The sequence below is a fragment of the Dama dama genome, chromosome 27, assembly GCF_033118175.1.
Source record: "Dama dama isolate Ldn47 chromosome 27, ASM3311817v1, whole genome shotgun sequence".
Classification (NCBI taxonomy): domain Eukaryota; kingdom Metazoa; phylum Chordata; class Mammalia; order Artiodactyla; family Cervidae; genus Dama; species Dama dama.
This window is the reverse complement of record NC_083707.1, coordinates 12105437-12249615: the sequence shown is the minus strand read 5'-3', so window position 1 is coordinate 12249615 and position 144179 is coordinate 12105437. Positions and strand designations below refer to the sequence as shown.

General features: G+C 35.9%; 1 protein-coding gene across 6 annotated transcripts; it reads right to left on the bottom strand.

The window, feature by feature from the left end:
- Window positions 1–45355: 45355 nt before the first annotated feature.
- CDH19 (cadherin 19) lies at window positions 45356–116684 on the bottom strand. Of its 6 annotated transcripts, XM_061130809.1 has the most exons (14): window positions 116477–116684; window positions 110489–110540; window positions 104948–105035; window positions 93114–93413; window positions 89538–89832; window positions 83318–83437; window positions 80376–80540; window positions 77871–78052; window positions 76854–77107; window positions 71436–71557; window positions 57924–58045; window positions 52529–52643; window positions 50081–50332; window positions 45356–46974 (listed from the first exon to the last, which is right to left on the bottom strand). In XM_061130809.1, exons 4-14 carry the CDS (start codon window positions 93306–93308, stop codon window positions 46484–46486), a joined length of 2313 nt encoding a protein of 770 aa, XP_060986792.1. In that variant the 5' UTR covers window positions 93309–93413; window positions 104948–105035; window positions 110489–110540; window positions 116477–116684; the 3' UTR covers window positions 45356–46483. The 6 variants fall into 6 exon arrangements, with proteins under 6 accessions (XP_060986792.1, XP_060986790.1, XP_060986793.1 ...); XM_061130807.1 differs by lacking the exon at window positions 110489–110540; XM_061130810.1 differs by lacking the exon at window positions 110489–110540 and having other exon boundaries at window positions 93114–93351.
- Window positions 116685–144179: the final 27495 nt, after the last annotated feature.

Here is a 144179-nt window from a genome sequence, read left to right as displayed (position 1 = left end):
TACTGCAAATTTTCTGTTAAAAGAAAGAGAAGTGTATCAAAAAGCCAGGTTATAATAGAATCATGTGTAGGTAGGTGTTGAGGCCCATTCAAGGGAGTTATCGTCCACTCATGTCCAGGAAGATGGCAGTTTAGGCATTGAATCTCATGTCTCCTGTGCTTCAGGGAAGAGTAAAGACATCAAAGAGAGAAAAGTTATACAGGCACCAAATAACTTCATAAAAATTTTCACTCTAATGTGTTTGTTTTTGCTTGCTTCTATTCAAATCTAGAGTTGGTCATTTCTAACTAGACTTTCAGTAACAGACAAGAATGTGACAATATAGACATGGTGTATGTTATGATGTTGAAACAATATCAATGATTTCTTCCCTGTGTTCTCACTGTGTAAATGGAAATTCCTAGATTTTAGTTTTAAACACTTTAAACATTATTACACACCTCACTGCATATTTTATGGCAAACTATAGGTGCCTAAGTGCAGACACTAGTATTGGACATATTTATATTTCAACCTCAATTCCAACACTGCATTTCACTAAACAGATGTTAATAATTTATTAAAATTATTATTGTTATTTTGTTAAATAAAGGGATACTTTTTAAATTTATATTATGGGACACTGATACCTACTGAAATGTTCTAGAAGGAAAGAAACTATTATTGCATTGTTGTTCATTCTTAGATAAGTCATATTTCTTATTTAGCCTTAATTTCCTTTTGCATAAAATGATAGTCCTGTATTAAATCAGTATGATTTGTGGAGAATTACATGGAGTAGTGTTTAAATCATGGGCTCAGCAGGCAAATGGCTTGGTTTTGAATTGTGACTCTGTCTTTGACTATCTGTGAATTTGATAAGTTATCTAAACTGTTATATTTATGACAGGAATACTTGAGTATTAACTGCATACAACTGTACCTGGAATAAAAGTATATCCATATTTTATTATTTGACATCAAGAATTATTGTCTTAATAATTAGTCCTAACATTTTAGAGGAAATTACCTGATAGATCACTTACCAGTTAAAATACTTACAAAATAGTTTATTTCAGAATAAACATAGGAAACAACGGAACCTAGAATATAAAATTAATGTATTCAACTATCTGACTGTTTGAAGTATTTTTAATGATATAAAGTCACTGCAGATACAAAAATCGTTACTAAAGTCTTTAGCTTTTCAAATTCTTTCAGTAATAGATGGATTATATCCTGCAAAACTATCCATTTGGTGAAGTCGATTTCCATGCATTTTTTAGAAGATCAGAACATATTTTTCTATTTAACAACAGGAAATTGGGGAAGCAGATGAAACATGAAATTGAATCTCATGAGAGATAAAGGCAACAATTATAGTAAAATCACTTTATAGAGATTTTAGAGCCAGTCCCTCAAACTGCATTTACAGAAATATTCTTGGGAGAACTATGAAAAGATATATTGACAAGTAATGGATGAAATCATGTTATAATCAAAAACTTCTTAAGAGGGTATTTTGTATTTGTATTTCCTAATATGAATTTAAATGGTATCCATGTGCTGTATTTCTCTTTCACTGAGGACTGTCAGGGCTGTTCATTTTAGTTTAAGTACAATACCATATATTTGCATTTCAGTTTCCATATAAAATTCTGGTTTTCATTGTTTACTCAAGGATAAATGGGACTCTCCCATGGCTTAGTTAGTGTACATGGTATTCCTATAGAACATATTTAGACCATTTATAAAATTAAAATCTCAGTATATATAATCAACTTTGCATGAAGGACCATGGTCCTATGCTGGAGAAACTCTGCCTGATGCATGTTTGTGATTAATTAGTCCTCTCATCTGACACTAACTTCATCCCTAGCTCTCAGGATCCAGATTATGAAACTACTGTTTGGCTTATAATTATGTCATGCAATCTACAGTTTGTTTATCATATATTTGCTGGTTTTCTGTTAGTTACTATTAATTCTGTTAATTACTAACCAACTATGACATGAGATACTCAAGACAGCTTAGTGGTTTAAGAGTGTATTTCTCTCTACATGATGGTTAAGGGGAGATGTTCCAGGCCTGAGTGTAATTCTCATTCATTTGCTGGTTCACACTCAGAACCCTTCCATCTGTTAGGGCTTACTCACCACCTGCCCGATTGACCCCTGGTTACCATGTATAAGATGCAGGTGATGAAACAAAAGGGATGTGTGAAGCTGATATGCTGCTGACTTAGAAGCCTTTGCTCAGAAACAGAACACTTCTGCCTACATCCTATTCCCTTACCAAAAGATCAGACCTAAGTGAAAGAGTGGTGGAGAAATGATGTGCACCCTGACGAAGGGGTGGCTGAGGAAGTTTTGACAGTTAGCTAATAGTCTCCGCCACCCCATTATTTCCTTAGCTTTCACTATGACAAATTTCTTATTTGGTATTCCAGGTATCATTAGGAGTTCTTTGGATGGGAAATAGAACACTCAACAATATTTCATTCCATTATTTCTTGATAACACATCAGAATCAAGTGATGCAGGTATTACTCCCTCAGGTATTCAATCTGTCCTCCGAACAGTGGCTCCCAGGGGGTAGGTGTGCCTTGTAAACTCAGGATGCAACTGGGGTCTTGGAGTAGATGATGAGTGTGTTCAACACCTTGGTTATGGTGTGAAGAATGGTGGCCAGGCAAAATTAAGATGGCTTTGCTATTTATAAAGATGGAAATGTTACTAACAACTAATTGCATTTGATTGTGACCCTGGGGATTTGTCACATATTTTGACACTAAATTTAAATAAAAATATGTGTACATGAGAGGGTCTGCCCACTTAAAGCAACTTGATAAAGACTGACTCAGATGAAGTGCTAGTTAGTTCACTGCCATGCCATATGAAGAATGATAGCTGAATTATGACTAATTAGCTTATAGGGGGGAAAAAACACATGAGAATATGACAGCTGTTTCAAAGAAACACATATTACTGTTTCTGGAACTCCAAAGAAAATCTATATTTTTGGCTAGAAGTTCGTAAAGTGAAAGTGTTAGTTGCTCAGTTGTGTCCAATTTTTTTTGTGACCTCTTGGACTGCAGCCTACCAGTCTCCTCTGTCCATGGGATTCTCCAGGCAAGAATTACCAGAGAGGGAAGCCATTTCCTTCTCCAGGGGATCTTCCCGACCCAAGGATTGAACCCCAGTCTCCTGCATTGGCAGGTGGCTTCTTTATCATCTGATCCACCAGGGGAGCCCAGAAGTTCTTAACATGAATTTAAATAAGTAACTTTAATATATATCAAGAGGAGCCCACCAAGATGGTCACAGAAGGTTCCTAAGCTTCCTTCTTCCCACAAAAACACTGAATGTATAGCTGCAGAAGGGACAATTCCCTCTGAAAGAATACGTGTAAATCTATGGCTGATTCATATCAATGTATGACCAAAAAAAAATAATAATAATAAAAAAAAAATAATTAAAAAAAAAAAAAAAAGAAACCCAGAAGCTAGCTAAGGCACTCTTACACAGTATGCAGGTGAGAAACGTTGAAACGTTTAGGAAAGGCAGAGACACAAACCCCAGTCCTAACATAGCGCCATACATCTGGGCAAGCATGCATGCTAAGTCACTTCAGTCATGTCCAGCTCCGTGGCCCCATGCACTGTGGTCCAACAGTCTCCTATGTTCATGGGATTCTCCAGGCAAGAATACTGGAGTGGGTTGCCATTCCCTTCTCCAGGGGATCTTCCCGAGCCAGGTGTCAAACCTGTGTGTCCTCCATTGCAGGCAGATTCTTTACCATCTGAACCACCAGGGAAACCCTCATATGACTAGGAGGGACCCTCAACTCCCAGCTTCTCCTTGAGGGGAAAAGGTTTGGACTCCACATCTAGACCTCAACTTTTAAGACTCCCACTGCAGGGTCTGGCTTCCAAAACACCTAGTTCAATCTATTTCTGCTTTATTGACTATGCCAAAGCCTTCGACTGTGTCGATCACAATAAACTGTGGAAAATTCTGAAAGAGATGGGAATACCAGACCACCTGACCTGCCTCTTGAGAAACCTGTATGCAGGTCAGGAAGCAACAGTTAGAACTGGGCATGGACAAACAGACTGGTTCCAAATAGGAAAAGGAGTACGTCAAGGCTGTATATTGTCACCCTGCTTATTTAACTTATATGCAGCATACATCATGAGAAATGCTGGGCTGGAGGAAGCACAAGCTGGAATCAAGATTGCTGGGAGAAATATTAATAACCTCAGATATGCAGATGATACCTCCCTTATGGCAGAAAGTGAAGAGGAACTAACAAGCCTCTTGATGAAAGTGAAAGAGGAGAGTGAAAAAGTTGGCTTAAAGCTTAACATTCAGAAAACTAAGATCATGGCATCTGATCCCATCACCTCATGGGAGATAGATGGGGAGACAGTGGAAACAGTGTCAGACTTAATTTTGGGGGGCTCCAAAATCACTGAAGATGGTGACTACAGCCATGAAATAAAAAGACGCTTACTCCTTGGAAGGAAAGCTATGACCAACCTAAATAGCATATTAAAAAGCAGAGACATTACTTTGCCAACAAAGGTCCGTCTGGTCAAAGCTATGGCTTTTCCAGTTGTCATGTATGGATGTGACAGTTGGACTGTGAGGAAAGCTGAATACTGAAAAATTGATGCTTTTGAACTGTGGTGTTGGAAAAGACTCTTGAGAGTCCCTTGGACTGCAAGGAGATCCAACCAGTCCATCCTGAAGGAGATCAGTCCTGGGTGTTCATTGGGAGGACTGATGCTGAAACTGAAACTCCAGTACTTTGGCCACCTCATGCAGAGAGCTGACTCATTGGAAAAGACCCTGATGCTGGGAGGGATTGGAGGCAGGAGGAGAAGGGGGCGACAGAGGATGAGATGGCTGGATGGCATCACCGACTCAATGGGCATGAGTTTGAGTAAACTCCCGGAGCTGGTGATGGACAGGGAGGCCTGGCGTGCTGCGATTCACGGGGTCGCAAAGAGTCAGACACGACTGAGTGACTCAACTGAACTGAACTGAATCAGGGAACTGCAAATGGAAACCACAATGAGATATCACCTCACACTACTTAGAATAGCTATTATCAGAAAGTCAAGAGATAACAAATGCTGATTAGGACCTGCAGAAAAAGGGGACTCTTTTGCCTTATTTGTAGGAATGTAAATTGAAACAACCACTATGGAAAACAGTACAGAATTTCCTCAAGAAATTAAAAATATAAATAACGTATGGTCTATCAATTCCTCTTCTGGGTATGTATCCAAAGAAAATGAAATCATTAAGACATATTGGCATTCTCATATTTATTGCAGCATTATTCACAGTAGCCAAGATATGCAAACTACTTAAGTGTCCACTGATGGATAAATGCATAAAGACAGTGTGGTATGCACATACTATGGAATATTATTCAAACAAAATTATATTATAGTATATTTCAATAAACCTGTGAATTCAAGGTTTTCTCTCTGATGAACAACTTTTGGTTTACTGAATGAGAAAGTAAAGTCATTCAAATAAATAAGCAAAATCATATTGCCAAATATTAAATTTATATTAAATTGCCATCATTAATTTTAATATCATAAAATTGACAAACTATTTTTCTTTTATTTACCCTTGTCTTGAGTTTTAACTGAGTTATAACTAGAGACAGTATTAATAAAGCCAAATGAGTAAAGCTGCATCACATTCATCATTGCAAGGGCTTCTATTCTCCAAATCATTGGGGGAATAATGCCCTTTTCAAGTGTATCAAACAATCTTTACACTTGAAGACAAGCATCTGTTAACAAAAATAAATAAATAAATAAAATGCAAACAAAAGCATAAAGTATGTAAGCATATGGGAGCAACTATAAAAGGCATTTCTCTTTGATTTTCAATAAATAGTCCTTGGCTCAGCTACAGAGAGTATCTATTCTCTTCGTGGAAATAAATGCAGTTCACTTGATATCTGCAAAATGTTGGAAACACAACAAACATAAACATACTTAAAATATTTTCATAATCATTTACCTGATGCAAAATACTTAATTTTAGTTTGCATTTTGTGTTGATTAATAGAATAGAAGTCTATGAGCCTGTATCCATCATGTATCATCAATATCTGTCTTGAATGGACTTCATAACCCATAATGCAATGCATCACCACGCTTCCCTTGCTACTACTTCTCTGGATTTATGCAGCAATGATCGGCACCTTTGATTTTCAAATAAGTGGAAAATTTAAAAATTATAGCAAAATAATACAGCATAAAAATTACTAGTAAGCTTTTCCTTTTTTTGTCTCTGCCACGCACCATCTTAGTTCCCCAACCAGGGATCAGACTCACATCCCCTGCAGTGTAGAGTCTTAACCACTAGCCCACCAGCAAAATCCCTACCGTTAACCATTTTTAAGTACAATTCAATGGCATTAAGTACATCCACGTTGCTGTGCTCCTATCACCATCATCCATCCACAGAAGCCTTGTTATCTTGCAAAACTGAAATTCTATACCTAAAGTAAAGTACTCCCACCTACTCCCAGTTCCTACCAACCATTATTCTATTTTCCATCTCTATAAATTTGATTACTGTAGGTACCTTGTGTAAATGGAATCCTACAGTACTTGTTCTTCTGTGATTGGCATACTTCACTTAGCATAATGTCCTTAGGGTTAATCATGCTGTAACACATGTCAGAATTTACTCTCTTTTTAAGGTTGAATAGTATTCAGTTGTATGCATATTGCACATTTTGTTATTTCATTCACCCATCAATAGATGCTTGAGTTACTTCCACCTTTTGGCTAATGCAAATAATGCTGCAATAACATGGGAGTACCAAATACCTCTTTAAGATGTTTCAGGTTCTTTTGGATACATACCCAGAGGTGAAATTGCTGTATCGTATGGTTATACTATACTTAATTTTTTGAGGAACTGCCATACTGTTTTCCACAGCAGCCATACCATTTACATTCTCATCAACAGAGTATAAAATTTCCCATTTCTCCACATCCTTGTCAACACTTCTCATTTCCTATATTTTGAGGGTAGCCATACTTATGAGTGTGAAGTGGTATCTCGTTGTCATTTTTATTTCCATTTCCCTAATTATTAGTGACATTGGGCATCTTTTCATGTGTTTATTAGCCATATATATTTTTTCTTTGGGGAAATGTCCATTCAAGTCCTTTCTCTCTTTTTTTTAAATTGATTTTGTTCTTGTATGTGTATTATCAAGAAGTCTTTATGTGTTTATGTGTTTCTGATATTAATTCTCTTGCAGATATTTTCTCCCATTTTATGGATTGCCCTTTCATTCTGGTGAGTGTTATGTTGATGCAGTTCTTCATCTGTAGGTTTTATTTTCTTCATCTGCCTGATACATATTTTCTCAGCAGTTATGCCTACATATTCCATGCATTCATCACTAAATTCCTTCAGTCAATTTTTCACAAACTTTACAATAATATTCACATCTTATCTCTGCAAGTAGTGATCTACACTGTTTTAATAATACTGAGAAATTCCATTGGATATGTTTATTTTCTCTATCAGATTTGCTCTTCGGTCTTCATTGTAGATTTAATTTTAATATTGGCCTGGCAGTAACTCTGTTATACTGCAGTAGGCAATCAAAACAGATATAAGGCTTTCAAGCAAGAAAATACTTATGTTGTGGTTCTCACACAAAAAAAAAACTCTTTAATTCCTTAAACCATTTTCATCCATTTTACCCCTTAGAATACCAAATTTATTAACTTCTGCTTACTATTCTATGTTTACAGTAATTAAATCCACCTTGCCTCTAAAGTTTAAGCAATACAATTTGACATCTTCTATTTCGCACACAGCTTTCTTTTTAGGGTAGAAGTGATATGGCCAGTGAGGAAAATCTGGATAGGAATCAATACTGTAATGTCTAGTCACTCAGTCATCTCCAACTCTTTGCAACCCTGTGGACTGTAGCCCACCAGGTTCCTCTGTCAGTGGGATTCTCCTGCATTTTAGCAGGGGCATTCTTTACCACTGAGCCACCTGAGAAGCCCAGGGAGGAAAAAATGGATAGATACTGTGATATGTCAACCCACAATTCTCCCTGAGTCCCCCAGTTCTACCTCTGAGCAGGCATGTGAATTTTGACCATGATAGGGACCTCTCCAGGTCTGGTTCTTAAATCAAAATATGCATGTAATACACATATATACATGCAAAATATAAAATATATATAATATATGAAAGAGATAAGCATTAACTCATTGCTGGAATTCTCAGATGCAATCTGAGTGTTAGACTTGAAATAAGTGACAATCTAACATAGAATGAGCCCCAAAGAGGATGAACAGGGTTTTGAGGAAAAGAAAAGTTTATGTATGTGAAATGAAATATGCCCATGGAAGGAAAAAATTGGGGGAGGGGACATGAATATTTTCTTTAAATTATTAAAAGGACACCCTCATAAGAGGAATTAGATGTATAGAATAAAATCCCAGATGAGAGAAGTATAATAAAAGTAATGGATAGAAACTATGGTGAGGAAGATTCTGTATCAAGCTGACAATATTCTTTAAACAACTACAGAAAAAAAATGGACTAAAATTTCTCTAGAATGGGCTTATTCTTACCTCTGGGGATATTTTAAGCAGAGTGGGATGTGCATTTGCCCAGTATGTTGAATGAATTTATGCACCTCAGGACAATATTCTAAGCAATTAATTTTGATTATGAGATCCTAGCCCCACGATAAGTTATAATTAATTCATGACTGTATTTAATGAAATATCCAGTAGCAGAATTAATATACATAATATGAGTATTAATAGACATTAATATGCATAATAAGTATTTGTTTATTATAAAACTTTGTACCATAAAACATATAACACTTTCATTGGGAAAAAAATAAATGATTACTGACAAATTCAAAACAGCCTAGAGGTAAGGATTCATTTATAAAATTATGTATGAAATGTTACAGTGTTTTCTCACATAGTACTACTGAAAGTCATGGTTATGATATTTCATTTTACCTTTTATTTATTACAAGCTTACTTTTCTACTGTTATTAGTCAATGTTAATACAACTTAAACTAAACCAGCATTATTCATTTTGTTTTGTTTTTGTGAAACTTGGCTTTGCCGGGTATAATAGTGACTAAAGTTTTATAGGCAGCTCAATTTCCCCTCAATAATCAGGTTCAGTTTCCCACCCAGTAAATTAATTCCCTTCTTTGCTTAAATCAGAGACATGAGGAGGTAAAAATGGACAGAGGCAGTAGTAACCTCTCACTAGTGGAGACATTTTGTCTCTTTGAAGGAAGCACTCATTCCTTTGCCAGAATGCAGGCTCAGTCATGTCCAACTCTTTGCGACCTCATGGACTGTAGCCTGCCTGGCTCCTCCGTCCATGGAATTTTCCAAGCAAGAATACTGGGATGGGTTGCCATTTCCTACTCCCAACCCAGGATCAAACCCATGTCTCTTACATCTCCTGCTTTGGAAGACAGATTCTTTCACCACTATACCCCTGGCAAGCCCCATTCCTTCCTTTGGAAGTCTCTAAATTAGCAGAGTACATCATGAGAAATGCCGGGCTGGAGGAAGCACAAGCTGGAATCAAGGTTGCCGGGAGAAATATCAATAACCTCACATATGCAGATAACACCACCCTTATGGCAGAAAGTGAAGAGGAATTGAGGAGTCTCTTGGTGAAAGTGAAAGAGGAGAGTGAAAAAGGCAGCCTAAAACTCAACTTTCAAAAAAGAAAGATCATAGCATCTGGTCCCATCACTTCATGGCAAATAGATGGGGAAACAATGGAAACAGTGATAGATTTTATTTTTTTGGTGGGGGGAGGTGCTCCAAATCACTACAGATGGTGACTGCAGCCATGAAATTAAGACTCTTGCTCCTTGGAAGAAAAGCTATCACCAACCTAGACAGCATATTAAAAAGCAGAGACATTACTTTGCTGACAAAATCTGTCTAGTCAAAGCTATGGTTTTTTCCAGTGGGCATGTGTGGATGTAAGAGTTGAACCATAACGAAAGCTGAGCACTGAAGAATTGATGCTTTTGAAATCTGGTGCTGGAGAAGACTCTTGAGAATCCCTTGGACTGCAAGGATGTCCAACCAGTCATTCCTAAAGGAAATCAGTCCTGAATAGTCATTGGAAGGACTGATGTTGAAGCTGAAGCTCCAATACTTTGGCCACCTGATGCAAAGAATTGACTCACTGGAAAAGACCCTGATGCAGGGAAAGATTGAAAGCAGGAGGAGAAGGAAACTATAGAGGATAAGATGCTTGGATAGCATCACCAATTCAATGGGCATGAGTCTGAGCAAGTTCTGAGAGATGGTGAAGGACAGAGAAACTTGGAGTGCTGCAGTCCGTGGGGTCACAAATAGTCAGACTCAGAGACTGAACTGAACTGAACTGAAGCTAGGAGAGCCTAAGTTCACAGGTATAGGAAGCAAATGATTCGCTTGTAGGTCTGTAGGCATCAGTATGAGTCAGCTACTCCCATTTCCACTCTTGATTCCTGAATGTATAATCCTGGATATGGGAAAAGCAGCAACATTTTTGAACACTGATTAAAGGTATATACAGAATTTTGAACATGTCCCTGGTCCCACTTGTATTATTACTTAGCTGACACTGAGAGTCTTCAGAAGGCCTCCCTGTCCCTCTATCAAGTCAGGTGGACCAGTGAATTGCATTTGCATGGTTGCACTTTATTTACTGTATAATGAGTTCCACGATATGAACAGATTAAGTCTGTCATTTTTTTATTTGTTTCTAACTCATTGATGTAAATAAAAAAAGGAAAAAAAGAAATGTTCATTCTCAAGAAAATAATTAGCAACTGTGGAGACACATTGAGTTTGTTTCAAAGAAATACTTTATAAAAAGTCAAACAACATTCCTATGATAATGCAATACTTCTTTTTTTGATTTTTTAATACAAGGATAAGAGAGTGAATATTTTTTCAAAGCAATCTGAAGTCCAGGTCTCAGAATTTTTTGTGCTTAGGAAAATTTGCTTCAAAAGGACACATTCCAGATAATGGAAAATCTAACCATAAATCAATTTTTGTATAAAAAAGCAAATTGCATGTTGGAGAAGATGAGTTGGCTGCATACTGAGTGACGGCTCAGGGGGTACTGTAAAACTGACTTTTTAATGAATATTGTTATTTTGCCAGGCTTTTAAAAACCATATAACAACATAAGGTAATGAATAAGTCCTCAGTAAAGATTTTTGAATGGCTGAAGATATGAACAAATGAGAGATCACAAATTTCATAATAAACATGTTCTTTGACTTATGCATATTAACAAAATTACATATTTTATTACTGTCTTCATAGAATTAATAATTGCTTAGAAATATATTAAATTATCCATAATTTATCTAGGACAGTCAATTTTTATAATATCTGAATTTTTTGAATTGGAAAAGTTGAGAAATCTTAAGGATTAGTATCTAGAAATTTTAAAGTATAAAATATTTACATATGCCATTTATTCACAAAACCATAAATTACCATAAAAGGTGAATGAAATAATTTGGAAAAATGAAGCAAGAATTACAATATGGAATATTTACACTTACGTTGAAAATAATTATTTTTAAAATTAAAATAAAGACAGACAAACTAGACACACTCTAGCTAATTGAATACTCAACAAGGGTTTAAAAGCATACAGATATAAAACTAAGAAAAGGCAAGTGAAACTCACAGAACAAAGATATTTTTAAAAAGAGGAACAACTTAAAATATATCTCCCCTAAAATTTGGATATTCAGATGAAATGTATTCTTTGGAGAAAATATAGCACACAAAAACTGCAGCCAGAAGATGCAGAGAGTATAAATAATTTAAAAGAATTTCCCAGTAAAATACCCTAGACTTGTAATTTTTTTCTGAGGGCAATTTTACCCAATTTTTAAAGATCAGATAGAGCAAATTCACATGTAAACTGTTTCAGAGAAAATAAAAGATATTTTTTCAATTTGTATGGAATTATACTGAAGTGTAATTAGTGTAAATGATAAAGCAATACATTAGGCCAATATCCCTTAAGAATATCAATGAAAATTATTATCAAGCAATCCCACAGAAAACTAAAGATAACCCCTTAAGACTAACTACATTTTTAAAATTCAATGACTGTATAGATCAAGAAAATATTTAATATAATACATCTATTTCTAATACTTGGAAGTAATATATTCTTTGCTGTGTAAACTATATTTTTAAAAGTTGAACTTCTTCAACAAGTACCTGTGATGTCAGTTTTACACATGAAAAAATTGAGGTTAAGATGGTTTAAAGGATTTTTTCAGAGGTCACACAGCTAGCAAGTGGGGGATGTGGGATTCCAGTCCTCACCTTCCTGATTCTGTGTGTTTAGGTAGTGTTCAGTCGTGTCAGACTCTGCAATGCCATGAACCCATCAGGTTCCTCTGCACCTGGACTTTCCCAGGCAAGACTATTGGAATGGGTTGCCATTTCCTACTCCAGGGGATCTTCCCAACCCAGGGATAGAACTCACATCTACTGAGTCTCCTACATCGGCAGGCAGATTCTTTGCCACAGCTTCCTGATTTTCTGAACTGTTTCAATTTTGGTTTATCTGTTGCTGAAGCAAGCACTTACCTTCCTGATTCTAAATGTCACTGTAACCCAGTTCTCATTAATGGGCAAGGCTTTCATTTATATGCTGGAGAGTTGCTCTGTGCCTGGTACTGTTCTACATGTCTTATTTCCGTCATCCTGCTTAGTCTTCACCACAGTCTCATAAGACAGGTAATATAATTCTTCCTGTTTAGTGAAAATGGAAACAAGCCCAGAAGTGTTTAAAAAAATTAAAATTCTATTAATTATAAAAAGCAATAGAATAATGTGACATATGGTCATGGCCTCTTTATATTATAAACTCACAAGTCAGAATCTTATTGGTCACTGGGTACCAACTTTCAACTATAAGATGATAAAGTTCTGAGGATTGGATTCACAGCATTGTGGATACAGTTGACCGTACAGTTGTATATTCTCAAAGGTTCTCACCACAGAAAATAAATGGCATTATGTGACATGATGGTGATGTTAAGTAATCACACTGCACTATATTAAGTGTATCAAATCAACCCATTGTACTCATTAAGCTTACACATGTCATATGTCAATTACAGTTCAATAAACCTGGAAAATTGTATATAAATAGAAATAAAATTACTAAAAAGAGAGAGACAGTGATTCCACCTAGCTTTGGAGCCCCTTCTAACATGTGAGGACACAATGAGAAGCTTGCCACCTGGGAGTGGACCGTCACCCAATCATGCTAGCATCCTGATCTGGGACTTTCAGCCTCCAGAATAGTAAGAAATAACTTTCTGTTTCTCACAAGCTACTTGGCCTGTGGCATTTTGCTACAGCAGCTCAAATGAGCAAAGGCAGCTATATAATAAAAATTATTAATACGACACCTTTGATTTCCATCCGACTTTTTTGTTGCTACTCTCCAGGATACCACGTACAAATAACTGCTGTGAGAGCAGGAAAATTCTACAAAATCCAAAGGATGAAACTGGAGCCATTAATAAACTAAAGGCTGTGTACCTTCATTAATTTGGGTCCATGTATAGTTCAAGCATGAACTGTTTTAATGCTGCAAGATTGTGTTTAAACAATTGTTGATTACTGATGTCTTATTTTTACTGAGATGATAAGTGTGTATGTTTTCAAGGAAACAATGTTTTTTGTTTGGTTGTTCTTTTAAAAAAATTTTGAATAAAAAAGTGTGCCTTGAGAAAATCCTTTCACTCTTCTTCCTGGATTTACAAAGTTAAGTCTGTGCATTTGTTTTGGAGGGAATGTGGGGAATGAGAATATAAGATGTAGATGTTTAGTGTATACTTTTCAGTAATATAACAACCTTATACTGAATATTATATGAATTAGACATAGGACACCATGTCTGTGCAGACATAGATCTTTGGGTGAAGGAATAGGGTATGGCATCTTAGTCTGCTTGAGTTGCTATAAAAACTATCACAAGCAAGGTGGCTTATACACAATGTTTGTTTCTTATAGTTCTAGAGATAGGGAAGTCCAAGATCATAATGCCAGCAGATTCAATGTGGTTTCTGGTGAGGACTTCTTCTTGGTTCATAGACTGTGCCATATGCTGGAATGGCCAACAAGCTCTTTGGTGTTTTTAACAAAGGACACTAATTCCATCCATGAGGACACCACCCCCAAGACCTAATCATCTCCCCTAAACCCCATCTTCAAATACTGTCACCTCAGGCTTAAGATTTCAACACAAGACTTTTGGGAGGACACAAACATTCAGTCCATAGCAAATTCCATGATTTTAGCCATCCTTTTTCTCTTCTGCAGGGTATACAGACCGCACACAGGTAGCTCTGTCCTGACAGAAACCCACTCACTGCCTTCCATGCAGTGTGATAACACTGCCCTCATTCAGTCCTGGCAGGCTCCAATCCAAAGACACCTTTACTTTCTACAAAAAAAGAACCCTGATAGTCTTCGGACATGACTGAGCGACTTCACTTTCACTTTTCACTTTCTTGCATTGGAGAGGGAAATGGCAACCCACTCCAGTGTTCTTGCTTGGAGAATCCCAGGGATGGGGTCACACAGAGTCGGACACGACTGAAGTGACTTAGCAGCAGCAGCAGCAGTCTTCAGGAACCTTGTTAGGCTTCCCAGGTGAACCAGTGGTAAAGAATCCACCTGCCAATGCAGGAGATGTGGGTTCGATCCCGGGTTGGGACGATCCCCTGGAGAAAGAAATGGCAACCCACTCCAGTATTCTTGCCCAGAGAATCCCATGGACAGAGGAGCCCGGTGGCCTCCAGCCAAGGGGGTCACAAAGAGTCTGACAGGTCTTAGCAACTGAACAACAATAAGACTTCAGACAGTGTCCAGAGAAATGACTTCATGGTACAGAATATCTTGGAGATATTCATCTTATCCCTGAGTTATGCCTCATTTTAGGGAAATCTGAAGCCTACTAATTCCTAAGCATTTTGCAAGTTTTCTCAGGAAAATCAGGGAACATCTTGACTTTCTCTGCTACCAGTTTACGATTCTTCCTTCTTGTGGCTGCTAAGTCACTTATCACCTTCGCAGGTCCACTAACTTTGGTATTTTGCTGTTGTTTTCTTCATTCACATTCTCTCTTTTTTTTTTTTTTTTTTTTTTGGAATCATCTCTTAAGAATCCTAGTATTGTCATTTTAGGGGGATTTTTATGGCAAGGGAGGTAATTCATATAGTCATTTCAATGATTCTACAAGAATTGATTGTAGGGTTTTGAAAAGAACATGTTTATAGTATTATCTATTTTTTGCCCATATCCTTGAGGTGTTGAGCACTAAAAGAGAAAAACTTAACAGGGAAATCATGAATGTGGATAGAAGGGCAGAATACTGCTCGAATGGATGGGATGATATTTCATCTGCAATCTGCATGACATTACCTGCCTGAAGAATGGTTTCTTTCAAAAACAGTTTGTTTCTCCAGTTGTATTCTATTAATCACATATACAAATATGATAATGTTAAATTCAATCCAAACACATGATAAAAGCAAAAAAATAGCAGAATAAAAAAAAAAAGCCCAAAATATTTATGCCACATTAATCACCTGCTACTCCCAATACTGTCAATTATCTCTTCACCATATGTGGACTGTTCAAAGAAACATTGGTACAGGTGGTCTGGACATACACTAACTAAATATACTTAATTTAATTCCTGGAAGGTATAAAGTACATTGAAAATGACTTGCATTGTCTTAAGACAACATTTTTTTTTTTCCCATTTGCTTTATGGGAAGAGGTGCAAAAGCTAAATCTTCAACAAGCGAGATACACTGTTGCTACAATTAATATTATAATTTGAGGGAATGTAAAGATGTGTGGGTCAATGTAAATTTTATCATTTGCAGTATTTATCCTGATGAATAATGTTAAACTTTTGCTTCTAAATAATAAACTCTGTGATTAAAAATTATATGATGTTTTACTAATGTATAAACATTTCTTCAACTTTCCGTTAGTTTACTGTGTGGGATGCAATCAAGTAGGTGTATTGAGGAACTAGTTAGTAATTGCCTGGTAATTTTCTCTCAGCCAAAGACTTTTTTTTGTTGTTAATTTGGAGGAAGGAAGATAATATGAGAAAAAACAGGGACATATAAATATTGAACTAATAATCAGGGAAGTTGGTATTAGAATTTTTGGTGAAAGAAATCAACCAAGTGTACACAAAGCACTGCTCTTTCACCGTTTTACACCATGAGCTGAAATATTTAAATGTCTGTTTCATGACCTGAAGCAACTGGGAAGCCATTTTGTCACTACCAAAGACAGACATAGATTTTGTTTATGCTGTTGGAATGTAATCATGCTGCTTGAGAAGAAAAGTAAAACTTCATGAATGCTTCTGCTTATATAGATTACAGATTATCTCTCTCTCTCTCTCTCACACACACACACACACAGAGAATGAGTTTAATTCTGAAAAAGATAAAAAGCTTAAATAACAGGTCAGTAATATAAAGAATGAAGAAATATAAAACAGAGAGAGAAAAGGAAAATTCTCAAACTTCCTCAGTGTACACTGCATATTAGTGGAACTAAAGGTAAATCAAAATGTGGAGAAAAATGTAGTCCTTATGCAGATGTCAAAAATTGGAAATACACTTACTGGGGCAAGCCCAGATTAAGTGTGATTCACATGAATGCAGTTTCATTTATTCTATTTTACCAAGTTAGATGGTGTTAAGGAACCCAAGGAAGGAACAGACTTATTGAACCAACATCCAAGTTATCAATTTATTTCAAAGAAGATTAATTTAGGATGAGAGATTTTTCTGGTTTAAATTCATGGTACTATCTCCTGGAAGCAAATCCAATATGGTGATGAAAGTATAGACAAGAATTATGCTTCAGGAGAGAAAACTTACAACAAAAAATGAGAGCACAGAAGAATACTTTCATGTAACAGCTGATAATGGCTCCTGATATCTGAAGGGCCTAAACATGGAAAAATTGTACCCCCATCTCATCTACTTGGCTTTGTGTGCCTTTCAGCAAATCATGGGGGAATGGGCTTTATTAATTCACTTGCCTTCAGAGTTTGAATATGATGGTATTTGGCCCCTTACTAACCCACTACTGAAAAATCCTAAATTCATGCTTCACACACTGGTCCTGGTGACAATGTTTTGGCTCTACTTTTCACTATTAGAAGAAAAAGGATCATTAATATTGTTATTTCTCTAATTTATTTTTGGCGAGTTAAAACTTTTCAGCTTCTTGGTAAATAAATTTGAGATAAAGAAAAATTATTGCAAGTTGGCAGTGTTTGTACCATGAATTATTTACCAGTTTTTATTAGAAATGCTTGAATAACACTACTAAAATTTATCACATTCAGAGGAATGGGATTTGTGCTTATCTAGACATTATTTTCACAGCAGAACACAATTAAATTTTTATATAAAATAGTAAATACACTTTTTTAAAGTTATTCTTTGTTCTCTTTATTTGATGATTTTTCTACAAACCCAAGTTCTTAAAGTTTTACATTAAATATTCTATATAACTGAAAGAAATAGCTTTATTTTCACCAGAAAGGTGACGTGTTAGTTTTAAGGGAGGTTTACATTTTTCTCTCTTTAAGTATTACAGATGATTAAAACTCAGTTATCTTTCAATGAAATATTGCCATTTGTAGCAATGTGGATGGACCGAGGCAATGCTGTGCTTAGTCAAATAACTCAAACAGAGGAAAAGAAACAAAACAAAACACTGTATGACATCACTAATACATGGAATCCAAAAAATAAGCAAATGTATATGGCAAAATGGAAACACACTCACAGCAAGATAAAATAAACTAATGGTTATCGGGGGGGAGAGGGAAGCAGGAAGGGGCAAGTTAGGGGTATGAGGATAAGAGATACACACTACTATGCATGAAATAGGAAAGCAACAAGGATATGTCATATACCACGGACAATTACAGGTACTGTCTTGTAATATGGAGAAGGAAATGGCAGCCCACTCCAGTGTTCTTGCCTGGAGAATCCCAGGGATGGGGGAGCCTGGTGGGCTAAAGTCCACGGGGTCGCAAAGAGTCAGACACGACTGAATGACTAACACACACACATCTTGTAATAACTGAATGGAATATAATTATAAAAATACTGAATCACTATGCTGCACAACTGAAACTAATCTACACCATACACCAAAATAAACTCAAAATGGATTAAAGATCTAAATGTAAGACCAGAAACTATAAAACTCCTAGAGGAGAACATAGGCAAAACACTCTCCGACATAAATCAAAGCAAGATCCTCTATGACCCACCTCCCAGAATATTGGAAATAAAAGCAAAACTAAACAAATGGGACCTAATGAAACTTAAAAGCTTTTGCACTACGAAGGAAACTATAAGTAAGGTGAAAAGACAGCCCTCAGATTGGGAGAAAATAATAGCAAATGAAGAAACAGACAAAGGATTAATCTCAAAAATATACAAGCAACTCCTGAAGCTCAATTCCAGAAAAATAAATGACCCATTCAAAAAATGGGCCAAAGAACTAAACAGACATTTCTCCAAAGAAGACATACAGATGGCTAACAAACACATGAAAAGATGCTCAACATCACTCATTATTAGAGAAATGCAAATCAAAACCACAATGAGGTACCATTACACACCAGTCAGGATGGCTGCTATCCAAAAGTCTACAAGCAATAAATGCTGGAGAGGGTGTGGAGAAAAGGGAACCCTCTTACACTGTTGGTGGGAATGCAAACTAGTACAGCCGCTATGGAAAACAGTGTGGAGATTTCTTAAAAAACTGGAAATAGAACTGCCATATGACCCAGCAATCCCACTTCTGGGCATACACACTGAGGAAACCAGATCTGAAAGAGACACGTGCACCCCAATGTTCATCGCAGCACTGTTTATAATAGCCAGGACATGGAAGCAACCTAGATGCCCATCAGCAGATGAATGGATAAGGAAGCTGTGGTACATATACACCATGGAATATTACTCAGCCATTAAAAAGAATTCATTTGAACCAGTCCTAATGAGATGGATGAAGCTGGAGCCCATTATACAGAGTGAAGTAAGCCAGAAAGATAAAGAACATTACAGCATACTGACACATGTATATGGAATTTAGAAAGGTGATAACGATAACCCTATATGCAGAACAGAAAAAGAGACACAGAAATACAGAACAGACTTTTGAACTTTGTGGGAGAAGGTGAGGGTGGGATATTTCAAAAGAACAGCATGTATGCTATCTATGGTGAAACAGATCACCAGCCCAGGTGGGATGCACGAGACAAGTGCTCCGGCCTGGTGCACTGGGAAGACCCAGAGGAATCGGGTGGAGAGGGAGGTGGGAGGGGGGATCGGGATTGGGAATACATGTAAATCCATGGCTGATTCATATCAATGTATGACAAAACCCACTGGAAAAAAAAAAAAAAAAAGTAAATCAAATATACTTCAAACAGCAAATTTTTAAAATAAAAGAAAGCTGAGTGCAGAAGAATTGATGCTTTTGAACTGTGGTATTGGAGAAGACTCTTGAGAGTCTCTTGGACTGCAAGGAGAGCAAATCAGTCCATCCTAAAGGAAATCAGTCCTGAATATTCATTGGAAGGACTGATGTTGAAGCTAAAACTCCAATATTTTGGCCACCTGATGCGAAGGGCTGACTCATTTGAAAAGACCCTGATGTTGGGAAAGACTGAAGGCAGGAGGAGAAGGGGACAACGGAGGATGAGATGGTTGGATGGCATCACTGACTCAATGGACATGAGTTTGGGTAACCTCTGGGAGTTGGTGATGGACAGGGAGGGCTGGTGTGCTGTGGTTCATGGGGTCGCAAAGAGTTGGACACGACTGAGCGACTGAACTGAACTGAAAATAAAAAAGGGGGAAAATTGACTGCTCTTTCAAGTTCTTACTCTTCATTTATATTTAGACTGAATGAGTCTGATTATGTTTATGAAATAAACACCATGATTGACTAAATTTGGGATGAATAGTCCCTTACACACAACAATCAAATAACATATATAGATAAAATAATAATTTAGGTGAATTTAAGCATGATTCATTTTCAAGACTCCATCAAACAACTAATGCTCATAAAAATATTTTTCTCAGGAACCATTTGAATTGCTTAATGTACTTTAAGTCACTAAATGGTTGTAGCTTTATTATTAGTTATATCCTACCTATGAGAAAACAAGGCATAGAGAAACTTGTTCAAGCTGGATATACTTGGCTGGTTTCATACTCAGTCTATGAGGTGATAGTTTTCCCTGGAAAGTAATTTCAATTCCCATCATGTTATAATGCTTCTTATTAAAGTTAAAAATGTGTTTGTTCACTTTGTATTTTATGGAATTCATTTATGTAATTAAAATTGAAATTCTCATCATAAAGGATTTGAATGTGAGAATTTTTTTTACTTTTTTTTTTTTTGTATTTGCCTTTTTTTTTCCCAGTTTTATTTATTTATTGATTTTACTTTACAGCCTTGTATTGGTTTTGCCACACATTGACTTGAATCTGCCATGGGTGTACATGTGTCCCCATCCTGAACCCCCCTCCCACCTCCCTGCCCATCCCATCCCTCTGGGTCATCCCAGTCCACCAGCCCGGAACACCCTGTCTCATGCATTGAACCTGGACTAGCGATTCATTTCACGTATGATAATTTACATGTTTCAATGCCATTCTCCCATATCATCCCACCCTCGCCCTCTCCCACAGAGTCCAAAGACTGTTCAATACATCCGTGTCTCTTTTGCTGTCTCACATACAGGGTTATCGTTACCATCTTTCTAAATTCCATATATATGCATTAGTATACTGCATTGGTGTTTTTCTTTCTGGCTTACTTCACTCTGTATAATAGGCTCAAGTTTCATCCACCTCATTAGAACTGATTCAAATGTATTCTTTTTAATGGCCGAGTAATATTCCATTGTGTATATGTACCACAGCTTTCTTATCCATTTGTCTGCTGGAGAATTTTATATAAAGATCAACTCCATGTTTTAGCTGAGGCATTTTTTCTATTTCACTGCAAACATGAACAGCTATTCACTACTGTAAATTGCATAAGTATCCATACTATATCAAGGTATGAGGAATCCCTTAACTCTGATAAATAATTCAAGAAATTATCATTAATCTTCCCTTCATATTTGTGATTAAATTCAAACTTCAAATTGAAATCCTAATTTAAATATGAATAGCCAATATTGTTACTATACAGACTGGGTACCACTTTTAGTGCTGGGAAAGATTGAAGGCCAGAGGAGAAGGGGATGACAGAGGGTGAGATGGTTGGATGGCATCACTGACTCAATGGACATGAGTTTGAGCAAGCTCCTGGAGTTGGTGATGGACAGGGAGGCCTGGTGTGCTGCAGTCCATGGGGTGGCAAAGAGTCAGACATTGCTGAATGGCTGAACTGAACCACTTTTAGAGGGTTTCCAAAGTCAGATTGCCTTCAAGTGCTTTCAATTATGTGTACAATAATAATTTTTAAAGCCATTTAGTAAAATTTTTCAAGTATCAGTGAGGTCACTATATGCAATGTTAGATCAAAAGGAATAAACCTAAATTATTAGATTAAAGGAGATAAACTTGTGGCGGTAAGTTCATTGATTTATTCATTTGCCCAACATTTATTTGGCATCTATATGGGAGTATCAGGTTCAATCCCTGAGTCAGGAAGATCCCCTGGAGAAGGAAATGGCAACCCACTCCAGTATTCTTGACTGGAGAATCCCATGGATGGAGGAGCAGCCTGGCAGGCCACAGTCCATGGAGTCACAAAGAGTTGGACATGACTGAGTGACTAACACTTTTAATTCTGAAACTCATACTCCTGTTATCAATAATGATGACCCAAGATTGGGAATATTTAAATCATCAATAGAGTTCACAGTCTCCTTTTAATCTTTGTTTCATAAAAAAAGCAACTAAATTATCAAGCTGTTCAAAAATGCTTCCCACTGCCTGCCTTGTCCCTGAGGTATGTGTCTTCTATAACATACACTGCTTATTCCCTGTAACACTGCTTGATACCAGAAACTCTCACCCTTCCTATCACCGTTGTCTACCATCTCTCTGGTCATATCCCCACATTTATCATCACATCTTTCTCTCTATCCAAATCTTACCTTCAGTATAAATATCTACAAGCTTGATATGGATGATTCATCCTCTCTTCTTTACCCACCCACTCTCAGGATCATACCTTGAATCCTGTCAATGTAAATAATTGTTTCCGAAATAAAAAGGAAATTTAGACATCCTATTTTTCTGAAACCACTGTATAACTTTCCTGTGATAAACACCATCAACTCTTTTCTAAGAGATTCACCTTCCAGATATCTACCTTTAAAAATGCAGCACATTTTGTAGAGTACAGTTGAAATAATAGTTCTAAAAGCTAAATACACTTATCAAAATTATCTCATTGTAACTTAGAGCAGCTCTAGAGAAACTCCTCAAAAGTTTTCAATGTAACATTTATCCTTCATGAACTAGCTCTGCTTTTATTCTTGAATTTTTCATCATGCCCCAACTAAGAAGTACATTTGAAATCTTAAAAAGCATTGTACTAGTTAAGTACTCCAGAGAAATGGAATCAATATGAGATAATAGGTAGATAGACAAATAGATTTGTTTTAAGGAACTTGGGCTTTGACAAGTTCAAAATCTGTAGGACAGCTCTGGTAGGCTAGCATTCGGGTCACAGTTGATGTCTCAATCTTGAGTCCAAATCCTTTCTTTGGGTAACTTCAGTCTTTGTCCTTAAGACCTGCAACAGACTGGATTAAATTGGATTAGTGGTAAAGAAACCACCTACCAATGCAGGAGACATAAGAGACTGGGTCGGGAAGATCCTATGGAGTAGGAAAAGGTAACCCACTCCAGTATTCTCGCCTGGGGAAATCCCATGGACAGAGGAGTCACATGGGCTATAGTCCATGGGGTTGCAGAGTCAGACACAACTGAAGTGACTTAACAATCTGCTTTATGCAGAGTCTACTGATGTAAATGTTAATCACATCTGAAAAATGTCTTCCTGGCAACAACTTACTCTCAGCTCTGATACAACAATTGAATAACATAGTCTCCTCAAGGTGATACACAAAATTAATCATCAGAGACAGAAAGGAAAAAGCAAAGAAATAAGATGTGTAGTTGAATAATAAATTACACTTACATAATGTGTGAGTATTATACTGAATATGAGTAGTGGAAAGAATACTGACAAGTTACCCAGAGGTATGGTGTCATACCATATAGATAGAATTGATAATATAGCAATGCATAAAATCTGTAAATAAATATGAGCATATACTTTTTATACACATTCATATCATTTCATACAGTACATTTACATCTTTCACATAAAGTCCTGGAAATGTGTTTCTAGTGCCAATGAGTAAATACACTTTTGTTTTAAAACTTTATTTAAAAAGCTATTTAAAAATTACCAAGATAAAGAAAGGTAGGAATTTAAAAGTTTAATTTAAAAGCCATCACTTCATGGCAAATAAATGGGGAAACAATGAAAACAGTGAGAAACTTTATATTCTTGGGCTCCAAAGTCACTTCTGATGATGATTGCCACCATGAAATTAAAAGCCGCTTGCCACTTGGAAGAAAAGCTATGACAAAACTAGACAGAGTATTAAAAACCAGAGACACTACTTTTCCAACAAAGGTCCATCTAGTCAAAGTGTTGGTTTTTCCAGTAGTCATGTACAGATGTGAGAGATGGACTATAAAGAAAGCTGAGCACCAAAGAATTGATGCTTTTGAGCTGTGGTGCTGGAGAAGACCCTTGAGAGTCCCTTGGACTGCAAAGAAATCAAACCAGGCAATCCTAATGGAAATGAGTCCTGAATATTCATTAGAAGGACTGATGCTGAAGCTGGAACTCCAATACTTTGGCCACCTGATGCAAAGGGCAGACCCATTAGAAAAGACCCTGATGCTGGGAAAGATTGAAGGCAGGAGGAGAAGCAGATGACAGAGGTGGCATCACAGACTCAATGGGCATGAGTTTCAGCAAGCTTCAGAGATGTTGGAGAACAGGGAAACCTGGCATTCTGCAGTCCATGGAGTCACAGAGTCGGACACAACTGAATGACTGAACAACAACAAATAATAATTAAAATATATGCTGAGTGAAGGAATGACTACAAGAATATTTTGAGTTACATACTTTTATGTTGAAATAAATATTGTCTAAATATGGTAAATCAGTCATGTTATTCTTTGGTTATCCATTTGAACTTGTGTGTATCAATTCCTTATTGATATGGAATAAATGTCATAGTGATACACCTTGACATCACATTATTTCTGACAATGAGATATCACTTGACTGGTAATAAATAGTTAACCTTTGCTGTGAAAAGATATGAACAACATTCTCCAGAAGAATTAAAAGAAAAGGTAGTTTTTGAGTCTGTACACAGAATCTTCAGAGTCACAGATTAGATGAGGTTGTGGACCAATAATGCTGAAGAAGCTGAAGTTGAACAGTTCTATGAAGACCTACAAAAATTTCTAGAACTAACACCCCCAAATAGATGTCCTCTTCATTATAGGGAACTGGAATGCAAAAGTAGGAAGTCAAGATCAACCTGGAGTAACAGCCAAATTTGGCCTTGGAGTACAGAATGAAGCAGGGCAAAGACTAAAAGAGTTTTGCTAAGAGAATGCACTGGTCATAGCAAACATCCACTTCCAGCAACACAAGTGAGGACTCTAAACATGGACATCACTAGATGGTCAATACTAAAATCAGATTTATTATATTCTTTGCAGTCAAAGATGCACAAGCTCTATACAGTCAGCAAAAATAAGACTGGGAGCTGACTGTGGCTCAGATCATGAACTCCTTATTGCCAAATTCAGACTTAAATTGAAGAAAGTAGGGAAAACCACTAGACCATTCAGGTATGAACTAAATCAAAGCCCTTATGATTATACAGTGGAAGTGACTAATAGATTCAAGGGATTCGATCTGACAGAGTGTCTGAAGAACTATGGATGGAGGCTCCTGACTTTGCACAGGAGGCAGTGATCAAGACCATCCCCAAGAAAATGAAATACAAAAAAGCAAAATGTTTGTCTTATGAGGCCTTACAAAGATCTGAGAAAAGAAGAGAAGCTAAAGGCAAAGGAGAAAAGGAAAGATATACCCATTTGAATGCAGAGTTACAAAGAATAGCAAGGAGAGATAAGAAAGCTTTCCTCAGCGATCAATGCAAAGAAATAGAGGAAAACAACAGAATGGAAAAGACTAGAGATCTCTTCAAGAAAATTAGAGATACAAAAGGAATATTTCATGCAAAGATGGGCTCAATAAAGGACAGAAATGGTATGGACCCAACAGAAGCAGAAGATATTAAGAAGAGTTATCAAGAATACACAGAAGAACTATACAAAAAAGATCTTCATGACCCAGATAACCACGATGGTGTGATCACTCACCTAGAGCCAGACATCTTGGAATGCCAAGTCAAGTGGGCCTTAGGAAGCATCACTAGGAACAAAGCTAGTGGAGGTGATGGAACTCCAATTGAGCTATTTCAAATCCTAAAAGATGATGCTGTGAAAGTGGTGCACTCAATATTCCAGCAAGCCAATATTTGCTGGATCATCAAAAAAGCAAGAATTCCAGAAAAAAACAAGTACTTCTGCTTTATTGACTACACCAAAGCTTTTGACTGTGTGGATCCACAACAAACTGTGGAAAATTCTTAAAGAGATGGGAATAGCAGACTCCCTTGACCTTCCTCCTGAGAAATCTGTATGCAGGTCAAAAAGTAACAGTTAGAACTGGACATGGAACAAACAGACTGCTTGCAGATCAGGAAAGGAGTACGTCATCTGTATATTGTCATCTGCTTATTTAACTTATATGCAGAGTACATCATGCGAAATGCCAGGCTGGATGAAACACAACCTGGAAACAAGATTGCTGGGAGAAATATCAATAACCTCAGATATGCAGTTGACACCACCCTTTTGGCAGAAAGCGAAGAAGAACTAAAGAGCCTCTTGATGAATGTGAAAGAAGAGAATGAAAAGTTGGCTTAAAACTCAACATTCAGAAAACAAAGTTCATGGCATTCAGCCCCATCACTTCATGGCAAATAGATGGGGAAACAATGGAAACAGTGACAGACTTTATTATTATTTTCTTTTTGGAGGGGGCTCCAAAATCACTGCAGATGGTGACCGCAGCCATGAAATTAAAAGACACTTGCTCCTTGGAAGAAAAGCGATGACCAACCTAGACAGCATATTAAAAAGCAGAAGCATTACTTTACCAACAAATTTCCGTCTAGTCAAAGCTATGGTTTTTCCAATAGTCGTGTATGGATGTGAGACTTGGATTATAAAGAAAACTGAGCGCTGAAGAATTGATGCTTCAACTGTGGTATTGGAGAAGACTCTTGGGAGTCCCTTAGAAAGCAAGGAGATCCAACCAGTCCATCCTAAAGGAAATCAGTCCTGAATATTCATTGGAAGGACTGATGCTGAAGCTGAAACGCCAATACTTTGGCCACACGATGCGAAGAACTGACTAACCGGAAAAGACCCTGATGCTGGTAAAGTCTGAAGGCAGGATAAGAAGGGGATGACAGAGGATGAAATGGTTGGATGGCATCCCCGACTCAATGGAGATGGGTTTGAGTAAACTCCAGGAGTTGGTGATGGACAGGGATGCCTGGCGGGCTGCATTCCCTGGGGTCACAAAGAGTCAGACACCACTTAGCAGCTTAACTGAAGAGACCAGTTAATTATCATTGTGATAGTCCAGGTGAGAAAGAATGATGGCATGTAACAGGAAGATAGGGACTTCCGAGGTGGCTCAGTAGTAAAAAAAAACATCTGCCTGCTATTGTAGGAAACACAAGAGACATGCATTCTGTTCCTAGGTTAGGAAGCTCCACTGGAGGAGGAATTGGCAACCCAGTCCAGGATTCTTCTCTAGGAAATCTGATGGACAGAGATGCTGGCATCCTACACAGTCCATAGGGTCATAAAGTGTCAGACGCAAGTGAGTGAGCACACACACTCACACACACACACACACGCACACAACAGGAGGATAAGGACAAAGGTGGAGATAAGTAAATACATTTGAGATCTGTATAACAAGCAGAATCCACAGAACTTGATGAGAGTTTGGATGTGAGTGAGTAAGAACTGGGGAAAACTATCTATTTCAACTATCAATCATCACCACCATCTTCCGACCCTTGCTGAATTATGGACAGGAAACACTGAGAGCAAATTTCTGGTTGAGGGTTCATCAAGGGGAAACTTTGAAAAGGAGAAAAGCAAAGCCAGTTTGGAAGGCAGAACAGAAGCAGAAACCATTTGTGTCTCCTGCAGAGTTTTCAGGTGTAGGCTTGGGCTTTGGAAGACCTGAAGCGATGTAGCTCTCCTAGTGTTTCCCTGATAATTTCCCTGTCTGCTGTTACAGGCAGTTCCTTTTATTGTCTGAAGTTTCCTTGTATTTCTGCAAATCTGACTTTCTAAAATCTAAGAATGAAATTGAGAGTTAGTAATAATTTTTCAGGCCTTGACTCCTCCAGCACGCTAACAGAGTTTTAAGGTTATCATTTCTTGTATGAAACACCTACCTGTAGAAAAGGCAGGTTTCTATTTTTCTGTCTGATTCTGGCCAAACTGTGTCTGATGTGAGAAATGTGCTGAACCTCCCCCGAGTCTGCATTATTTCAGGTTTAAATCTACTGATAAGAAGTATTTGTGTGAGACCTGGAAAACGAAAGAGAAAAATAAAGGCAATTATTCCATCCAGGGTGGGCAGGACCCACAGGTTTCTGAGGAAGTAATATACTGTCAACACTTCAGGCTTTAATAATTTTTTCCTGCAAATTTCCTGTCCTCTGCTATAGGCATCTATGATCATGGGCATTTTCCTGCTAGTTTGATGACTCTCTTCATTTCCTGAAACCTCTCCTAGAAAATGTTCTACTAGACTATTGTAAATCAAATCTTCCAATAATTCTTATATACTTAATTCCTTCAATTACTTTAAACATTTTGACTTACGTAGAGTGATAAAAATCAAACTTCAGTAGGCACATACTCAGACCTATAAATGATACTTTGCAAGTGCAAGGTTAGGACATAAATTCAAGGAAAAAAATGCATCTGGATCTTAACAACAAACTTGAAATTCTGTCTTATGGTATTTTACTGATACTTCTGAATGAAGCAGATTTTGTGATAGTTCTTTTCAGAAGATATATATATATGTTAGTGAGGGTGTCTCACCAGAATTGATACCTTAAGGTACAATACTAATAATCTTTTGTAGGTTAACAGTGAAATTTAAGCTCTCCAAACATTGGTTCGAGCCTTCAATTAAAAAACAGAAGACATTGTATTATTTTATCAGCTTCAAGAAAGCCGAGAGATTCAAAGAATAAATTGTATACTGTTGAAAATTCTCTTTGGCTTGTGATTTTAGTCAGTTTGCTGCTTAAGTTTATTTTGACATTTGTCAAATCCAAATCTTTAACTTAGAAGAAGTCACAGGAGCTCTTTCACCTGCTTGGCATTTGTTCCCATGTTTGACGTGAGACCATATAAAAATAACATTTATGCAAAGTCATGCAATATAAATGCACAGTAGCATGCAGGCTGCAGCAGTTCATTTAATTCTTATTAACTTGAAATAGGAAGCTGTTATGACCCCAAAAGAGCAATCATTTCTCTCAGCCCAACTCTAACTATTTCTCTTTTTGGATAAGTAAATTTTGTAAAGATAATTTATACCTATCTTAAGAGTCTAATTTATGATTTCATTGATGACCTATTAAGCAGGCAACTCTGTACTATGCTTTGTGATTATTAAAGAGATAACTTTCTGGTATGATAAATTAGGATCAATTCAGAGAGGAGTAACAGATAAGAATTTTAAAATCTAAGCTAACTAGAGATAAAAAGATAAGTGACCACTCCATCTTTCTATGTTCTGTAAAGTGTCACTATGGGACTTTACAAATGAAGTGACTTGCATTTAGTTCGTTTTCTAAACGTGCTTCTCTCTGCACTTACAAGTTTCTCAAAAAGTGACTGTGGGTGGAGAGGCTAGTGCTTTAAAACTATTTCAGAATATACTCTGCTGGTATTAATTTTGAAATCAAGAAGGCTGATCCACACTGGACTATGTTTCAAAATAATATTGCCCATAAAGATATTATAGTTCCACCCTGACAAATTCGTGTTTTAAAGAATTTTCCATAATTCTTAAGCAAAGCATTAAACCCACTTCACTGTTAAATTATATAAGAAGAAATGATCTACAGGCTTCTGTTTTAAAGAAATGACAGGGATGGCCACTACTTAAACAAGATCTGTATCTTATGAGAAGTACTGTATATGATAATCACTTTAGGAAAAGTGTCCATTCAAAGGAATGGCTGCATTGGGAGAAATTATGGATGAATTGTAGAGTTAAATGCTGAAAATCTAGGTTATTTCAAAGTCATACAATCTTCTCTGAAGCATGCAGGTTAAAACAGAGCTGAATAACAAAAAGTATGCTATAAGCATCTCCTTTAACCTAAGCTAAAGCACCTCCTTTAACAGCAGAGGACAAGGGATAAAAAAGTAATCACTGATCAATGGCTTAATTGATCAGATAGTGTTCAATCCACAGGAATATGTCCAATTAGAAACTTAGATAATATTTTGTTCAATTACTAGTTCATGTCTGACTCTTTGCGACTCTGTGCTCTGTAGCCCTTCAGGGTCCTCTGTGCATGGGCTTCTCCAGGCAAGGATGCTAGAGCAGGTTGCCATTTCCTTCTCCAGGGAATCTCCCCAAACCAGGGTTGGAACCCGCTTGTCTTGCATTGGGAGGAGGATTCTTTACCAATGAGCCACCAGGGAAGCCCTAGAAAATATTTACCTGGCTATAAAGAAGAAAATATGTTTACTATTTGTGTTTATAACAACCCTTAAACATCAAGTATCACATCATGTACTATATATTTTCAGATACATTTTCTAATTTGATCTTCAAAACTTGACCAAGTGTATAAAGCAGGCATATTTAATGAACTCCTACAAAGTACTAAAATAGGCATAGGGAAGGTATGACAATTTCATTTGTTTTCCTCAACTCTGTCTTCCTTTTTCATAGACATATTGCTATATTTGATTTTTTTCACGTGAATAAACTGAAGTAGGAAACTATAATTACTTGCCAATATATGGTAGAATCTATATAAAAGCTGTTCTTCATGCATAATCCAGGCAAATTCCACACCAGATTGCTTAATTCATAGAACACTGGGAAAAAAAAATCATTACTCAAAACACTAAAGTACTAACATAGAGCTGTAATTGGATTGGATCTGCAAAGAATATCTTAAAACAAGGGTTAGAAAACTAGGGCCTGTGGGCTTGCTGCCTGATTTTACAAATAATATTTTTATGGGAACATAGTCGTGCCACTAATTTATGTATCATCTGTGACTGTTTTACTCTATAAAAGCAAACGTTGAGAAGTTACAATAAACACTATATGCAGAGCAAGGCTAAAATATTTACCCTCTGAGCCTTTAAGAAAGATTTGCTGCCCACTTTCTGGAATTCAGAAGGGCCACAAACAATTTCGAATTACAACACAACTGTAAGGAGAAGGCAACCCACAGTCAGGAGGAAACTCCAAACTGCAGCTTCTCCCAGAGAAGTGAATGGCTCTAACCCCCCAAAGGAGCACCCAACTTCCTGAGTGGGTTGGGCACCCATTGTGACACGCGAGACATGAGCCCCCCAAAACACCCAACTTGAAGAACCAGCACAGCTGGGGACTCGCGATGGCCATACCCAAGAGCGAATTGAGAAACTGCTCTTAAAAGGCTTGCCCTTGGACCTGCCTGGTGATCCAGTGGTAAAGAATCCACTTGCCAATGCAGGGGACAGGGGTTTGGTCCCTGGTCTGGGTGGATCCCACATGCCATGCAGCAATTGAGCTGGTATGTCACAGCTCCTGAAGCCGGTGTACCCCGGAGCCTGTGTTCCAGGACAAGGGAAGCTATGAGAAGCCGGGTACTGCAACTGAACAGTCGCCCCCACTCTCAGCAATGAGAGAAAGTCAATGCAGCAACAAAGAGCCAGCACAGAAAAAACCTCACCCTGGGGCCCAGCACAGAAGTAGCTCTGTGAAAAGCACCCACACTTGATATGAAGGAAGTCATGTTGTTAAGCTTAAGGCACTGCTCTGGAGGTCAGAGGTCACTGGGATAAACCCCATGGAGAGACACTGACTGGTGTCTTTTATTTTTCTTCTTGTCTCCGGACAGTGCCACCTTTGTACTCCTTTCTGCCTTGTCCAGCTCGTGGGCTTGTCTTCATGCTTTCCCTCTGCCTTGCAAATCTGGGGGAGTGCAACAGTGGGTAAGGAGCTTAGAAGATGTCACCCCCAGTTTGTGCTGTGAAATTCAAACTGAAACTGACTTCTTAAACCTTTCAGAGAATCGATAGTGTAGTTCACTATTGCAGGGCAAAATGCCCACACTCAACTTTGGAAAGACAGGTGAATCCAGTCGGTCTCAGCTCCTGGAGTCGTTAATTGGTCATTTGAACCAGTTGCTGGAGACGGAGTGTGGACTGGCACGAGAGCAAGAAACTCCTAAAAGCTTCAGTGTTTGGTGGACCCCCCCTCTCTGGAATTCCAGCAGCTTTTAAGAAAAAGAGCCTCTGCCTCCCCCCACAAAAGGAAAGAAAATAGAGAAGAGAGAAAGGAGGGAAGATGATAAAGAAGGAAGGAAAGAGAAGGTCATAGAGAAGGTTCCTTGTATTTATAGCAGTAGGAAAAGAAAAATAACCATTGTGAAAATACGTCCAGGATATTCTTGGCGGGCCTATGGAATGATATCGCTGTGGCCTACCCTCCAAGGAAAAAGACCTCAGCAGAGACACAGCTACCTAGAGACAAGGGCATTTATCTGAGTCTAGCTCCCACTCCTCCCTGCCTCACTTTAGGGCTGGGGGAGCTAAGAAATACTTGTGAAGGGCAAAGCACAGGGACAGAGAGGCAGTAAACGAAATTAACCATAAACTGAGATATAACCATGATGTTATAGAATGCTTTCCCTCCCCCCACAGTATTGCCATATCATCAGAGCTCCAGTAAATGAGTGGGTTATAAATGAAATTGGAGAAGAAAATGGCAACTCAGTCCAGTATTCTTGCCTTGGAAATCCCATGAACAGAGGAGCCTGGCAGGCTACAGCCTATGGGGTCGCAAAGAGTCAAATACAGTTTAGTGAACGAGCACTTAAGCATTAATGAAATAATCACAAGGCAGGGACCTCATGTAAGGAGACAAAGAGAAGGACACTAGGGGGATTTGAAGCTATATATATATTTATATATAAAGTAAGAAAGTATTAATACTAGATGGGTTAAGTTGTGTCTGAACCTTTGCAACCCCATGAACTGTAGCCCTCCAGGCTCCTCTGTCCCTGGAATTCTCCAGGCAAGAAGACTAGAATGAGTTGCCATTCCCTGCTCCAGGGCATCTTCCCCACACAGGGATCGAACTCAGATCTCCTGCATTGTACGTAGATTCTTTACCAACTGAGACACCAGGGCTCAGAATCCCATGTATATATAATATCACTTTAAATATGAATGGTATAATCATTAAAAAAAAAAGATTGTAAGACTGGATATAAAAATAACTCACTATGTGTTGGATATATGGAATCCACTTTTAATGTAAAGATTCAAATAAGTTAAAAGTAAAAGGATGGGGAAAATGTACTATGTTAATATTAAAAAAAAACGAGTAAGTATATAAATTTCATAAAGAGTGGTCTTTAGGGAGGAGAAAATTATCATTTATAATGAAGAATATCATGTAGATTATAGACAGACATAGATAGCAATGTTTTGGTGGTGGTTTAGTTGCTAAGTCGTGTCTGACTCTTTGCGACATCATGAACAGTAGCCCGCCAGGCTCCTCTGTCCATGGAATTCTCCAGGCAAGAATACTGGAGTGGGTTGCCATTTCTGTCTCCAGAGTATCTTCCCAACCCAGGAATGGAACCCGGGTCTCCTGCATTGCAGGTAAATTATCAGCTGAGCTACCAGAGAAGCCCCAGTAGATCACAGTGGAGAGAGTCAATTTAACAGTCCTCATTGTGTATATCTCACAAAAGAGCAACAACACATGAGGCAAAAACTTAAAGAACTTAAAGGATAAACAAATCCATCCTTTAGTTTGAGACTTCAACACCCTCTCTCAGTAACTGACAGTTCAAGCAGGCAGAAGATTTGTAATGATATAAGTACCTGACCATCAATGTCATGCAATCAAATTGGCATTCACAGAATACTCTGTTTAACCACAGCAGAACACATGCATACAAAGTTTCATCCCACAGGGGTACTTGTTAACAATTCTGCTACTGCTGTAGATCTTTGTTAGAACTGAATAATTAAGTAAATGAATGGCAGTTACTAGAAACCAGGTTTCTCACTGTCGGAGCACAGTTTAGATATAAGCAAGTATAGAAGGCTACAATGACCCACTAGCTAATGGATTAATATTGGAAACAAAGACATGAGCTCACATTTTGATTAATATATGAGTTTGAGCATGCTCCAGGAGGTGACGGCGGACAGGGAAGCCTGACGTGCTGCAATCCATGAGGTTGCAAAGAGTAAGACACAACTGAGTGACTGAACAACTTTGCTTAATACAGATGGTTGCATATGGAAATTGTTATGGTATGAGTAAGATACATGAATCCACACATGGCCATAAACACGTGTATATTTCCCTGCTCTTACAGATAAGAGCCTAAAAGGAAAAAAACAAAAAAGAAAAGAAAAACCATTATCTCAGTAACAATAAACACTCTTATTGTCCAAATCTTGGTTTCTAGTATCATTCACCAGAAGACTTTGGAGAAATGATTGCTTCTGAGAGTAAAGCAGGAAACGTATAAGGTAAACCTAGAGCACCTTATCGTGCCAGAAAGTGAGAGACGTACTACAAACAGACACATACTCAGAGCAGGGGGCAGGAGCGTCATAAGGACACCAAAGCTAAATGCCAGAACTCCAAATGGCCAACGCTGGAACAGTGTGAGTGACAAATAAAGTAATATTAGATTATAACCCAAAATATAAAGTAAATGCTCATGAGTATATATTGATATAAATAACTGAGTAGATACATAAATGTCAGGAGAACACACCTATCTCTCCTGCAAAACAATCCCTAGAAATATGCACTTCTTCTGCCCTCAATGTCAGAAAGCATAATTCCCCATGTCCTAAGTGTGGGCTACACATAGGAACTTCCTTCCTAAAAGTGAAGGAAGTTGAAAAGGGAGAAAAAGTATGAAAAGGGAGAAAAAAATAGTGACTTAACAGTGGAGAAAGCTGACAGACACTACGTTAACCAATCAAAGCAATCAAGGTCAACATCAGTAGCACAAAAAAATGTTGACAGTATGTACCCTTGATTTGATACCATGAAAATAGCGCCTCTGTGATCTCCCCCCAAAATCCACCACCCCAGTCTAATGCAGGAAAACATTAGTCAAATTAGAGTGATGTTCTGCAAGGTACTTGACCAAAGATACTCAGAACAGTCTAGATCATCAAAAGCAATGAGAGCCTAGGAGACAATCACAGCCAAGAGGAGTCTCAGGAGCGGTGAAAACAAAGTGTGTTGTATCCGGTGTAGGACCCTGGAACAAAGGAGACATTAGGTAATATTTAAGGAAATTTGACTCATTTGTTGACTTTAATAATCATATGTCAATTTTTTGTTGATTAACTGTAATAAGTGTGCTGAACTAATGTAAAATGTTAATACTGGGGAGAAGTGGGTGTGGTACATAGGAAGCCTGTACTATCAACACAAATGTAAATCTAACATGTAGCATGTGTGGCCGATTCACTTTGCTGTATGGTAGAAACTAACACAGCCTTGTAAAGCAACTATATTCCAATAAAAGTTTTAAAAAGCTAAACTCACACAATGTTTATTATAGTTTACTACTTACAAAGAAATAATTTGTGTTAAACACATAGGTAAAGGGAAAGGGAAAGTGAAGTTGCTCAGTCGTGTCCGACTCTTTGCGACCCCATGGACTATAGCCAACCAGGCTCCTCCGTCCATGGATTCTCCAGGCAAGAGTACTGGAGTGGGTTACCATTTCCTTCTCCAGAGGATCTTCCCAACCCAGGGATCAAACCCAGGTCTCCCTCATTGTAGGCATATACTTTACCATCTGAGCCACCAGGAAAGTCCTAAAACATAGGTAATTAATACTCAAAAAATAAAATGTAAATCTAAAAGTAATATAACAAACATAAATCTAAAATTGTTTAAAAAATAGAGTATATTCACAGCGTTCTTGGGAGAGAGACATTTGTGGCCAGAGTTGCCACATGAGTCAAGTTCTATTGCAACATTGATGGCAAATAAATAGCACCTGCAGAGCTATGCAACCGTGTTCCCTCTCTGCTGCATAGTTAGACTCTCTACCTAGTATTTGCATTTGCACTACACATTCACTACTGATGTACTAGCTTTGAGGCAGTGCTTAGGTACCTGCAAGCTAGAGGCTATCACCAGAAGTTTCTAACATCTGAAGAAACCCCACTGTGTTGTAGGGACATGTGTTCACATGATCCACAAAAATCATATAAACAACCACCTCCTTACCAATCTTTTTCAAACCCAGTTCAAATGTCACCTGCTTAGAGAAAGTTGCCTTGCCACATCCCCCTGCCCTAGCCCCTCCTGGGCACTGCTTTGAGATTATGAGAACTGGAGCTGCATGGCCCTCTCTTGTGTAGAGTGTATTTGGGTTCTTAAGAGACCTTGTGCCATTCTCTCTGACTTTAAAGCACTTTGGCATGTAATCAGTGCTCAATAAATACTTGCTGATTGGGATGTAAAAGGAAAAATTGAATAAATATGCTGTCTATATGTCATTAGAAAGAACCAAGGATGAGAACAGCAGAATGGATTCTCACTGTCTTATGGTGTGGCTTCTGCCCCTCACAATGTATGTTACTATGAGTTGCTATAGTATGTATATGTGTATATATGTCTGTATATGATGGTATTTTTCATTGCTGGGCTTCCCTGGTGGCTCAGTGGTAGGGAATTCACCTGTCAATGTAGGAGATGCAGGATTGATCCCTAGGTTGGGAAGATCCGCTAGAGAAGGAAACGGCAACCTACCCCAGTATTCTTGCCTTGGAAATCCCACGGATAGAGGAGCGTGGTGGGCTACAGAAGGGTCGCAGAAGAGTTGGACATGAGTTAGCGACTAAACAACAACAATTATTTTTCACTGCATGACCCCAAGTAAACTAGAACCAAATCATCCTAAAAAAAGTAACAATATAGGGATCATGTAGCTATCGCATTTTAATAGTATTATTCAAATGGAGCTTTTGAAGAAAATAATTACTAAGTAGCAAAATCTTTTAAAATATGCATTTCCACATTTTCCTCCTACTTGTAGTAGTGAATGACACTTTGGGGACTTAAGTGTCATTGTGTCTTACAAGTAGTTTAATAGTGGTTTAACTGTATGGGATTTAACTTTTGAAAAGATTAACAATGTTAACTACATAGCCCCTTTCCCCAAAGAATACCTACTAAATACTTGCGTATTCCAAACCAGTATTGCTTGACTCTTTTATCACTAATGCAAAGCAGTACAGGTATGTTATTTTAAAATTCACTGTTATTCTGATCCTCTCTCACTTGTTCTGATCCTCTTTCACCTGGGGCAATGTCTTAAGTCAAAAGTTAATTGTAAAAGCCACATCTCAGATCATTTCTGCTTGAATAAAGGGACTGTCTAGAAGAAGAGATGTTCCTTGGGTTGCTTTATAAAGGTTTGATGTTGCTGAGATTCCCAGTGTCTCAGTGGGATTGATGCCATGTTTAACATATTTGATACATTTAAGTATCCTACCTTTCAGAAAAGCAATTAGAGGTCATGATGGAATACTCTGATTAATTTAATGTTACAAACAGTATGAAAGTCAATGGAAGTGATTAAGGAAGGGAAACTATGAGCTGCAACCTGCCTCAGGGATTAGCATACCTGCCACAAAAAGTAACATTTGGCTATTAGAAGTGTAAGGCATGTGGCAAAAGAAGACTCAGCATGGAAATGAATTGCTCTGCCCCTGCAAGAATTTTTGAGTTCAAATCCCAAGGTTCCACAAGCTTTGTGCAATCAATTTAATTAGGAAAAAGAATACATTATAAGGCAGCAAATGATTTACAAGGGCGGAAACCCTTCTGCCACCCGAATGTTAAATACACTAAGTTGGCTCACTCATAGAAGCCTAAGAAATGACTTCTAGTTCTAGTTGTCTCTGCATTTTAATAGCTCTGGTAGTTTTTATTAATGTTGCAAACCAAACATTTTAAAAAGCTGAAAATCACACGAAAAATTTAGGATTTTAACGTAATATAAAATTCTGTGTGGGTTGGTGCCACTTCCTCATACATATTCAATTATATTCTCTTTCTCTGAGCCAATAATGATCATCTTTGCTTTGGCACAAAAATACAGAAGGGCCCATAGTCAGTCTTCTATTTAATTCTACCCATCCAACCCCAAAAGTGGGTAGAATGCACCCCCTCCCGGGACAGATTCTATGGATGTCATATCTACTTTGCCTTTACCAGATCAGTCAATCTTTATTTCATCAATAGAAACAGGCATTTTAACTCCTTGGCAATGATTCAGTAATGATTCAATGTTAATAACTGCCCACCATGCTTTAATATTTACTCGAAAAACATTAAGAAGAAGGATTTTAGGTTACTTTCTTTCCATAAGGAGAGTAGAAAGAGAACATGGAGAATAGTCACTGTAGATAAAATGGAAACTTCTATTTTGTTTTCATCCTGAGTGAAGTGGGTATGTGCTAGAGAAATCAGTAGATGACTTGGTGCTCAGTAGTGATGGTGGCTATTATCTCGGCATTTCAGGTCATCCCTTGGTCAGTTGCTGTCTCCTTTAATCAAGGAGAACTACATTCTTGGTTATAATACAGACCATGAACTCTGATATCAGAAGAGGAGAATTAAAAGAACATGTCAGGCTTATTATCTTTCTTTTGTTCCTAGGGCAGAGATCATTTTGCTGAAAAATGCATCAGGGGACCATGTGTGTTTATTTATGAAAGCTTTCTTTGTGCTACCCAAACACATCAGGATAATTCAACAATCCTGTGAGGCTTGGGTTCAGTTCTCTGTCTCTGTGAACCTCAAAAGTCATTGCTTAAAAATAGCAAATCCCTTCTCTCTGGTTGAGGATTAAATTATGAAAAAAATCAAACACATTCTATTATAAGTTTTAAAAGATACAGAAAATGCTCACATAGAAAAAAGAAAAAAAAACAGCAAAGAAAGGAGCAGGGGGATGTGACAAGAAGCAATGCAAATGAAGAGTAGTTTCTCTGAATTTGCCAATATGAATTGAGTGCTTTTTCATATTCTTGCCTAATTTTCTTTCTTTCTTTTGCTCATTACATACCTGCTACTCATGACAACATATACACAATTATGTATTTGTATGCCCTTTGTGGATGATCATTAATATGCAGTGGGAAAAATACATCATATTAAGTAAATTAACATTACTGCATTTTTATGCTAGTCTAATATGACAATAATTTAAGAATGCATATCCTTAAACAATCAAGGTTCTTTCTGTTCCCACATATATTTTGAATGTGCCATTTCTATGGTTGATTAGTAGCAATAAGGAATGATATACAATAATAATAGGAAAAGAAGAGTGTTTGCCATTTAATTTTGATAGAAACTCAGCTTCAGTAATAATAACATAAAAGTGGCTAAGGATGTTTTGAAAAAAAGAATACTAATCATCTCTTTATTCTATCCATGTGTACTTATAAATATTACCATATCATTTAAAGTAACAAATCATCGGTAACTAAATGAAAAAGCCCCAGGTAAATAACCTAAGGAGGTGATGCAGATATAGGAGCTAATACGGTATGATGGATTAAACCTTGGAATCCAGAACTAACTTGATCTTGTGTATGACTTTAGGCAAATCAGTTTTTCTTTGTCCCAGTTTCCTTCTTAGTATGCTAGGAATAATATCAGTACCTTCCTTTGCTGATAGAGATTTAAATGAGATAACATTTAGAGCAACACTTAGAACAACACCTGGAAATGCAACTGCAATTAAACAAACAAAAAAAGAGGGAGTGAGGTTTAAGGAACAGCTTTGTTTGCATATCCAGAAACATTTGAAATACAAATCTCATCATGAATACTTTCTTGGTTTTGGCCAGGAGCACAACTGAAGACCAGTGAGAGGCAGTGGCTCCTTTTCGCAGCACAGAGGGAAGTGAACTCAGCACCTTGTCTCACCTGCGGGCTGGCCAGACAGGTCAGTCTGTTACTCAGCCTCCATGTGTTGCTCAGCATTCTTTTTCAGGCGAGGATACACATATAGCATTTGTTAGGATGCCAATCAGGCTTCATTGCACAGCACTCAACATGGAGTTGTTAAGTAGATGATACTAGTGGATAAAATCTTTGATGTTTGCTATTTATTTACAGAGGATGAGTGAACACAAGTGTGAGAAAGACATAAGATTTGCACAGTTAACATGTTTTCCCAGCATGTTCTTCAGGACAAATTTCAAGTATTTACTTAAAAAGATAAAGTAGCATGACTGTAGAATACTTGACAAAGTGGGAGAAATGTTTGTTCTTAAACACTGTGCTATTTGGACAAATCATTTTAACAATATATGGTGATGGGTGAGTATGAATAAATATATTATAAGATTTATGAACTTCTAATTTTATTTATATAGTCAATGAAACTTGATATTTTTGAGTGATCAGATGAAATTCTATGTAAATTGAATTTGTCAAAGTGCAGGTATGTGTTAAGTTTTAAAGAGAGTTAAACTTAGATAATTAGCTCTGCAAAGGAAGCTTCCAGAATAATGCAGAGATCTTCTGGGATGAGAAAGAAGTTTCTGAAAACTGAGGTGTCAGTATGAGCTGGATAATTGCCTAGAACTTGCCTGAGCCCTAAGAGTAGATAGAAGAGAAAAAGATGATAAAAATGTTCTCATCAGAGAACATATGGCAACATGTCATTATTTTATTTTATTATTTTTTTTAAATGAGAAAGGACAGGGGAATATAGAGAGAAGTCAAGCTGCAGCTTTTCATTTTGTATCTTCAGAGGTGATGAGAACAGTCTGCTTTGTACTTTAAATTCTTAGTATAAAATTAGAACTCTGGGTATCAGAACTTAGATGCTACAAAAGGTATAAAAGCTTTCTCTTGGAGCCCTTAGCCCGTTCACTTTGTTTTCCATGTAGTTCCAATATTAACATAACATAGAAATAATTTCACTTCTCCATCTGTTACAAAAGTGAGCAAAATCAACCCTTTCTTTTTTCACAGTTTTTTTTCCCCCTAAAACATATAAACCTAGAAAAAGTCACCACCAAGTGCGGTTACTACTTAATTTAGCAGATCTTTTTCCAAGTAAATGTCACAGAGGAGGGATGTTCAATCAGAACATCTCATACAGAATGTATAACTTGAGCAATTAATTTTTCCTTTGGTAGTAACAGCACATTACCATGGAAGGGTCAAAGTGGGCAGCGGCAGGAAGTAACAGCAAGCTAATTATTGTCCTAAATTAATTCATATTCTTCTCACCTTTTTTTTGTATTATTAACTATAGTCAACATACTGTGCATTACATTCTCATGGCTTATTTTATAAACAGAAGTTTGTAGCTTGCAGCCATCTTCACCCATTTCCACTTCATCTTCTTTTGCCCATAATATTTCTAGAGTAGGATGAATCTATGAGCATTCCTAAAGATTAACTTCATATAATTATAATAATTATTATTTTAAAAAATCACACAAGTTAAAATGTCATGTTTCCTATACATTAAGCTCAGTTAATTCTTTATATGTATTATTTCGGTTACTTCCTCCAATAGTGTGATAAAGTATATATCCTTAATGTTACCATTGTACAGATGGAGCTACCAAAAGACAATGTTTTAAGTAACTTGCCAAAGTTTACATAAGGAAGAAATATTTAGCAACTGGAAAACAATGTGAAATGTACTTCATACACCATTCACTCTCTTTAGCATGTAAATGAAGCAATATTACAGAAACATGAGATTTCCATATATCATCTCTACTCCCTTTTTTAGGGCAAAACATTCTAAAGATTTGTACCTCTGTGAATGTATATGTGTACATCGTGAATGTATATGGTCATTTCCATGTCCAGTCTTATGTCTGGCTGAGATAAACCACTTAGCACTGCAAAACCCAAAGAACAGATCACAATTTAAATATTAAAATGAATAAGCACAAAGAAATAGCATAAAATAAAGTTGTGCAAACTATCTTAATATGCTTTCAAGTGGCCTAAGAAAACTATAAATCATATTTACTTTTTTGTATTCTGCTAATGCTTTACACTAGCAAGGTGAATTTCAAATTATTCAAACTACATGAAATGCCAAATGGATTTGATACTTTAATGTATCTACTTTATCGATTAGTTTGCAACGTGAAAGAAACATCATGAAAAAGCTTTATTTTATTCAGTTTTTAAGGGACATTTCCACTGATCTTTGTTATGCCCACCTTGGCCAGGGTGCCTCTGTCTCCCTCCCTCTTCCACTTACTCTCTGCGTCAGGACCTCTGGTTTCTGGGTGGGGATGGAAAGGTGAGAGATAAGGGACTGGAACTATCGTAACGTCACAGCCGGAGTCCTGAGTGATGACAGGCGTCTGACATCTGTCCCTTCGTTCTGGATTTCATGCGGGGGGATTCGGAGATGTCTTAAGGACCAGAGGTCCCTGCTTTTCCTTAGCCTGTGTCACACAGTCTTTGAATGACTGATTTCAGCTCCCGAAGCGTCTCCCTTCTGTGCAAAATATCTACAGCTGCAGTGACTTAACCTCTGGGAAATCAGGCAGTGTTGCCTTGTCAAAGGGTAGGAACTGCATTTTGCCCAGTTCGCGCCCTCTCTCTGGCCCTGCCCTTTCTCTCCAGGCAGCTTCCCATCCTCAGAGCTCTCCAGGAAGAGAAGACAAACAGGTACCAACATGTCCCAAGGATCTAACCTGTGATTGGGGCGCTGATCTCCAGTGTAATTGTGAAATTACAATTTCCTGGAGGAGGAGATAGACAATAGTCAGGAGATAGACGATAGATAGATATGTGGATGGAAGGATGGTTGGATGGGTACACAGATAAAGAAGATAGACATAATTAGACATGTAAAAAGCCACATATGGGACTGGCCTGGCGGTCCAGTGGTTAGGACTCTGGGCGTCCACTGCAAGGGGCATGGGTTCAATGCTGGTCAGGTTGCTAAGAGCCCACCTGCTGCTCAACGTGACCAAAAAAAAAGGAAAAAAAGCAGCATAATCCTTTCCTACATTTCTCTCACTAGCGTGCCTCCCACCTTTTAATGTCTTTGCTATCTAATGCTTATTTATATCATAAAAAAGAACAAGAAGCTACCTTGAAGGTTTTGTGTAGCCCTGCGAACTTAACAATGCATTTGTTCCCAGATTGTTTTCTAACATGTGAAGCAGAATTCCCATGCATCACAAATGTTTTCCTGCACATCACATTTCATGGGAACTTATTCATATGAGAATTTCTACTGCAATCATCAAAGGATGTGTTTCGACCAAGCAGGGTAACACCATTACCCCTCCCCACAGCAGGAAGTGATATAATTAAGTACAAACAAGGTAAAATATCAAGCTCTTATAATTTACAGAAAGATTTTGAAAAATATTATTGTATCCCAGAACTACCCAGTGCCAACCTCATTTGACAAATACCTTAATTCCTTATTAATATTCAACAAAGTTAAGGTTGCTTCTATATTACTTGACCAAGAAAAGTAGATTGGAATTCATTACTGCATTCATTCAAGAAATATTTATTGGTCACGTACTGTGTGCCAGAAGCTATTTCAGACAAGAACAAGTGAAAAAGTCAGACAATTCCTTGCCCAGTTAGGGTTTACATTGTAACAAAAGGATAAAGACAATAGCAAGTACCATATATACAAAGAAATACAGGTAACTGACAGATCTGATGCAAAGAAAGCAAAGCACGGGGACCCACATTTGGGGGAGAGTGGCCCAGTAGGTCTTTCTGAAGAAGTCAGAATTGATCATGGACTTGAATGAAGTGAGGGAATGAAAAATAGAAACGTTTGGAGAAAGGTTGTTTCAGGCCTTGAGCATGACATCGGAAGAGTGGCGCGCACTCAGAAATAAGGAGGGCACAGGATGATACAGGACCTCGTGTGTCAGGTCAGAAAGTCGACTTACATTTCAAATGTGCTGTGAAGCCCTTGGGATTGCTCAGAGTTTGAAAAGAAAGGGATCTGTGCGTTCCAGCAGAGCCGTGGGGGCTTTTGTGATGATGGGCTGTCGTTCATTGAGCTCTTGCATTTTGTCTGCTACTGCAAACTCTCTGTTTTACTTATTCTTCACAACAATCGTGTGAAAAAGGTAGATTGGACCTCATTTTAGCGATCACAACCTCAGACGTGGAAAGATTATTCAGTTCAACAACAGTCACACAGTTACCTAAATAAAAGTGAAATAACGCAAACTCAGATCTGACAGTCTCAAGCCATGGCCTTAGTGAACAAAAATGGCTAATATTTTCTGATCCCTATAAAGGCTTTTAACATCTTCCTGTATCAACTACTAGAAATTTAAGACTTAGGCATCAACCTGTAAGTTAATGAAGAGTGACATTTAAATGAGTGTGTCTTAGTTGCTTAGTCATGTCTGACTCTTTGCAACCCCATAGACTGTAGCCCACAAGGCCCCTCCATCCATTGGATTCTCCAGGCAAGAACACTGTAGTGCAGGTAATAATGTGAAGCTGTGCTATTTCATCAAGTATCCGCACTGATTTACCTTTATTCATATTTACAAAAATGAGATCTTAAAGCCATATCTTTTGCTTAGGATACAGCTATATTCTTGCAACACCTGTGTGACTAGAAAAAACTTAAAATAGTTATTGAAATATTACCGAGTATAATATCTAGAAAATTGCAATTTCTCTACTAGAATCTGATAGTATTATTTATATATAATTTTGAAAGAATACTTTTTAGACTAACACATAGGTATCCATCCCTGAATCTCTTTTCCTATGTATGCTATGATTGACAATCCTATCATTAATTAAACCAGAATTTATGTTAACACATCTGCTTAATGCCACTGGACTCAAACATTAAACCTTATTGATGCAGATATTGCATCAATGTGCATTTTTATAAGGTGTTCATCCAAGTTGATAAGCTGTTTATAAAGCTTCCATCCATGACAGAACTGACTGTGAGCCCCGAAGTCTCTTTCTTTTTTTTTTTTTTCTAATCTATTTTCCATGGATTGCTTCACCTGCTATTTATCATACTTTCAATTTCTTTAACCAAGATTATATACACTATTTTCTAAATACAGGGAGCAGCCATTCATGGAATGATTCATGAAAATTTCCCTAACTATACTTTTTCAATTTTTATGTCAATATGATAGGAATATAAATGTTCTCTCAACCCATACATTTATTTTTTACTTGCAAGTTTTTGCTCTTTTAGAAGCTTCTTTTGTTTACTGTTCTTACTTTTCCCTAAGTAAATAATGATATGCATGTACAAGGATTTACTACAGTCTATGTCCTTTCCAACGACTTTTAATAGCTTCCAAAATTGTGGTATTTCAAGTCTGTTTTTCTTAGGCTTTTGTAAAATTATTTCTGTGTTGCTGACACAAAATGATATCAATGATACCTGATTGATATTGATGAAAAAATTATCTTCTATTACATGGTATGGATGCTTATGTCTCAAAATACAGAGCGAGAGATTGTAGGTATTCAACTGTTCCAACTTAAGCTCAAAATTATTTGAAATATTTGATTTGAACATTTATGATCAACTTGGTTCAGTTCAGTTTCACACCCTATTAATAAAAAATGAACGCATAAAGCAATTTTGAGGACACAGTATTCACTACTTTCTGTTCAACCTACGAATTTCGAATTTCACTTTGATTTGGATGGAATAATAAGAATCATTCTTACAAGGCTGATTAAAATCAAAGTGTTTTATTATCTGACTATCTAATGTTACCTTCAAGCTTTATGTCCAGCAGCTTAGCGTATTTCCTTCATAACATTACAATAAAAGTAACTATTGCACCTAATTTTATACTGCATAATAAAAAAATGACATGGAAGAATCAGTTACAGTCTAAGCATCAATAAAAAAGGAAATGCTGAGAATTGTATCATGTTTTATTTTATGCACAGTAAGAGCAATGCAGTTGATCATAATATTTAGGGTGAACACTAATTCCAGTTTGAACCCAGTACTCCTTTCACTTACTTCTATCATTTTGGTAAATAGCAATAAAATTAAAAAATTTCACACTTTCAATTATCTTTAAAAAGTTTCAATTTAATCTTGAGGAAATATTGATATGTACTTTGTGATTGCATTGTGATATGATAAAGAAGTACTTTGAAAACATAAGAAAATAACTTATGAAAATCTCCAAAACATAGTCTATGCCCTTTTTTCTATAAAGCTGTAATATCAAAGAGAATATAAATTTACACTATATCTTTGACTCATAAACAAATACCAAGCATCTGTCTAAATTTGAAATCAGTTTTAAAATGTGTTGAAGACAATTTTAAAATATCAAACTGAAATGAATCATAGACTTTCAGTCATAGCTTGCATATTCATAGAAAAGAGTTTTTGAAAGTTGTATATAACCACCCAGATTCTCCTAGATGTTTTTCTCTTTAGAGTATCAGGAAGTTAACACACAGAAACACTTTACTGTTACTTTGCAAGATTTACAAAGTGACTAAATGAAATAAAATTAAGACTATCTAGTTCATTGTCCTTTTCATATTGAACAGTCAAAAATTTTGAGAATTTGTATTCGGCATTAAAAAAAAAAAAAAAAAAAATCCGAAAGAGTATTTCAGGGGCCTGCTAGCGGGAATCTGCAATGTTAGCTTCACTTCCCTTATCTGCAGTCAGGGACTATATGGGATATTTACTCCAAGAAAATCAGAGAAGAGTATAAATTGCGTCTCTTTCTTTTCCCAGGGAACTGAAGTAAACAACTTTTCACCAAGCGACTACCAGTGTGCCCAAACATACATTAGCATTAAAAAAAAAAAAAGTCTTAATGAAAAAAGCCCTAATTCTTTGACTGCACAGCGGAACCAAACATGCACGCTAATCTTTTAAAGCGAGGTCCCAGTTGGTTAAGATAATCATAATTTTCATCGTGATCAGAGACTGCGGAGTCTAGGGAGCTCAGGGATCCAGCCAAGGACCCTGTTCCCTCAAAAGCATAGGTTTGGAGGGAGTCGAAAGGCGGGGCACAGCGGTCGGTGTCAGCCTCTTCCAGCTTTTCTAGAATGAACTTCCTGAACACCGCGCTGTCCGGGCCGGCCTGCAGAGACTGCCGGTAGAGGCTGCGCATCTCCGCCCGGGCGGCTCTGCGGGGCTTGCGGCCCCGCATCACCGCGCTGCCCCGCAGCTGCGCGATGTCGAAGGCCTCCGTGTCCGCCTCTCCGCCACCCTCATCATCGTATCTGAATATATTCTCTCTGAAGTCTTCACTTTTCTCAGGAAACAGGGTCTGTTTCCTCCGTTGTTTCAGACCGAGGTTCAGGAAAATAAACCCTGTCAAACAAAGCGTATCAGAACATTAACACAAATACAATATTATACATTATAAATGTTTAGGCTTCATATTACACTTATTATAAATATAATGCATGTTTATATTTGTATTACTATATTATAAATAAACATATAATGCCTAATAATGTTATACTATATATTCATTCTATTTATACTGAAACATAGTATCAAATATTGTTACATTTATAATATTAATGCATACTATAATTAAATATATAGTTATCTATTTACATTATAAAATATTGTTAAATACTATGTTATTTATAATAAGCTATAAATTCTTGCTTTGTTACAAGCTCAAGACATAAGCTTCAGTTTTCTGATCATAAAGCAAAGATATATTTGTCATTGTAAATTTATCAAAGGAACTTGCAGAAAGATAAGGAAGTAGAGCAGACTTAACTGGCTGATGATTTAGAGTGGAAAAACATCAGAAAAATATAGTGAACTTTATATGATGATCAATTTATGACAACAGTTTATTTTTTTTCTTTATTGAAAATAGAACAAAGATGAGAAGCTTTTCCAATCTACGTGCCTCTGTCAATCTCAGGAACCAGTGATCCGTGTTAGAGGAAGTGAAGCACCCTGAGCCGGTTTGATTTTTACCACTGAGACACATTCTGTGGCATAATTTCTTCTTAAGTTAGTATTTATTGACTACAAAGTCTGTACCAGTCATTTCTCTAAAAGCTCTACATATATTCATTGATTTGCTGTGATACCCATATTTTATTATAGTGCTCTAGTAAAGATGGTGAAAACGAAGTGCAGAGAGATTAAATCACAAGCCCAGGAAACAAAAAGCTGGTATTCAAAACCAGAAAGCTGGTTCACAATCTGTGCTTTACTATACGACACTAATTTCAGAAATTCCAAACTTATCAGGTTTTTGAGTCATAACACTGGTATGTTCACATCAAATTGTATCAATATGAAATAGTTTTAACATTGTGTAGAAATAGAACAATTTCAGAATGCTTTTTAAAAAATTTTTGGAGACAAGTGTGTATATGTGTGTTTCATGCGCAGTCAAGCCTTACACAATCTCAGATCTTATGTATCTGTTCAGAATTTCATCTACAGAAACTGAAACAAACAGGAAGTAATGCTGCTAATATTATCAAAAGAGAAATACATTAGGCAATATTTTAGGTAAATCTCACATTTTAAATAAATTGAAATAGTGTTCCTGAAATAAGTTCACTGTGCCTGAATCCAGGTACAGTAATTCAATACAGCTGAGATATATGGTTGAAATAGAAAGGGATCTAATACATAATTTTTCAATCTATGAATTGAAGAGCACATTCATGAAACTTTCACAGGAAACTGCTGACTGTTGTTGAACCTGACATTCCACCGTTTCAATATGACTCATGCCCTTGACTGTGAGGTTGCCCTTGGTTCACTTGCAGGGTCTTGGGACTAGGTTTAGGTCTGTACCAGTGAGCAATTTTGTACTTGCAACCTGCAAACATTATACTGTTTCTACTGCTTCTTGCTTCTGCTATCTAGTTATATAGCTGTAAATTCAGTTTTATGATAAAAAATCATCAAAAATAATTTCAAAAACTGAAGCTAGGTAGAAAAGAAGGGTAACATTGTTAAAAGAGAAATGCATGGTTTTTAAAGCTTTGAGAAAGATGAGAAGAGTGAAGGTAAAGCAAATCCTGAAACATTTTGTATGTCAGTTTGAGTAGTGAGTTTGGGATTTCATAACCCACGGCTCATATGGTTGCTGTCAACATTCAATACAGTTGTGTTGGCTTTGATATGAAGTTATGAGTGAAGCAACAGAAGGGTTTAGACTATATAGACTGGTATGTTAAGAAAGGGTAAAAGTTATGCTTGATGCATAATGTGTAGTTTGGAAAGCCTAGCTAAAACATCTGGAACCTTATTTGCCTCATCTGTAAAATGAGCAGAACTTATTTCCTTGTGAAAACAGCAGAAACAACAATAACAAACAGATGAAAACAAATGGAGCTCTTTTACTGAGACTTCTTTTGTGTTTAACACTTTAAGTAAGACTCTCTCACATTTTTAGAATGAAAGCTATGTTTATTTTTAACTACAAAGCTAGCTTAAACATAATTATCCATCACAAACAAGTGATTTTTTTTTTTTTTTAAGCAGAAAACTTTCTGTTAGTTCCTCGTGATATATGCTGGAAAGCTGGAAACCCTGGGAGAGATGTGACTGACAGAATTATGTATGTCCTGATCAGTTGGGATTTCTTTTGTTTTTGTTTTTTTTTTTTTTGAGTAGAGTTGATTTACAACATTGTGTTAGTTTTCAGCGTACAGCAAAGCGAATCAGTTATGTGTGTACACATATTTACTCTTTCTTAGACTTTTTCCCGTATAGGCCAGTGCAGAGTATTGACGAGTGCCCTGGGCTCTAGAGCAGATCCTTGTTACTTCTCATTTACATTTTTTTCATCCTAACATTTACTCTCCCAATGCTCCTAGGCTTCAGTGTGCTGTCCTAAAGGATTGGATGGAGGTGTGTTATGGTTATGGAACCTCAGCACTTCATTTACTAGCTACCTGACCCTTTGTAAATCACGTCACTGTTTGACTTTCACTTTCTTCATCTGTCCAATACAGGCGATAACAGTTGCTACATCTTGAGGTTATCTTGAGGAGTACACTGCACAATTTCTGCAAATCACTTAAGACAGTCTCCTGGAGTATAATAAGCACTCAACCGAAGTTTGCCTTTATTATTACTAATTTTTATATTACTATATGTTGCAGTGTGTGTGTCAAAATCACTCCTAAAAGGATGTGCACGTGTGTACTCACATACTCATCAAATTCAAGGATCATTGATTTTGAACTTGAAGTGCATATTCACTCTATTTTTCATTTACTCCACTTGATTTAAGAATTGTTAACACATTCAGAAGGTCAATTCAGATCAATTGATCAATAAAAGATCAATTCAGAAGGACAATTGAACACATACACAAACATACACACACACACAGTCGACATTATATCATTATAATGGAATTAACTCTTTTCTATATGTATCATGCTGTCAATAAATGAATATATGCTCAGTTCACATGACTTACCAAATATTATCATAATGCATATCAGAATAGCAGTTATGACTTCTGCCCTGAATCCCATGGAAAGCATAAAATCCTTATGACTGCAGGTGTGTGTGCCATCAGCATCACCACAGTCACACACGTGTATGGTAAGGGTGTTTGTACTTGTAAGTGATGGGATTCCATTGTCAGCAATTAGGATGGATACGTAGAAAACAGGCTCTTCTTGAAGACTAAAACCAGTTCTATTGGTCAAAATCACCGCTGTGTTATCTAAAACAAAAATCCATGGGCATAATTTTTTTCAATAATGCAAAAGAAATTCATAGCCACTAAGTGTAGAAGAGGCAGAAATGTAGAGATTAAATAAGCTCAAATAAGAAAGAGTACATTTCTGATGAAAAAGAAAATTAAAAGATCAATTAAAAAAGTCATTTCTGATTTTGACATTGCCTAAATCCCAATTACAAAATTAGATGAATTATATGAATCAGTTCTAAAATGTTTTGTTTTCTTCATTTTTTTGTAAAGATAGGAAACATACATATGGAACACAGAAAAGAAATAACTTTTTATTTAGCCATTGACAGTATACGGGGGTACTAGCATTAAATGTATAAAGACACATCAGTTTCATTTGAATTAAATACTCATGACTCATTTTTCTAACAGAAACTCATTACTTTCACAAATAATATAAATACATGAGATTTTCAAAGTCATCTCTGTCACAGTAAGTGATCTCAAATAATGTATTTATTAATAAGACAAAAGAATTAATTTTACTTGGAGTTAAAGTTTCTTTTAGAACATTTCATTTCACCTTGACATTATTAACCTATTTTCTACTTATATTTCAGAGAATCATTAAACCTTAATAGTACTGATTAATTCACCCGGCTAGAACACTCAAATAGTTAACAAAAATAAATTATACATACAAAATTAAATTAATATTTAATTTTTTTCCCTTGAATCCCCAAATATGCTAAATGGTCTTCTCCAAAGCAGTTTATTGTGTATCAGTTTATGATACACAATATGTTTCCCCCCAGACACTTTGTTTTTTGTGTATTGGCATTCCTTGAAAGATATTCTGTAGCAATCAAACAAATTCTAGAAGATACAAACAAATAAGAGGAGATAGATAAATGGAAGTCTTTGAAATAGATAAATGAAAATAAATGGAAGTCTTTTGAAATGTATGCCTACTTATCACTTTTCCCAAGTCTCCTTTAAAAACAAATTCTCCATCATGCTATTGAAGTCTACAAACCATCTGTGATTTTATTCAGCAGACAGATCAAACAGGTGAGAAAGTTTATACTTTTTGGAATGTATTTTCTTAAATTACTTATAACCACAAATACTAAACCAATATTAAATTTTTCTCTTTATGTGTCAATATATTTATTTTGTCCCACTAATTTATTTTATATTAATATAAACAAATCTAAGCAAATATAAACAAATTCTTACTTTGCTGTTCATTTTTTTTCACTAGGGAATTTGACAAAGGCAAAGGGGAAAGAATGTGTCTGCATTTGTCCTTCCGTAAAAGATCTCCCCTTGATGGGAGCTTAAACTCAGGTATAAGGAAGAACAGCTGCACGTGTTTGGTTATAGATGCCTGAATAATTAATCTTACAGTGCTGCATATCTTTGTGATATGAAGCAAAATTAGAATAGAAATGTATATGAAGACAAAAAATATTTTATTGAAGCAAAAGAGAACAATGCAGCTTTGTACAAAGTTAATCTACTTCTATATGGAAGGAAAAGGAACTCTGTCTCTCCATACAAAATCCTTTAGAACATTTTGTTCTTAGGCTGATACAACCATTTTGTTTTGAAGGGAAAAGAACAGCCTTTTCATATATTTATAGCTTCTAATTAATGATTCCAAATATCTTTGAATCAATCAAGTGACTATGAAAAGTGAAAGTGTTGGTTGCTCAGTTGTGCCTGATTCTTTGGGACCCCAAGGACTGTAGTCCTCCAGGCTCCTCTGCCCATGGAATTCTTCAGACAAGAATATTACAGTGAGTTGCCATTCCCTTTTTCAGGGGATCTTCCCAACCCAGGATTGAACTCCAGTCACCCTCATTGCAGACAGATTCTTTACTGTCTTAGCCAACAGGGAAGTATATGTCATTTTCTTCTCCAGATATGAAGACATGAGAGGAACTGCAATTAGATTTTCAAGGTCATTCAGACTTTACAAGGGCTTATAGCCAATAATTACTTGAAAAAGTGCTTCCAGTTTAAAGAAATCCAGTAGGAAATGAGGCTAGTATTCCCAGAACATTACTTTGGGTTTTGTTTCCCATTTCCATTCCCACTCCTTGAATAATTTCTCAACACTATCATATTGCAGGAACAGTATAAAAAGTAATGCTATGAATTTTCTTAAAATTAAACAAGATCTCAAAGAATGAATAGAAAGCTATTATAAGTGAATGGCATTACCTTGGTTATCTATGATTGTAAAACTCGAGTTATTTTCTTCCACAGATAGATTGAAATAAAAATGGTGATGTTCTATGGATTCATCTCTATCCACTGCACTGATGGTCTGAATCACCTAGGAAAAAAAAATAGGGATAAGTTTTGATCATTCTCTTTATAACATTCTGATTATTATTTAAAATTATTATTAGCTTTTATTAAAATTGCTTTACCAAAATCTTTATGGATATTCCAAAGGATATCTCAAAATTTGTGGAAAATATGAAAATATTTTCTGAGGTTAAAAACATGTTTACTTGCTCCTTTCAAAAGAATGTCTTGATATTACATAGAAAGTAAATTCTTGGTAATGGATGAGATGATTTCCATAAGCTAAGTTTGTCAGAAAACATCCTCCAATCCTTCCTGCCTGGATTTCTCCTTTTTGTCCTTTTCTCCTTCTCTCTTTTTTATCTGAATACTAACCATTACGATTTGATGAAGTTAAATAGTTCCTGCATATATTGGAGACATAACTGTAATAAACTTTATTGTCTTACTTGAGTATTTGTTAAAGTAGTGAGTTTATAAGTTGATTTTAGGAATAGTGTATTTAAAGCTTAGGGGCGATGTACATGATTTCCTTTCACCCACAAGACTATAGCAAAAGTGTTCCATGTCAAGTAAATTCCTCTCTCTATCTCAGATCATAAAAAGTGAGATAATGCAACTATGAACAAATCAGCTCACAATTAGTCCTTTGCCTTCAAGACATGAAAGTGTCAGTCAAGTAGTTAATTATTGTCAAAAAAGAGATGTGCTGTCAAGATCAAATAGTGAGACTGTGATTAATTCTGGAAATTAAAGTAAATTGACTATAGAAGTTATTGTTTTGAATTTTCTAGAATTAAATTGCTTTTAACAATGTGTCAAACAAAAATATCCTTAGTTACAGGATGACAGATATGATTTATAATCTTATATTTCAAAGGATATCTCTCCACATGCATGAAGAATCTTGTGAAACTAATGCAGTTTGTACATTATTTCTCTACATTGATTTATCTTTTCCCTTACAACACATTTCTAATTAAATCACAATCATGGAGTGTTAATGAAATAATCTAATAAAAGAAAACATTTTTATTCAATCCATGACAACAATAATAAATGTGCATTGTATCAGAATAATGCTTTTACTTTGAGTTATGACAAGATTTTGTGTAGCCAGGATGAAGGATATGGGCTTGGAAGTCTAATATTCTGAATTCTGTCTTTCCCACTTAATGTTCTAAGTTTAAAAACTGGAGAAACGTTTATTTATTTATTGGCCACACTGCATGGCAAGTGGGATCTTGGTTCCCGGGATGGTGGCACTAACAGAATCCACCTGCCATTGCAGAAGATGTAAGAAATACGGGTTTGATCCCTGAGTTGGGAAGATCCCCTGGAGGAGGGCCTGGCAACCCACTCCAGTATTCTTGCCTGGAGAATCCCACGGACAGAGGAGCCTGGCGGGCTAAAGTCCATAGGATTGAAAAGAGTCGGACATGACTGAGGCAACTTAACATGCATGTAAACCATGAATCAAATCCATGCCCTCTGCAATGGAAGCCCAAATTCTTAACCACTGGAGCACCAACTGGTTCACTTTGCTGTGTATTTGAAACTAACACAACACTGTAAATCAACTATATTCCAATATATATTTTTTAATAAGGAGATACCAATTTTTAGAATTCATTTTTAGGATTTTTATCTACTTTTAGGATAGATACACATTTAGCACTCAAAAAGGTGACTGAACATCTGTTCTAAAGGTCAAAGTGCTAATCAAATAATAGAGCTACAAGAAAATTGAGTCTGTAGTCTGTTTTCTTTCTTAGTTTAGAATGTTTTTAGGAAAAAAATATTGAGAAGCTCATGGTATCCTAACATTTTGATAGTAGACAGAGGCAGAACTACTGTTTCAAAAAAGTTTTCACAAAATTTTATTAGATGTATTTAAATTACATTAAATGTAATGTTTTGTAAATGTAATGTAACTTGTATAAATATACATTTATTCTGTTAAAAATGATATATTCTTAGATTTTATCTCAATATATATTTTCTCATTTTCCTTTGATAAATTATTTTGTAAACATTCTTTATAAAAGTTCATATAAAATGATCACATACAAATTTAAAATTATGAAAGTATGTAACGAATATCCCAAATGTATCCATTTAACAAACGTTTCACTGGCATTTGGAACATGCCAAGTCATCTCAGGTCTGGGTGTCCCATGGTGGCTGGGGCCAAGAGTGTCTCCGTCACCACTGTTTACATTCCAGCAGAACAGAGGTAGACATTTTCTCTAATTATTTGGACTTACAGCATTAAATATAAGAGAAAGAACTGGCATAAAGATCTAGAAGTCATTTGCATATGAATGGTAATTGACACATTTTGTGTATAACAGAAAGTGAAAAAAATAAAAAGTTTGGGACAGGAGAGAGAAAGGAAGATGAAGAGAAAACTGGGATTGCACTGTGGGATCACAGAAACTTAGGCAGGAGAAAATTTTTACATGGAGAGAATGTAAATGTCTTTACTTTAGACAGTGTATTGGTATGAAGGAATCTAAAAATTACTGCTATTCTACTTCTGGAAAAGATATTTGGTATCAGTCAAGATAATGGGAATCATTAATTTGAAAAATGATGACTATTTACACCAAACAGAAAAGGCAAATTGCCCCAATGTCAGCTCATTTATTATATCCATACTTTGCAAACCCCTGAAAAGTTTTACTCTTCCTCTCCTCCCCATCCTGGCCATTTGCACATAAGGAACAGAAATAAAACTTCTGCTTAGCCACATAGGTCATTAGGGGAATGTCTGATTTCCTTCAGAATAGAATGCACTGTTCTGGCATTTTGGTTTCCTACAGTGATTGTATTATCTACCCAAAGCAGATAGATACAGGAGACCTTTTAACACACCATTTTGTCCAGCTGTCTGAGGCTGTGGGAAATGAGACAAGAGTGATTTTCCTAGTACGAGAAAAAACATAAAATATTTCCCTATATTTTTATTACATGTGAAAATCATCATATTCTGTCAAACAAACATTAAAATGAATTTTACCTTTCTCTTCTACATTTTAAAAACTTTGTGGCAAAAGCACTTAACGTGAGATCCACCCTCTTAAACACATTTTTAACCAGAGGGACAATGTCACAGGCTTATTCACCCAGCTAAATGGAAACATTATGCCTGTTGAAGAGCAACCTCCTCTTCTTTTTTTTTTTTAATGCTTTCAGAAAAATTAAAATTCTATCATATTTATTTGTCAGCACTTTACTCACTTTACTAGATAATCTTATGTTCTCAAACATATTTTCTTCTTTTTGGAAGTCTGCTTTGTATGGATTATACGTATTGTGGTATGGACCTACGCTTCGGAACACTATGAACTGACAGTACAGGAAGCAGAGGTTTTATTTTATTACTTTAAAATATACTACCAAAAAAGATAAATAAAATATACTCCACATGTGTTTCAGTATTAAGGGAGATTTTGACTATTAGACTGAGTACCAGTTATATCATTTCATTCTTACTTTCAAATATTTTCTCCCACTCTGTAGCTTGTCTTTTTTATTCTTTTAACAGAGATTTTCACAGGCTTAATTTTGATTACATCAAATTAATACATGTTTTCTCTTATGGATTGGTATTTTGGTGCTATATTTAAGAACTCTTTGTCTAGCTATAAGATAATTCTTTCTCCTCTGCTTGTCTCTAGTTTTATGTTTATATTTAAATCTATGATACATTTAAAATAATCTTTGTATAAAGTATGAGGCTTAGATGGAATTTTCCATTTCCTCCCTGTTTCTTTCCTATTCATTTGTTACAGCAAAATTTGTTGAAAAGACTGGAGAATTTTAATATATTTATGTATCATCTTCCCAACACTGTTTACATCATTCAGATATTCAAATTATTAGGACACACAAATATCATATTACAAAATAGGGATTTAATTTTACAATTTACCTGATTTTTCTTTTTCTTGACATGCATACTCAAAGGTATCATTTCGTTGTCTTTCAAAAAATAATTTTGAAATAAAATAATCTGATAATTTAAAATGTATTAACTTACTTTAAGTAAGAAAAATGAAATTTATTGAATTATTGCTTCTGAGATATTTTATAAAAACAACATAATATATTTCAAACCAACCAGAATAAATCAAAATGTACATAAAAAAGCCTCCAATAAAAACAAAACCAATACCAGTAATACATTTATATTGGTTTTTGTAACTTTCAATTTTTGTTTTATAGTTTTGTAAGTACTTTTTTTTTTTTTTTTTTTTTTGATGCTTTCAAATTGTGGTGTTAGAGAAGACTCTTGAGAGTTCTTTGGACAGTCAGGAGATCAAACTAGTCAATCCTAAAGGAAATCAACCCTGAATTTTCATTGGAAGAACTGATGCTGAAACTGAGTCTCCAATATTTTGGCCACCTAATGTGAAGAACTGATTCATTGGAAAAGAACCTAAGGCTAGGAAAGATTGAGGGCAAGAGGAGAAGGGGGAAACAGGATGAAATGGTTGCATGGCATCACTGACTCAGTGGACATGAGTTTGAGCAAACTCAGGGAGATAGTGAAGGACAGGGAAGCCTGGCGTGCTACAGTTCATGGGGTTGCAGAGAGTCTGACACGACTTAAACAACAGCAATATTTAATTCACTATTTTAAAAAGTAGTTTTTTTTTTTTTTATGTTTTATGACATTTAATAGGATACCTAAAAAAATGTAAAGTTATTGTGTATTGGAACTGAGATACTTAAAGGAGAATCTAACTTAAACTCTACATTTTACAAATGTAAAAAGGTAAGCCCCATATGAGAAAATGTGTGAAAAAATTGTGAAGTAATGATAATGTATTTCAAAATGAGTATGCTTTCCTAAGTCTTTATATATTTAATAATTCATTTCAAATTGAATTTCATCTGTTGATGTCTGATGTATTTTACATATCATTTTGTCTTTATTTGCATGATGGCTGAAATAATAAAAATTAATTAATATTATATACTCTACAGAATCACAAAAAATCATTTCTATATTGACAAAGTACAAATGATTTACTATTAAATTCTAAGGGTTAGCAGATTTTTCAAATGTGAGGAATTTGGAAGTAGAAAATTTGAAGTTTACATATTTTTTGAAAGAAAGAAATTTAAATTATATGTAACTTACATATTAAACTTATATTAAAGCCTATAATTAATATAGCTAAATAAAGGTTATTTTTATTAATATAATTTCAAAGATGGAAGAATACATAGAAAATGCTATTCTCTATAACACAAAGTACTGTTTAGATATAGGCAATTTATGACAGATTCTTACCTGACCAGAGACTGCATTTTCACAAACGTAAGTCTCATAGTATTCAGAAAATTCAGGAGCATGATCATTGATATTGAGAACTTGTACATAGACAGGGACTGAAGAAATCTGTGCTATATTGTCTGCAAATTGAGTAAACAGAATGAAAATAAAGAATAATGCTGTTGTTAGGGGTAACATGGTCATGAAAATTGCATTAGAGGCTATGTGGTATATTTTTATTTCACATGAATAAAAGCTGAGGACAGGATCATTATATATTTCATTTATAACACTATGGCCTACAAAAAATGTTCTCAGAACATTCAGCTCAATCAGTGTTTTTTGAGTGCCTTGTACCTGCCATGGACTGCAGGAAGCTGATGAGGAAAAGCAGTCAAAGTAAAGAAGACAGTCAGGTATGTGAACATTTTTTTTTTTCAATCCAGGAACAGTCAAACATATTTGTATTCTCCCTGGCCTCTACTAACTAAATACCAGTAGCATTGTCCACTCTAGTTGTGATGATCTAAACTGTCTTCAGACGCGGCCTGAGGGTACTAGGAGGCAAAACTAGAAGGTCACAGCTGTGACCTGTTGAAAGAAAATGCTAGTCACTCAGTCGTGTCTGACTTTTTCTGACCCCGTGAACTGTAGCCCGCCAGGGTCCTCTGTCCATGGGATTCTCCAGGCAAGAGAAGTGGGTTGCCATGCCCTTCTCCAGGGGATCTTCCTGACCGAGGGATGGAACGCGGGTCTCCTGCATTGCAGGCAGATTTTTTATCAACTGAGTCATCAGGGAATGGTATTGCATATTATTATTTTAAATCTTTCTTTCTTCATTTAAAAAGCCACTTGAAGATACATACATTGAAGAGTGGGGAGAAGGAGTTTCCTTTGTTTGTCTCAGTGTCTTTATAATCTTGCTTGCTCTTTTTTTTAATCAAAAAACATTATGTTTGCAATTGTAATGTGTAAAGGCAAAGAACAATTAAAAAAAGAGAGAATTAGTTCTGCTGAAAATTAAAGTCTTTCCTTCCTTCCCCTTCTTAGAGTATTTACTTTAGAAAAGCTTGTAAATTATTTTTCTATCTCTTTGAAATGTATGTTAACTTTTTAAAACTGAGATAAATCTCTTGCCAACTTTACAACCCAAGCTTGTCTTTTTTCAGGGCTGGGAGCCAATTCTTTGGAATGTAATTAATCATCAAGGAAGATATTAATAGCATATTCTCTCCCATTTTCTGTGGGAGGGTAAGCACCTAGCTTCAGCAAAGACCTTGACCAAGATACAAAACTATTTTTTGTCATAAATGTATAACACGTTTAGTTTCCATATGGATAAAGCCAATTAGCAAACATAAACGGTCACTCCAACTACTTAGTGGACTTAGGATAAACTGTGTGACACATGGTGGTGTTAAGTGCTCCTACTTTAAGAACTTAATTGTTTAGGCTTCCTGGTGGCTCAGTGGTGAAGAATCTGCCCTGGGTCTGGAAGATCACCTGGAGAAGGGAATGGCTACCCACTCCATTATTTTGAGACATGCCTGCAGTGGATCCTATTTGATTGGCTATGTAAAAGGCTGAGGTTTCTTTCTGACTCAGCAATTTCTTTCCAACTATGATACATTTCCACCTCATGCGAAGAGTTGACTCATTGGAAAAGACCCTGATGCTGGGAGGGATGGGGGCAGGAGGAGAAGGGGATGACAGAGGATGAGATGGCTAGATGGCATCACCGACTGGATGGACATGAGTTTGAGTAAACTCCAGGAGTTGGTGAAGGACAGGGAGGCCTGGCCTGCTGCGTGCAATTCATGGGGTCGCAAAGAGTCAGATATGACTGAATGACTGAACTGAACTGATGATACATTTCAAATTCTGGCTTGATGCTTTTTAATTATAAAACTGTTTGCATCTGTTTCACCTTGTGAAGAGATTTTCCAGGTTGGGATGAGATTTTTTATGTAATTATTTTAACCAATACATAACCAATTAGTTAAAATTAAAACTTGCAATTTTTATTGCATATAAAAGAAACTCATGGGTTTTAGGAAATACATAAACCACTAAGAATTATTATTTGGTGACTCTTCTCTATTGTATTATGTTCAGGATCAAATAGATTAAAAACATTAAAATATGAAAAGATATTTCTAGAAATTTCAAGATGAAATTATTCAAAACTTAAGATTCACACTTTATGGTTTGTACATCACTGTAGAACAACTTTCTGCCTAAATAAAATGGGAAAAAGTATATCAGTTATAAATAAAGAAAATTAGTTTAAAAAATTCACTTAAAGTCTTTGTCTTTTTTTTTTTCCTGAAAAAGTTGCTTAAAATTAAGTTCAGGAATCAGAGAAGATAGTGGAGGAGTAAGAGGGGAGATTGCTAGCCTTCCCCCAAATACATCAAAAATTCAAGATACAGAACAAGTTCTACAAAGCAACTTCTAGGCGATTGCAGACGATCCCAGGCCTCAAAAGAGGTAGGAGAGAGGAGGGAGACATAAAAAGAGAAAAGAGGAAGAAATTCTCGGCAGGAGCTTGTGCCCCAAGGGAGGGAGGGAGCCCTGAAACAGGAGTTCCCGTGCACTGGGAATCTCCCTCACAGGCGGGCCCAAAGGGGAGCTGCGAAGTCTTGGAAAATCAGGCAAAGCAGGGACTTGGAGGGCAGTAAACAGAGAGAGCTGTACTTCTCAGCCCATTAACAGCTCTTGGACTGTGACCCCAAACTGGCTCGGGGAACCTAGAGTGGTGCTGCAGACAAACCCAATGGGCGCACACAACCCTTGCAGCAGAGAGGGCGGGCCCAGGTAGCCGGCGGACAAACACAGCCGGGGCAAAGGGCGGGACTGGGGTGCAGACAGAGGGGAGGCTTGCAAACCCGGGCAGCGCACACAACCCTTCGCAGAGCCGGAAGAACAAATACCCCCGCCCCCCGCGACAAAGAGTGTAGGCGTGAGGGGAAAGAAGTGCACGTAAAGCCCGCGATGCAGAGAACGGGCACGGGGAGCCGAAACAAGTCCGCACTAGACCCATGCAAGCACCTACCTAGCAAGTTTCGGCCAGCAGCGCAGGGCGGGAAAGGGGAACAGAAGCACCGGCAAGGATCCAAGGGGCAGCAGGGGGCTGGCGGCACTGCAGTTATGTTGAGAGGGCCACTTTGAAGCAGCTTCGGAAATAGACGCGCCTAACACCTTGAAAGCTACAACAGCTGTCCAAAGGCATACTGCACCCATAGACGCTCCAAAACCTACTACTGGACACTGGCCTTCAGAGAGACCAGATCCAGCCCCATCAACCAGAACACAGGCACAAGCTCCGCCAACCAGGAAAACATCACAGGAGCTAACCCAACACCATCCACACAGGCGAACTCCACAACCAAGAGCGACGACCTTGAAAACCCTTTATTTATTCTTTTTTTTTTTTTTCCTGTTTCATTTTTTTTTTTTTTCATTTTCTTTGTTACTTTCTTTTTCTCTTACTAATCACACTGTTTATTCCCCCAACATATCTCCACCTTCACACTAGCATTTACTGGCGCTGTGAAGTTTTCCTCTTTGAATTTCTTCTTTAAAAAAAAATCATTTTAAGATTCTTTCTTTTTATAAATCACACTGCTTATTCCCCAACATGTTTCCACCATCATGCTAGTGCTTTGTGTTGCTGTGGAGTTTTCCTTGTTTAAAAAAAAAAAATTTTTTTTAAGATTTTTTTTTCTCTTTTTTTTTTTTTTTAGTAAATCACACGGTTTATAGCCTTTTGGGGTGCTGTGGAGTTTTCTTCTTTGTGTTCCTTGTCAAAAAAAAAAAAAAAAAAAAGGCAAGAAAAACATTCATTTTAGGGTTTTGTTTTTTTTTTTTCTTTTTTCTCCTCACGTTTTTTCCTTTCTTGATGAGTTGGGTTTTTTGTTTGTTTTTTGTTTTTTTGTTTTTTGTTTTGGATATACTCAATGCTTTTCCTACTGTTTTTTACCAGCTGTAGCTATTTCTGAATATATATAAATCTTTTCTACACATGTCTATTAATATTTGCTCTATTTTTCTTCTCTTTTTTAATTTTTTAAATCCTCTTCTCCACCCTTTCCTTTTCTTTTCCCTCCCTCCTCTTTCTTTTTTCTCTCTTCTTGATTCTCCATCTTTCCCTTCACTCTTTCTTCTCTCACCAAGTAGCTTAAACTGATGAGCTCTCTATGCTCTGTTTCCAAGTTGGCCCTCTGCTCATGTTCCGATTTCCAGATTGAGCTTTAATTAGCTCTTCTTTCAATTGGTTGATGTCACCTGTGGTTTCCCTTGCTCACCAAGTCAATCTCCTGTCCTCTTTTCTTTAGAATGCTTTGGTTATAACTGTATGTGTGGAAGTGTGTGTCTTTATGTCCATTTCTGTAGTTACATACGTGACCTTCTCCCACTAGAACACAGGCACAAGTCACCCCCAATAAGAAATCAACACAAACCACTCAACCAACATTTCCCTCCGAGGGCAAAAATCAAAAGGAAGAAGTTCAGTTTAGTTCAGTAATGTCTGACTCTTTGCGACCGCATGAACCACAGCACACCAGGCCTCCCTGTCCATCACTAACTCCCAGAGTCCACCCAAACCCATGTCCCTCGAGTTGGTGATGCCATCCAACCATCTCATCCTCTGCCGTCCCCTTCTCCACCTGCCCTCAATCTTTCCCAGCATCAGGGACTTTTCCAGTGAGTGAGCTCTTCACATCAGGTGGCCAAAGTATTGGAGTTGCAGCTTCAACATCAGTCCTTCCAATGAACACCCAGGACTGATCTCCTTCAGGATAGACTGGTTGTATCTCCTTGCAGTCCAAGGGACTCTTCAAGAGTCTTCTCCAACACCACAGTTCAAAAGCATCAATTCTTAGGCATTCAGCTTTCTTTATAGTCCAACTCTCACATCCATACATGACCACTGGAAAAACCATAGCCTTGACTAGACGGACCTTTGTTGGCAAAGTAATGTCTCTGCTTTTTAATATGCTATCTAGGTTGGTCATAACTTTCCTTCCAAGGAGTAAGTGTCTTTTAATTTCATGGCTGCAATCACCATCTGCAGTGATTTTGGAGCCCCCCAAAATAAAGCCTGAAACTGTTACCACTGTTTCCCCATCTATTTCCCATTATGTGATGGGACCAGATGCCATGATCTTAGTTTTCTGAGGATGAACTTTAAGCCAACTTTTTCATTCTCCTCTTTCACTTTCATCAAGTGGCTCTTTAGTTCTTCTTCACTTTTCTGCCATAAGGGTGGTGTCTTCTGCATATCTGAGGTTATTGGTATTTCTCCCGGCAATCTTGATTCCAGCTTCTGATTCCTCCAGCCCAGCATTTCTCATGATGTACTCTGCATATAAGTTAAATGAGCAGGGTGGCAATGTACAGCCTTGACGTACTCCTTTTCCTATTTGGAACCAGTCTGTTGTTCCATGTCCAGTTCTAACTATTGCTTCCTGACCTACATACAGGTTACTCAAGAGGCAGGTCAGGTGGTCTGGTATGCCCATCTCTTTCAGAATTTTCCACAGTTTATTGTGATCCATACAGTCAAAGGCTTTGGCATAGTCAATAAAGCAGAAATAGATGTTTTTCTGGAACTCTCTTGCTTTTTTGATGATCCATCAGATGTTGGCAATTTGATCTCTGGTTCCTCTGCCTTTTCTAAAACCAGCTTGAAGTAATATAACCCAAAAGCCTGGGAAAAGGAGGCCTCAAGAGGAGCAAGTTAGAAAAAAAAAATGGTGAAAATAGAGAGAAATACAACACAAATGAAAGAGAAAGGTAGAAACTCAGAAGACCAAATAAACAATGTAATCTCCCTGAAAGGGAATTCAGAATAATGATAGTTAAAGATGCTCCTAAAACTTGAAAATAGAATGGAGAAAATGCAAGAAGCACTTAGCCCAGTTAATACAATCACCAAGAACATAGAAGAATTAAAGAATAAGCAAACAGAGATGAATAACACAATTACTGAAATTAAAAATACACTAGAAGGAACCAATAGCAGAATAGCTTAGAGGAATAGAGATGTGAGCCGGAGGATAGAATGGTGGAAATAACCACTGAAGAGCAGAATAAAGGGAAAGGAATAAAAAAAAAAAAATGAGAAAAGCCTCAGAAACCTTTGGGACAATATTAAATGCACCAATATTCGAGTTATAGGAGTCTCAGAGGAACAAGAAAAAAAGAGGTACTGAGAAAATTTATAAAGAATTTATAGTTGAAAACTTCCCCAACATGGGAAAGGAAATAGTCAACAAGTCCAAGAAGTGCAGAGAGTCCCCTACAGTTTAAATCCAAGGAGAAACTCATTGAGACACATTTTAATCAAGCTAGCAGAGATTATGCACAAAGAAAGAATATTAAAAGCAGCAAGGGAAAAGCAACAAGTAACATACAAGGGAAAACCCATAAAATTAACTGTGGATCTTTCTGCAGAAACTCTACAGGCCAGAAGGGAATGGCAGGATATACTTACAGTACTGAAAGAGAAAAACCTACAACCATGATTACTATACCCAGCAAAGATCTCATTCAAAATTGGCCCAGAAATCAAAAGCTTTCAGACAAGCAGAAATTAAGAGAATTCAGCACCACCAAACCAGCTTTGCAACAAACACTAAAGGGACTTACATAGCCTGTAAACACAAGAGAAAGGAAAGACCTACAAAAACAAACCCAAAACAATCAAGAAAATGCCAACAGGAACATATGTATCAATAATTACATTAAATGTAAATGGATGAAATGCACCAACCAAAAGATAGAGACTGACTGAATGGATACAAAAACAAGACCCATATATATGCTGCCTACAGGAGACCCACTTCAGACCTAGAGACACATACAGACACATACACAAAGTAAAAGGATGAAAGGATGAATAAAGATATTCCATGTGAACGGAAACCGAAAGAAAGCTGGAGTGGCAATCCTTATTTCAGACAAAATAGACTTTAAAATAAAGAATATTGTAATAGACAAAGAAGGACACTACATAATGACCAAGGGATCAATCCAAGAAGACACAACAAATGTAAATGTCCATGCACTCAACGTAAGAACACCTCAATACATAAGGCAAACACTAACAGACATAAGAAGAGAAATCAAGAGCAACACAATAATAGTGGGGGACTTTAATACCCCACTTTCATCAATGGATAGATCATCAAAAGAAAGAATCAATAAGGAAACACAAACCTTAAATGAAACATTAGACCAAATGGACCTAAATGATATCTTCAGGACTTTCCACCCAAATGCAGAAGAATACACTTCTTCTCAAGTGCACATGGAACATTCTCCAGCATAGACCACATCTTTGGCCACAAATCAAGCCTCAGTAAATTTAAGAAAATTGAAATCGTATCAAGTATATTCTCTGACCACAACACTATGAGATTAGATATAAACTACAGGGGAAAAAAAAAAAAAAAAAACAGCAAAAAACACAAACTCATGGAGATTAAAAAATGCATAACTAAATAGCAAAGAAGTTACTGAAGAAATAAAAAAAAGAAATCAAAGGATTCCTAGAAACAAATGACAATGAAATTATGATGACCCAAAACCTATGGGACTCAGCAAAGCAGTTCTAAAAGGGAAATTTGTAGTGGTACAATCATACCTCAAGAAGCAAGAAAAACATCAAATAGACAGCCTAATTCTACATCTAAAACAGCTGGAAAAAGAAGAACAGAAAACCCCCAAAGTCAGCAGAGGGAAGGAAAGCATAAAAATCAGAGCAGAAACAAATGAAAAAGAAATGAAGGAAACAGTATTAAAGATTAATAAAACTAAAAGCTGGTTCTTTGAGAAGATTAATAAAATTGACAAAACACTAGCCGGACTCATCACGACAAAAAAGGGAGAAAAATCAAATCGATAAAATTAGAAATGAAAAAGGAGAGATTACAACAGGTAACACAGAAATATAAAGGATCATAAGAGAATATTATGAGTAACTATATACTAACAAAATGGACAACCTAGAGGAAATGACAGATACTTAGAAAAAATGAGCATCCCAAGATTGAACCAGGAAGAAATAGAAATTATGAGCAACCCAATTACAAACAGTGAACTTGAAGCAATGATCAAAAATCTCTCCTAAAACAAAAGCCCAGGGCCAGATCACTTCACAGGGGAAATCTATCAAACATTCAGAGAAAAGCTACTGCCTATTTTTCTGAAACTCTTCCAAAATTGCAGAGGAAGGAACACTTCCAAACTCATTCTATGAGGCCACAATCACCCTGATACCAAAACCAGGAAAAGACAATATAAAAAAAAAAGAAAACTATAGGCCAATATCACTGATGAATATAGATGCAAAAGTCCTCAACACAATTCTAGCAAACAGAATCCAACAACACATTAAAAAGCTCATGCACCATTTTCAAGTCAGGTTTATTCCAGGGATGCAAGGATTCTTCAATATATGCAAATCAATCAACATGATACACCATAACAACAAATTGAAAGATAAAAACCATATGATCATCTCAATAGATCCAGAAAAGCCTTTGCAAAATCCATCATTGATTTATGGTAAAAACACTTCAAAAAATAGGCATAGAAGGAACCTCCCTCAACATAGTAAAGGCCATGTATGAAAAGCCCACAGCAAACATTATTCTCCATGGTGAAAACTAAAAATTTTCCTTCTAAGATCAGGAACAAGACAAGGGTGTCCACTCTCACCACTATTATTCAACATAGTTTTGGAAGTCCTAGCTACAGCAGTTAGAGAAGAAAAAGAAATAAAAGGAATCCAGATTGGAAAAGAAGAAGTAAAGCTCTCACTGTTTGCAGATGACAAGATACTAAACACAGAAAGCCCAAAAGAAAGTATCTGAAAATTACTAGAGCTAGTCAGTGAATTCAGCAAAGTCATGGGATATAAGGTCAATACACAGAAATCACTTGCACTCCTATATACTAACAATGAAAAATCATAAACAGCAATTAAGGAATCAATACTATTCACCATTGCAACAAAAGGAATAAGATATCTAGGAATAAACCTATTTAAGGAAACAAAAGACCTGTATATGGAAAACTCTAAGACACTGGTGAAAGAAATAAACAGATAGAGAGATATTGCTTGTTCCTGGGTGGGAAGAATCAATATTGTGAAAATGCCTATACTACCAAATGCAATCTAGAGATTCAGTGCAATCCCTATCAAATTACCAATGGCTTTTATCACAGAACTAGAACAAAATATTTCAAAATTCATATGGAAACACAAAAGACTCCAAATAGCCAAAGCAGTCTTAAGAAAGAAGAATGGAGCTGGAGGAATCAACATTCCTGACTTCAGACTATACTGCAAAGGTGCAGTCATCAAGACCGTATGGTACTGGCACAGATACAGAAATATAGACCAATGGAACAAGATAGAGAACCCAGAGATAAACCCACACATCTATGGGTAACTTATTTTTGACAAAGGATGCAAGAATATACAATGGGTCAAAGACAGCCTCTTCAATAAGTGGTGCTGAGATAACTGGACAGCTATGTGACAAAAGAATGAAATTATATCACTACCTAATGCCATACACAAATATAAACTCAAAAATGAATTAAAGACCTAAATGTAAGACCAGAAAATATGAAACTCTTAGAGGAGAACATAAGCAGAGCACTCAATGACATAAATCAAAGTAAGATCTTCTATGATCCACCTCCTAGAGTAATGTAAATAAAAACAAAAATAAACAAGTGGGACCTAATTAAATTCAAAAGCTTTTGCACAACAAAGGAAACTACAAACAAGGTGAAAAGACAACCCACAGAATGGGAAAAAATAATAGCAAAAGAAACAACCAATAAAGAACTAATTTCCACAATATACAAGAAGCTTATACAACTCAGCACCAAAAAGCAAACAACCCAATCAAAAAGTGGGAAAGGGATCTGAAGAGACATTTATCAAGAGAAGACATACAGATGGCTAACAAGCACATGAAAAGATGATCAACATCACTCATTATCAGAGAAAAGCAATCAAAACTGCAAGGAAATACCACCTCACACCGGTCAGAATGGCTGTCATCAAAAAGTCTACAAAGAATAAATGCTGGAGAGGGTGTAGAGAAAAGGGAACAATCTTGCATTGCTGGTGGGAATGTAAACTGATACAGTCACTACGGAAGGCGATATGGAGATTCCTTAAAAAGCTAGGAATAAAACCACCATATGACCCAGCAGTCCCGCTCCTAGGCATATGCCCTGCGGAAACCAAACCTGAAAAACACACATGTACCCCAGTGTTACTGCTGCTCTATTTACAATAGCTAGCACATGGAAGCAGCCTAGATGTCCATCAACAGATGAATGGGTAAAGAGGGCGTGGTACATATACACAATCGAATGCTACTCAGCCTTAAAAAGGAACACATTTGAATCTGTTTTAATGAGGTGGATGAAACGAGAGCCTATTATACAGCGTGAAGTAAGTCAGAAAGAGAAATATAAACATCATACTGACACATATATATGGAATCTGAAGAGATGGCACTGATGAATTTATTTTCAGGGTGGCAATGGAGAAACAGACATAGAGAACAGACCTATGGACAAGGTGGGAGGAGAGGAGGGAGGAGGGGGGACATATGGAGAGAGTAACACAGAAATTTACAATACCATATGTAAAACAGATAGCCAAGGGGAATTTGCTATAAGACTCAGCGAACTCAAACAGGGGCTCTGCGACAGGCTGAAGGGTGGATTGGGAAGGGAGATGGGAGGGAGGTTTGGGAGGGAGGGAACATGGGTATACCTATGGCTGATTCTTGTTGATGTATGACAGAAACCACAAAATTCTGTAAGGCAAATATGCTTCAATTTAAAATTTAAAAAATTTAAAAATAAAAATAAATTAAGTTCAAATTAAACCTTTGACATGACTATACAAACCATACACATATCTCTGCAGCTTCATTTTAAAGTAGTTAGTTGTTTTATTCTGTTAGGTAGTTAGAATAGGGAAAATGAGTCCCGAATGGCAGTGGCTAAAAGACAAAAAAGGGGAAAAGCCCATGAAAATAGAACAAAGGAAGGTCCCAGGACCAGAGTGAGAACCCCAGGTAAAACAAACAGCCCTCCTGGCTAGCACAGTAAAAAAAGAGGAGCCAAAATTGAGCCGGGGGCTTCTCTTCTCTTTGCGTCTTTTGGGTTGACCCACCCTTACTCCTCGATTGAGGATGTATTTTCCTTTGCTTGCCAAAATATACTGAGCTGTAACAATGGTCTGTCCATTGCTTCAAATTTCTGCTGTTGGTGAGACACAGCTGAGGAAATTACAAACTCCCGACAGTTCACTTAGCTGGCATGTTGATGAATAGCTTGGTGCTTAATTTGGGAAACTTTCCGGGAAAAAGACTAAGCACACAGTGAACTTCATTTGCCAGGAAAACACATGTTAATTTGGAACATGTCTTTCCTATAATCAGCACAACTGATATGTCACAACCTTCCAGATAACGCATGCAACAAGTGCTTTATGTGACAATTTTATATGAAGCTCTGTTTTCCACTATTTGAGTGTTTTGTTTATATCAATATGTCTTAAGTGACTTAAATGGGTCAAAAATTATTTTTGATGTCAATATTACCATAAAAAATTGGCACTTACAATTATTTTCTCCAAAATTCTTCTAAAGTGAGTTTAATAATGTGCATTAAAAATGAATCAAGATATAGAGGGAAAAAATGCATGAAAATTGGATGCTTGGTGTTACATAAGTTCTTGCTAAGCAAGTTCCCTTAAAATGAAACAGACATTTTACAAAATATATATTCAAAGATGAGTTTAAAATAATTTTTTTACTCTAAGAAAATGAATTTTATAGCACAAGAAGCAGATCAGCAATAACTATGTAATTTCTAAACTTGATAACATTTCTAATCACTTATTTCTGGAACAGTGATTAACTTCTCAGTAATAAATTTCATGTAATATAAATATATTGTTTATTTTCAGTTTGTTTTCTCAGGAATTTTTTCCTTAACCATATTTTTAGTCTTCTTTTATTTATAAATTTTGTTTTATCCTTTTTTTTACAATATTTCTGTCTTAGAATACACATAATCAATTTTAAAGACACTGCTTTTTAATAACATAAATTGTGGCACTTCTAATTTAATAGAAGTTAATGAAATATTCTTGCTTAAGTTCTTATATATAAAATAAGATTACAGTGGATAATCATTTACATAAATTTAATTAAAACATGTTTTAAATTTTTTACATAAAATTACATAAATTATTTACATAAATTTCATTAAAACATTAACAGTTGAAAACTACTTCATTGAGAAACACATTTTTCAAAGATGTTCACTCATCCTTTGAATTGATTTGAATTCTTTTTTTAGTAGTTTTGTAAACAGTGATATATTTTTTTCTCCAAAATATCCAGTGAATAAATGTTTCTTGCTTTTAGGCTAAACATTCTTGTGATTTCTGACACCAAAAGCTTTGGTATTTCTTCTGTGCAGCAGACATTTATTCCCTTGCAACATTTGCTCCCATCCATTTAGCGTTTAGTTAAACAGAAAACTCAAGACTCAGAACCAATCTTCCTGGGTGCCAAAGAGCCACTCAGTGTATAACAAAATACGCAAGAGACGCTTTCCATTCCAGCATCTCATCAGCAAGCTTCTCAGTAAAGTGAGGAGTAAGATATGTGTTTAAAGACTTTCAAAGAGCAAGCCAAGAAGGTAAACATGATTATTAAAATTCTATATAAAATCAGTTTGGAAAGGATGAATTCTGATACATTTCAAATTCACAAACTGAATCCTTTACTGTATTATACAAAATCCACTGACTACAATAGTGATGATTTTGATAGTCTTTTCCACTGTGTTCTCTCTATTCTTTTGAGCTTGATTAATTTAATAACTGATTAATTAAAATTTTGAAGACATTAACTGGTAAACTGGATAATTTTATCTATGTTTTGAAACCTGAAAATGGAAAAATACCTAGTCACTACTGATTATTGAAGATGTGACCATTAGCACAGCTGACATCATGAATTTTATTTGAACACATTTCGCTGGGCAATATTTTACATGTCCAATTTGAAAAATAACTTGCAAAATTTATATTCAATGTTTAAAAAAATTGATTTAAAATGTATTGTAAGAGCCTATAATTAATTAAAGATTTTAGAATTTCAAGTGACTTGGGTTTATTTCTTATGTTTTTCTGAATTTTCTATGATTCATTTCTTGTATTAAACATTATGTATTGCCATAATAAAATAGAGATATTTTGTGGTAAGTATATAAATAAGCTGTGGTAAGAATGAACAAGCTGTTAACTTTTAAATAATAAATTATATACACTTGCATGAATTGATATATAAAATAATGTTTAATTCTAATTTCAGCAAAATTTTAACCTACCTTTTGTCCCTATGTTTAGAGATTGTTGAATGTGTTAAAAAATACAGTGAACCAATATATGGTTTTCAAATGAATACTTACATTTTTCCGTGGCTGTAACACTTAGGTTGTACCAAGCACTAGTCTCTCGATCAAGTCGGTTAGTTGTAAAGATTGTGCCATTGTCATCAACACTGAACTCCTCACTTCTGGCAATAGAATATCTGCACACACAGACACAAATAATTTCTTAAAAGTATTATTTTCTCTGTACAACATACTTTAAAGACTACACATTGTTCTTTTTAAGCAAAAGGATATCAAATCTACATTCTAGAGAGCTAGTATAATGCTGAAAAATTTCAAAAAAGTAATTTCTACATTTGTATTCAACTCAATGGAGACAGAGGAGAAAAACCTGAAAAAACTCTAATTTTCAAATGATGTCTGCCAAATCTGGACACACCACTCACTCTCATTCCCAAGAGAGAATTTTAACAAGTAAATGACTTGGTTAAAAAGAAATGGCAAAATGTCTTTTGCAAAATGAAGAGAAGTACAAATAAATGCAGGTAAAGATTAAAGCTTGTAATACATTTTTCCCCTCTTTGAGACAATGTAACACAAATCCTCACTGTAGGCTGCTGAGTCTCCTTCTTGTACCATATAGTTGCTTTCTAAATCTGTGCATCACATTATAATTACTTGATTTTTGACATATGAGAAATGTTCTTTTTTTTTTTTTCTGTTTAAAGGGAATAACTTGATAGTGTTTTCACTAGGTCATGTACGATTCTTGTGACTCCCATGGACTGTAGCCCACCAGGATCCTCTGTCCATGGGATTTTCCAGGTAAGAATACTGAAGTGGGTTGCCATTCCCTTCTCCAGGGGATCTTCCCAACCCAGGAATCGAACCCTGGTCTCCTTCAGGAAGGTGGTCTCCTGCATTGCAGGCAGATTCTTTACCAAATGAGACACCAGGGAAGCCCTAATAAAAATAAAGTATATGTTATATGTGTATACATATCCTAAAAGAGAGCAAGTAAAGATAGTAGGTATATTAGGTCATTATTGGAAAGAAGTCAGATAATAAAATTCTCTCATGCAAAAGCCTGGGAAATTATCTCAAATTCCACAATGAAAGAAGTCTTTGAAATACTCAGCATGTCTTATCTGCTTGCAAATGATTAATAATAAAAATTAAAGAAGAGTAATAACTAGAGTTCAATGATGGCTTCTAACTGCATATATATTGCTGAAGACTTTGATGAGACATCAGTGAGGTTTGCCATGTTCTGTGGCAGTAGATGAGAACATTTTAATCTTGAATTGACAGGTCCCTAAAAATATCACACTGATTTGTAGGTTGGTGTTCAGGGGGAAATTAAAATAGAAACTACAGAGAATTAAGCTTTAAGGAAATTCAGTTTTAACTCTGCTCATTGTTAAATCTTTATAAGCAATTTGCTTACATATCTACAAGTGGTCACATTTCCTACTTAGATTTTTTTTTGCAAAATGAAACAGTTGTTGTTCAGTTGCTCAGTTGTGTCTGACTTTTTGTGACCCCATGGACTGCAGCATGCCAGGCTTCCCTGTCCTTCACCATTTCCCAGAGCTTGCTCACACTCAGGTCCACTAAATCGGTGATGCCATCCAACCATCTTATCCTCTGTCGTCCCCTTCTCCTGACTTCAATCTTTCCCAGCTTCAGGGTCTTTTCTAATGAGTCGGCTCTTTGTATCAGGTGACCAACATATTGGAGCTTCAGTTTCAGCATCAGTCCTTCCAATGAATATTCAGGGTTGATTTCCTTTAGGATGGACTGGTTTGATCCCCTTGCAGTCCAAGGGACTCTCAACAGTCTTCTCCAACACCACAAAGTCAGACATGACTGAGTGACTTTCACTTCACTTCACCATTTAAGAAATAAGTGTGTAATATATATTAGAAAGAGCATGGACTAAAAAGCCTAAAATGTAAAGTTTAGATGTTTAGATTAATCTTTGGTTTGCTTTGCAATTCCTTTTTAAAGACTCTTCATTCCGCTAAAAGTGCTGAGTGAATAGAATGTGGTTATTCAGTGTTTTCTCACTGCTAAGGGCTCCTGACAGAAAGATATAAACAAATGATTTCTCCATGCATATAAGGATGCCTTTACAGTCTGTTCTTAATCTTCATAGACCTCTACAAAAGTACTAGTCCCATCTCCCAGAAGAAGAACAGACACATAAAAGCCAAGCCCATAACAAAGGCTAAATCTTCCCAAGTAGGTTCAACTCCACCAGATCTTTCAAGGATGCTTTTAAGTATGCTTTTATGCACAAGTAATAGAGGATTTAGTTTTTTTAAAAAACTTTTAACTTTGTATTGGGGTATAGCCAATTAACAAAGAATGTTGTGATAATTTCAGGTGAAGAGGGAAACGATTCGGCCATATATATGCCTGTACCCTCGCTCCCCCAAGCCCCCTCCCATACAGGCTGTCACATAACATTGAGCAGGGTTCCCTGTGCTATGGGGCTTCCGTGGTCGCTCTGTCAGTAAAGAATCTGCCTCCAGTGCAGGAGACCTGGGTTCAATCCCTGGGTTGGGAAGATTCCATGGGGAAGGAAATGGCAACCTACTCCAGTATTCTTGCCTGGAGAATCCCATGGACAGTGGTGCTATACACCAGCTCCTTGTTGGTTATCCACTTTAAATATAGCAGTGTGTACATGTGCATCCCAAACTCCCTAACTATCCCTTTCCTCCAGCTTTCCCCCTGGGAACTACAAGTCTGTTCCCTAAGTCCCTGAATCACCTAAGTGATTCAGGTGAAAGATGTTTAAAGGCAGCTTCATCCGCTGGTGAAAGAAATCCTTGTCATTCTTGAACGAAACACAAACCTGCTTCCAGCTTATGAGCTAGACTGTTTCCCACAAGCCTGACTACTCAGATTATTTATCTTTTGCTGTGAATGCAGGCAGTTTTTCTCTTTCAAGGAATTGGTCTGAATTCATAGACATAGAGTTGTTCTCAGTATCTCCTTATAATACTGTTTAATGTCTATAGGTTCAATAACTGCATTCCCTCCTTCATTTCTGATAATGGTAACTTTTGTCTCTTCTCTTTTTCCCCTTGGTAGTCTGGTTAGAAGGATAATTTCTACTGGTGTTTTGGAAGAACCAGCTATCATTCCATTGTATATCTCTATTTTCAATTTCACTGCTTCTACTCTAAAAAGTTTTTAGTTTTCTTTCTTTTTTTTTGCTTAAATTTAACTTGCTCTTCTTTTTAGGACAGAAAAGATTTTGCTGCCATTCCCATATTTATAAAAATTACAAGATTTGACTCTAGGTTTAGTTAGAAAGGAAATTTTAACAACGTCCAAGGAATGAATCATCCACAGTAGTGGCAAAAGTATTCATTCCTTCTGTCTGTCATCTAAACAATGCAGTAATATAGAGAATGGGGATAAGATGAAAAATTTCGGGAAGATTTCTTGTGCAGTTTCTTATAACTTTATGATGGAGTTTTTATTATAGATCATTTCAAGGTCCTAACTCCCAGCACACTAAAATCCTTAAAACAACTATTAATACATGTTTTCCTCCACCACCTTCCCTTATTCATCTATTTTCCATATTTATAGTCCAGATAATTACACAGGCTTCCATATACTAAGATGCTGGGTATTGCTTTGCTCTTTGGAAGAGCAACTGATACAAAGAAGAAGGTTCTTTAAATTTTTAAGACAGACAATGCTCCAGTTTCCCACTGGAACTCCTAATCACAAAATGCTGCCTTCTAACATGTAGATATAGTTCCTATTTATTAGCAGTAAATTTAGTAATGAATATATATGTAGTATATGTGTGTGTGTGTGAGTTGTTCAGTCATGTTGGACTCTTTGTGATTCCATGGACTGTAGCCTGCCAGACTCCTCTGTCCATGGGGTTCTCCAGGCAAGAATACTGGAGTGGGCTGCCATTTCCTTCTCCAGGGAATCTTCCCAACCCAGGGATCCAACCTGGGTGTCCTGCATTGCAGGCAAATTCTTTATTGTCTGAGCCACTAGGGAAGACTTCCAATATATGTGTGTGTGTATATAATCAAAGCACAGTATGTTGTTTAAATTTTAAATAGCATGTTTGTTAACCTGCTTGTTTTTCTGACAATACTAAAGAACACATAACTTAACAAATGCTTTCATGATTAAAGTTTTCATTATGTCATCATTTATAATGACACATTGTAGAAACAATTTAAATATCTAATCTCAGTTGTGTAAATAAGGCAATGAATGATGAATGCTTTATGAAAGTATAAGTAGCCTCAGTCCATGTCAAACTCTTTGCAACTCCATGGACTGTAGCCTGCCAGGCTCTTCTGTCCATGGAATTCTCCAGGCCAGAATACTGGAGTGGGTAGCTTCTTCCTTCTCCAGGGGATCTTCCTAACCCAGGGATCAAACCCAGGTCTCCCACATTGAGGGAGGATTCTTTACTGCCTGAAACACCAGGGAAGCTCAAGAATACTGGAGTGGGTAGCCTGTCCCTTCTCCAGCAGATCTTCCTGACTTAGGAATCAAACCAGGGTCTCCTGCATTGCAGACAGATTCTTTACCAACTGAGCTATCAGAGATAATGATGAGTAAAAACATAGCTGAAAATATGGCATTAAAAAAAACAATACACAGGCATTAAAGTTAGATGATTATATGTGAAATATTATGTAACATATATAAGAAAAATGTGACAACAGCCAAATGTAATAACAGCTTTTGCTTTTATCTTTAATGAGAACTACAAGGAGAATAATTTTTTTTTAAAAAAGGAGAAAATATATTACATGAATGTAACAGACTAATTAAATGGATGGTAAATATAGTTTAATTGCAACACAAAAACTTATTTCTAACTGATTGGACTCATTTGTATGCCTTTAAAGTTACCTTGTAAAAGCTTGGTTAACTTTTGAATATCATTCCCTGGTGGCTCAACTGGTAAAGAACAGCTCACAATGCGGGAGACCTGGGTTCAACCCCTGGGCTGGGAAGATCCTGTGGAGAAGGGAACAGCTACCCACTCCAGTATTCTGGCCTGGAGAATTCCATGGACTGTATAAGAGTCCATGGGGTCGCAAAGTGTCAGACACGACTGAGCGACTTTTACTTTAACTTAATCAAATATTATTTGTACGAACCACATTGTCATCAACTTTGTTTTTGCTCTGACTTGGCATAATCGAGGGTTTCTTTTCCCTCACATCCCTATCCCAATTAATAGAGTTGATTGCACTGAATTTCAGTGCACTGCCTCTCTCTTGTCCATATTTGCAAGTGCTTATTTATTTGCATCTTAACCAATAGTGAGGTTTCCTGTTTTGACTTCTTTAAACTGTTGCAAATTTTATAAATGACCATAGAGAGAAATATAGGTCTAGATATATCCTTGTTCCACTTATAAAAAATTTTATTTTCAAGCTAATCTGTGTTCCCTCATTTATCAATGTGAAGCTGGGCTTCCAGACATACCCAATAGGAGATTTCCTCTGATCAGGATCAGTGGCAGAGACCGTGCCTACAGAGGATCCATGAGGGCATTCTTCAAAGATTTCAAAGATGTAATATGGGAGGAGGAAAACAGGAGGCTCATCAACATCTTCCACCTGGATCTTGATGACAGTGGTGGAAGCTTCAGTGTGGTATTCCCTGAGCTGCTCATCAACTTGGGGGTTTTTAACTTTTGCTCTGATACGATAGTGGTTCTGGTCCTCAAAGTTCACTTTCTGCAAAGTAATACAGTATACACAGAAAACCCAAGGAATTACTTAGGGGAAAATAAAGGTTTTGTTGTTCAATTAAGTTTCAGGAGCTTTCCAGTTAGGTTTTTACTACTTATGTTCTTGGATCCCTATGAGATTGTCATTAAATATTTAGTAGTTGTGGAGAAAATCCCTATGTTATGTGTATTTTGTTATTTACATCTATTACAAAATGTATTTGGTTAATAATTAGTTTTTTTTAAGGATTAAAACTATACTTTTCTGAGTATAAATAGGGAGTTGAGAATTAATTTCCTGTTATTTAAGATATTTTTGAAAAGTTTGTCCTCTTAAAATCTTTAAATTTGTCCTCTTTAAAATCTTTTTCAAAACCTCTCCTACAGTGGAACTCAAGGAGCTCTGTAATAACTCTCTCCTCAGTTATATCTGAAATATATCAATAGAAATATAAATAACTGAACTTTTTCTTAATTTATTCAGAAGTATCTTGCACAAAACTGATAATTAGCTATTTTTAAAGTATGATTTGTAATTTATGCTAAAATGTAGACAATAATCATATATGTTAATATTCTAAAAAATGAAACATCTTAGAATTTTTTTAAAAGCACACATATCTTTCCTTTGTTCTGTAAACTGTAAATCACTGAGTCTTAATTTAATTACTTAATTGAAACAAACACTAACTGGTTACACAAAATAATTATATGTATTTCTGATTTGATTTTGCATTATTATGCAAAAGAAACAACTTTAATGCACCTACCTTTTTTAGTATAATTATTCCTTCTTGGGTCTCATTATTGGTAATGACGTCAAATGTTCTTGAATCGTCTTCGATGCTGTAGTCCATTTCTGCATTCTCTCCTATGTCACTATCATATGCCATGATTTTTCCTATAGACGTCCCAACAGGTGCAGATTCAGAGACAGTCAAGCGATATAAACCTTCAAAAACAAAATTCAGGATATTTCGCACAGATAATTAACATAAAGAACTTCCAAATATAGCACCCTGCCTTTATTTAATGTGCTGTCAGAAAAAAACATACCCACTCTTTTCACTAATTGCTTATTCTAAATACACCTCTCTCTCCCTTTATATTTTGCAGTTTAAACATTTCCCTCATATCTTTTTGAGTATTTATTATTTTCTCTTTAAATATATCTTAGAAAGTTCTTTCACCACTACACATAATTTCCAAATTTCTATACATATTCGTGTGTGTGTGTATGTGAGTCAGTCAATCATGTCCAACTCTTTGTGACCCCATGGGCTATAGCCTGCCACGTTCCTTTGTCCTTGGGATTCTCCAGGGAGAATGGGTGAACATTCCCTTCTCCAGGGGATCATCCTGACCCAAAGATGAAACCCAGGTTTCTTGCATTGCAGGCAGCTTCTTTACTGTCTGAGCCATCAGGGAAGCCCATTCATACTCATAGCTTCTCAATATTCATGGATTTATTTTCTATTGTGTCCTTCAACATTGCCAAATTATATTTGATAAAAAGTTTTTCAATTTTACTCAGACATTCTCCGAAACCTAAAATTACCAATAAATATAAATATGAATCGAAGAAAGTAGAGTCTAAAAGCAAATAGTTGAGTTCTAAGTGTAGCAGTTTGATTTTTGAGCATATGAACTTGGATTGCATTAATCACAGTTGAAATGAAATAGAAAGATGCAGAAGTATGCAGCCATAAAATAGAATGAAATAAGAACATCTGCAGCAACATGTATGGACCTACAGATTATTATACTAAGTGAAGTATGTTGGGAAGAGAAAGACAAATGCCATATGCTGTAGCTTATATGTGGAATCTAAAATATGACACAAAAGAACTTATGACTGATGCTGAAGCTGAAACTCTGATACTTTGGCCACCTCATGCGAAGAGTTGACTCATTGGAAAAGACCCTGATGCTGGGAGGGATTGCGGGCAGGAGGAGAAGGGGATGACAAAGGATGAGATGGCTGGATGGCATCACCAACTCGATGGGCATGGGTTTGGGTAAACTCAAGGAGTTGGTGATGGACAGGGAGGCCTGGTGTGCTGCGATTCATGGGGTTGCAAAGATCTGGACACGACTGAGCAACTGAACTGAACTGAACTGAACAAAAGAAAAACAGACTTACTGATACAGAGAACAGAATTGTGGTTGCCAAGTGAGATGGGGAGTTGGGGAAAGGATGGATTAGAACTAACAGGTGAAAACTATTATACAGAGAATGGTTAAACAAGTCCTCCTGTGGAACACAGGGAACTGTATCCAATACCCTGTGATAAATAATAAAGGAAAATAAAATGAAAAAGAATGTATATATGTGTATAACTGAATCACTCTGCTGTATAGTAGATATTAACACAACATTGTAAATCAATTATGAAAGTGAAAGTCATTAAGTCATGTCCAACTCTTTGTGACCCCACGGACTGTAACCCACCAGGCTCGTCTGTCCATGGAATTCTCCAAGTCAGAATACTGGAGTGGGTAGCCATTCCCTTCTCCAGGGGATTTTCTTAACTCAGGGACTGAACTCAGGTCTCCTGCATTGCAAGTGGATTCTTTACTGTCTGAGCCACCAGGGAAGCCCAAAATATACATCAATAAAATAATTTTAAAAAGAAAAAAATGATGGAGCCACAACAGTTGGTTGTGAAAAACCATGCTGGTGTCAGATGACTCTATTCTTTTTATTGAAAAAAAATAATGGCAGTTATATTTGATATACATTGACACAAATAAAAATAAATAAGCTGCCTTTCTTTACTTTTCAGAAATAACTTGCATGAAACTTACTAAAAATTAGTTACTCATTTATCATTTGTAACTTATGCTGAAATGTAAAAAATCATCAGGAATGATAATATCCTAAAGAATAAATCTTAGAATTAAAAAAAGGAGTACATTCAATACAATTGTCTTGATTTCCTTATAAGCACATTGCGAGTCACTACACAGACTGCCTTGTGAGATCTTTCTCTTTTTTTAAGTGGGAGAAATGTTACTTTAAAGTTGATAATATTTTGCTGTTTTCAGGAAGTAAGAGTTTAAGTGTGCTACCGTGTATCTATCATTGTGGGGAAGTTAAAAGAATCATTTACTTGATTGCACAAATTAAAAATTGCCAACACATTACTCTTGAGGAGAGAGTGACACGATCCTAAATCTGAAAGCAGATGCTTTAACACATTGGCAAATCAAGACTTAGTCTATGCTGTTTCCCATACTTTCAAAAATCATTTGTTAGGGTACTTCTTACTTACTGTCTTTAAATATGGGTTTATTGTCATTGACATCAGAAAGTTTGACTAATACACTTGTTGTTCCAGACAGTGCTCCAGGCAGACCAATCATGTCTTTGGCTTGAATAATCACCCAATACTCATCTTGCAGTTCTCTATCCATTTTAGAAGATATTCTTATTTTTCCTTTAAAAATGTAACAAACTACAATTATTATTTCATGATTAACCATGGCATCTCCCTAGTTAATTTCTTAAGAATTTAAACATAAGATCACTTGTTTGACAACTTTTGAATCATTACAATGTGCCAGATGCTGCCCTGGAGATAAAAATATGACAATAAACTAATCACCAACTCTGCCTAGAGTTTAGAGTAGTCATCACAATACTAATAGTAGTAAATCCTTAGTAAAACACTATGTTAAGATAAACCACAGGGAGAGAAGAAAGTCTTATTTTTCTGCTTTGCCTCTCTGACCTAAAACTAGGGTGCTACAATTAACTGTTCCCCTAAACTTGGAAGAAGTTGATTTATTATGGATATGCGTGTAAATTAAAATGCTAAATTTATGCCAAAAATACTGTGCAACTGTGGTTTAAAATTTATTTTGAGTCATAACATATGAAGAAGGGCTGATCTTCGATTCACAGTTACTCATAATCTACCAACAGAGATATTCAAATCCACACTGGACCATGAAATTGTCATATTAAGTGTGCACTTTCTATAAAATTATTTATTAAAAAGTTAATCATTGTTGAAAAAACCTAGGAGAAAGTTAAGGTGGTGAATAGGTGGGCAAAATGCAATCGTAAAGATTTGGGGAACACATAATACAAATATAAGAAAGAGAATGGCTATTCAACAATGTCTGGGCAAAGGTATTGATTAAAAACTGTGATACCTGAACAAAAATAAAAGAAGGATAAATTGGACTTCACTATGATGATATTTTAACTGTGGACTGGTGTTTCACAATTGTATTCTAGTATGTGTGATCAATATGGAAACCATAGAATATTATGAAACAGATGCTGCTACTGTCTTCCCTAGGTGTGACTCAATGGAGAATTGTATTTGATGTTAGCAAAAGTGAATAATATTAGAGTTTTTGAATTATATATCCAAAGGTGTGGAGACTGAGAGGAACACAAAGGCCTTCACTTCCCATGTGTAGAGGCTTCAACTAATATTGCCTACTTCATTTTCTTTTCTTCTCATCTTTAGAATGAACAAATTTAAATATATTCCTAGATCCTCTTACACACTCCAAAATTTAACTCTTCTGTGTTTTGGTTTCAATTGCCTTGCTGCTCACTCTACGGCTCCTCTTCTAATGAAATTAATTGCTTTAGCAAATTTTCTAAATATATAATATTTCAGAAGCCAGTGAGGACTGGGGGGGAAAGACAATGCTTGAAATGGCTGAGAAGGTCGAGTGCCACCCGGCACACGCCTACGTCACAGACAACCCACTTTCTGTCTCCCTCCCCTTGTATTTCCTCACCCTGGTGCCTGGGTAGTCTAAGAGCTTCAACAGTTCCCCTTCTCAGGGATTTCCCACAACCTGGAATGCCTTCCACTCCTCACTTTGGTCATAGGCTCAGCTCAGCATCCTGTTTTCAGCGTATTCTGCCTTGCCAGACAATATGAAATAGTGCTTACTTTCTTCTATTGAACCTTGTTTATTTTACTTCATGATATACACAAACTGTATGCATGTATTTATCAATATGCAAATGCTTAATATTTATATTTAAATTCCAAGAAAAAAGAATTCCTGTTGTTTCCTTTTATTTTTTTTTTTAATATTGCAGTGTTGTACGGCTGTAAATGTAGTATGTTGTAAACACAACGCCTGCTGCATATTTGGCCCTTCTCAACCAAGATCGTGTAAGAGAATGAAAACCTAATGTCTTCAGGCATCCATTCACTGCATGTATTAAAATAACTTTAACTTATACATTCAGGATAATAGAAACTAGGTATTATCCTGGGAGAATTAAGAATATAGTCACTCAAATCATATATTTCAGAATCTGATTCTCACAAGACACCTGATTGATAAAGGCTAAGACATTTAATATTTGCTGAATGAATGAATCAATAAAGAATGCTTAAAGACCCAACACATACTTTAATTGCTTAAAGCTTTTCTTGTCATCAATATGGATATAATAATTGTCTCATTAACAACCATAGAATTTTACTGCTTTTGGCACTTGCCACATTTATGGGTGGTTAGTTAGGTACTTCTTTTTTTCACCTTTAGAGACCATAAGCATATTTATGTGGACTTAATCTTTGCAGTGACCAAAGAAGTCATATTTGTTGAATGAACCAATGTTATATAATTCTTACGTGTTTAATAGATATAAAGAGAGATATTTTTGTTTTATTTATTCTATAAAGTATTCAATTGATTAACAGAAATTGGAGAAGCAAGGATAGGAAAACCAAATGCTATATTCATGTAAATCAGAAGTACATAAAACACAGAGCTATTAATTTTAAGTTTCCACACCCAGCCATAAAGTCAGGATTAACCTCACTCTGGCTGGGTGTACAGGTGGTACTCTGTGATTTTAATTTGCATTTCCATGATGACTAATAAGGTTGCACAATTTTAATATGCTTGCAGGCTTTCTGTGTATCAACTTTTTGTCAATTGTTTGTAAATGTCTTTTCCCCATATTTTTAAATTGTAATAAACCTTAGATATGCTTTATAACCCATACACAAATAGTTTGTGGTATGGATGTGAAAAACCTAATCTCCCAACCTTAGAAAAATCAGCTAAAAAATTAAAAATAATTAAATGCTTACAATTACATTACAACCTCCTTGTTTATGGAAACATTTGGTCCACTTTACAATACATTTGTAGGCAGGGAATTTTTGCTCTGATGTTTGCCAACTTAGAATCGTGTTGAATTGCACGTTATTTCATTCAGGAATACCTGTTGTTGGTTCAATGGAGAAATATGGTTGGCCTTGTAGTAAGCTGTACACGAGACGAGCATTATTGCCACTTGAAGGATCATCAGCGTCATTTGCTGTCACCTGGATGACTAACGTTCCTGAAGAGAACATGAATAGTTACAAGAAATTAAGCCTCTGGTCTTTTTGAAAATCGATCCTAGTTCTCTAAGATATTCTTTCTTTAGCAAGCAAGATGATGATATGCAACGAAAGACTAGCCCTCCTTTTTCTGGATTATGAAACAAATATATTTTTGTTTAGACAAGAAAATATAACTTTATAAAAAATAGCCCTTATTCCCAAATACAATATAGAATTTTAAATGTGTAGATCCATGATATAATGCAACCTAAACATTAAGTGACCCACTAAAATATATAATTAAGAATTATTCAAAGATGTTTTATTAGTGGAGTAATCAAAGGGAAATTTAAAAGCAGTTTTTCTTCAAAAACCGTATTGTAACCAGTTCTTCAAAAAATTATAGAATTTAATAAAAATATTAATAAAGATTATTAAAATGATCTTGACATAGTGTCAAGCTGAAAATAAGCAGAATTATTTGGCTAATATTTCCTTCAACAAAATGGCTACTTTAATGAATTTTCTTTTATAGTGCAATGTAAAAATCTACCAGCTTGATAAGGTAAGCATTCTTAATCTAATTTAGTAACAATCAATAAAATTCATGGGAAATAAATACTTGTATGTTTAAAATCAATGGTTAAATTAAATATATTTATTTAATTGTGCTTTCTAATGATTTTTTGTAAATATGGAATCTAGCACTATGAGTCTTGTTGGAAACACACATTTTTGAAGCACTATGTTCTGTGTTTTTACCATGAAAATAATAAATATAAAATAAATTAAGATGACACAAATTTGAGGCAGAACTTCTAAAATTAATTTCATAAAGTCTTGCTTCATTCTTACTCATAATTTGTAAATATCAGCTATAAAACTTAGAAGGAATTTAGGAATGGTCAATTCTAACATTATCTAATTTTATTTTCTTCAGTTTCTGTCTTTCTTTTCTCCTGTTTCAGTTTTATTGGCATAACATTTCATTAAATACAGATTAATCAACTTTAAAACTTCTAAATACTTTATAAATGTTTTCTCTAAAAAAAGTCAGTAGAGAGAAGTAAGCCTGTATACATGCTTAATCAGTAATTTAAAAACTGTAGAAATCTTCAAAAATACTAAATTAACATAAGCAGTAATAATAAATATGCATCAAAGCAATTAAGAAATACAAATCATTTGATAATATTTTGTATATTTATATTATTTGTGAGGACTTGTCATGTATAAGAGAAATTGTACATTGACTCGCAGTTCAGTTCAGTTGCTCAGTCGTGTCCAACTCCTTGAGACCCCATGGACTGCACCTCGCCAGGCTTTCCTGTCCATCACCAACTCCTGGAGCTTACTCAAACTTATGTCCATCATGTCGATGATGCCATCAAACTGTCTCATCCTCGGTCGTCCCCTTCTCCTCCTGCCTTCAATCTTCCCCAGCATCAGAGTCTTTTCAATGAGTCAGTTCTTCACATCAGGTGGCCAAAGTATTGCAGTTTCAGCTTCAGCATCAGTCCTTCCAATGAATATTCAGGACTGATCTTTAGAATTGGCTGGTTGAATCTCCTTGCTGTCCAAGGGACTCTCAAGAGTCTTCTCCAACATCACAGTTCAAAAGCATCAATTCTTCGGCACTCAGCTTTCTTTATAGTCAAACTTGCACATCCATACATGACTACTGGAAAAACTATAGCTTTAACTAGCCGGACCTTTGCTGGCAAAGTGATGTCTCTGCTTTCTAAAATGCTTTCTAGGTTGGTCATAACTTTCCTTCCAAGGAGTAAGCGTCTTTTAATTTCATGGCTGCAGTCACCATCTGCAGTGATTTTGTAGCCCCCCAAAATATAGTCTGTTATTGTTTGTATTGTTTCCCCATCTATTTGCCATGAAGTGATGGGACCAGATGCCATGATCTTCTGAATGTTGAGTTTTAAGCCAACTTTTTCACTCTCCTCTTTCACTGTCATCAAGAGGCTCTTTAGTTCTTCTTTGCTTTCTGCCATAAGGGTAGTGTCATCTGAATATATGAGGTTATTGATATTTCTCCCGGCAATCTTGACTCCAGCTTGTGCTTCATCCAGCCCAGAATTTTGCATGATGTACTCTGCAGTAAGTTAAATAATCAGGGTGACAATATACAGCCTTGATGTACTCCTTTCCCTATTTGGAACCAGTCTGTTGTTCCATGTCCTGTTCTAACTGTTGCTTCTTGACCTGCATACAGATTTCTCAGGAGGCAGGTAAGGTGGCCTGGTATTCCCATCTCTTGTAGAATGTTCCATAGTTTGTTGTGATCCACACACTAAAAGGTTTTGGTGTAATCAATAAAGCAAAAGTAGATGTTTTTCTGGAACTCTCTTGCCTTTGCGATGACCAATGGATGTTGGCAATTTGCTCTCTGGTTCCTCTGCCTTTTCTAAATCCAGCTTGAACATCTGGAAGCTGATGGCTCACATTCTGTTGCATCCTGGCTTGGAGAATTTTGAGCATTACTTTGCTAGTGAGTGAGATGAGTGCAACTGTGTAGTGGTTTGAACATTCTTTAGCATTGCCTTTCTTTGGGATTGGAGTGAAAACTGACTTTTTCCAGTTCTGTGGCCACTGGTACATTTTCCAGATTTGCTGGCCTATTCAGTGCAGCACTTTCACAGAATCGTCTTTTAGGATTTGAAATAGATCAACTGGAATTCCATCACCTCCACTAGCTGTGTTCATAGTGATGCTTCCTAAGGCCCACTTGACTTTGCATTCCAGGATGTCTGGCTCTAGTTGAGTGATCACACCATCATGGTTATCTGGGTCATGAAGATCTTGCAGTCAGGAATGTTATGCAGTACACAGGAAGTTGCAAAATCACCACGAAGCCAATGATGTGTCTTTCATGGAAATAATGAATGATTGCTTAAAGTGTCCATTTCCTTGTATTCCCAGTGAAGACAGATAACAGACACTTGGTGGTTGAGTATCATCTTTAATATGTATTACTCACTCTATCAGTGTATGAAGCATAGTATATGTCATATATATAATCTAACCTTTTTAGCCTCAGTTTATTCATTTGATCAACATTTTAATGTACTCACACTAAAACTGATAATGTTGACTCAACAACATTAATAGGTGAAAAATTAAATTCTCTCTAAATTATATTAGAAATAAATATATTTCTAAAGGATAAATGACCTATATGTACATTAATGAAAGTTATCTTATGCAGGCTATTTTAACCTGAAGTATATCATCAGGATATCCTTCATCCACATTTGCATCATTTGATCAGTTTCTTAGATTAACTGTGTTTTATCATATAGCCCCCATTCAGTTTAATCATGTCTTAAAAAGAACTGCATTCACTGCCTGTATGTCTCATACATCATGAAAGAAACTGGAAGTAAAACAGTAGATGTCTACAAAATTCACTCTGGCTTATTGTAATGCAAGAATTGATATTTTTTTTAAATTAAAAATCAGTGACAAATGCTTCTAGTACAAGTTGCCTATATATATATATATATATATATATATAAATTTGACTAAGGTGGTCCTTGGTAGAACTGGATAGCTGATCACCTGCTTAGAATCACTGTGACAATGCAGAATGATCATGAAAATTTTGTGCTAAGGGAAGGAGCAATAACCAAAAACCTGTATATGTGTACACTGAATTTTCTCACCCTTTACTCCTATTATTCTATCTTATGACACCATCCATTAATTAGAATTGGGAAATTTATGGCAACTCTTAAAAACTTAAATTGAATAAATTCTTGAAGTTCAATTAGCAAGGAAAGTGTAACAGAGAGACGGAAAACCTTCGCTTGGTGACTGAAAGAGCCAAAGGTCACTGAATTTCTGAGCTGTCACCGCAGCTTGGTCACAGATAACCAAACTATCTGTAAATGCAGAGAGCCAATGATTGGACTCTTGAAGTCTAAAGATCTCTTAAATCAATTTTTATCTATCTTGTTAAACAAAGAAAGTATTATTACAAAAAATCATTTTCTGAGATTTTACTAAGAGCAATTTCTCAGTTTACTTCTTCCTTTAATAAACTTACAGCATCGCATGTAACATAATAACCTATGCCTCTTATGTCTCCAGCATTGGCAGGAAGGTTCTTTTCCACTAGTGCCCCTGGGAAGCACAGTTTATAACAACAAAATATATAACATAGAACGTCTGCATTCTATCCATTACATTGACAGTTGATGTTGTTTTCCTATATTATCCTTGAGATATTTTCTCAAATATGCAAAATTTAAATCAACTTTGTTGTTCTGAATAGCCTCTTAATCTTAAAGGTAGTTTTTACAAAGGACTTTATGGAAATAAATTTAAGATGATATTTGACTTTGCCCACTTTATCAGACATATCGTCTTACAAAAACGTATTTTATGTATGTAAATTTCCATGTAAACTTGTACAAATGCTTGAAAAAAAATCACTCTTCTCTGTTGATTTTATTCAACCTCACAGCAGCTTCCATGCAGTTGGAGGATCTCTTCTTTTGCAACATCGCTTCTCATGTCTTTCTTTTCTTACAGGACTATCCAATTCCACTGATTCTCCTTCACCAGGCAACTCCTTTATATCTAGCAGTTCCGAAACCCCGATGTTTTCCTTTTCCCTACCTACATTCTTCAACAAGGAGATCTCATCCATTGCCATGCCCTCTGCAGTTCTCCTCACTGTACCATGGGAATTTTTTTTCCCAGAACATGGCATGGCTGGCCTCTTTGGATCATTTTCTTTAAATATTACCTCCTAAATGACTCCACTTTGTCCAGTCAATTAGCCATCATCATATTTTCTCATACTTAACAGTTTAATAACATATAAGGTCAAATATTACCTGGTTTCTTTAAAATAGTTGCTTACAGTTTGTGCACTATAATTAAAATATAAGCTCTGTTAACTAGCAATTACTTCATATATTTCCTTTACAACCAAATCCCCAGTCTCACAAAAAATTCCTAGAACATGTTAGATCTATAATATATGTTTGTTGAAGAAGGAGAAGAAAAGAGCTAGGAGGAAAAGGAGGAGGAGGAGGATAAGGATGGAAGGAGAAAAGGAAATATCTCACTGCCTAGTGATCAGACAGGACAATATTAATTCATCATTTGTATCTAAGGATAATTGGCCTTGATATATATTACACAGCTAAATTTGTTTATGCTGTTGTTAAAAATCTATGTTCTGAATACATGTAGAAATAGGTCTTTAAATTGCTAGTTGTTAAAAGGTGAAGAATCAGGAAAGTATATTATGGAATCTACATTTTTAGACATGCTGGATAATGAATCAAGTGTTCAGATAAGGCAGTTTTAAAGCACCTTAACATAATTTAAAAATCATCATTAATAAATCAACACTTAAATAAATTCAAGTTTATCACAATTAAATACATTTTATGAATTAAAATTTATATACTATTTGTTGTTTTATTACAATTTTCTAACACAGGAAGAGCAGATAACTTTGTATGATTATATGATAATTTTCCCCCATTGGAAAGAATTCTGATTTCCAAGGCAGTCAATTATTATATCTCATGGAAAGCATTCTCCTTTACAAGTATTTATACTTAAAGTATTTATTAAAGTGATATTGGGTTTGAAAAAGAATTTAAAAATGGATGTGGCTACACAGAGATCTTTAAATGTTTTGTTTTTAGTTTTCATGATCAATTGTTTGAATAAATATAGGTTTTTTTTGTCTTATAAAATTGTTTCTCTTATTTTTAAATGGAGATGATCTTATATGTTTTTTTGAGATGCAAAAGTATAATTTATTTTGGAAAGTAAATTCTTATATGGAAGAAACTAATAAGCGAACAAGTTAAATAATTTCATGTATCAAACATGTTTAACCTTTTTTATTGAAGACTGAAATTATATTTTAACAAGACAAATTACCTATTAATAAATAGCATCATTGCTTATAAAATTTTAGTGTATAGTCAAAATTTCAAATGTTTAACTTAACAGATTTGCAGAAGGAAGTACCCAGGTAGAACTTTAAATAATTCATGTTCAAAACATATGCTTGAAATTTTAAATCTGTTTTCATTGTTAACAGGTACATCTTTGATGTAAATTAATATGCAATACCTTCTGGAGACATCTCTGGTACAATGGCCTCATAAGGTTCATCTAGGAATTTTGGTTCATTGTCATTGATATCCGACACTCTGATGACAAACTCAGACTCAGGTTCCACAGCCCTTCCAGTATTGGTGTCGATTACCTGGGCTCTGAGAGTGTAGAGGGACCGTTCCTCCCTATCAAGCTTCTGTTCAGCATATATGTCACCTGTTCTTTCATCAATGACAAAAATACTTCCAGCTCCAACTCCCAAAAGCTTGTACTGGAAAGAGTTGTTTCCATTGTCTAAATCAGATCTTAGCTGCAAGTGCAAAGGGAGATGGTTTATTGTCCAGATATGTTAAAATATTTTCATTGTTTCATTTTCATGTTTGCTAATTATTCTCCAAACTAATAATTTCATATAATTCCCATATTCTATTAAATGAGGTGAAATGTTAAGTTTAAGATTAAAATCTATCACCAGGCAGATGACTCTGAATTTTCACTGTAAATCACTATACAAATTTTATTACTCTAAATAGATGATTCCAATTAGAAATGATAAAGATTGAAAAACAAAGTCTCTTTTATACATTATGCACAACACAGTCGGTTCATGTTTACTCAGATGATTACATTTTAGTCATTAAAATCATACTCTCAAATATTTATATTAGATCCAGATCTAGAGACAGTTAAAGAGATAATGACTTACATAAATTTAAATAGTGATGTTGTATCTCTAGGCTAAAAACACATAGAAGACATGGAAATATTAGTAAGAAAATTAGGGAGCATGTTGAGACTATGATAATAATCTCAGTCATCCATAAAATCTGAAAATTGCTTTATATTAGTTTTTTCAATTAATCCTCATACTAATATTGTGTAATACATATTGTTGACTTAAAAAATTCTTTGAATAGAGAAGAGAAGTGAGATTTAAAAATGTAAAAACTTTCACAGAGTTGTATGGTTTGGGGGTTGAATTATGATTTGGACCAAAGCCCTGTTTGACCCCAGACCCTTGCCTACATAGCTCCTCCCCTCTTAGAAACCACTATGTTACATGGTCTTTTAGTCCTCAAATTTTAGCCAAATTAGATCTAATTCTTTCTTTCCAATATAGTCCACTTAATTCTCAAATGTACCTATTCTTTGGCTCTTACTAAATAGCTTATTCATCATAGTGCTAATGGAATTTTGAATTTTATACATTAAAAAGGGTTATGATATAGATAATACTACATGATTTTTCATATCTAACTTATTTTACATAAAGAAAAGAAGCATTAGAGAGTAACCTCCTAATTATCGTGAATCCATGGTTTTCTTGATTCCTTATTCATATTCCAATTTATGAATGTGTGCGTGTGCTCAATCATGTATGACTCCTTGTGACCTCATGGACTATAGCCCACCAGGTTCCTCTGTCCATGTTATTCCAGGCAAGAATACTGATGTGTGCATGTTCTCCTCTGTACATGGAGTTTTCCAGGCAAGAATACTGGTGTGGTTTGCTATTTCCTCCTCCAGGGGATCTTCCTGACCCAGGGATCCAACTCATATCTACCACATTGGCAGGTGGATTCTTTTCCACTGTGCCACCTGGGGAGCACTATTTATGAATATGCCCTTCTTCAAAGTAAGAGCATCTCTGAAAATGTACACATTTAACCAATAGACACAAGCTTAATTTCATAATTTTTCTGACAGCTCAAGGTACAATGTATCATTATTCTGGACTAATTGATACATTCTTCTATGTGAGGAGAATAATTCAAGATATCAAAATGAATAATTTAATAATTATAGTGTTGTCTTGAATCACTGTTTTACAATAAAAGAAACAAATTGGAAATAATGAAAAAAGAATTACAGCTCTTAAATTTTGAAAGTCCTTAATTATTCATAAAAGTGAAGTCCACATGCCCTAATGATAAGAAATTAAGGAAAACAAATGTATTTTCTAAAATAAGTATTAGAAATGAGAAGAATCACAGCCCTTGGTTTCCAATATCATTTCAATGTAAGTTTGAATATCAGGATGAAGGAAAGTCAGATTTAGTCATGAATAAATGCATTTCAAGTATATTCAGTTTAATTGTCATAGATCAGTGAGCTTGATCTTTTTAGGATTCAGATTTAATTAAAATAAAAACCATAATTTCAACAACTTTCTATTTATGTCACAAAATGCTTAAGTTAAACACATTTCAATTTCATGGTTATACATATTCTATATTTCCATCCAAAACCATTCTTTTCAATTATGTATTTACTATCAATTTGGCAAATCAATACGACTGAATCTTTCCTTAATTGTGCTTCCAAATTTTAACCCCTTTTAACAAATTGATCAAAAAGAAAGTGATTTTGGACATGTCAACTACATTGTCTTTTTACCAGCTCTGTCACTACAAACATGTAAATATTCACTATTACTTTCTTTTAAACAGTTGCCTGTATGTTGTTTAAGCCTAATGAGGTTGTTTAGAGGAAAGATATCTGTTAGAATATTTTCATAAATATTTTTACAAAATGAAAAACAAAGCTAAATGCTATATGAAAGGAGGAAATGGAAGTTATCTGTAATGAGCAAAAAAAAAAAAAAAGAAAGAAACAAGAAAATGTGAATTAATCACATCACCAGTCCTCATTCTGATTGCATTGATGTGCTTCCCTCCACTAAAAGTCAAAAAAGGCATGAGAAATATTACTTATAGCAGGTACACACACACACACCAATGACTGAAATCGGCCTAAAATCCTAGCCGAGGTCATTGGTTGAATGTACTCATATATTTGGCTGAAGGCTAGATGAACTCGTGTGGAATCCAGAGAACACACTAACAGAGAAGTTCTCTTGAAAGGGCTAGAAGGAGGGAGTTAATGAATTTTGAGTGCTTCACCCTTTGGGCCCAATTAAATTTTAGTGCTAGTTAATTAGCGGTTAAACTTATTTCAGTTCATTCATCCAGAGAAAGAGCCTTACAGAGAAGAAGGACATGATATTATAATTACCTCTGTTTAAAGAAAATTAAATAAGAATAAAAACTGAAAACATAAATAGGAAATGTTTTGTGTCATTAATGCCATTTTCTTAAAATGTTTTTATAGAGAGAAGTGAAATAATTATTGGTTTTACTTCAACTTCACTAATCAAATGAAGTGTGTAGGTTCTTGAAGCTACCTGACTGTAAAAGGATTTGGTATTAATCTATTTCATTAAAATTTAATGAAGGGTAAATCAACACCCACTTAGCATAATGGAAAATTCTGCTAAATACTGTTGGTAAACATTACTGTTGCTTTGATCCATTACCAAAAATAACACCATCAGATTTCCAGATGTTGATAAATGCTGCATTTTCACATGAGAGACTAAAGTGGAATTTGAAAAGCAGAGCTTTCCCTCTTCTTCAAGTTCTGTGAATATTTCAGGTGTTTGCAAATATGAAACAATCAGTATGCTGTTGTTTGAGCCTTTCTAATAGTTCCACTGAGAAGATGAAAAATTCATCAAATACGGAAGCTTCCTCAACGCATTCGATTAGATTTACAACGTTATTTCCAGTAGCACTTTCAGAAAATCAGTACCTGGCCAATGTGATGTCTGGTCTTATTCATTTCCTCTGGTACAAAAAACTGGTTCCACATCCAGCCACGCCTGATTCTCAAATGAGATCCCGCTGGGTGCCTCACCTCCTCTGTTTTAGAGTTTTCTGCTGCTACAATGCAAGGCCATAGGAGAGGAATTCCCAACATAAAAGGCAGCAATAACCAACAATTCATTTTCTCTGGATTTCAACTGGTACTCTTCAGAGGAGACAGTGTGCTGCAAACAAAACTCATAAGCTCCCTTGTAATATTTTCACCTCTTACGTATCTTTCATATTCCTAGAGGACAGAATAAAACAATATTTTGACATTTAAAAAATAACACTTTGACTCTGGGAGAAGGCGAGGGTGGGATGATCTGAGAGGATAGCATCAAAACATGTATATTATCATAAGTGAAAGAGATCGCCAGTCCAGGTTGGATGCATGAGACAAGTGCTCAGGGCTGGTGCACTGGGAAGACCCAGAGGGATGGGATGGGGAGGGAGGTAGGAGGGGGGATCAGGATGGGGAACACGTTTACACCCACGGCTGATTCATGTCAATGTATGGCAAAAACCACTACAATATTGCAAAGTAATTAACCTCCAATTAAAATAAATAAATTTAAAAAAATAAATAAATATATTCTTCTGAATCGCCTAAAACACACACACACACACACACACACACACACACACACACTTCTCACAGAATTATCGAAGGCATGGTACAACTTTTGCATCTGTGAAAATGGGACAAAATATGCATTTATTTTCCAGGTAAGCTAGTTAATCATATTTTGTAGCAATAATTTGAACAGAACAATTACAAATTTCTGCTTAGTTACTGTCATAAATCTGCCTGAAGGTGGAAAAGTTGCCCTAGAAATCTCCTTGACTGATAACTACCACTGATATGTTTTTAAAAGTTTAACCCGCTTACTTCTCTCTATTTCAGTAAAACTCAAACTATTCCATTAAACAACTATCAAACCAGGCGACAATGTGACATTTCTTTTCCTTTTCAATAGAAATACTTTCTCATTCAGTTTCTCAAATTATGTTACTTTACATAGCTAATTAAATATTAAAAAAAAAAAGAAAATTCAACTTAAGATCTGGGGTACTTAAAATTTTATACTAATTCATAATACTGATGTTATGAAACACTTTGTGGATAGAAACTGCAAATATATACCAAAGAAATGTTTTTTATCTTAACAAAGAAACAAAGCCATTTATAGAAAATAAAATAAAAATTACAGTGCTTGGGTAACATGGCTGAATGTTTTTAATAAGTAAAATGGAGATGAAAGGTATCTTTCAGTATTTAAATATTATGACAAAAAAAAAAAAAGCTAGGGACTTTTCAATTTAGAACTTTCCATTTACCTGATACTGATCATCCCACTCTCCATGAAATGATTGGTAATTCTCACCTTTAAATGAAACAGAATAACTTTGCATTTCCCATATTTACATAGTCTTCGTATAACCAAATTGGATTTGTTTGGGATTAAGGAAGAAAAATAGTTTTGTCAGATCTAATAATGCCCTAATCAACATAAAAGTCATAAAATCTTTCTCAGTTAGGAGTTTTTCATATGACCTTGCTTGAATTTTCTCCACATATCTTTGATTGTCCCTGACAGATTTCTTAGGTCTTTGGCTCTTGTTAGTAAGAGTTGTTAAAAAAGGCTAATTAACAAAGAACATACTGTTGTTAATGGGAATTCCATGGTCCCTCTCTAATTCCTTCAAGCAGATATATTCTTTGTTATAAGTTTACTTAATTCACCTGAGGTAAAAATTGAGATTAATTTTACTCTTATATTCAACATTTGAAATTTTAATTATGTCTGTTGATTAGAAATTGATAAAACACATATTTCTGATAGCAATGAATAATGAAAACATTTGTAACAAGTACAGTTTTCTTTATGAAAAGATACTTTGCATAAATTTGGAAAACTATCACTAACAGTGATATGTGTTACACTTAAAATGTCAGGTAAACTTTATAAAGTTAAGTTTACATTACAATATCTTCATACATCTAAGCATAGAATAGTATAATGAACAGTTATATGCCATCATTTAGGTTCAAAATTATCAAGACATGATCAGTCTTGCTTAATCTGTATACATGGCTATTTTCTGATATTAAAAACAATTTGAAATGTCCTATCATTTTAATGATTCATTACACACACAAGCAAACTTGGGCACACATGCTATATATGTGTGTGTGTACCTTTTTAAAAATCAAAATTGACTACTAAAAATTAAGAATGTCTTCAATATAATCAAATATTCAAGCAATACTCAAATTAAAATTATTTAAACATCTTTGAGTCAAGATACAGCTATTTCTACACCATGTAGTTTGTTGAGACATTAGTTAAATCTCAGTTAATTCACATCTCATCACTCTAAATTTAACTTTTCTTTCCATTTATGTGTTGAGAAAAGTAATTGATCCTATAGATTTTCCCACATTATGCATTTTTCTGACTACATCCCCACAGTGTGGTTTAATATATTTCTTTATTTACTTTAAATTAGTAGAATCTTGATTAGATGCACCTTTACGTATTTGTCAATACTCATAACTGATACTCTACATTTCATATTGCTTGATATGTGAAGGCAAAAATTTCTTAGTTTTGTCACGTTTTATTTCCAGTCTTGATGTTGTTCTTGTTCCTAAGTTTCATTATTAGCTTCATGTCCTGGCACTTGAATCATTTATTATGAATTTCCTCATCACTCTTTCCCTTAAAGTTTTGCCAGTTATTGATGATAACTCTAAATTAAATATTTTACTGACCACATAATGAAACATAAGAAAGAAAGAAAAACCAAAAAAAAAAAAAAAAAAAGAAACTCCTAGAACTGAATGATATATCTAAAATCAAAATGGTTATATCAAAAGATTGAACATTATATAAGAAAATACCATTGACTTTAAAGATTATTTTTTTAATTATTCAAATTAAAGTAGAGAGAGAATAGCAGCAGCAGAAAAAATAATTTTTAAAAATAAAGAGAATTTCAATAACTATGGAACAATTTCAAATAGTATAACATCTATATAATTGGAGTCCAAAAGAGAAAGGAGAGAAAATAATAACCAATGGTTTTTCAAGTCTGCAGAACAATATCACACTTAAAAAGACACTCAACAAACAAGTAAGGAAAAAACCCAACAAAATCATGGTATTGTAAAATTACTAAAAATGTAAAGATAAAAAGGGAAACAATGAGAATGTCCATTAAATGCTCATCAGAAATAACTGATGAAAAGAGAATGACAGACGAAAAGTTCTGAGAGAAAAACTTGCAAACCTATAATTATGTGTCCTTCAAAATAAGGGTGATATACAGCAAGTTAGGGGAAGTAATCAACAGCACCACTGCACTATAGAACTATTAACTAGAGACTCTTCAGAATGAAGGACACGTGGACCAACATCAAGTAATGAATTAGAAGGAAATATTAAATATGTATAGATAATTACAAAAAGCTGTTTTGCATTTTTATTAATACTTTAAAAGTATCTACTATTTATAAATTAGTAACAATATTACTGGGTATATAACATGAAGAATAAAATCAACGATGATAATGGTGAAAATAAAGGGATGTGGGAAATCACACTATCTGTTATTCAGCTTCTTATATTATAGATAAAGTGATGTAGCAATTGCTCAGGTAGGCTGCTGTGAGAAATGATGGGTGCACACCAAATTCAGCAGAGCAATCACTAAAAATAAACAAAATGCCATATCATGTGACCAAGAAAGGGAAAGTAAGATTCTAGAAATATTTTATTAGTGCAATAAGAAAGAGGAGAATGCGGGGGAAGAAGCAAACTGAAGACTGTATAGCAAATTCAACCAAATGCATCACTGCAGTAAAAAGAGATGAATAAAACACTATAAGTAACATGTAGTGCTTGTCAGTTTGGGATTTAAAAACATAACCCAACAACATCTTAAACAAATCATGTAATTATAAATACATGGATAGCTTGTAAGGACAAGGAGGAGAAAAATACACCATAAAATAACAATCATAAATTAACTGAAATGTTGTACCAGTATCTCAGAAACAAGACCTCAAGATAAGAGGTATATCATCTGACATAACAAGAGCATTTATAAAGATTATAAAAGGAAATTTATCAAATAGGCCTAACATTCCTAAACATAACCAAACTTAATATCAGAGCTTTAGAATACATGAAGCAAATATCAATAGAACTAAGGAGAAGTAAATAGTTATAACTGTGGAGCAGTTAACACTGGCCTCCTCTATTGAAATGCCCATTGAACAATAAAAATCCCTGAGAATATAAAAAAAATTTTAAAGCATAATCAATCAACGTAAAATAATTAAGACTATACACCGCAGCACAAAATGGGATATAGTTTTTATGCACTGCTGGTGGGAATGCAAGCTGGCACAACCGGTGTAGAAAACAGATTTTTAGGTTAAAAACTTAAACATGAAAACAAAAACAAACAAACAAACAAAAAAAACTTAAACATGTACCAACCATGTGACCCAGCCATTCTACCCTCAAGATACTCGCCCCAGATGAATAAAATTACACATCCATGCAAAGATATTTACCAGAATGTTTAAAGCAGCTTTATTTAAAATAGCCCAACTGACTGCAAATCAAATGCCTATCAACAATTCAATGTATTAAGTGTAGTCTATCCATGGGGTGTAATAGTGCTCAGTAGTAAAAATAAATGAACTATTGATGCACAAAGTAACATCGCCAATAGCTAGGCTGAATTGAAAGAAGCTTGACAAAAGATAATTCAGATTGCATGCTTCCATCTGTATATAATTCTAGGAAATTCAAACCTATTACAATGACAGAAAACAGGTAAGTTCTTGAGAGAGCATGGAGCTGGAGAAGAAGAAGAAAGAGGGAATACCGATGGTCTTAAGAGAAAATCAAGAGGTGATGGCTTTGTTCATTATCTTGATTGTGATGATGGTCTCACAGAAGCATAAATATCGTCAAAGAAACCCAAATCAATTTGAATATGTGTGGTTTGTTCTGTCAGTTATGCCTCACTGCTGCTGCTAAAAAAAATCTGATTTATTTCAATGCTACTCTCTCAAATCTTCCTACACTCTCCTCGCCACCATTGCATCCAAAAGTCTGTTCTTTTGCGCTGAAACATATGCATTAGGGCTTCCCTGCTGGCTCAGACAGTAAAGAATAAACGAACAATGCAGGAGACCCAGGTTCGATCCCTGGGTGGGGAAGGTCCCCACTCTCCCCTTCTGCTACTGAGTCCAAAAGTCTGTCCTTTCACATTGAAATATATGCATTAGCACATGTAAAGTGCCAGTGGGAATCTCCTGTGGGCTCTGTGACAACTAGAGGGATGGGGTTGGGGAGGCTTCAGCATGTTAGTAGTCTGACAAAAAAAGTGTGGGGTTTTAAAGAAGATATTGGGCTCGATTAAAAGATGTTTAAAATACAAGAGCAAGTGTAAAGTGAGGACACTGTCTAGATCTTGATTTGTATAAACACATTCTTATCCTTACATTTTTATGAATCTGTAATATTTAATATGAATTGGTTATTAGGTGATAAATAAAAATATTGCTAATTTTGCTAGTCATTGTTGTTCTGGTCAACAACTGATAAATTTTGGTCCTCCTGATAATTAATATTCTTGAAATTGGTTAATGAGTATTTGCACTGCATTTTTAACTATATTTAAAACATATATTTTCAACAATAAAAATAATTATTTATTTTATATTTGTAAAATCAATATGATGCACAGAAAGTATTAAAAATTTTAGTACTAGCAGTTGACGAAAATATACAGAAAACAGAACTCCCATAATAAGTTAATGAAATTAAAAATTTGGGCAACCATTGAATGGGCATACCAGGTGGCTCAAAGGTAAAGAATTCACCTGCAGTGCAGGAGACACAAAAGACGGGTTTGCTCTCTTCATCAGGAAGATTTCCTGGAGAGGGAAATGACAACCCTCTCCAATATTCTTGCCTGGAATATTCCATGGACAGAGAACCCTGGCAGACTACAGTCCACAGGGTCACGAAGAGTTAGACACGACTGAGCACATACACGGACACAGTGGAGATAATTTGTCCAAATTTAGTATTATTTGAAAGCTAGTTCAATCTATAAACTAACAGCTATTTTTTTTTTTACCACTTTATACCTCCAAAAAAATTTTTAAATTTGTCCACTTAGAGGCAAATATAAACTGAATTATGTAGAAAAAATGTATTTAAAAAATCAAAGTTTGAATTAAGGCACCAAATGATACCAAATGTTTCAAAATTATGAGATGATACATTATAAATTATTCTCATAAACTGACTTTCTAAAATAAGTCTAGGAAAATAAAAATAACAAGCAAAATTTAGTATGATAGTTAAGAGAAAGAAAAACTGGTTTAACATTTGAAGTTTAGAAATATCTGTGACATTTTTCTCCTCTGATACAATCTAAAGATATCAAAACATAATATCCATTAAACTTGAATGATTTATGTTATTAAACTTGAATAACTTATGTTATTTTTTTCAGATTAAGTACATGATTGAAATATTTAAAAGTTAAGTTATCACTATTTCATACATCTATATCATAACAAAACAGGAATATAATACTCTGTCATTTGAAACACAATGTAAAAATGGAAGAATTGAAATGGTGGCAGTAAGCATATCTGAATGATGAACCATTGTGGCTTTGTTTGCGATCTTCCATATTCCAAATTTCCTATAGTGGTCATACATTTCAGGGGAAGGGAAAAAATGTTGCAAATAATGGTCCACTTTTGATTGAAGAGTGTTGGCAGCTGTCAGCAGTTGTCAGACTGAGAGATACCCAGGGCTGAGTTCAGGCTAACAAGGAAAAACTGCTATCAATTAACATGTCTGAAATGGGCCCTAGAGAGAGAGCCAGCAACATTTCTGACCTGCGTCAGCACTCCTGGTTTTATTTTCCAATCAGGTGAATACAGGACTATGAATCTGTATTTCTTTATTTTTTAAATTTTTATTTTTAATTGGAGGATATCTGCTTTACATGCCGTGTTGCTTTCTTCTGTACAACAAAATGTATCAGCTATAAGGATACATATAATTCCCAACTGGAGTCTCCCTCCTATCCCCCATGCATAACAGGTCCATATAGAAAAAAGCACGCTATTACTCTGAATCATGTTAGCTTGCTTGGATTTAATATCAGTGCCAGTATCTAGACATATGTGTAAATATTAAATAAAATGTAGAGTATGATATGTGAAGTGAAGTGAAGTTGCTCAGTCGTGTCCAACTCTTTGCGACCCCGTGGACTGTAGCCTACCAGGCTCCTCTGTCCATGGGATTCTCCAGGCAAGAATACTGGAGTGGGTTGCCATTTCCTTCTTCAGGGGATCTTCCCAACTCCGGGATCGAACCCGGGTCTGCCACATTGCAGGCAGACGCTTTAACCTCTGAGCCACCAGGGAAGCCCCCTGGTGTATGGTATACTATTTTTCAAAATACATAATATATAAAAATAAGGTTGCATTGATATTAACACAATATTACATAATAAAGTTATTAACATTTGAGTAACATTATTATTATAAGCATCAATATAATATATCCAAGTAGAATCACATGATTTTAATATAGAAAAGTATATTTCATATAATATATTATACTCACATATGAAGGGATGTCTATTGAGAAATTTTAAGTGATCTACATAATACCAAATACAGGTAGGATTGGAGATATAATTTTAAGGACATAGAGGGTACAATATACTTTGTGTTTCACTGAATAGAAGAAAGGAAATGCATAGATATCTAACATTGTGTATGACATCTGTCATGGGTAGTTTGCGTATTAAAGTTGAATAAAGATCTTTAAATTGCATTTTAACATTTGCACCAGTCTTGAAACTAGACATAATAAAACGTTTTCTATTATCTCCTTTTAGACCATCATTTTCCCTCCTACTCTAAAGATTCTTGAGGTCACAAAGAAAAGGAAAGAATAAGTCAGAATGATGGATTTGGTGGCTATGTGGGGGAAGATAAAAGTTGAAGCTGGGGAAGTGTGGATCAGATAAATATAGAAACTTAATCCTATTTGTGATCTCTTAAAAATCAAGGGAAACTTGGCAGTCTCTTGGAGTGACATTATAAATAAAGGCTTTTAAATGGCTTTCTCAGAACTGCTAATAGGAATATAATAAGAAATGAGTGGATATAGCTTGCAGATATGAGTGAGAAGGAAGGCAATTTTTGAACCAAAAATTATAATTAACCATGTGTTAATTCTTTCTTCAGAGATTTAGAATGTAAAAGACCTTTTTCTTTGTTCTGTTTATGAATTCTCATTAGACTTAGATTTTACTTATTTACTGTGGATTGACAGTGTATGCTACAGATGAAGCAGTGTAGTGGCTGAAATCTCCTAAGCCCTCTTTGACATTATAGCCTTCTCCAACATTACTTGTGCGGTGTCCTAAAATGTGGAGTCAGTCCATTCCTGGGCTGGCTGTTGTGAACTCTGTTTTGGAGCAGCAGAGAGGGCAGTCCATGGGGTCACAAAGAGTCACTGCTGAGTGACTTTCACTCACTTTCAGGGAGGGCTGTGGATTAATGAGCCCCGTTTTGGAAGGCTGTGCATTGATAAGATTGAAAATGCCCTTGCAAAATATTCCACAGTGGGAAGATACAGAGTTCAGTTGATGAAATGCACACTGGCAAAATCTCATTAAAAAAAAAAAAAAATCTGGTATCCCACCTTTTATTTCCCTTCCACAAGCTACCAAAATGGGATTCATTCTTACAACTTCAAGGCTAAATCTTTATATAACTCTCTACTGAAGGTTCACCTGAACTCCTTTTGGACTATATTCCTCACTACATGTTGCCAATGCAATCAATATGTACAAAACTTAACTATGTCTTTACCAGTTTTATAATCTAATTTTAATTTAGCCATTGCAGGTCCACAGGCTATTTCTTATATGTATTTTCCTGTGTGACTGCTGTCAAAGCACTTTATTTTTTGAAATCTTTTTTTCATATAACATTCTCGTGAAAACATGTAATACGGATGAATAAAAGTGTTGTATTTCTAATATCTAAAAAAATATTCTAAAACAGTATTTTAGGAGATAAACTCATATATATTTCTCCATATTTTTCTCTCCTTGTATTTTTTTTTCCATTTATTTTTATTAGTTGGAGGCTAATTACTTTACAATATTGTAGTGGTTTTTGTCATACATTGACATGAATCAGCCATGGATTTACATGTATTCCCCATCCCGATCCCCCCTCCCAACTCTTTGTATAATTTTAAAACACTGGAAACACTGGAAAAATCCCTGAATACCTTGTATCTAATCATTTGGAGAAGATTTAAAAAATTGCTCTCACAGATGACAAAGAAACAAGTGAATAGAAAACAAATTTCAAAATTCATGTTGGTGGTGGTTTAGTCTCTAAGTCGTGTCTGACTCTTGTGACCCCATGGACAGTAGCCTGCCAGACTCCTCTGTCCATGGGATTCTCCAGGTAAGAATACTACAGTGGGTTGCCATTCCCTTCTCCAGGAGATCTTCCCAACCCAGGGATCGAAACCGGGTCTCCTGCATGGCAGGCAGATTCTTTACCAACTGAGCTACCAGGGAAGCCCACAATTCATGTTAACATCATTCATGTTATTCAGCCAGTAAATGTTATACTGTAAAGGCACTTAATGAAATGGAAATATGCTGCAACACTTTGCTAGGTGAAAAAAGAAATTAGGTAGAAAATGATTCCATTAATTTGACCATAAATGTAGACAAATTCAGAGAAGAAAGCCTGGAAGACTACGCCCTCAAATGCAAATAGAAATCATCTCTGAATTGAGGAATTATAAATGGAGTAAAAGAATATGCATTTCTATTTTTTAGTATTAATATTTATTTAGCTAATAAAGATATGCACATAGTTTTATAATGAATTATGAAGCTATTTAGATAAAGTAAGGTTATGTACCACCATAACGAAGATCAAGAGTTGATTATTTCCAGAGTGAGGTGACTCTCCCAAATATGTTGAAACGCAATGTTCTAAGTCCGCTTGATGGGGTTAAGGGCGCCACCTGTCGAGCAAGTATGGCTATGACAAGACCAGCCCCACCACGCACTGCTGTGTGACAATACCTGCTCCGCTCTCGCTGTGGGCAATACCTGCTCCGCCCTTCTTGCCTGCGAATCCCATGAGCAGAGGAACCTGGAGATTACAGCCCGTGGGAGCACAAAGAGTCGCACACGACTCAGCGACTAACACTACCCGCTTGCCTCAGTTTTGACATATGAAAAATGACAATAAAATAAGGCATATCACTTGGGGTTGTTATCTTGATTAAATGGTTCAATGTACACAGAACACTGTCTGATGCATACTATGTGTTGTGTGAGTATTTTAAACTAATTCTATAAGAATGGCAACCTATGCCTAGGTAGTAAATACCTAGTGATTTCTTTATTTTTAAACGTTGAAGTAAAGTAGTCAACTGCTATTATTTCTGCAAACTTCTTGCACATATAAAAACTTTATAAATGACTATTGCAAACGTGGTGTAGGAGACATTGTCCCTAATGCATGTGTTCTACAAGTATTTTCAAAGGATTTGAATGTCATTATTTTTTTTCCAAGTATGCTAAGTGACTATGACAGATAAACATTGTCATGCTTGAAGCAATGTGTGATATTAGATGGGCATATATGGGCTGAAAATGATCCCACTGTGACTCAGAACAATTACATTTCAAAGAAGACTAATTATGACTTAAGGGATGAAAAATATTATAATCTATGCACTTATACAGTTTGTTACTGAATCTAATTAGAAATTGTCTTTTCTATGACCTCTTCCTGGTTATATAAAGATAATTATTCCATCTGTGAAAACTTATAAAATATAATGTATTCTGAAAGGCTTGTGTAAAGCTGAAACTAAGCTCAACTTAGCCAGCTCCTCATAGAGACAAGCAGATGGCAATTAATACAATGTCTCTGTCTTCAGAAAATAGTTGGGTAGGCTTGGCCAAAATAATATATCAAAAGACACTTTGCAATGGTCAGGAAGTTTCAAAGCTTAAAAAAATAAACTGTTAAAGTCCTAGTTTCTAAAATGCTACTTAAAAATAAGATAATATATTTCTCTTTATTAATTTACAGAAGCATGTCTAATGTTTCATATTAGGATCTAAATGTGTGAAGCAAGTAAATTCTATAAAACCTTAGGGCTGGAAAATGAGGCTCTGGGGGCTGTGAGTGGTATTATAACCACAAGGGAAGTAGTTTGAGATTCTTTTCCTTTTTCTCTTCCAATTTGACAGATTTTTTTTATAAAAGAAAAACAAGGAATGCCTCTTAAAAACCCCACTTATTCCATAAGCACCTTTACCATTCCTTATAGGATAGTTGGGGGAAGGTTACAGACTGTGCCATGAAGTTCATTTTTTCCAAGATTGTGGAACTGCCTCAACATACATTTCAAAAGATACTTTGTATTTGTGTGAATCTATTTAAAACATAGATTCCTGGTGGCTCAGATGGTAAAGTGTCTGCTTGCAATATGGGAGACCCAGGTTCGATCCCTGGGTCGGGAAGATCTTCTGGAGAAGGAAATGGCAACCCACTCCAGTACTGTTGCCTGGAAAATCCCATGGACAGAGGAGCCTGGTGGGCTACAGTCCATGTGGTCACAAAGAGTCGGACAAGACTGAGCGACTTCACTTTCACTTTCTACTTACTTAAATGGGCTTCACTGGTGGCTCAGTCAGTAAAGAATCTGCCTGCAATGCAGGAGTCTGAGGTTCAATCCCTGGGTCTGAAGGTCCCCTGGAGAAGGAAATGACAACCCATTTCAGTATTCTTGCCAGGGAAATCCTATGGACAGAGGACTCTGGAGGGTTTCAGTCCGTGGGGTCTCAAGAGTCAGATGTGACTGAGTAACTAAACCACAACTACTACTTACTTAAATGCAGAAGCAAGGATATTAATAATACAAAAGTGTTAAGTTCTTGAACTATTTCAGTTGAAATATCTTGGGGACTACTATTACCTACTGTACCATTTCCCAGCTCAATGTCTTCCTTCACATTTCATTTATATTTGTTTAACCATTAGTTAATATGAGGTCAGTTTTCAAGAAATAATTTTAATTTTCTAGGAGTGCTGAAAGGCATCTGCAATTCCAGGACTTTGAAATGGTTGCTCTGTTTCTCCCAACCACCATGACAGTTTGTTGCCCAATTGAAGGCTCCAGAGCATTCCAATATTCAAGTCAATCACGGTTCACAGAAACAGATAACATGAATGAGTACTACGATGAATAATATGGAAACAGGATTAACAAAATTTGATGGCTAACTGGAATTCAAAAGAGATTAAGTAGGTTTGGAAATGCTGAGGTTGAGATATTTGCAAAAATTATAGGCAAAGCTTCCAAGTGACACTAGGTGATTCCAGTCTCAGAGACCATTGTAATTGTTAATAAGATATCTTCCCTTTCACCTTATTTCTAAGAAAAACCTAACTTTAGTTCTGTAGGATTTCCTTAACCATCTCTAACATCTAAACGATTAGTGAGCAGAAAAGGCTGTGACTGGCATGTGAAATAAGAGTAAAAAAGGAACTAAAATCTTTTGATTGCTGTGGTAGACATTATCATGGTTTAGCAATAACCCTACCACAATTGGGGAGGGTTATGCATTTTATTTTGTTAATGAAATAGAAATAAAAACCATACATCTATTATTTCAGAACAGAAGCAATATAAGACGTTGGAATAGTTCTTTTGTGTTTATCTTTCCCTTCTTAGGCAACCAGATGCTGTAGTTATGAGAGGATGGAGTTTCAATCAAGCTTGAGACAATGAGTGACTGCACCCCCCACTGACTCAAGCATTTGTGGTAGAAGATTGCTGAGAACTTGGTTACATAGCTTAGCACGCCAATAAAATCACCAACTAGATTCTTAACACCATAGGAGGTACTCCCTGTATTTTCCAGTTGATATTCCTTTAATTCAATGAGATACTAATTATTAACTCCCATTTAAAAAAAGAAGAAAGATGAAAGTGAGCTTACAGAAACTAATGAGAGAAAGCAGGTCACAGAGGCCAGCTATAGATAATAGCTCGAATAAAGACTTGTCAGAGTAACAGAAGAGATAAAAACGCCTAACCTGAAAGGATACAAGAAGTTGAATAGGGTCAGAGATGGGGAGAAATATGATGTGCCCAGGGACAAGTGTATTTGCATAGTAATTTCAAAAACATTATTTCAAATAGCTGCCCAACTTAAGTAATTTTCAAGTTAAGATATTAAGCGTAGTCAAATGGGCCACAAATCTCCATAGCCTGTATAATTCAGTTAACTTCTTGTGCATTATATCAAATCTTCGTTTCTCTAGTTAAGTTCAGTCCTCATTTTTCTGGGATATTTTCTCCACAATATTAAGTCCTGAATTAATTCTTCTGCCATTTCTTCAGTATTTTTAAAGCATATGCTTAAAATATTTTATACTGAGTATATTTTTCTTTGGGATTCCCTCATCTATCTGGTGTGTTCTGATTTGGGTACATTTCTTAAGCATTTAATACCAGGATATTTTACATGCATGGCTGCAATCTATGAAATACTAAAATCAGCTTGGGGTATTCCATTAAAAATAAAAACTTGAAAGGAAACTTCATTTCATCAAAGTTATAATGAATGACTTTTAAAATTAAGGTTAGCTAGGATAATGAACTTTCTGTAAAATAATAGATTTTAGATTTCCCCCACCCCTGCCCCGGGGTGTATAATGTATATCTTTACTTTCTGAGATAATTTAATTAAGGTATTTTTTTTGGTTTAGAGCTATATTTGAATATATATAAATGTATAGACTGATGTTCCCTCTGGTACCATTCCTATGATTTGAGGTGGCAAGCAGAAAATATTTCTTTATTAGCTGTTTATAGTCAATGATAATAATTATAATTTAAAACAATGGCATTTAATAGTTGGAAACAAGAAAAGTAGACATAAAATGTTACTGTAAATAATTAAATATTTTACTATCCACTTTATGTATGATTATAAAGATGAAAGGAATTTGAGAGCAGCATATACAAAAAGAAATACATAACTAAAGATAAATCTACATTCATACATTAAGAAAATAGTGGCAGGTCTAAAATTTTCAATAAGAAAGCGCAAATATACATGAACTATTCTCAATTATGCACTGTACATCAAATCCCAAGACTCAAATAGGCAATATGAATGATTTGTTACACACACACAAAACATACACAAACACTCACACACATTAAAGCAATATGTATATAATATATTGTTTATAATACATATTATATTCCTATGTAATTAAAATGTGTAAACATAGTTATACTACATATCTATACATACACACATATAAACATATTAAAAACAATTGGAAATCCATCCAGAATTCAGCAATTACTTATTAGTCTACTTTGACAAGTATTTTTTACTTGGGCAAAATAAGTGTTATAAAACTTTTCAAGTATTAGCTTTTTATATTTTAATGTTAATATTTACATAGTGAAATATTATGAATCTTCAAAATGCAAATATCTTCCTCCCTTCCCACTAAAAAGATAACTATTATCTTGAATGTAAAGAGATTTATAGGTAAACATATTTATTTCTATAGATAAAAAACTACCTACTCTATAGATGTATAGAACATATATATATTCAGCATTTAAAAATCTGCTTGAATGAGATATCATGGAAAGCCTTCTCAAATTGAATATTTAATCAATGAGTTAGACTCGTCTGTATTGATATGTGTATATATGAGTTGTTTTCTCTTTATTTATTTACCATCAACATTTAATGAAAAGCTTTGTACCTATAAATTAAAGAGTTGAGAATTCCACAATCATAGAATCATGCAAAGTGAGGCACTTTTTCACCTGAAACATTGTTTTGAGTGATGATACACATTATTGGTTAAATATTTTCATTACCTAAATACTACCTGTCGATTTGAACTTATTTATCTCTACAAAGACAAGATAAAGTAAAAAATATTTTTCTTCTTACCAACAATATATTCTAGTCTCTTAAGAATGTATTGCAACATTTATTATTTAATCCTCAATTTCCATTGTAAATATATTATTTTGTTCTTCACTTATTGGAAATCTTTTTAGCCACTTCTTACTATAGTAAATAAAGACCCAGTTGTACTCTGACTATTTTTGCTGATGTTGTGTTAATAGCTACATAAAGCCTAGTCAAATGTATCAACCAAATGCTCCTTTCTTCAATTATCAATTTTTTCAGTACAGCTTCTTTATAACTATAATATCTATAAATTTATTCTACCATCAAAAGCAATACTTAGTAAGTACCACTGCCAAATGGTGTGGAAAATATGATTTTGTTATTGAAAAAGGCATAATATAAACATGGATTTTTTAAAGGCCCAAATCTTAGTGAATGAAAAGAAAGTTTAAAGTCATACACTCTGCTATTTTGCTTGTGTTATGTGTACATGTGTATCTGTATGTATAGGATCAAAGCACAATTTTAAAATTCATAAAATAGTATCACAGAACCATATAGTATTGGATTCAGATGAACTGGGTGAAATATTAAAAGCATTTAAGCAAAAATACTTTTTTGACAATGGTAGTAATGGTTTTTATACTAAACTGTGAACATATGTGACAATTCTATTATTATTTTATGTTGGACCTGATTATATTTTCTTTAGTTTAAAATTTTTTACTATGCATGAAGAGAAGGCCCTAATCTTTTCATGTGTAAAGTAAACAGTAATGTGGTTGGTCCGCTCCCTCTAGCTGTGGGAAATGATTTACACACTTATTCTACATTAGTTTGAAATGAAAATTGGGATAAAATGTGGCTTTTCCACTCCACAGTTTCTGATTCAGTGAGGTATCTTTAAGTCTCTAAAGCTGATTCTAAGGCAAATACAACACTGAGGACACTCTCAGCACCATCACCACCTTCATCGTTATTATCATCATCTTATCTAACTAATATTGAATGCTTACTCCATGATTATAACAACAAACAGTACGCCATTTTTAAATGATTTGTCTTACATTTCTACGTATGCATTCTATCTATGTTGCTATTTTATGAATGCAGAAAATGTGCACATGTAGGTTAACTAGCTTTGCTTAGCCATGTAATACTCGGTGGGGTTGGAGTTAAACTCAGGGAGCTTGCTTCCTTCTGTGTGGGTACATTTAACCAATGTGCTTGAAGGATTTTGGAATATGGATGGCATTTTGGAAAACAAATATGTGTGCGGATATAGGCCAGGGTTTATTTTTAGAGCAGTGGTTTCCCAACTTTCATGTTTTATATACTCTAATCAGAAAAAAAAAAAAAAAGCTTCAGGGGGCCTCCAACGTTTGCTGTGTATGTGTATACTAATCATTTACTTCTACAACTTTTATGACCATACAGATATTTCACAAAACAAACGGAAAATGAAATGCAAAAGAACGAGATAAAACAACAAAAATAGAAATTCTTATATTTTCCCACAGCTCGGTTGATGGTCTTGTGCATGCCCTGTGTTATCTAAGCACCTGTGTGGAGGCTGTTCTTAGGATAGAGGTGCACCTCGTGGTCAGGTGGATGTTCCAAGCAGATATTTCGCACCTTACCCTGCTTCCTCTCTCTTCAAGAGAACAATTTGCTCTAGTTGTCAGCCTGACTTTTACTGTGTGGCTCTGATCATGTAGTGGTAACTTCCTGGTTGCCAAATTATATCTAGAATGGATGGTTATTAAGGATAATAATGACTGGGAATGTGTAATAGTAGACAAAGGTATGGCATGAAGTAAAGAAATCAAATGAACTGTGGAATTTTCAACTGGTTCTTTTTCTTAATTATATTATTTAAATTCTCATTTAGTAACATTAAATTAATGCTGTTAAGAAGAATCTGGATAAAATGTAAAGACTTGTACATCTATAGATAATAGTTGCATGGTACTAACTGAGGTATGGCTTCCCAACTGTCTCTAGTGGTAAAGAACCTGTCTGCCAATGCAGGAGATGTAAGAGACACTGGTTGGATCTCTGGGTCAGGAAGATCCCCTGGAGAAGAAAATGGCAACCCACTCCACTATTCTAACCTAGAGAATCCCATGGACAGAGGAGCCTGGTGGGCTGCAGTCCCTGAGGTCGCAAAGAGTCAGCCTGCATGCACTAACTAACGTACTTAAACACTCTCAGATTGAGTTTCTCCAACTGCAAAATGAGATAACATACCTGACTTCTGGGTATGTTGTGATAAGTCAGGTAAAATGAATTGGGACTGCACCTGGAACATGCCAAATGCACAACAAAGGTAGTTAGTAGTAAGCCATAAAACAAGCCATTAATTTAAACATTCATAATCCCAGATTTCTTCAGAACCCTCTAATTAATCCATCCTTAGACTGTGTAGGAGTCCCCATTACCACGGATATAAAAAATCAAAGGAGTTAGCTGTCAATATGAATACTGCTTAAATGGTGGAGGAAAGAGCTCCTTCCAAGGCAGGGCCAGAATAATAGGAAATACTTGCTGCAGACTCCATGCAAATGGCAGAGGAGTTTGGTGGGCTACAGTCCAAATGGTCACAAAGAGTCGGACACAACTGAGTGATTAAGCACACATATCAGGTTTATACACCCAAGGCTAATGTATGCAGTTTCTATTATGTGAAAAGTCAGGTTTTGGAGTAGAAACTTACTGTCCATAGGATTTTCCAGCCAAAAATACTGGAGTGAGTTGTCAAGTCTTTCTCTAGGGGATTTTTCTGACCCAGAGATCAAACCTGCATTTCTTACACTGGCAGGAGGATTTTTTTTTTAACCACCGAGCCACCAGGGAAGCCCATAATGATATTTGGGGATGTCTAAATCAATCACCTTAGTTACTGCCAGAAAAAAACATCTAATGAAGTCCAATCTAATGACTAGTCTTTAAAAGGTGGGGTGACGGGTGGTTAAACGATAAATATGAGAAATATGAGAAAATTTCTTAGGTACTAGAATAATGATGCATAGATATAAAAAATTGGATGCAAAAGATCAGGAAATTAGAACACTAATTCAAAAGGCACACCATCCAAAAGTAAATATCAGAGCAAGTGGAGGGGAAACATTGCAGAATAAATGTCCATTCACTGTCTTCAGGTTCTCTCATGCAGTCTACAGAAAAATGCAATTTGGGTTTCCCCACCCTAATACTGCAATGCAACCAACCTATGAAGATCAAAAGGGATTTTCCATTATATTTTAATGAAATCTAAAAAATATATTTTTTATGACTGTAAAATTAACTTCACAGTGGTATAACATATTGTTGCCTTCACAATAACCACACTCCTTTTAAAAGCGCTCCCTTTCTCAGTTTGCAAATCTCCATACACATTTGTGTTTCTCTTTTGCCTGTAGAATCTCCATTTCATTTTCTTGCCCTAAATTCTGAAGTTTCGTTCTTAAAAAATTTTTTGCCCATTCGGTACATGTTTATCTCTTGGTTTTACAGCTTCAATTAATATTTATATACTGAAGCATCACAAAGCAATCTCCTGAATAGTCTATACATATCTATTTCCTGATCTACAAGCCTATTTTCCAAGAGGCATCTCGATCATCTTTTATTCTTCATTCTATATCATTGCGTGCATGAGTGCTCAGTCACTTCAGTTGTGTCTGACCCTTTTGACCCTGTGGAGAGCACCAGGCTCCTCTGCCCATGAGATTTTTCTGGCAAGAATACGGGAACGGGCCCTCCACATCATCATTATGTTGTTTCTTTCACCAAATAAAACCAGCCTCCACTCAGAAACTCTCAGTTGAATAAAAATTCCCTGTTCAGTGTTTTCCTCCTTTACCTCTCATGCATATTCAAGCTTCATCTATGGTCAATTCTACCTCATAAATCTTTCAAAGATATGCACTAATCTCCTATGACCTCTAAATTCCTAATCCATAGCTTCTTGTTATTACTTGTTTCTCATACCAGCAAAATAACTTGGAATGATATTTTGATATTAGAAAATATCTTTCAAGAATGTTAAGAATTTCAGACTGTTCAATCTACTAAACTCAGGTCCAAAACTCTGTCCTACAGAAATAAACTGACATTTAGAAATGCAATGCATTATTGCAGTGCATTGTTTGCTGTGTAAAAAATTTGGAAATCTAATTGTTGAAGCTAGTTGAGCAATTTTTGATATATACAACCAGTCAGTGTTTAAAGAAGTTTTGGACAGAATTATGACAACGATAGTTACATAGTTTCTTGGCAGAGAAACTATATGCTATCCAGAAAGTAGAGTTTGATAGTGAGTTATATTTAATAAAATCAGTATTACAAATGAACATGAAAAATAGATATCTTCTTTAACTTATCACCAGAAGAGTCCATAACAAGTGCCAATGTGTACCTGAAGTGTCCAGATTTGGCTTCTTTTCATTAATTAAAAACAAAAACCAAAGGCTGGTGCATTGTGATGAATAGCTCAAGAATTTTATACGTGTTTCTCAAGAATTAGAAAAGAGTGAATTAAAGAGTGACTAACCACATCTACAGTGGTAGATGTGTCTCTCGAAGTAGTTGCAAATGACAAGAAAGCAGATACATGTCTCTGCCCACTTGGAATTAATAAACAATTTTAACATAGAAATTACAGTGTTTGAGAGCTCATTTGTAGGGCAATTAAATGAGTGATAAGTAAAGATGTTGCAAAGAAAAAAATAAACAATATAAAAAATAAAACATAACACAATGAACTTATCTATGAAACAGAAACAGACTCAGAGATATGAGAGAGGGAACCTGTGGCTGCCAGGGAAGGATGGTGAGGGAAGGATGGACTGGGGGTGTGGGATTAGCAGATGCGAACTATCATGTAGAGAATATGTGAACAACAAATCCTATGGTATAGCACAGGAAACTGTATTCAATATCCTGTGATAAACCACAAAGGGAAATAATATGAAAAAGAGGGCTTCCCTGGTGTCTCAGACAGGAAAGAATTCACTTGCAGTACAGAATGGGTCAGGAAGATCTCCTGGAGAAGGGAACAGAGAAGGGAATGGATGTGAATCACTTTTTGTACAATAGAAATTAACACAACATTGTAAATCAACTAACTTAATAAAATACTTAAAAAAAACAAACAAAAAAAAGAGGTAATGAGAATTCTCTAGGGGTCCAGTGGTTAGGACTCTGCGCTTTCACTGCTGAGAGCCTGGGTTCAGCAAACATAACATTCCACGAGCCTTGTGGCCAAAACCAAAACAAGACAAAAAATCCAAATCTCTTAAAAAAGGAGGTCACTGAGGCTCCACTAGAGATTTTTAAGAATAAAATAGATGGCAAACTCTTGAAAACAATTCAGGTATAATTCAACTTAAAGGCAGAAAAATGGTGGCATTTTCCTTTCCCATGATTTATGTACAATTTCCTCATTTCTACAGGAATGACATTTCTAAATTTTGCACTTAGAGAAAATTACCTAGGTTATTTTTAGCCACAACTGATGTGCCAAAAGTACTCCCACTTTAATATACTATCCTGCTAATTTACGGAATTCATTTATCATGTAAGTTCTTAGAAGGAAGGAGCAGATAAAATGTAAATGTACTGATTTTGTATGTTGATAAGTCACTGTTCTGTGATAACATTTCAAACTTGATTTAATATGCCAAAGCAGAGTCTCTGAAAAACTACATGTTTTCCTTTAACTTTAAGACATTTTTTGATGATCCTGAATGTCTTTTACTGAGTACTAATTAATGAGATAAACTTCTGTCAAAAATATTTCTACTTTACTAATTCTAGAGCCTTTTTTTTTAATGTGAAACAAGATTGTCTGACTTGATCACTTCTGAATATTCATGCATTATTTCAAAAGGGCATGCATTGTCTCAAAAAGAAACTGATTTTCTAAAAGTTGTGAAAAGGTAGATTTTTAGAGCATTTGAGCTGAATTCTCTCAAGTGAGTGGTGGCAAGAAAACTCTCACACTGCGAGTCTTTAAAAGAAAGGTCAAACATCTTCCCTGTCACCATGGCAAAAGGAACTCATTCATTTCTCAGATTATGAATTGTTAGCAGCACTGTGAGAATGAAAGGATTCTTGTGGGTTATGAAGTTCTATATTTGTGTTTTTCCTTAATCTGTTACACCAAAGCAAAGATACAGGTATTAGATTATCATAGTTATTAAGGAAAGTCATCATGACAACAGAATATAAAAGTTCCAATTTCTCATGCTCATCAGCATAGTCCTCAAATATTAGGGTCAATATCATTAAATCCTAATCTAAAGAAAGGGATATGAAAAGTCAGTATGCTCTTTCCAACTGTGTAATGCATTTATTCCTATTGCACTGCTACTCAATAACATGTCAAATACTATACTATAACACTTTACATATAAAATAATGTTAATAGCATGACTGGCAAAAAGTTCACTATCAATTCATAATTAGCTATTGATTATTATTTATCAAATGACATGTAGTATATTATGATAAATTTCTAAACAATAGGTTTCTTATGAATGCATGGGAATTTGTGCACATCAGTTTAAAGAAACTTCAATTTATGATAATTTAATTGAATAATTTTTAAAAATTTTCTGCAGATAAGTACCTTAGAAATATTTCTAAGGAGAAAACAAAATAAAACAAAATGCGTAAGTAGATAATCTATGCTTTAAGATTTCTACAAATTGTGTGAAAGTGTGTGTGTTTTTAACCACAAAAGGAAACAAATAAAAAACATACTAAAACTGAAACTAAAAATTTTATATAATTTACCTAATGATCTGATTCGTTTCAGTCATTGGTAAAAAAGTGTTGGTAAAGAAAACATATAAAGAATAACAGAGCAAATGATTTCTAGATTTCATACACTCATTATTTAAAAATTTAAGCAATTCTATACCTATAAATTTGTATTTATTCTTATTGGAAATATTTTTAAATATTTTGTTAAAAACACTTGGTAAACAGAAATATTTAGATTATATTGAAATCTAAATATTTTCAAATTTAAAATTATAAATATATATTTGCATATTAGCAATATTTAGACATTTAAAGTACTTTGAATTTGAAATAAATAAAATGTGAAAGTATACTATTTTATTACTTTATTTGATATTGCAAATACATCTAATATATAGATATGTCTCAATTGTAATTATAAATTGGCAAATATTTTATGCAAATGAAAAGTCTTCTCTCCAGATACAGTAATTAAAAAATAAACTGATAGAACTGAACTATAAATTTACATAATCTGAGAAAACATTTGATATTCTACTTATACATTTTGTTAACTTCTTCCTCTGTTATTTCATATGCCAGTTATAGAGTTACTAAATGCTTTGGCAAATTTACATTGAAATATTTTATTAAAATTAGTAACCCAATTAAAATTGCTTGCAACAAATCAGAATTGAGACAATAACAATCCTTTCACAATTTGCATTTTCTTAATTTTTAGTTTTGTGTATTTCATATTTGATGAATTAATCTTCATGTAATGAATATAATAGATTGAAAGCTAATATGTCTACATGTTTGAATATGTATGTATTTGTATTCATAATGTGCTCAATAGTTTGCTTTTATTATTATTATTTTTGTAATATTCTTAATTACTTAAGCTTTTTCACTTTAAGAATTTTTGAAAGTCAATGAAAAATTTGATAACCAAAAAACCTGACAAAAAGAAAGAAAATAAAATAAGTATATATTAACTTTAATAAGAAATTATCCTTCAAAGAAACATACAGTTTTATTCAGATATGTGGAAATCTCCACACTAAATATCATTTACTAAGAAATAAGTAATTTATTATTTAAAAAGTATTTATTCTGTAAATAAATATTTCCACATATCTTTAAGGTTTATAACTTTAAACCTTGGCATGGCATCTGATAGTAGAGTGGTAAATATTTTTTAAAAAATTAAGAAACAAAATCCTGGAGAAAGATGCTACATTCCTCCCAAGGAACATGTTTTAAATTTTCTAGATATAAAGAACTTTTATTTTCCTGAATCTGAATTGCAGAGATGCTAAATTGATCTTTGTTTTAGAGAATGTTCAATGTACACATCAAGTTTAGAGAGTTTTAGAAATTTTTCCTTATGAAGGGAAAATTAGAGAGTTTTTCAAGTCCTTTTTCACTCTATTTTCATTGAGTTAGCTTATATAATCAATACTTGCCTGATGAGCGCATTCTTACCTGTATATCTTCAAGTTCAATAAGGTCTGAAGAGACAAATTCAAACTTCACGTGAAACACATAAAGAATAGTAGGAGCGTTTGCCCTGATTTTGCTTCACAGGCTTCTCATCCAACCTTACATGAGCCACATTGCTCCGAGTTACAGACACTTGTGCTTGTAGTACCAAGACCCTCAGTATGTCACCGCTTACTGAATGCTATTTTGGGTTCTCTGAGCAGAGCCACGAACACTGAGCCTTTGTGCAAAATATCATAAGGGCACTCTGATGGCCGTTCATAGTCTGGGGTTAAAATGCAGACAGCTCCAGCAAATAGTTATGAGCTGATTTTTTTCCCCCTCTTTTTCCTAACAAGAAACAAAAAAGAAAATAAAGTGCTTACTGGCCTGAGGTGATAAGAAGGGAATTCAACTTATGTAAGAGAATTTTGCAAGTGGAAAGGACATGCCCTCGACTTGAGGATTAGCTGATGAAACAAATGATCAATTTAAAGCAGGCACAAAAGTTGCTAAAAAGAGAAGAGCTTTTAAACTCTCTCTCTATGACTTCTGGCTGCTCCTAAATTCAGTCTTTCTACTCAGGAATAAAGTAAAATACAAAACCAGCTTGAACTGGTTTTAAGACTTGAACTGGTTTTAAGTCTTCTAAGACTATGCAAAATGTTGCCGTATTCAATAGAATGTTTCTTTATTAGCAGCCAAATTTTCTGAGTTTAACACAAAAGCATTGACGTTATTTGAAATATATGGATTAGCTAGTGGTTTAGTGTATATTTAATCTTCTCTTATTTATCAGTGTGATATATGATCATGATTTTAAAAAAAGAGAAAAGAGATCAAACTGGACTATTAGAAAAGAAAAACATCTAAAGGTCACTCTAGGAAAGAAATTACTTTTATTTTCAGCTTTTTGAAAGGCTATTTTACATATTTGTCTATAGTAAACACTGTTGATTGTCAAACCAGATTCAACAATCTAAATTTTGTTTGTTCACATTAATCCTTTCTCTACCAAGTAGCTCTTCCTTTCAGGTGCAGGAATGGCTTAATGGCTCTAATCTTTTCTCTTTGGTGTAACTTTTTCAGATATGGACAAATGATTATATTAGTCAATAAGACAAAAATGAAGTTTTTGGGACACTCTCGGGGGGATAAATTATTCTTAAGTGCAAGATAAGAGCAAATAATCTTGAATAGCTGATTGCAGGGTGAAACCACTGGCTCCAACTAACCCTAAGCCAACTTCATCTTTTTACGTATGTTCCACATTTCTCCAAGGTTTATTCCATTCTCTTAACTTTATTTTGTATTGTTGTCTCTATGGCAGCCAAAGAGAATCCTAATTGACAAAATGATTTAGAGTTAACATATTTTAAATTATTTCTATTAATATATATGAGTTTTTCTAAAACCATTCATGAATATTATTTTATTATATTATAATAACAATATGCTATTATAGTATATAATACATAATAGTGTGCTCCACGACTGTGGTGATCGGAAAGGAGGCAGACCTTTAATTCTGTCAACCAGACCACAGCATATTGGAGCCTTAATATCTTAGTAAAGTCATCTAGATCATCTATGCTGAGATATATGTCAGCTAAACTTCCTGATTGAAGTTTCATCTCCAGGAATTGAGCCTGAATAACATTTGACTTTTGTCCTCTGCGTGCTGTTAGGTCTGAACTTCATTAACTGCTCCATTCTGCAGCTAGTCATTAGATTTACATTTCTTAATTATATTTTTTAAAAAGAAATTGGTAGCTCTTTAGAGCATTGATGAATTGTAACATTTTAATTTAAATCTTAGATTAACTCAATTCAATCCTAGTTTGAATTCTTCTGAAACTACACACTCTTTTCAACAGCCTGCTGTCAGATGACATTTGGAGAATTCTCCCGGACTGCATGTGAAAGCTGATGATTGTTTGCTAGAATGTTTCTGGGTAGTTATGAAACAGTATCTGTGTCTCAGGAATGGTCCACCCTCCCTACATTTGTTCTGTGGTGTGGAGACCTCCAGTAACCCTTAGGGCACCAGGGGCTCTGTCTCTCCAATGGATAGTGCATACTGAATTCTGAGCTCTCCCTTCTTATACAGTCATGTTCCACACCCTGTTTCTTTACTCTCTTAGAAACAACTTTTCTCTGGATGTGAGGAAAACATAGTAGAAGTAATCCCTAAGCTTATATGATGGCCAGTCCCATCAATCCAGTCAAGTCTACATTCTTGGTTGTGATAAACAGACTTGCTGGATTCCCCAATGTGGTATTAAGAAACTTTCTTCTCCCAGGGACTGTAAACTCTTAGGCATTATAGCACTTTTTGCCTAGATTAAAAACAAATCTAGTTGGTCACTTTACATAGGTGTTTTATAACAAATCTTTAGTTAACAAAATAAAAAATTGCCGTCAATGGTATTCGACATAAAACATATAGTTTCAAACTGTACACTATTTAGAAAGTTTATTCCTGTCTCAGTAGATTTTCTACAGTCCCAGTTGCCCCTTTAGTGGTTTTATAACAATCAGTGTATAAAATGCTGACCCACACTTGCTCTCTTTTGCCTGAAGATAAGCCCTCGGGACATCTTGTTGAACAGGGCTATTGGTTGAAAAAGTGTAATTGCACTTCAGAGTGGAGCTGGAGACTGTATCAATGCAGGAAACTATAACCCATAAAATATTAGATTCATACTCCAAAACTGGAATATGGATGAATTGGGAGTTCATTATGCAAGTGAAATAAGGCATTCACGGAAGGATGTGCTGCCTGAGTACACATACATGAGGTGTCTAAAGTCGTCAAACTCAGAGGCAGGGGGTAGGATGTCAGTTGACAGGGCCTGGGGACAGGTGGAAATGGGAAGCTATTGTTCAATGGGTGCAACGTTTCAGTTACACAAGAGGAGTGATTTCTGGAGATCTGCTGTACATCATGCCACTAGTTTACAGTCTTGTACTATGCACTTTAAAGAAGTTGTCAAGAGGGTAGCTCCCATGTTAAGTGTTCTTACGACAATTAAATAAAAAAACAAAACCTAACAGGGAAAAAAAAGCTGTTTGGTTTTGCTGCATGTTACAGAGGTCTTTAACATTTATTTAGCAAATGGTGACCCATAGAATTGCTTTATATGAACTCAAAAGGAAGTAAACATGAATCAGATAATCTGTATCACATAATCTATATTGTTCTCATTAGCACTGGTTGTAATCCCTTTCCCCCTATCCTTCCATTGTTATAGTAACAAGAATGAGCATGTGTATCCTCCAGATAGTGTAGGATTTAAGTCTATTTCTGAAATTTGAGGCTGTTCCCTGCAATACTTGCATATGTAAACCATAAAAGTATTAAAATCTATAGACATTGATCATGGTGTTAGACATTGTTCGTATTCTTTAACCTTTCTCTGATTTGGTTCAAAAATGATTTTTAATTAACAACAACTTGATTAAACAGTATAGAGTGTAATATTATGTAGTTCACTATAAACAACAATAACTATAACAAAATCTAACTATAAATTTAATAAAATAAATAGATTTATGTAGTTCATAAACCAAGGGAAACAAGAGGATCATAATTTAGACATCGCCTTCTCTTTCTGGAAAAGGCAGAGGAACCAGAGATCAAATTGCCAACATCTGACGGATCATCAAAAAAGCAAGAGAGCTCCAGGAAAACATATATTTCTACTTTATTGACTATGCCAAAGCCTTTGACTGTGTGGATCACAATAAACCGTGGAAAATTCTGAAAGAGATGGGAATACCAGACCACCTGACCTGCCTCTTGAGAAACCTGTATGCAGGTCAGGAAGCAACAGTTAGAACTGGACATGGAACAACAGACTGGTTCCAAATAGGAAAAGGAGTATGTCAAGGCTGTATATTGTCACCCTGCTTATTTAACTTCTATGCAGAGTACATCATGAGAAATGCTGGGCTGGAGGAAGCACAAGCTTGAATCAAGATTGCCGGTAGAAATATCAATAACCTCAGATATGCAGATGACACCACCCTTATGGCAGAAAGTGAAGAAGAATTAAAGAGCCTCTTGATGAAAGTGAAAGAGGAGAGTGAAAAAGTTGGCTTTAAAGCTCAACATTCAGAAAACTAAGATCATGGCATCCAGTCCCATCACTTCATGGCAGACAGATGGGGAAACAGTGGCTGATTTTATTTTTCTGGGCTCCAGAATCACTGCAGATGGTGACTGCAGTCATGAAATTAAAAGACACTTTTTTGGAAGGAAAGTGATGACCAACCTAGACAGCATATTAAAAAGAGAGGCATTACTTTGCCAACAAAGGTCCATCTCGTCAAGGCTATGGTTTTTCCAGTGGTCATGTATGGATGTGAGAGTTGAACTATAAAGAAGGCTGAGCACCAAAGAATTTATGCTTTTGAACTGTGGTGTTGGAGAAGACTCTTGAGAGTCCCTTGGACTACAAGGAGATCCAACCAGTCCATCCTAAAAGAGATCAGTCCTGGGTGTTCACTGGAAGGACTGATGTTGAAGCTGAAGCTCCAATACTTTGGCCACCTGATGTGAAGAGCTGACTCATTTGAAAAGACCCTGATGCTGGGAAAGATTGAGGGCAGGAGGAGAAGGGGACAACAGAGGATGAGATGGCTGGATGGAATCACCGACTCGATGGACATGGGTTTGGGTGGACTCTGGGAGTTGGTGATAGACAGGGAGGCCTGGCATGCTGCGGTACATGGGGTCATGAAGAGTCAGACACGACTGAGTGACTGAACTGAACTAGATTTATGTTTTAAATTCTAGTTGCAGTAGCCATCGGTTTGGTGCAATTAAAATGTGTTCACTGTAAAGTAACTATACTCCAATAAAAATCAATTAAATAAAAAAGCAAATCAACAAATAAATAAAATGTATCTGTTCATATATACCCACATTTTATTATTTTGTTTTCTGTTTTGTTGCTTTTTTTCTTTTTTGTGGGAAGACCTTGCTTTGGAGCTTTGTATCTAAGGAATAATTCTCTCTGATTAAACTACAACATAAACCCCAGGACTGAGAAAATTGATTGAATAATACATAAATAACAAAAGTTCTATTCCAGAAAACATATATATTTTAGTAATTGGTAATACATAAACAATTCAAAATAATAGAATTCAGAAGTACAAGTCCCAAAATGTAGCATTAGCACCCTTGACCCCTGGCTCTTGAACTATCTATCTATTTACCTATCTATCTATCTATCAGTCATCCATAATCTTTCCTTTTGCAAGACATCTTGTTAGAGGTTACAGTTATACAAAGACAAATATGACTCTGACCAACCATCCCTGAAAATAAAAAGCACACATCATTTTAAGCATCAAACAAGATGCTTAACCAAATGAAACAAAACAAAATTAAAGTCCAATAAAATAACTTTGGAAAAGAGAGATGATAAACTCCAGACTATGTGATGACATGTGAGATATATGTATTTAATCAAGAGCTGATCAGGAGAGAATTTTAGAACAAAACACTTTCTTTGAAGACTGAGCCATGCTGTAGGAGACGGCCTATTCTTTGTGCTCAGTCGCTTAGTCTTGGCCAACTCTTTGCGACTCATGGACTGTAGCCCACCAGGCTCCTCTGTCCATAGGACTTTCCAGACAAGAATACTGGAGTGAGTTGCCATTTCCTTCAAGGTCCCTAATTTGATGGGCATTTTATGAAAGATTTTTCATATATTTTTATAAAGAAACAGACTTCCCAGGTAGCTCAGTGGGAAAAATTTCTGCCTACCAATGCAGAGGATGTGGGTTCGATCCCTGGGTCAGAAAGATCCCCTGAGGGAGGAAATGGCAACCCACTCCAGTACTCTTGCCTGGAAAAGCTCATGAACAGAAGAGCCTGGTGGGCTACAGTCCATGGGGTCGCAAAGAGTCGAACAAAAGTGAGTGACCGAGCGCAGAGCATATAAAGAAAAACTCTGCTTAAATGGCATTCCTTTAAATTAATAAAAACTAGTCCCTGGAAATTAGCAGTGCTTAAATATTTATTCAATGATATTTTATCCACATATGCAAAATAAGACACTTAACATGTCAAATAATCCAGCTTTCTGTTTTTTTAAAAAAAAAAATCAGTTTCATTGGAATACAACTATACTAACTTGCTTACATATTGTCCAAACTGCAGATGTTTTCAAGTTCTTAAGGCAGACTGAGTAATTGCAAGAGACCTGACCTGCAAAATCGAAACTATTTCCTACCTAGTCATTTACAGGAAAAGTTTACCATTATCTGATTTATATTCATGTGGTATAGTGTTTTTAATTAATATGTATAGGACATTTTACTTAAAAATTAAATTACACATATTTGATCAATAGATGAATAAACACACGCACAAATATACAAAAATCTACACAGCAGCAGTCATCTTGCACTACATTATCTTGCTTATCTGTGGGTCAATAAATTGCTATGGCTGACTACAATGTTAGCTTTTTTATTAAAAGACAGCTTAAATTCTTTTTTAATTACTTATTTATTTGGCTACACAGGTTCTTTGTAGCAGTGTGTGAATTCTTAGTTGTGGTAGGTAGGATCTAGTTCCCTGACCAGGAGCCGAACTTGGACCCCCTGCTTTAGGAGCACAGAGTCTTAACCACTGGACAACAAGGAAGTCCCAAGACAATTTAAATTTTTTATATTTGCATAAAATATATGTTAGATTGGCCAAAAAAGCTCATTTGGGTTTTCTCCTAATATGTTATGAAAATATCCGAAAGAACTTATAGCTAACTCTAATGTCTTATGGAAAATCTGAAGGAATGTTTTGACCAACTCCCTATACATTCATGTTAATTATATACATATATTTTCCCCTAGTGTATTAAGGATTTTCCTCACAGTATTATCCTCAGAATGGGTCTCTGCATCTCTTTATATAAAACATGCTCATCATGTAGCTATGTTTCCTAGTTTGCTTCTGAAGAATGAAGAAGGAATTTAAACAGACTGTGAAGACATATAGTGTAATAGACATGTAGTGTCTGGCATACAGTGTACTGTGTAATAAACACATACTATAATATTCGGGAGATGTTTTAGGTTTACTGTGAAGTTGAATAGAAAATGCACATAGTTCCCATATTCCCCTCACCCCCACACATGCAGAGCGTCTTCTGCTGTCAACATCTCCCATCAGAGTAGAATATTTGTTATAATTGATGAACCTATAGGGATATGTAATTATCACCCAAAGTTCATAGTTTACATTAGGATTTACCATTGGGTGCTTTACATTCTGTTGACTTTGACAAATGCTTGTATGTGTATCCACCATTAGAGTATCATGTAGAGTTGTTTCATGCCCTAAAAATCCTCTGTGCTCCACCTATTCATCCCACCCTTCCCCTTAATTCCTGGCAACTACTGATCTTTTTATTCTCTCTCTAGTTTTACATACAGATCTAGAAAATGGCATATAGTTGGTAACCTTTTCGCATTGGCTTGTTTTCCTTACAATATGGATTTAAAATTCCTCTCTCTCTTTTTTTTAAATGACTTGATAGCTCACTTGTTTAATTCCTGAGTAGTATTCCACACTTTATCCTTTCACCTACTGAAGGATATCTTGGTTGATTTCAAGTTTTAGCAAATGTGAATAAAGTGCCATAAATATCCATGTACAGGTTTTCATGTGGACAGAAATTTTTCTAATTTCCTTTTAATAATTTTTTCATATCTATTTTTAAAAATGCTTTCATTCATACCCTTCAACATCTTTTTTAACAGATGATCATTCCTGGAATATGTAGCTTAGATTTAATAGAAAAATAATGGTTTTTATTTTTTAGACATATTTCATTTGTTATATTCTGTAAATCCATGTTTTTAATAATTAGAAAGCCTGGCATAAATAGTTTTGCAAACAAACAAAGCTGGCTTTTTGTAAAAATATATTTGCACAGTTGAGAGGAACATGTGCTCATATATTAGAGAGTATTATGGCAGGTTCAGAGTGTTCTGTTTTGCAGAAGAAATGGAAAACTGCAGTTGTTTCATTTTACAACACATCCAGCACGGCTGTGCTATGCTAGAAACTACTTAATACCCATCACACTTCTGCCAGGGGGTCATCAGCTCCCTTTACATCTGAGTAAACATGAGACAAATAGCAAAGCAAGGTCTTGAATAGTCAGAGGATTTGCTTATGCCAGAGTCTACATGGTACTCACTACAACACACTCCCTCTTTACTGAAGAAAACTTACAATTTTTAAAAGAAACATTTAAAAAATATGATCAGCAATTTAATTTAGTAGTGTTATAGTAAGCATCACTTGTAAAGCAATATACTAACCATATAATGACTTAAACTAAGGTTCTTTCTTCCTTTATTGATTCGTTTTTTTGTCCTTGCAATCTCTGAGTATCTATTTCTTAGGCTCCTGTCTTAGTGTTGGAGGTACAGTTAGGAATGATCCAGGAAAAGAAGCTTCTATCTGGATGAAGTTCATGTTCTAGGGAAGGGGCATGGTGAATAGACAAGGTAAATTAGGAGAATATATAGTATACTAGATAAACAAAAGGGCTAAGTAGAAATGAAAGCAGATAAGGAGGGTAGTTAGTATTCTCATGGAGCAGGAAGCACAAAGTTTTATACAGAATGTTCAGAAAAGTCCAACTGAGGAGATAGTGGGTAAATAAATCACTAAGATGAGGAGTGAGCCCTGAAGTTATCAAACCAAAGAAAAGCTTAGGTCAAACAAATCTGTTAGCCGGAAATGCTCAAGGGACAACAAGGCATCCTTCACGGCTGCAGTGCAGAGAGGTGGAAAGCAGGAGGAGGAGGGGGAGAGGGAGGTGGGAAGGCAGAGGAGGGGAAGGGGAGGAAAGGAAGAGAAAGATATGGTGATTATGATGGCAATGATCACAAGTGTGCCTGTGTGTTTACTTGTGCACATGGGGGCAGCTTTCAGGTTATTTGGCTTTTACAAGGTCTGAAATGGGAAGTATTGGACAGATTTAATGAGAAACAATGTGACTTTACTTACATTTTAAAGACTTAATCTACTTTGTGTTGAGATTAGAATGCCGGGGTGATGATGGGAAAAAGGGAGACATATTAAGAACTATTGTAAAATTCAGTGTCCTCTGGATTATAGCAAGTTTACAAAGCATGTAGTGATTGGTCAGGCAATTTGGGCTGTAAGGAAAAGAGATTCATTGTAGTTATGCTAAATGGACTTTCATGGAAATAAAGGAAGAAGAGCCGTGGCAGGGTTATAATAGATCTGGTGATGGCAGTGATGGGAGTTCATAGGTCTCCAGAAATGACCTGGCTACTTCCTTTTTCTTTGTACCTTTTCCAATTAATATTAGATTATGTCATTAACTTCCTGTCTCTGTGTATCAGTTTATTTCACTCAGAATTTCTGCTTATTTATAATTTATCTTGTTTATGGCTGATTGTTAACACCTATAAACTCTTAGTGACAGATTTTCAACTTCCGCTGAGTAAAGTCCTATTCTTATTTTCCTGTTAAAACTTCTAAGGGGTCAAAATATTCTATGAACATCAGCAATGATCCCACAGTCTGTTATCTTTTGGATTCACATCTCTTGCCTAATTTCTCTGGCAAAGGGCGTAGATGGTGCTGTGTGTGACAAACGGTAATTTCCCAGGGCAGGTCTTCCAGCAGCAGTGAGGTGAGGGATGCTGTGACTCTTAGGTGTTGCACAATTGTCAGGCATCGTGATATATGCTGGCTGGTATTATCTTCACCCTCATAGAAAGCATGGGGAAACTAAAGCTCTGAGAATGCCATGCAGTTAGAACATTTTGCAGCCACATTTCAAGTTTCTATCTGATGCCAAAAATGACACAGATTCTTCCACTCAGTCATATTGCCCTATATTTAGGAATCCAAGTGGATACACAGCTTTCATTCAAAGAATTCATTGAGTATTACTGTGTGTGATGCACTAGGCTAGAAATAGATGAAAACAACAAGAACAAAAACAAAAACACTACTGCCTTTCCCTGCAAGAATCATGGCATCTATTAAAGAACTTAGCATTTTTTATACTTTAATAAATGCTGTGATATTTTTATAACAGGGTACTACAAGACCACAGGAGGATGTGGCTTACTCCACTGACATTTTACAGATGAAAGTGTGGAGAAGGTTGGGAAAACTTTTCCAAAAGTCATGGTGCTACTGTTGACCTCGATGAAAAATTAGGTCTACTCACATCAAGGATGGTATCCGTATGTGCAACAGCAGGAGAAAGAATGTCATCTTAACAGAATGCATAGGAAATTGGCATACTTGGATCTTAAGGCAGATTTTGAGAAAAGTTAAGAGTTAGGCATAAAAATATAGGCAGAACAAGAATGTGAAGGCATTTGATTTAGTTCCGAATGCATTAAAGTCATTGAGGAAAAGATAATTTGACGAGATCCCTCTTTCTGTTGTTATAAATAGAGGTTTATCAATTTTACTACTTAAAAGTAGCTGTGTTTCTATTTATTTACCTACTATTTCTATTTTATTGGTTTTTCATCTTTCTTTTTTACTATTCTTTGCTTACATTTATTTGGTTTGCCATTTTTAGGAAGGCGGCCTTCTAAAGTAAGCTACTTACATTATTAATTTTAGAGCTTCAGCGTTTTTCAATGTGAACATTTAAAGCATATAAACACACATACACACTTGCATGATTTAAATATCTTATGTTCAAGCAATAAAAAGAATTGGACACACACTTATAGTTTTATATTTTAATTTTAGAATTTATAATTGTTATTTGCAAGAGATTTTGTCCAACCACATTACTTTGCCAACAAAGGCCAAAGCTATGGTTTCTCCAGCAGTCATATATGGATGTGAGAGTTGGACTATAAAGAAAGTTGAGTACCAAAGAATTGGTGTTTTTGAACTGTGGTGTTGGAGAAGACTGTTTAGAGTCCTTGGGACAGCAAGGAGATCCAACCAGTCCATCCTAAAGGAGATCAGTCCTGAATATTCGTTGGAAGGACTGACGATGAAGCTGAAACCCCAATACTTTGGCCACCTGTGGCAAAGAACTGACTCATTGGAAAGGACCCTGATGCTGGGAAAGATTGAAGGCAGGAGGAGAAGTGGACAAAGGATGAGATGGTTGGATGGCATCACTGACTCGATGGACATGAGTTTGAGCAGGCTCCAGAAGTTGATGATGGATGGGGAAGCCTGGCCTGTTGGAGTCCATGGGATTTCAGAGTTGGACATGACTGAGCAACTGAACTGACTGAATTTCTGGATTAAATTAACTGGAGGCCTAACATGTTAAATTTCCTTATATTTATATACTACAATATATAAGCCTACAGATAAGGAAGATACATTTATTCATTAATACCTCAGTGAGGTATTAATGGGAGGCTATGTTCCTCCCATACAATTATTGTAATTAATCCTCATAACAACCCCAGTATGTAGACAGTTTCCCCATGTTAGGATTGAGTAGACTATAGGTTAGAGAGCTCAAGTAACTTCCTGAAAATTATACACAGAGTAAATGATAGAATTAGAATTCAAGCTTATGAAGTACAATACCAGTCCCTGTAATCTTCACTATTACCTTTGGGGACTGTGGAGAGGGTGATTAAAGAGTATGAAATGAGCTTGAGTTGGCAAGAGTGAGTGGCAGACAAAAGTGATTTGTTTTCGAAAGGTTTCTCTTTACTAAATTATGAGATAGACAATAAATCTGTATACAGATATTAACAATATATGTGAATAATATATTGTGCAATAATAACAGAAGGATAATAAATAATAATTAACAGGATGATAAGAAATAACATAATAATGATAATAAATAGGCATACTTATGTGCTTAGATCTGAAACTAGTCTTATTATTTTACACACAGTTTCCCTCCATCATGTCTATGGTTAACGCTAAGCTACCACATACAGTTTCTTACATTTTGTAATAAATACTTTGGGGGCACTTTTACATTAATATTCTGTGAATTGACCCCACCGGCTTTGTGTGGAACTGTTCCATCAAATTCCAATGCTAGCCCTAATCATAAATATCAAAGCATGACTGGAATTATTTTTTTAAGCACTTTCCTCTAAGAAACACATCATTCATGATTATTTTGAAAGACTATATTATGTACCAAATCAATATCAGAAAAGAAATAAAAATAATTGAAGATAATACAACTTTGGCAGATAAAATAGTTCGAAAGACACTGAAAACGACAGTCCTCTTTTTTAGGCCTAGAGATTAAAAGGTCTGGACAGGTGGCTGAGAGGGCTACGAGAGAGAGGGTCACAGCAGTGATAGCTCTTCAACTCCAAGCATTCTCATTTTCTTTCTTGAAAAAGGTGATTTTGTTAAAATAATGAAATAGCAGTGGTCAGTGTTTGCAACTGTCCGTTTATTGCCCTCTACACCCTCTCAACCAAACTTCAGTCGGACTACTCTGCTACCTACAGGTCCCTGGCTCTGGAGCACACCCCCTTACCAGCTTTTCCATAAGGGAGGTGGAGCACTCCCCCTTTCCAGCTTTTCCTAAAGATCTACTGGCCACAGTGAGATGCGTTTCTCGTCAGAATCCCCAGGTCATTACCATGTGGCTGTCCAACTTTTCCTGAAAAATATCTGTCAATTTTTGCTTATCCTTTCTTGTTCAACATTTTCTTTTAAAAGCCTTTTTCTGTTTGATTTTGAGACAGGGGCATGTTTGTGAAGTTGGAGCATGCTCCCTACAATAGACCACCTGCACTGCAGGAAATCACTAGGAGGGGAAGATCCCCTTGAGAAGGACTGGCAACCCACTCCAGTGTTCTTGCCTGGGGAATCCCAAGGACAGCAGAGACTGGTGGGAGACAGTTCATGGGGTCTCAAGAGTTGGACCCAACTGAGTGGCTAAACCAACCAAACAACCTTAAGAAAAAAGTCATGCTTCTGGATGCAGTCTCCCCTAATCTAAGTCTGGATTTGTTTTTAATTGGACAATCTAAATCCAAACTCTATCCTATCCGGCATAAGAATACAAGCTTCCTGTCTGCCCCAAGACTGTCTGAACTGTCTGCCCCAAGCCTTGTCTTATTAGTAGATGCCGTTGGTTTGCTTTCTAACTTCCTTTCTGAGCATTTCTTGGATTTTAATATATCTCTCTCATCCAGCTCGTCAATGTTTTGTATAGTATATTTTTCCTCAAAGAGAACAAAATACTCTTTTTCCTTAAAGGAGAAACTCATTCACTTTTTTTTTTGTTGTTGTTAATCCTCTCTGGAACATTTGTATTTTTACAATAGACTGTAATAAGACACTATAAATGGACAGGAAACATTAAGAATGTGTCCTCACTTCTTCCAAATATGGCAAGAGATAACATACTGCTATAATTAATTGAAAATATTGGTAAAAACAGTGAACAAATGGAGTCCTAAAAGTTTAAAAAAATAAGATAGTGGAGGAGAAACCAAAAGCAATGTTTTGGGTTTTTTTTTTTTTTTGCCTTAATTAACTTTCACAGTAAAATAATTTACACCCCATAAATACAAAAGGACTAAAAACTTTAAGTAAGAAAGAAATAGTCCTGTGTTTCAGAATTTCTTCTAATTCACCATAAGAAGGCAAACAAAGTTTTAGAAAATAGTCCCTATGACACTATTGCATAATGAGAGCCATATGTCATTCATTATACATTTGTCCAAACTCAGAATGTACAACACTGAGGGTGAGTGCTCCTGTAAGCCATGGACTTTGGGTCATAATGCTGTGTCAGTGTTGGTTCATTGATTGTGACCCGTGTGCCCCTCTGGGGATCCTGATAATGGAGGAGGTTGCATATCCAGGGGAGCACCAGGTATGTGGCAAACCTCTGTACCTTTCTCCCAAATTTGAGTGTACCTAAAAAATCCTGAAAGATGATGCTGTGAAAGTGCTGCACTCAATATGCCAGCAAATTTGGAAAACTCAGCAGTGGCCACAGGACTGGAAAAGGTCAGTTTTCATTCCAATCCCTAAGAAAGGCAATCTCAAAGAATGCTCAAACTACCGCACAATTGCACTCATCTCACACACTAGTAAAGTAATGCTCAAAATTCTCCAAGCCAGGTTTCAGCAATACATGAACTGTGAACTTCCAGATGTTCAAGCTGGTTTTAGAAAAGGCAGAGGAACCAGAGATCAAATTGCCAACATCTGATGGATCATCGAAAAAGCAAGAGAGTTCCAGAAGAACATCTATTTCTGCTTTATTGACTATGCCAAAGCCTTCAACTGTCTGGATGAAATAAATTGTGGAAAATTCTGAAAGAGATGGGCATACCAGACCACCTGACCTGCCTCTTGAGAAACCTGTATGCAGGTCAGGAAGCAACAGTTAGAACTGGACATGGAACAACAGACTGGTTCCAAATAGGAAAAGGAGTACGTCAAGGCTGTATATTGTCACCCTGCTTATTTAACTTATATGCAGAGTACATCATGAGAAACACTGGGCTGGATGAAGCACAAGCTGGAATCAAGATTGCCAGGAGAAATATCAATAACCTCAGACACGCAGATGACACCATCCTTATGGCAGAAAGTGAAGAAGAGCTAAAAAGGCTCTTGATGAAAGTGAAGCAAGAGAGTGGAAAAGTTGGCTTAAAACTCAACATTCAGAAAACTAAGATTATGGCATCTGGTCCCATCACTTCATGGGAAATAGATGGGGAAACAGTGGAAACAGTGGCTGACTTTATTTTTGGGGGCTTCAAAATCACTGCAGATGGTGATTGCAGCCATGAAATTAAAAGACGCTTACTCCTTGGAAGGAAAGTGATGACCAACCTAGATAGCATATTAAAAAGCAGAGACATTACTTTGCCAAAAAAGGTCTGTTTAGTCAAGGCTATGGCTTTTCCAGTCGTCATGTATGGATGTGACAGTTGGACTGTGAGGAAAGCTGAGCACCAAAAAATTAATGCATTTGAACTGTGGTGTTGGAGAAGACTCTTGAGAGTCCCTTGGACTGCAAGGAGATCCACCCAGTCCATCCTGAAGGAGATCAGTCCTGGGTGTTCATTGGAAGACCGATGCTGAAGCTGAAACTCCAATACTTTGGCCCCCTCATGGGAAGAGTTGACTCATTGGAAAAGACCCTGATGCTGGGAGGGATTGGGGGCAGGAGGAGAAGGGGATGACAGAGGATGAGATGGCTGGATGGCATCACCGACTTGATGGGCATGAGTTTGAGTAAACTCCGGGAGTTGGTGATGGACAGGGAGGCCTGGCATGCTGCAATTCATGGGGTCGCAAGGAGTTGGACACCACTGAGCGACTGAACTGAACTGAACTGAAAGTGCCTTAAAAAGTAATACATGTAAATCCATGGCTGATTCATATCAATGTATGACAAAACCCACTGGGAAAAAAAAAAAAAAAAAGTCTGAAAGAATAAAAAAAAGTAACAAAAGACTCAGTATTAGTGACAGAAGCTAAATACTACACTGCCCACTTGGTGAAATAAAGAGGCTACCTCAGGGGCTGTTGGAGAATGCACCCACCCGCAAGAATAGAATCTCTTCTGTATGTAAGCAGACCTGTCATATTTGAAACTAAAACACTAAAATGGCTACTGTATTATCTATTACGGCAAATTTATCAAGTCATGTCTAGAAACCTTGCAAGATGCTGGGAAATCATGTCAGTTATTGTTCCTTGGATCCAATTCTAATAAAATGCAAAGCTTACTTTTACATTTTATTGGATGTTTACTTTTACATGTCATAAAGTTTTGTGTTGAGGGAAAAAACCATGAGAATTATTCTGTCCTTCATTTTCTATATTTTTTTTCCTCTGAATTCTCTCATGATACTATCAAAGAATGAGAGTGTATTAGTGATTGAGACAGAATGAAAGATGTCATGATGAGCAACCAAAAATATTGTAAGTATATTTTGAATTAAAATGTAAAAAGAAGGGGCCATATGCTAATGTAAGACTTTTCAAAATGGCTATAGCAAATATTAATATTTATAATGTTTTTGTCTGCCCAAAGCATGCTTCCTCTAAACTGATTTTGTTCATTTCAAAATTTATATGATCAATCTTATATTTGTTTTTATGATTGAATGAGGACATATGGAGGAGCTATATGTTTATTTTACCTCAAGGTATATTTTTAAAGTTATTGTATTATTAATACTTACTACAATTTGGCAAGACTAATACAGAAAATAATGAATTAATTGTTTTCTTGTAAAGCCCGAAAGAAACTCTTAAAGATATGTGTGTTAACGTCTCAATACTTTATTTTCTTAGTGATGGTGGATTTTGTCTGTTAGGATGATGAGCCCCACAGATTCATCCTTATTGGGATAATAATGGAAGCTTTTATCCACAATCCAAGAGGGTTATCTTTAGGACCTTGTAATGCTGTAGAATGCTTGTAAATGTTATAGAATTTCCGTTTACTAGAACACAGTTGAGACACTCATGGGAAACAGTAGTGAAATGCATTTCAGTAGTCAATTAACTAAGTAATTCAATGTGAAACCCAAATACTTTGAAGCTGCAGGTTCTATTTTATACCTGCAGAATATTTTTTTTCTTCTTTTTTCCCTCATACTAAAGCCATGGTTTTTATTCCCACTGTACAGATACTATATATACATGGATCAGAAATACATATATATTTTTTGCATCAGCAGTTTCCATGTTTAGACATTGCGTTTTATACTGATTGTCGTATCTTCCATTCTCAGTGACTAAAAAAACTTCTTACTGAAAACACTGTCCTCTCTCTGAGGACTGTGGGTGGTATCCATCTAACAAATTACCCCTAGGTGCAACTCCACTCAAACACCTATTCTTTTTCCCATCCAAGCTAGTCACTACAGACAGGGTTTCATGAGCAATGGCCCTTTCTTAGAAGGACTCTGCACTCCATGCAAGGGGTTTCCCTGATGGTTCAGTCATAAAGAATCGACCTGCAATGCAAGAGACGCAGGTCTGATGCCTGGGTCGGAGGGGGGCGGGGGGTGGTCCCTGGAGGAGAAAATGGCAACCCACTCCAGTATTCTTGCCTGGAAAATCCCATGGACAGAGGATCCTAGGGGGCTACAGTCCATGGGGTCACAAAGTGGACATAACTGAGTGAGCAAACATGCACATTTTGATGCAATACTCTGCTATACCCAACTTTAAATTCTTAACAATGTTTGAACAAAAGGCCCAATATTTTCATTTTTACCAGGTCTCACAAAATACAAAAATCATTCTGAGGGTATTAGACTATTTTGACTAATGAAAATTCTATCCTCACTATTTTCTTCAAAATTTCTCCATGCCACAATTCATGTTTAGAAAATGTAAAACAAAAATACTCTCCGGAATTCTACACTACTTTTTCAACTTCTATGTGTATCTCCTTGCAATATCCTAATTGGGCTCCTAGAAATTCAATACATGGCCTCATGTATTCCAACATGCTGTTTTTATTCACACTGTTATCAGTCTGCAGTGCTTCTTATCCTATTTCTGTGTCCAAGTCTGTCAAATACAATCCTAAATGACACCTTCTTAATGTATCTTTATTTGATTTCCATGCTAAAGGTCCGTCTCCTTGATCCCTATTTTCCAGCAACAGGAATCATTGCATATCAGTTTTATCATTGCATTAGAATATCTATTAGTGAATGCATTTTATGCTAGGTTCTTCTAAATATGAGAGGCCTTATTTCTTGCTTTTAAACAGCTTAGCTCACCTCCAAGCTTGGATTAAGGATTCAGGTTACTTCTGTCTTGCATCTCTGCTTTCTGGAAAACGAGTGACTTAAGTTTGTGGCTGAAGAGAAAGGAAATGAATGGCTTTGCAGAATATTTTTTAAGTCAAGTCTTGGAAGTGGTTTATATCACTTTCACTCAAAACTTACTGGTCAGTGTTGGGTCATTTGGTCCTCAATATAACTGAAGAAGCAGACTTCTTATATTCCTAGGAAGAGGACATGATGTGGTTAATTTATGCCACATTCACCTCTCCCAAACTTGAAGAGGGAGAATATATATAATTCACTGTTCATTCCTCTGTAGTACCTGAGCCAAATCTTAGGATTGTAGGACTTAATATTTGTTGACTGGATGATTCAGTGTATCTACAATGCAAAGTTCAGTTCAGTTCAGCAGCTTCAGTCGTATCAGACTCTTTGCGATCCCATGGACTGCAGCATGCCAGGCTTCCCTGTCCATCACAGACTCCCAGAGCTTAATCAAACTCATGTCCTTTGAGTCAGTGATGTAATGCAACCATCTCATTTCTGCTGTCCCCTTCTCCTCCCACCTTCAATCATTCCCAGCATCAGGATCTTTTCAAATGAGTCAGTTCTTCACATCAGGTGGCCAAAGTATTGGAATTTCAGCTTCAGCGTCAGTCCTTCCAGTGGATATTCAGGACTGATTTCTTTTAGGACGGACTGGTTGGATCCACTTCCTGTCCAAGGGACTCTCAAAAGTCATCTCCAACACCACAGTTCAAAACCATCAATTCTTCGGCACTCAGCTGTCTTTATGATCCAACCCTCACATCCATACATGACTGCTATAAAACCATAGCTTTGACTAGATGGACATTTGTTGGCAAAGTAATGTTTCTGCTTTTTAATATGGTGTCTAGGTTGGTCATAGCTTTCCTTCCAAGGAGCAAGTGTCTTTTTTAATTTCATGTAGATGGTGACCATCTACAATGATTTTGGAGCCAAAAGTATATAAATAAAGTCTGTCACTGTTTCCATTGTTTCCCCATCTATTTGCCATGAAGTTACTGGACCAGATGCCATGATCTTAGTTTTCTGAAGGTTGAGATTTAAGACAACTACTTCACTCTCCTTTTTCACTTTCATCAAGATACTCTTAAGTTCTTCTTCACTTTCTGCCATAAGGGTGGTGTCAACTCCATATCTGAGGTTATTGATATTTCTCCTGGCAATCTTGATTCCAGCTTGTTCTTCATCCAGCCCAGAATTTTGCATGACGTACTCTTCATATAAGTTAAATAAGCAGGGTGACAATGTACAGCCTTGACATACTCCTTTCCCAGTCTGGAACCAGTCTGTTTTCCATGTCCAGTTGTAACTGTTGCTTCTTGACCTGCATACAGATTTCTCAGGAGGCAGGTAAGGCAATCGGGTATTCCCATCTCTTGAAGGATTTTCCACAGTTTGCTGTGATCCACACAGTCAGAGACTTTGGCATAGTCAGTAAAGCAGAAGTAAAGTTTTTCTGGAATTCTTTTGCTTTGTCTATGATTCAACGGATGTTGGCAATTTGATCTCTGGTTCCTCTGCCTTTTCTAAATCTAGCTTTTCATGGTTCACGTACTGTTGAATTCTGGCTTGGAGAATTTTCAGCATTACTTTGCTAGCGTGTGAGATGAGTGTAATTGTGCAGTAGTTTGAACATTCTTTGTCATTGCCTTTCTTTGGGATTGGAAAGAATATTGACCTTTTCCAGTCCTGTGACCACTGCTGAGTTTTCCAAATTTGCTGGCATATTGAGTGCAGACTTTCACAGCATCATCTTTTAGGATTTTAAATAGCTCAACTGTAATTCCATCACCTCTACTAGCTTTGTTTGTAGTGATGCTTTCTAAGGTCCACTTTACTTTGCATTCCAGGATGTTTGCTCTAGGTTGAGTGATCACACCATCATGGTTATCTAGGTCATGAAGATCTTTTTTGTACACAGAGGAACTTCCTCTGTGTATTCTTGCCACCTCTTGTTAATATCTTCTGTTAAATTTATACCATTTCTGTCCTTTATTGTGCCCATCTTTATATGAAATGTTCCCTTGGTATCTCTAATTTTCTTGAAGAGATCTCTAGTCTTTCCCACTCTATTGTTTTCCTCTATTTCTTTGCACTGATCACTGAGGAACGCTTTATTATCTCTCCCTGCTGTTCTTTGGAACTCTGCATTCAAATGGGTATATTTTTCCTTTTCTCCTTTGCCTTTCATGTCTTTTCTTTTCTCAGCTATTTGTAAGGCCTCCTCAGACAACCATTTTGCCTTTTGCATTTCTTTTTCTTGGGGATGGTCTTGATCCCTGTCTCCTGCACAAGGTCAGGAATCTCTGACCATAGTTCATCAGGCTCTCTCTATTGGATCTAATACCTTGAATCTATTTCTCACTTCTACTGTATAATTGTAAGGGATTTGATTTCGGTCATACCTGAATGGTCTAGTGGTTTTCCCCACTTTCTTCAATTTAAGTCTGAATTTGGCAATAAGGAGTTCATGTTCTGAGCCATAGTCAACTCCCAGTCTTGTTTTTGCTGACTGTATAGAGCTTCTCCATCTTTGGCCACAAAAAATATAATCAATCTGATTTCAGTATTGACCATCTGGTGATGTCCATTTGTAGAGCATTCTCTTAAGCTGTTGGAAGAGGGTGTTTGCTATGACCAGTGCATTCTAGGCAAAACTCTGTTAGCCTTTGCCCTGCTTCATTTTGTACTCCAAGGCCAAATTTTCCTGTTAATCCAGGTAGCTCTTGAATTCCTACTTTGGCATTCCAGTCCCCTATAATGAAAAGGACATCTTTTTTGGATATTTGTTCTAGAAGGTCTTGAAGGTCTTCAGAGAACCATTCAACTTCAGCTTCTTCATTACTGGTCAGGACATAGACTTGGATTACTGTGATATGGAATGGTTTGCTTTGGAAACAGAGATCATTCTGTAGTTTTTGAGATTGCATCCAAGTACTGCATTTCGGACTCTTTTGTTGACTATGATGGCTACTCCATTTCTTCTAAGGGATTCTTGCCCACAATAGGAGATATATTGGTCATCTGAGTTAAATCACCCATTCCAGTCCATTTTAGCTCACTGATTCCTAAAATGTCAATGCTTACTCTTGTCATCTCCTATTTGACCACTTAGTCCTGACAAAACACGGTCCACTATTAAGAGAATGGCAAACCACTGCAGTATTCTTGCCTTGAGAACCTCATGAAGAATATGAAAAGGCAAAAGATAGGACACTGCAAGAAGAAATCCCCACATTGATAGGTGCCCAATATGCTACTGGAGATCAGTGGAGAAATAACTCCAGAAACAATGAAGAGAAGGCGTCAAAGCAAAAACAGTGCTAAGGGTCCTGAAATGTTCATTGTTTGTGTTTACTTTGCCAAACTCACTTCCTGAAATATATTAACAGCACTTCAAAACAATCATTTCTATTGCTCCTAAATTTAGAAAGTTCAATAAAAGAAATAGAAAAAGAGTTGAAAGAAAAAAGGAAGCCTCATCCTTGGAATTATATTTTGCTTGTATCTGAGAAATTATGCAATTTGGATTTAAAATCCACTTACTGTTTTATGTGGGATATTAATTTCTTTAGAAGAGAATAAAATTTGTAAAAAGGGTAGATGGATCTAACTAAATCAAGCAAGTAGCTTATGAGTTACTGGAATAATTTATATAGGATGTAAGATAAGATAAAGTAGTAACTATTGAGACCTGGTCCACTAGATGAAGTAAGTTAAATATGAATTTGTGCTGAGCATAGATACAGTGAGAAGAAAAGACTAATAAAGTGTGTTGTATTGATTATACTCTAAGTCTACCTGAAACACCACAGCCTCAGTATTCATCATGGACTCACTACATATGAGGAACATGAGATGCTCCTAATACTTGATGTTTTAAATCATCCCTCTAGTGGCATCTATTTTTGCCTGAAGTGTCTTTTATTCAAGATACACAAACAAAATGCAAGCTAATTGGCCCATTACATTAAATGCAGGTGTGTGTTTCCCTGCCTCTCTCTGATAAATACAGTATATGTGTTAGTCCCAGGTACCTTCCATCATTTGAGCCTCCTTACTTGGTGCTCAAATTCAACCCTTATCACCACATTGCCAGGAGGAAAGCTGGCATATGAAACAGAAGGAGAGAAAAAGAAGATGACCTATGGATACTGTGTAAAACATGATTCATCTAGTGTGGTCCTTCACTCTATTTTCAAGCTATCATGACCATACCCATTTTCAAGCTATGATGACCATACCCATTTCTTTAGTTTTTGGATGTATTTTCTTACATTAAGGAAGAAAAGAGACCCTGGGAATTTGGGGCTCTCCAACAATACCGTTTAGAAATACTATGAGCACTAGCAAAATATTGAGAAAAAGTGTCCAGTGAGTTTTAAGAAGTTAATAAATAGCGGGGTCTTGAGTGTCAAATGAAAAATAAAACAATATATCAAATGCTGTTGATAGACTGCATAGGTCAAAAGCATTTCTGAAGATGTCAACAGATATTTCCATGGAATGGTGATGCTAACAACCTGATTGAAGTGAGCAGAGAGAGTAAATCTAAATATGTCTTTTGAGGAATTTTGCTTATAGAGTGGAGGAATTGGGTGGTAGCTTGAAGGGAACAGGGAGCAAAAAGAAGGTGGTCATCAACTGATTTAGTAAAATAATAGAACAGACTGGACTAAGGATGAGGGCTGTTCATAATTTTTACATCAGTAAAATACTTAAAATGGAAATGTTTGAGATCAACTGTTATATGTAAATTACTGCCTGCCACTTACTGAGAGATTAAGAAGGACATCTGCTATATTGAGGGCCTTCTTTTAGAAAGCTACTCTACAGAGTAATCTTGGATTATGGCTTCTGAGCTAAAGAGAAATATCCACTGAGGCTCACTTTTTCCCCCATAACTGTCACTTAATGTAGTCCTGACTTAGCAGGTCTGAGTTTTATCACCTACAGAATAGGCAGATTCCAGACCCTTAGAACTTTTAAGTCTCTTTTCTAACGAGATCACAGCTTCAATCATGAACTTCACTGACAGTGCAGTCACAAGGAATTTGCTTAATGATACATAGTGCATTAGAGGGTGAGATCTCTCCCCACTCAAGTGATGGTCATGGTGGATGCAGCAGAGCTGTGTCCAGCATAAGCCAACTCTCTGGTCTTCTTTTCTTATAATTTCAAAATGTCACTATGTGTGAGAAACCATGTAAAAATTACTTTACACACCTTCAATGCTCTCAACTCTGAGAAATAATATGTTATTCTTGAGCAAAAATTGCTCTTCTTTGTGGTTGCCTCTGATATTTGACAGCCTTCTACAGATCAGTTTGAGTGCTGGGCCCACATTTCAAACTTTACATGAAATCAGTCAAGATATGTGTTCTCATATCTCACTGTGTTTGCTGCCTTGTCACTCAAGCATTTCAGTCCTCAGTCATGTCCGACTCTGTGACCCCGTGGACCGAAGCATGCCAGTCTTTCCTGTCCATCATCAACTCCAGGAGCTTGCTCAAACTTAATGTCCATTGAGTCAGTGATGCATCCAACCATCTAATCCTCTGTCATCCCCTTCTCCTCCTGCCTTCAGTCTTTCCCAGAATCACGGTATTTTCCAATGAGTCAGTTCATCACATGAGGTGGAAAAAGTACGGGATCTTCAGTTTTAGCATCAGTCCTTCCAATGAATATTCAGGACTGATTTCCTTTAGGTTGACTGATTTGATCGCCTTGCTGTCCATGGGATTCTCAAGACTCTTCTCCAACATCACAGTTCAGAAGCATCAATGCTTCAGTGCTCAGCTGTCTATGATCCAACTCTCACACTGCACATGACTACTAGAAAAACACAGCTTTGACTAGATGGACCTTGTTGGCAAAGTAATGTCTCTGCTTTTTAATATACTATCTAGATTTGTCATAGCTTTTCTTCCCAGGAGCAAGTGTCTTTTAATTTCATAGCTGCAGTCACCATCTGCAGTGATTTTGGAGTCTCCCAAAATAAAGTCTGTCACTGTTTCCATTGTTTCCTCATCTATTTGCCATGAAGTGATTGGACCAGATGCCATGATCTTAGTTTTTTGAAAGTTTAGTTTTAAGCCAGCTTTTTCACTGGCTTAAATCACATATCAAGAGATTCTTCAGTTCCCCTTTGCTTTCTGCCATAAGGGTGGTATCATCTGCATATCTGAGGTTATTGATATTTCTCCTGGCAACCTTGGTTCCACCTTGTGTTTCATGCAGTCTGGCATTTTGCATGATGCACTCTGCATATAAGTTAAATAGGCAGGGTGACAATATACAGCCTTGACATGCTCCTTTTCCAATCTGGAACCAGTCAGTTGTTCCATGTCTGATTCTAACTCTTGCTTCTTGACCTGCATACAGATTTCTAGGAGGCAGGTCAGGTGGTCTGGTATTCCCATCTCTTTAAGAATTTCCCACAGTTTGTTGTGATCCACACAGTTAAAGGCTTTGGCATAGTCAATAAAGCAGAAGTAGATGCTTTTCTGGAATTCTCTTGCTTTCTCTATGATCTAATGGATGTTGGCAATCTGATCTCTGGTTCCTTCGCCTTTTCTAAATCCAGCTTGAACATCTGGAAGTTCATGGTTCATGTACTGTTGAAGCCTGGCTTGGAGAATTTTGAGCATTACCTTGCTAGTGTGTGAGATGAGGGTAAATCTTGGCATTGCTTTTCTGTGGGACTGGAATGAAAACTGACCTTTTCCAATCCTGTGACCACTGCTGAGTTTTCCAAATTTGCTGGCATATTGAGTCCAGCACTTTAACAGCATCATCTTTTAGGATTTGAAATAGCTCAATTGGAATTATATCATGTCCACTAGCTATGTTTGTAGTGGTGCTTCTGGACCCACTTGACTTGGCATTTCAGGATATCTGGCTCTAGGTGAGTGATGACACCATCATGATTATCTGATTGTGAAGATCTTTTCTATATAATTCTTCTGTGCATTCTTGCCACCTCTTCTGAATATCTTCTGCTTCTGTTAATTTCATACTGTTTCTGTCCTTTATTGAGCCCATTTTTGCATGAAATGTTCCCTTGGTATGTCTAGTTTTCTTGAAGAGATCTCTAATCTTTCCCATTCTGTTGTTTTCCTCTGTTTCTTTGCATTGATCACTTAGCAAGGCTTTCTTATCTCAACTTCATATTCTTTGGATCTTTGCATTCAGATGGACATATCTTTCCTTTTCTCCTTTGCGTTTTACTTCTCTTTTTTTTTCTCAGCTATTTGAAAGGCCTCCTCAGACTCAGTACCCAAAACAATGCCAACATGAAATCAGCAATAGAGAAAAACATGTATTCACCAGAGCGAGAACCACCCCTGTGTCACCCAAGTAAAATGACTTAAAACATTAAGTTTAGTACATGGCATCAGCTGCATTTATGCCACTTATAGATGTATTACGGTCACACAGCTACTAAATCATATAGGATAGACCTGTGAAAAAATACATTTCTTAGTTCACTTTAAATGTACCCAAATTCCAATGTTATTCAGACCTAGTGTTCACCTAATAAATGCCATTGATTTCCTATATATTAATTTTATTCTAAATATTTATGACTATATTTTTAATGTAAATTTTTTCCCCTCCAGATGGCAATTTGTCTTTTGGAGTCTTCTCTTATGGCCAAGTTGTAGTACCATGGTTAGTGGAGGTGGTGAGAAGCTAGCCAGTAGCAAAGTGTGTTTTTGAGGCAAGATTATGCTTTAAAAGTAGTTCTTAATTTGAAAATCTCCCTGTGCTTCTAAAATAATGTTAAGGAAAAAAAATCATTTGGTGTGAAATAGGCTATAGGTTCAAGAGGAAAAGGTTGCTGAGGGCAACAAAGGTAACTTTAATTTAGATATTTAAGTTTAGTTTTAAAAGTTAAAATTCAGAACTTTTACATGATAATGTGTAATGTAAACCTTCAAAGGGATCCACCCAAGGTAACTTAATGAAGAACATTTCTTTCCTCTGGACACTGATTAGTAGATGACAGAGCAGTGGCTTCTGCAACAAATATTTCATGGAAATCATTTTTGGCAGTTCTGTGAAACTTGGTAACATATTAAAATATTACCAGGAATCTCATTATGACCTCTTACAGTTTTCTCTTTTTAATAGTTCTCTCTAGGATTATCTTCTTTAAAAAAAAAAAAAAAAGATGACTTTATATTCTTGATTAAAGGGTACCATAGATATTAAGAAATGCATTAAGAAGTACAATAAGTATTCCAAATTGAAAAAAGGAAGAATTTATCACTGCCATATATGTGAAGAAAGAGGGTCAGTAAATAGTTTTCACATATAGCCTATTGCCAATCAAATAGTTAAAAGACCTCCAGAATATTTTCATTTTTCATGCATTTTTTATGACTGATATATGAAACCAACTTTCTATTTAAAGACTAAAACAATATGTAGAACCACAGCTGAAGAAGTGACTACTTGCTTCTTGGAAGAAAAGCTATGACAAACTTAGCCAGTGTGTTAAAAAGCAGAGACATTATCATGCCAACAAAGTTCTGTATAGTCAAAGCTGTGGTTTTCCCAGTAGTCATGTATGGATGTGAGAGTTTGAGAGTTGGACCATAAAGAAAGATGAGTGCTGAAAAAATTGATGCCTTTGAACTGTGGTGTTGGAGAAGACTCTTGAGCATCCATTGGACTGTAAGGAGATTCAACCAGTCCATCCTAAAGGAGATCAGTCCTTAATATTCATTGGAAGGACTGATGCTGAAACTGAAGCTCCAGTACTTTGGTCACCTGATGCGAAGAACCAACTCACTGGAAAAGACCCTGATGCTGGGAAAGATTGAAGGCGGGAGGAGAATGGGACCAAAGAGGATGAGGTATTTGGATGTCATCAACGACTCAATGGAAATGAGTTTGAGCAAGCTCCAGGAGATGGTGAAGGGTCGGACACAACTGAGCAACTGAACACTAAGGATAATCAGTCTCTGAAATGCAATATGAGAGAGTGGAAAAGCACTGAAGTGAGCTACAAGTAGATTTCAACCGTGTCTCTTCCACACTGAACAAGTGTAATTAAGAACAACTCATTGCCTTTGTTATCTACAAAACAGACATGATTGCCACAAATATTCAACTAAGTAACATAAATAAAGTTCTTATAGGTACATTGTTCATGTTTGCAAACTGTCATTTTTTCCTTTACTGAAAGCAAATATTTTGCCTGCCAATACTATGAAAGACTGGATGTGCTGCAAATTGATTCAAACCAATCTGCTTTAAAACGCTGAGAGGTTGTTATTTATAAATATCCATCACTGAGGGGAAAAGTGGTGAGGCGGGCTCTGTGGATAAGACCACTCCCACCTTAGACTCTGTGCCTCCAATCACAGGACTGAAGAAAAGCCCATCATGCTCTGCGTGAAGGTCCCTCCCTTCATCCTCCACCACAGCTCTGGCAGGGGAGAAGAGGGTAGCCCACCTTTGCATGGCCTGGAAGGACCTCTGCCCCTCTGTTTCCCTCCCACCTCGCTGACAGCCTCAGCACCACTATCTGCGTGGGGGCATCAGGTCTAATCCTGATTGCTACTCAACCTGTTTATGACCACTTCACACCAGCTTGGTGGTGGATCCGGAGGTCAGTGGGGTATTAGTGGGGGCTGTCATTCAACAATGTTCCCCATAGCAGACCGTATGTGCGATACCCAGGGCTATTGCAACTGCTATACTAAAATGCTTTGCAGAGAGACCATTTTATCCCTAGTAAAAATGTACAAAGAATACATTTAAAATATCAAATATTATTTTTGGTAGATATTTATCAAATCAAATCATTCACTTCATTACCATTTGGCTAATGGCAGCATGGACTAAAATAGGGTAATCAGAATGCATTCTCAGCATTGTCTATTTTATA

What these genes read in the sequence shown, in the direction of transcription:
- CDH19 (XM_061130809.1), bottom strand. Translation starts at nt 93,308, where the DNA reads ATGAATTGTTGGTTATTGCTGCCTTTTATGTTGGGAATTCCTCTCCTA. An exon ending in CCAGACATCACATTGGCCAG is followed by an intron (nt 89,833 to 93,113) that starts GTACTGATTTTC and finishes TTGCACTTGCAG; the next exon opens with CTAAGATCTGATTTAGACAA. An exon ending in GAATAATTATACTAAAAAAG is followed by an intron (nt 77,108 to 77,870) that starts GTAGGTGCATTA and finishes ATTACTTTGCAG; the next exon opens with AAAGTGAACTTTGAGGACCA.